The sequence below is a fragment of the Camellia sinensis genome, chromosome 3 (genome assembly GCF_055761805.1).
Source record: "Camellia sinensis isolate YWXY chromosome 3, ASM5576180v1, whole genome shotgun sequence".
In the NCBI taxonomy this organism is placed as follows: domain Eukaryota; kingdom Viridiplantae; phylum Streptophyta; class Magnoliopsida; order Ericales; family Theaceae; genus Camellia; species Camellia sinensis.
Genome location: NC_138963.1, coordinates 21678106 through 21817362, shown reverse-complemented (window position 1 = coordinate 21817362; position 139257 = coordinate 21678106). Strand labels below are relative to the sequence as shown.

The 139257-nt window shown below is 34.6% G+C and overlaps 7 protein-coding genes and 1 long non-coding RNA gene across 11 annotated transcripts; 4 read left to right on the top strand and 4 right to left on the bottom strand.

The window, feature by feature from the left end:
* The first annotated feature begins 17369 nt into the window (after positions 1-17369).
* Positions 17370-20126, top strand: LOC114270002 (uncharacterized). The gene is made up of 3 exons (XR_014363544.1): positions 17370-17585; positions 19292-19360; positions 19858-20126. It is a non-coding gene; the product is annotated as an uncharacterized LOC114270002 (long non-coding RNA).
* A 1881-nt stretch (positions 20127-22007) lies between these two features.
* Positions 22008-22984, bottom strand: LOC145822382 (chaperone protein ClpB2, chloroplastic-like). The gene is made up of 2 exons (XM_082919253.1): positions 22646-22984; positions 22008-22312 (listed from the first exon to the last, which is right to left on the bottom strand). Exons 1-2 carry the CDS (start codon positions 22838-22840, stop codon positions 22052-22054), a joined length of 456 nt encoding a protein of 151 aa, XP_082775379.1. The 5' UTR covers positions 22841-22984; the 3' UTR covers positions 22008-22051.
* A 4775-nt stretch (positions 22985-27759) lies between these two features.
* Positions 27760-32410, top strand: LOC145822381 (uncharacterized). The gene is made up of 9 exons (XM_082919252.1): positions 27760-28168; positions 28266-28295; positions 28384-28634; positions 28715-28921; positions 29001-29090; positions 29186-29272; positions 29373-29726; positions 29815-29898; positions 32168-32410. Exons 1-9 carry the CDS (start codon positions 27775-27777, stop codon positions 32180-32182), a joined length of 1512 nt encoding a protein of 503 aa, XP_082775378.1. The 5' UTR covers positions 27760-27774; the 3' UTR covers positions 32183-32410.
* Positions 32411-55700: 23290 nt separating this feature from the next.
* On the bottom strand, positions 55701-58354 carry LOC114270000 (uncharacterized). The gene is made up of 3 exons (XM_082919251.1): positions 58127-58354; positions 57786-57891; positions 55701-56113 (listed from the first exon to the last, which is right to left on the bottom strand). The coding sequence occupies exons 1-3, from the start codon at positions 58157-58159 to the stop codon at positions 56022-56024; spliced, it is 231 nt and encodes a 76-aa protein (XP_082775377.1). The 5' UTR covers positions 58160-58354; the 3' UTR covers positions 55701-56021.
* A 14282-nt stretch (positions 58355-72636) lies between these two features.
* LOC114269960 (serine/threonine-protein kinase AFC1) lies at positions 72637-85109 on the bottom strand. 4 transcript variants are annotated; one of them, XM_082919250.1, is made up of 14 exons: positions 81777-81919; positions 81514-81585; positions 81273-81422; positions 77821-78034; positions 76976-77002; positions 76606-76759; positions 76474-76522; positions 76244-76358; positions 75915-76006; positions 75191-75347; positions 75029-75093; positions 74584-74681; positions 74391-74496; positions 72637-73102 (listed from the first exon to the last, which is right to left on the bottom strand). In XM_082919250.1, exons 5-14 carry the CDS (start codon positions 76983-76985, stop codon positions 72944-72946), a joined length of 1005 nt encoding a protein of 334 aa, XP_082775376.1. In that variant the 5' UTR covers positions 76986-77002; positions 77821-78034; positions 81273-81422; positions 81514-81585; positions 81777-81919; the 3' UTR covers positions 72637-72943. The 4 variants fall into 4 exon arrangements, with proteins under 4 accessions (XP_082775376.1, XP_082775375.1, XP_028067152.2 ...); XM_082919249.1 differs by having other exon boundaries at positions 77869-78034; XM_028211351.2 differs by lacking the exons at positions 81273-81422; positions 81514-81585; positions 81777-81919 and adding an exon at positions 84734-85109 and having other exon boundaries at positions 77869-78034.
* A 5106-nt stretch (positions 85110-90215) lies between these two features.
* On the bottom strand, positions 90216-91646 carry LOC114269999 (uncharacterized). Its single transcript, XM_028211386.2, has 2 exons — positions 91408-91646; positions 90216-90969 (listed from the first exon to the last, which is right to left on the bottom strand). The coding sequence occupies exons 1-2, from the start codon at positions 91504-91506 to the stop codon at positions 90349-90351; spliced, it is 720 nt and encodes a 239-aa protein (XP_028067187.1). The 5' UTR covers positions 91507-91646; the 3' UTR covers positions 90216-90348.
* A 4289-nt stretch (positions 91647-95935) lies between these two features.
* LOC114269959 (diaminopimelate epimerase family protein) lies at positions 95936-100708 on the top strand. The gene is made up of 9 exons (XM_028211349.2): positions 95936-96421; positions 96650-96817; positions 97073-97143; positions 97621-97678; positions 98200-98379; positions 98965-99049; positions 99596-99655; positions 99899-99972; positions 100370-100708. The coding sequence occupies exons 1-9, from the start codon at positions 96134-96136 to the stop codon at positions 100484-100486; spliced, it is 1101 nt and encodes a 366-aa protein (XP_028067150.2). The 5' UTR covers positions 95936-96133; the 3' UTR covers positions 100487-100708.
* Positions 100709-102163: 1455 nt separating this feature from the next.
* LOC114269958 (ATP binding microtubule motor family protein) lies at positions 102164-110518 on the top strand. The gene is made up of 24 exons (XM_028211347.2): positions 102164-102379; positions 102485-102670; positions 103738-103867; positions 103963-104118; positions 104217-104554; positions 104629-104767; positions 105260-105357; positions 105440-105596; positions 105684-105753; positions 105837-105913; positions 106036-106089; positions 106171-106251; positions 106338-106449; positions 106539-106625; positions 106933-107108; positions 107189-107350; positions 107439-107546; positions 107640-107798; positions 108017-108100; positions 108181-108386; positions 109046-109147; positions 109256-109365; positions 109450-109601; positions 110004-110518. The coding sequence occupies exons 2-24, from the start codon at positions 102492-102494 to the stop codon at positions 110220-110222; spliced, it is 3156 nt and encodes a 1051-aa protein (XP_028067148.2). The 5' UTR covers positions 102164-102379; positions 102485-102491; the 3' UTR covers positions 110223-110518.
* Positions 110519-139257: the final 28739 nt, after the last annotated feature.

The following is a 139257-nucleotide window of genomic DNA, read 5'->3' as shown; positions in this document are numbered from 1 at the left end:
AGCATTTGCGACGGCACTATTTGTCGTCTCAAAAAATGAGAGTATTTGTGACGGTATTTTCTGCCATCACAAATACTCTCATTTTTTGAGACGGCAAATAGTGCCGTCGCAAATGCTCTTCTTTTTTGAAACGGCAAATGGTGCCGTCGCAAATACTCTGCTTTTTTGAGACGGCAAGTGTGCCGTCGCAAATAATTCCGTCTCATAAACCCACTTTTCTTGTAGTGTTTTATGATTGCCATATCAAATATCGTTTGTTATTTTATATTTTCCGTATATGTTGGTGTTGTAATAGGGTTGGAAATGTTGGTTCGACATGTATAGATCATACAAAAAAACTCTTTATTGTACTTTTTCTAAACTTTAACACTCCAAAAAAATGATGTGAGATTGTTTAAATAATTCAAAAAAGAGTACAAAAATTTCTTAGTAAGTTTTGGACAAATATATAATTTCATACTGTAAGTGTTACGTTTGAAAAAAGTATACTAATGAGTTTTAAAGTATTTTTGTGTGTTACATTAGAGTGTTATATTTAAGATTACATTGATTGAAGTATTATATTTGAGAAAAGTATACTAAGATTTTTTTTTTTTTTTTGGGTGTTATGTTGTTACGTTTGGAAAAAGTACACTAAAATTTTTTTAGTATGTTACATTAGAGTGTTACCTTGTTCGAGTGTTACATTTTTGTTCGTAATGTGAGATTTGTTCTGGAATGAGAAAAAAATCAAAACTTCTATAGTACAAATTACCCAAATATGTAATTTTACATTTGGAAAACTCACTTTTATCTCTAAAAATTAAACCAAAATATATAAATGACTACCCTTTTTATATAATTTTTATTTTAATAAAATCTTTAGATTCATAAAAATTAAAAATTAAAAAAAATAAACAATATATTAAATAATATTTTAAAATTTATCAATACTTCACGCATAATTCATTTGACCATGCATGTACATAAAACCCCATATAAAACAGGGAAAGTCTATAGTACATTTTGTTAAAAAATATATGGTACATAGTAAAATCAATGACTAAGATTGAGCCACATCATTAAAAGTGACCTGCTAAACAAGTCACTTTTATAGTTATGAGCCAAAATCATATTTCTTCATAACAACAATCAAATTGATCATAACTTAGTCATAACCACATCTCATAACCAACACCATTTTATTCGTAACTAATATCACATATTTCATAATCACATCTCATAACAAACACCATTTTGTTAATAACTAATATCACATATTTCATAACCATAATCACATATCTCATAACCACATCTCATAACCAACCCCTTTGAGTCATAACCAGCATCACGTATCTCACATATCTCATAACCAAAACCTTTTGTTTTATAACCAGCATCACATATCTCATAAGTCACATATCTCATAACTAACACCTTTTTGCTCATAACCACACCACTTTGATCATAACCAATATCACATATCTCATAATTATTGATCACATATTTCATAACTATTACTCACATGAATCATAACCACATCTCACAACCAACCCCTTTGAGTCATAACCAACATCACATATATCATAACCACTAATCACATATCTTATAACTAACAACCCTTTTGCTCATAACCATATCACTTTGATCATAACCAATATCTCATATCTTATAACCACTAACACATATAGCATAACCAAAAACCATTTGACACCACTTTGCTCATAACCAAAATCACATATCTTATAATCACTAAGTCTTGTCAATTCCACGAACAAACTTGTGTAATCGAGTTGTAATTTATGTGCTGCTTTGTGTTGCTCGCTCGAGCGAAGAAAGCCTCGCTCGAGCGAAGGACTGCGTCTGGCTGCAAACCTGAAAGAGGTCATTGTGCGCTCGAGCGAAGAACTGCATCTGCATACAAACCTGAAAGAGTTTATTCCTCGCTCGAGCGAAGACTTTATGGCTCGAGCGAAGGTACTTATGGAAGGCACGCGAGATAAGCTCCTCGCTCGAGCGAGATAAGCTTCGCTCGAGCGAGCTTCCGAATCCGGAAATCTATAAGTAGCTGGTTTCTCCAAACTTTAGGATTACTTTTTAGATCTACTTTGAGATTTTCTGAGGTTTTCTTGTGGAGAGATTTTGGTGAGTTTTCCTTGATGTCTTGAGAAGAGTTCTTCACTCATGATCTAAAATACATACATCAAGGAGTTGGTTTCTTTAAATTCAAGAGAGAGTTCTCTTCGGTGGATTCCGAAGATTCTAGCATATAGTTTCAAAAGGTGTTTGATTCTATATGTGAGTGAGGTTGTGGAATCAACTTCAGGATTGATCAGTTCCGAGACGAAGTCGTGAAAAAGAGTTACAGAAGATTCGAAGACAGATTGACTAAGTTGGGTAATTTGTAAGATATCTTTGTAATCTTTTTACTTCAGTAGTGGATTGATTTATGGCGTTTCGCCCGTGGTTTTTTAATCACAGTTGGAGGTGTCCAATTGTGGTTTTTTCCACGTAAAAATCGTTTGTGTCGATTTATTATTTAATCTGAAAAAACAAACAATCTAAATCACTTTCGTAAGTGCTTGTTGATTTAGATTGTGTGTTTTGGATTTTTGGGATTTGGAATATTTTAATCTTGATCTAATCACGAATCACTTAGATTTTCAATTGGTATCAGAGCAGGTCACTCTTTGTTTTTTCAAAACTATAGGAGTGTGATTTTGTGTGATTAGTATCATGGATTCTATTCGTGAAGGTAACTCGACTCATAGACCCCCATTACTTGACGGTACAAACTATTCTTATTGGAAAGCTCGTATGAGAGCATTTTTAAAATCCATCGATGAGAAAGTTTGGCACTCCATAATCTTTGGGTGGAGTGAACCTACAATCACCATGGATGGGATTGATATTCCTAAACCCCTTGATAAATGGGACACAACCGATTACCAGAATTCGAGTTGGAACAGCAAAGCTCTTAACTCCCTCTTCTGCTCTGTCACACCTGAAGAATTCCGTCGAATTTGCACGTGTGAAATAGCAAAAGAGGCGTGGGATATTCTTGAAACAATTCACGAAGGTACTACCTTTGTTAAAAGGGCAAAACTTCAACGTCTCACGTCCGCCTTTGAAACCCTTTTTATGCGCGACGATAAGACGTTCGATGAATTTTATGCAAAACTCAGTGATATCGTGAATTCCTGTTTCACTCTCGGTGAAAAAATCCCGGAAGCAAAAGTTGTTGGAAAAATTTTGAGGTCCTTTCCCGAGAGATTCCAACCAAAGGTGACAGCCATTGAGGAGGCTCAGAATGTTGATACCCTCAAGCTCGATCAATTGGTTGGAAATTTGCAGACTTATGAAGCCCACCAAATTTCTAAGAAAAAGTAAAAAGAAAATATGGCTTTCACGAGTGCCCATGAGACTGCAAAACCTCCGGAGACTGAATTTGATTTAGAGTCTGAGATGACGGCTATGCTTACAAAACAGTTTAAAAATTTTTTGAAAAAGAAGCCGAATTTCAGAGCCCCTATTTCAAAAGATAAGAGTAATGACAAACCCAAAACTTTTCCACCAAAACTTGCTTCAAAAACTGAAAAGAAGATTGTAAAGGGGCAAGGGGTCAAGTGCTATGAATGTCAAGGTTTTGGTCACATTGCCCTTGAATGCCCTTCGAAAAAGAATCGAAAGAAAGTCTACACTGTAACTTGGGATGATGAAAGCGGGTCGGAGCAAGAACCCGAAGAACCTGAATCTGGAGAAGACGGGGATAGTGCGTTCATGGCTTTTTGGTCTACTTTGACACCACCTCCTCCAAAGCCAGCAGAGTTAGCTCGTGGTCAGAATTTGCATCTTCCTCCCACCTTTGACGGGAGTAACTACCTGTTTTGGAAAATCAGAATGAGAGCTTTTCTGAGAGCTTTTGATCCAGAAGGCTGGCAGGCCATTGAAGAAGATACAGACAGGGCTGACAATCCGAGCAATCAGAGAGCCCTGATCACTATTCGTGGAGCAATTTCTACTGAAGAACAGCAACGGGTTGTTCGTTACACAAAGGCTAAAGAGGCATGGGAAATTTTGAGCCAATTCCATGAAGGAGGAAATTCACATTCACCACCATCCAGCAACTTTTCAGTCTTAGTTGCTAGATTGGAAGAGGCAAAGGAGAATGAAGAGCAAAAAGAGGATGATGAAACATCTGATGACAATGATGAGATCAATGGCGATGAACTACAACAAGCTTACGAAAAGCTATACGAGGAATCTCTAAATTTGTCCAAAACCAACGACAAACTCTCTCTCAAGATCAAAACATGTGAGAGTGAGAATGTCAGGCTGAAAGGAGAACTTGTAGCAGCAAAGCAGAATATCGTCAAGATCTCGAGTGACAGTCAAGACTTTGGTGGAAAACTACTATCCTGTGAAACTGAAAGGAATGAACTTCTGAAGGTGTATTCCACATATGAAGCAAAGCTTGCAAGTCTTGAGCTATCACAAGCCAGATTGGAAGAGATGGTCTGTCAAAAGGATGAAGAGCTTCGTCTTGCTAGAGCCACTATTGCCTTGTGGAACAAAGGTTCCAAATCTTTAGAAGACATCCTCGGGTCTCAACAAATGGGTTGCGACAAAATCGGGTTAGGCTATGGTGCAACAGCTCACAAGGGACAGGCTTCTACTTCACATGTCAAGAAGACTCAAGCAAAGGGAAAATTGAAGGTAGACCAGGCTGATCTCTCTCTTCATCCACCAAAAGCTGGTAAGATCAACAAAAACGAGGTAAAACCGGTTTTTATTTGTCATCACTGTGGTAGGTATGGCCACATTCGTCCTTATTGCTATGAATTGTTTGGTAAGGTGTCTCAAAAAAGTAGAAATTCAAATACTTTTTGGGCTAGGAGACAACCTTACATGTCTAGGTGGAATACCAAGACTAAAAAAATTTGGGTGAGAAAAGATGATTTGACTTGTTTAGTTGTTCACACTGCTCTAAAAGCACGTGATTCACACATGTGGTATCTTGATAGTGGGTGTTCTTGTCATATGTCCGGTAACAAATCCTACTTCACCTCCCTTGAATAATATGAAGGAGGAATTGTTACCTTTGGAGATGGCGGCACTTCGAGAGTCATTGGTAAGGGCTCTATAAGTGTTGCTGGTCTTCCCAAGCTAAATAATGTTCTTCTAGTTGATGGTCTTAAAGCAAATCTTTTAAGCATTAGTCAAATGTGTGATTCCCATCATGAAGTATTGTTTTCAAAAAATAAATGTGAAATTTTGGATAAAAAGGGAAATACGGTCTTACATGGGGTTCGCACATCTGATAACTGCTATGGGATTGTTACTACTAATGATCTCACTTGTCACTCTGCCATCATTAGTAACATTGACCTGTGGCATCAAAGATTAGGTCACATGAATTTCAATGACCTAACTAAGATAGCCAACAAAGAGCTTGTGAGGGGAATACCTAAACTGGGTAAGAATTTGAGCCATGTGTGTGGACCATGTCAACTTGGAAAGCAAACCCGTGCCCCGCATCAAAAGGTGAACAGCTTCATAACCAAACGTCCTCTCGAATTGGTTCACATGGATTTAAAGGGTCCTACTCGCACTGAAAGCATCGGAGGTAAAAGATACATTTTTTTAACTGTTGATGATTTTACTCGCTTTTCATGGGTAAATTTTTTAAAGGAAAAATCTGATACGTTTGATGCTTTCCAGGCCTTAGTCTTTAAAATCCAGAATGAACAAGGTATTTCCATTGATCGTATCATAAGAATCCGAACCGATCATGGTCGTGAGTTTGAAAATAGTTCGTTTTCGGATTTTTGTGATATACATGGAATTAAGCATGAATTTTCTGCACCCATTACTCCACAACAAAATGGAGTTGTTGAGAGGAAGAACAGGGTTGTTCAAGAAATGGCTAGGGTCATGCTCCTTAGTAAGAAACTTCCTCCAAAATTTTGGGCCGAAGCCATAAATACTGCTGTTTATGTCATAAATCGCGTGTATTTAAGGCCCGGCACTTTACAAACTCCATATGAATTGTGGAAGGGCTTGAAACCTAATGTAAAATACTTCAAAACTTTTGGGAGTAAGTGTTACATCTTCAAAGATAGAGAGCCTTTGGGCAAATTTGACTCCCGAAGTGATGAAGGTATTTTTCTAGGGTATTCAACCACTAGTAGGGCTTTTAGAGTCTATAACCTGCGAACTTCATCTTTAACGGAATCTATCAATGTGGTTATAGATGACACAGGTGCACCTCCTCCAGCAACAAATGAGGATGATAATGATGAGTCTCCAATCTTGGATATCGAATCCCAAAATCAAGGAGAAGGTGCAGACCCATCACAAGAAATGGTTACCGAACCATCCTCACAGGCAAGGCCAAGTCCAAAGAGTGCTCCAAGGGACATCACTCCTGTTGCCCCTGTCACCACAAGTCCTGAGCTTAAACCATCAGCTAGGGTGAAACTGAATCATCCAGCTCAACAGGTGATTGGAAGTGTCTCGGATCGAATGAAAACCCGAAGACAGATTCGGGATGAGGTATCACATATGTGTTATGTTTCTTTAATTGAACCTAAGAATTTTAAAGAGGCCTTGCTAGATGATAGTTGGGTCAATGCTATGCATGAAGAATTAGGTCAATTTGAACGTAACAAAGTTTGGACTCTAGTTCCCAGACCTAGAGACATGAATGTGATAGGTACCAAGTGGATCTTTAAAAATAAATCTGATGAGAATGGTACTGTTGTTAGGAACAAAGCTAGGTTGGTTGCTCAAGGCTACACACAAGTAGAGGGTGTTGACTATGATGAGACGTTTGCCCCAGTTGCACGTCTCGAATCTATTCGTATTTTACTTGGTGTTGCATGTTTTCTTGGCTTTAAATTGTTTCAAATGGATGTGAAAAGTGCTTTTCTGAATGGGTACTTGAAAGAAGAGGCATACGTTGAGCAACCAAAAGGGTTTGAGGACCCTAAATGTCCTAATCTTGTCTACAAGTTAGACAAGGCTTTGTATGGATTGAAACAAGCCCCTCGTGCTTGGTATGATAGACTCACTACATTTCTTCTTGATAATGATTTTCAAAGGGGTAGTGTGGATAAGACTTTATTTGTGAAACATACTAAGTCTCATATTCTTGTTGCTCAGATATATGTTGATGATATTGTGTTTGGATCCACTGCGGAACATCTTGTGAAATATTTTTCGGATTGCATGATACTTGAGTTTGAGATGAGCATGATGGGAGAGTTGTCTTATTTTTTGGGTCTTCAAATCAAACAGTCTCCTTCAGGTATATTTGTGTCTCAGTCTAAGTATGCGAAAAATCTTGTGTCTAAGTTTGGTCTTGAGTCTGCCAAACATGCCCGCACTCCCATGAGCACCAGTCTTCACCTCTCCAAAGACTCCTCTGGTATTGATGTTGATCCTACCCTTTATAGGAGTATGATAGGGAGTCTTTTGTATCTCACAGCCAGTCGTCCAGATATTGCTTTCAGTGTAGGTGTTTGTGCCCGTTACCAAGCTAGTCCTAAAGAGTCTCATCTACTTGCTGTCAAACGCATCATTAAATATGTTAATGGGACTTTGGGGTATGGGGTTTGGTTCTCTACTGATACTACAGCTGAGATTACTGGTTTTTCTGATGCCGACTGGGCAGGGTGTGCTGATGATAGGAAAAGTACATCTGGGGGGTGTTTTTACCTTGGGAATAATCTGGTTTCCTGGCATAGTAAAAAGCAAAATGCCATCTCTTTTTCAACTGCTGAGGCTGATTACATTGCTACAGGGAGTTATTGTGCTCAAATGTTGTGGATGAAGCAAATGCTTCATGATTATGGGATAGAACAGAACACTCTTACTCTTTTCTGTGATAACACAAGTGCCATAAACATTTCAAAAAATCCTGTCCAACACTCTCGCACCAAACACATTGACATTCGTCATCATTTTATTCGAGAGTTAATGGAAGAGGGCCTTGTTGTTCTTGAGCACATTCCCACTGAGCATCAAAAAGCTGATATTTTTACAAAACCCCTTGATCTTCTTCGGTTTGAGTTCCTTAGAAAGACCTTGGGTGTCATGCTCGATCACTAGAGTGGTACTTGTTTCTTGAGTAGGTGTAAATGTTTGTGCCTTATGAATGCTTGGATGTGATAATCTCATTATCATTGATATCTGTTTACTTGCATCCAATTTGTATACACTACTCATGCTGCTTACAAGATCTCATTGTTCATTGGTCATAGCTCATTTTGAATGCCCATGCTCATTAACCTCATGATCTCATTCTGTACACATCCTTGAGATTAATTGTTGCAGGGGTTTCCGCACATGTGATCAAAGTTCTCTATGGACCACTAACAGTGTTTCTTGTACTTTTACTGTGGAATTGACCGATACTAGCATATCATGGGTGATGTTGAGTCTCTTAACCATCTACCATCTGTTTTCACTTCCACGGTTTCTCCCTCAGTTCCTTGAAGTCCGGGCATTAGGAAAAGGCTACCTCAGAGGCACCAACCAGGCCATTCTTTATGATTTCATTCTTCTCTGGTTTGGTTTCCATACTCTTGAGAGTGAAAGCCACCAGTGAGTGCCCACAAGAAAGAAAAGAAAAAAAAAAAAAGAAAAAAGAAAAAAAAAGGGGACTCTTTGACTGAGGGGGAGCCTCCGCATTTACTCAACAAATACTCCGTGATTCCTAGTGGTTTGACTTTTCACTGTATTGTTGAGTTACTCTTGATGGAGGTCCAGCCATCCGATCACTACTAGGATTAACTCTAGCTCAGTGACCTCTCATGGATTGCACACACACACTTTTTATGTGAGCTCTCATATTGGTTTTTGGGTTGTACATTCTCATGTAGCTTATGATCATTGATTATATTTTATCTGCTTTGCTCATGGTTTCCAGTGTCATTTTTTTTTAAAATTGCAAGTTCACAAGATTCATGAATTGCGGATTATTTCATCTTAGTATTCTCTTGGCTCAATATGATCATCTATCTTTGTTTCAGGACTCACCTCTTGATTTTGAGTATAGTGTTGTTTTAAAAAAAAAAAAAAAATCTTTTTTTTGGCTTGTTTTTTTTCTCTCTTGGCTCGAGCCACAAATGCCTCGCTCAAGCGTGCTCTTGCCACTGCATTAGACCTGAGAACATGCTTTTTTGGCTCGACCGACCCTTTCTTAGCTCGAGCGATCGCCTGGGCATTTTTTTCTCTCGCTCGAGCGATAAAGTCTTCGCTCGAGCGACCGTTCACAGTTCAAATTCTAAATCTGTGCCTATTCAGTTCATCTTTCCCCCCCTTTTCGTCTTTTCTCTCTCTGTCTCCCCTAGGGTTTTTCGTGGTTCTCTTGGCTGCGATCGTCTGCGATTTTCCCTCTTGTTTTTGGAGTTTTTTTTCTTCCTCTTCTCTCCCCGTTTCTGGTAAGTTTTTTTCTTTTCTTCGCTTTATTTTTTTTGTATGTCACTTGGGTTGAGATGTGGTTGTAGTGGTTCTTTGTTAGGCTCTAGGTTTGATTTTTGTTGGTTGTGGTTCTTCCCTCTATTTTTCGAGCCTCACTCTTGCATCTAGGGTTCGTGAGTTTGTCTATTGCACTCTCCATTGTGCTTCGGGTTTACCATTGGGGGTTTGTTAGGGTTTAACATTGGGGATTTTATTTATATATACATATATTGCCATTATGTAATCTGTTTTCTCTCTATTGTTTTATACATTGATGTTTCAATTCTATAATGGTTGTAATATCTTGTTTTCTCTGTGGCTGATTGTTTGTCTCTTTAGCACTGCTCTTCATTTCATTTCTTTTATGCTAATGTTACGAATTTCACTGCTTTTCTAACCCCTGTTGGACTAATTTGTTTTGACTGGCTCTTTGTGTTTTGTTTTGGGGGTTTTCTGGTGTGGTTTATTGGATGTTGCTTGTCTTTCTGGGCTCTTGTCTATGTTGCTCTGTTTGGGTGGTATTAGTCATGGCCGAGTCATCCAAGCGCCGTAAAGCTACGGTTTCTCGTTCTCCCTTCAACTCTGAAAAGTTCCCGTCGAAAGAAAAATCTAAGTTGTTCAGGGAGTCTTTTGCATCTCGTACCGTACATTTAGAGCGCAATATCCTCCCAAATGCCTTTGAGGTTATTCCCATTCGGTCTTTATTTGATACGTTAGGCGGAGATCAAGTGTTGCATTTCTCCGGGCCACAAAATTTGAGTCTCATCCGGGAATTCTATTGCAATATCCATTCCATTCGCAAAGAACTTCCGGCATCCTTTGAGACTTGGGTTAGGAAGAAGTCACTTGTTATCACTGGGGATGTGTTTCGGATTTTACTTGGTCTTCCTGAAGTTCGTAATTGTCATTTTCCGTTTCTTACCCGGTCAGGTGTTGATTTTAATTGTGTTGCGACTGAGTTATGTGGTGTTGACCGGACTTGGGTCACTGGGGATCTCCTTCAGCAAAATGAGTTGCTTCCTCGGTTCCGTCTCTTGAATATCATCGTGTGTGCGAATCTTTATGTCACCACCCATTCCTCGCATATTACTCAGGACCAAGGTTATGTTCTGTATTGTATTCATCACCGACTACCTATTGACCTTCCGGAGATGATTGTGTCAAAAATGATTGGGGTCTCTGAGGGCAGAAAATCTTTGGGGCTTCCTTATGGGTGTTTGCTTACTCGTTTTCTCACGGCCCTTGATGTTCTTTCTTTTGATGATGATGAGTTTGCTTACCCTATCAAACCCATTACTAAATTGACAGTCTCTCAGAGTCAGGCTCATGTGAGGGGGAGTGTGTCGGGGGTTGGGAGTTCTGGTGCAGGTACTGATGATCCCCTTGCCGAGGAGGAGGAGTTTGAGGCCGCCAATGCCGGTGCCCCTGATCTTCCTGAGCTACGTCCTCGCTCATTTCGTGGCCAGCTACAGCACTTTGAGCAGTCTGTTACACGTCGCCTTGATCTTTTGGCTACACGTCTTGATGCTTTTGATGGCCGCCTTGATGAGCAGAGTGCCGTGCTTGCTCAGATTCTTTCTCTTCTTCAGTTGCAGCAGCCACCATCGTCTCCTTCTTAGCTTTTGGCATATGCTTCTATTGGACAGTTTTTGTTCTTACTCTGGATCGTTTTTTATGCTATATCTGCCTGTTGTTGTTTTTGGGTCACTCCCGGACAAAAAGGGGGAGTAGTTTTGGTTTTGGTACTCATGATTTCTTCTTGCAGATGAGTATTTGGACGTTTATATGATGTGGCTATTATTAATATGGATATTGGGGGCTATATGTTTTATCTATATGTTTTTGTGTTATATCTTGATGGTTTGTTTTGATATGTTACTTTTCAGGTTTGATGGAGTTAGCTTTGATTACAGGTTTTCCTCAAGTTTGGTTTATTGGTTCAAGATGTTAGTTCCAGTTTGTTTTAAGATTGGTTGCATAGTTGGTTTGCCTTGAGTTGTAATAGTTTTAGCTAGTTCGTTTGCTTTAAGTTGTAATCGTTTTAGCTAGTTTGTCTGTTTAGGAAATTGTGTTAGGAAGTTTTGTCCGGGTATTGACAAAGGGGGAGATTGTTAGGTCCCTAAGTCTTGTCAATTCCACGAACAAACTTGTGTAATCGAGTTGTAATTTCTGTGCTGCTTTGTGTTGCTCGCTCGAGCGAAGAAAGCCTCGCTCGAGCGAAGGACTGCGTCTGGCTGCAAACCTGAAAGAGGTCATTGTGCGCTCGAGCGAAGAACTGCATCTGCATACAAACCTGAAAGAGTTTATTCCTCGCTCGAGCGAAGACTTTATGGCTCGAGTGAAGGTACTTATGGAAGGCACGCGAGATAAGCTCCTCGCTCGAGCGAGATAAGCTTCGCTCGAGCGAGCTTCCGAATCCGGAAATCTATAAGTAGCTGGTTTCTCCAAACTTTAGGATTACTTTTTAGATCTACTTTGAGATTTTCTGAGGTTTTCTTGTGGAGAGATTTTGGTGAGTTTTCCTTGATGTCTTGAGAAGAGTTCTTCACTCATGATCTAAAATACATACATCAAGGAGTTGGTTTCTTTAAATTCAAGAGAGAGTTCTCTTCGGTGGATTCCGAAGATTCTAGCATATAGTTTCAAAAGGTGTTTGATTCTATATGTGAGTGAGGTTGTGGAATCAACTTCAGGATTGATCAGTTCCGAGACGAAGTCGTGAAAAAGAGTTACAGAAGATTCGAAGACAGATTGACTAAGTTGGGTAATTTGTAAGATATCTTTGTAATCTTTTTACTTCAGTAGTGGATTGATTTATGGCGTTTCACCCGTGGTTTTTTAATCACAGTTGGAGGTGTCCAATTGTGGTTTTTTCCACGTAAAAATCGTTTGTGTCGATTTATTATTTAATCTGAAAAAACAAACAATCTAAATCACTTTCGTAAGTGCTTGTTGATTTAGATTGTGTGTTTTGGATTTTTGGGATTTGGAATATTTTAATCTTGATCTAATCACGAATCACTTAGATTTTCATAATATACAAATGATATTCTTTTTAAAATATCTATATACACTTATAGACATATATATATATATATATATATATATATATTATTTAACTAAATTTTAATAAAAAATATGTTAAAAAAAATTATCTATGACATAATTTTATTTTGTTCTACTAAATAAATTCTCTCCTAATGTTTTTCCCCAACTTTTCTTCATTTTTTTCTTTACTCCATTTTCTTTCCCTTGATTTTGTCCTAGTTGTGCCTGAGCTCTCTCTATTTCTTACTCAGACTTCTCTATTTCGCTCAAATTATCGAACGACCATTGTTGATAGTTCTTCCTCACTGGATTCTTCCTTTCTCTACTCATGTGTCTCTGCAATAGATCCTTGAACTTGCCATTACTCTCTTTGTCTATTTTAACACTAGTCATTATGGTGATATTTCTCTATCTAGTAAATGCATCTATCTCGAAACTCTAGCTCTTTCACACTAATATGTCATACATACACAAACCTTTGGCCGTAGTTATGATTTGAAAGGTTTTGTTATCATCAATTTGTACATGTGTTATAGAACTGTTGAAAAATGAATATCACGCATTTTGTTGTACTGTCTGCTATTTCAGTCCTCTTCATCCCTCAAGCATCTCTCTCATTTGTTACTGTCATTGTAGATATCTCCGATGTTCCTTATCGGAAACGACAGCACCTTTAACGTCATTTTCACAGGCGATAAGCCCGTTCAGTCTCTTTTTCTCATATCCCTTTCCTCTAGCTCTACTAGCTAATCTTCTCTAACTCTCATTTTCTGTTCCATGACTTTAAGTCGTTGATTAAATTATTTAATAATTGTCATTACATTTTGTTTTCTCTGTATTATGAGAGATCCCGATTGGTGATTGTAAGATTTTTAGTGATTTGTTTAGTCATTTTATGATAATTGTTATGAAACTTTGTTGCTTGATTACAATATTCGTGGTTTATAAAAAAATTTAGATATTTTTGCTACATCAATTAGTTGTGTTGTTACACATTTTGTGATTGATATTATGAAATTTTTTGGGTTGATTATGACATTTGTGATTTATAAAATTTTGATTATTTTTATTATGACAATTCGTGATACAGTTACGCATTTTGTAGTTGATTAAATCTTGTGAGTTGGTTATGACATTTGTGGTTTTTAAAATTTTTAGATGTTTTTGTTACACCAATTAGTGGATAGTTACATAATTTTTGGTTAATGTTCCGAAATTTTGAAAATTAGTTACGATATTTGTGATTTTCTATAATTTTAAACAATTTTGTTATGTCAATTAGTGATAGTGTTATGTATTTTGTGTTCTATATTATAAAACTTTATGACTTGATTATGATATTTGTGGTTTCTAAAATTATAAATATTTTTATTACGCGAATTAATGGTGTGACTATAAATTTTGTAGTTGATGAGTAAAATAGTCTTTTTTATTAATTTTACTTAATAAAAATAGATGAAGGATTTATATTAAAAATATATATAAAAAATTAAGTATAAATTGACAAAATTATAAATTAGTAATTTATTTTATTATAAGACTCTTTTCATAAATGTTTTAATTTTGTTTTTTTTTATAATGATTATTACATAATTTCGGCTCCATTTTCTCCAAAAATTTGGAACAAACATCCAAATTTAATCAAAATCAAAATTCCCTCATTAATTGTTTTCGACAAATCCCTAGACCCTTTCTTTAGCCCAAACGAGAGAGAGAGAGAGAGAGAGAGAGAGAGAGAGAGAGAGAGAGAGAGAGATTTCTGGACTTGGGGTGTGATGCAAGCTCATGAGCCAAATTTACACCCCTATATGTATGTAATGGTTATGAGATTTATGATTAAAGTTATGATATATGTGATGTTAGTTACGTGGCAAATTGTGTTGGTTATGAAATGTAGTTATGACATAAGTAGGTAAAGATTATGAGATATATGATTATATTAGATATGTGATTTTGGCTATGAGCAGAGTGATGTGGTCATAAGTCAAAGGGTGGGTTATGAAAATGGGTTGTTAGTTATGAGATATATGACTAGTGATTATGAGATATGTAATATTGGTTATGACTCAAAGGGATTGGTTATGAGATGTGGTTATGATTCATGTGAGTAATAATTATGAGATATTTGATCAATGGTTATGAGATATGTGTAATTGGTTATGAACAAAGTGGTGTAGTTATGAGCAAAATGGTGTTAGTTATGAGATATGTGACTGGTGGTTATGAGATATGTGATGTTAGTTATGAAAAAATAGTGTTAGTTATGAGATATGTGACTGGTGGTTATGAGATATGTGATGTTAGTTATAAAAAAAAAATTAATTATGAGATATGTGACTAGCAGTTATGAGATATGTGATGTTAGTTATGAGATATGTGATGTTGGGATCCCTGAGCTCCTCTGATTTTCTTTGCCCTCTTTTTGGTAGCCGGTTACACCGATTGCCAATTCAAAATTAAATTATTAAAATAATTTAGTTATGTAGTAGTTATGAGATAATATAGTAGGTATGAATAACTAAATATAACTAAATTATGAGTTAATATGATAATGGTTATGATCTATATGATATTAAGAGTTATTTTAGGAAGATGATTATAATCTATTTTTTGGTTAAAAACTGATTATAAGCTGATTATAATCAGCTTTTTGTGAGAAAAGAAAATTAGTTATAATCTGAAAAGGGAATTATAACTCACTTTTCAAAAAATTCCTGATTATAATATAAAATTACATATCTTCATAACTGATGAAATGTACCATAGCATCACCCTATAAAGCATGAGCTATCTAATATAGTTGACTTTTGCAACCAGGAATTGAAATGACTATTTCATGTATAATTCAAAAAAGTGAAATGACCTGCGGACACATTTTTTATGCAAAATTTATAATCAAAAAACATATAACAATAATATTATTAAAAATATAAGTCATTTTAATGAATTTTTTTTGTTATAAAGTGAAAAATTCAAAACTAAGTCATATATATGAATTTTTTGTCATTATGAATTAAAAAATTGTATGAATTTTCTAGTTGCATGTTTTGCATATTTTTCACCTTGTACATTGAATAATCCTTGGATCCAATTGGGGTAGGACAAGCAAGAAGAGAATGGTCCCCAAAAATGGTTTTGCACAGTAGTATAGACAGCTTTTGGACCACCACAGCAAGCCCACAATTTCATTTTGAATTGAGAAACTACTCTTTCAAAAAAAACTAAACAATATTTCTCACCAAAATATAAAGGAGATTTTTTTTTAAGATTCATGATATTAAAATTTTATAAAATAAAAGATATATAATATTTTCATAATAATTAAGATCCCTCAACATTTTCATGGAAAAAATTTTATTCAGAGAAATTTCGATCCCAATACAAAGAAATTTTATCGAGCGACCTCAGCTAATAAAAAAATTATCTTGGACTTCTCCTACTACATAAAATTAGAGAAATATGTTTTACTAATTTTTTCAAATCCAAATAATGTGACAGTAGATTTGCTATTAAAAACGTTTTAATCGCTTATCTATTTTGAAATAATAAGTCCACAATTTAATCATATCATTTAGCATAAAATTTGTTTTATATAATGCTACTGACAATTTAATCAATAATGCTACACACATGAAAAAGTGTTCGCAAAATAAAATATACAGATCACATTAATTTTAATGTAGTCCAATATCACATTAAATTTATAAATCTATACTATTAACTTTATTTTTTGAGTAATTGTCGAAGTATATGGGGCGTTTTGGGAACTTTGATAAAAAATCAGTTTTTTTGGTTTTTAGTTTTTTTACACACAAAAAGTTACAAAAAGTCAATTTTTTTAACACAAAAAGTTAAAAAGTTAATTTTTTACCAACTTTTCAAAATATCACTATATATGGTGGTTAGCTTTTACTTAGCCTTCGTTTGGCTAACTTAGTTGGGCTAAAAAAGTACAAAAAATAAAATAGATTAAACAAGTCAATAAGACAAAATGTTATATCCAAATCATAATCATTTCATTTTTTCTCTCACAAAAGTCAAAAAAACTGTAACGACCCCATCACGTACAATAATTAGTACTTGATTAATCAAGAGGATTTGAAATTAATTGCCGAGCATTATAATTTAATTTGGGATTTATGAGACCTGTGGGATCCGACTCGTATATGATTCTATTAAAGAGTTATTTTGGAATTAGAAATTAAGGGTCCGAATGGCTTAAGGAAGTGAAGTTAAGAAGTTGAATCAATCTAATTTTAATTACGGGCCCATTTGGGAGTTTAATTAAATATTCGATTCAATTTAGTGAAATTGAGATTCGATTAATTAGGTCCTAATTGGAGTTGATTAAGTCATGAGGATTGAGAATTGTGGTTATTATAAATTAAATTTAATTATGATGTGCCCAATTTGAAGATGTAATTTATTGATAAAAATTTGAGTCTGATCAGAAATTGAAGGCCTAGATGATTTGGGAGATCAAAATTGATATTGATAATAAATTTAATTTAATATTTGGAACCTTTTGGGAGCCTGACTAAAAATCTGATTCGGATTAATAAAATTAAATATAATTAATTAGGCTCTAATGGAATCAATTAGGTTAATTAAATTATGAGAAATCTATGATTTGTTATAAATAATTTACTGATGTGTTAATTGATATTTATTAAGTTTAAGTGTTGCTTAATTAAATAAATCCTACGCATAAATTGTCTTATGAAACAATCTAAATTTGAGGTTGTATTTGGGTGTGGGTGTGCAAAGAAAATTCTGTGGGTGTGTGCATGTTAAGTGTTGTGCTGGAAGTGCTATGAGAGTGTGTGTGCACGTGTAATGAGGCCAAAAACAGGGGATGTGAGTATTATGGATAAAGTGATGAAAGAGTCAATGAACTCAAAAAGAAAAAGAGATGAAAACCGAGGAAGAAAGAAAATCGGGAGAGAGAGAGAGAGAGAGAACTCACCTGGAAAAGAGTTGCTGGAGAGTGAAATGCAAGATGAACAACTAAGAAAGCAAAGGAGAAATGAGGAAAAGAAAGCTTAAGGAAAAATAAAAGATTGAGAGAGAGCTCAAAAATTCAATAAGTTGAGGTAAATTTCTTGTTTAATTCTTCTACACCTAATACTTGAAATCAAAAGGGATTTTGGTTCAATTTTATGTAATTGGAAAGAAATTAGCAAGAAGATGATGGAATTAAATTAGATTCATGATTATGGAAATTAATTTAGAAATTAATTAGTTTGAGTTTGATTTTTATTATTCTTCATAAATTTGAGGTTCATCCCTACATGCATGTTAGAATTTCAAAGTTTTAGATTTATTTCATGTGTAAAAAAAAGACTTATGAGATTAAATTTGAGTTTGCATGTAAAATCAAGTTAGGACAAAGAGTATGAATTATTGATTTCTTAAATTTGTTAAACTTGCGTTCAATTTCATATAAATAGATGAAGTTAGCAAGATGATGAATAAATGGAGTTATATTCAATTTATGGAAATTAAATTAGTAACCAATTATTTTGACTCTAATTTTGTAACCTTGCATGAGATTAAGTTTTATTTGTTACATGCATGAATAAATTTTACAAGTTTACTACTCTATTGATACATACATCATGGATTTTGAAGGATTTGGATTAATTCAATCCCATATTTTGAAGAGAAAAAGAAAATTTTTTATGAACATCAAGTTTATGGAAAATTAGAATTAATCCTAATGCTAGTTAAATTTTTGATTTTATAATTAGATTTTTAATCCATGCATGTAGTGTGATTTAAGATTTTATTTAAATTAAACATATTTTGATTATGAATTAAGTTGAGGTTACAAATTAAGTTGAGTTTAAGATTATGGAAATTAGTTGGAAAATTTATAGGAAGTTTCATGACTCCAATTTCATGATTTCAAGGAAAATAAAAAGAACTTGAGGCCAATTTTATGTAATTAAAGAGAAAATGAGAAATTGAAGCTATGATCAAACGTATGAAAATTAATTTAGAAATTAATTACTTTGGATGGAATTTATTTGTCCTAACATGAAATTGAGTTCCAATTGGACGTGAATTTTCCAAAAGTTTTGAAAGTTTAATTTGTATTTTAAAGTTGTGGGCTTGAAATTAGGTTTGACATGGAGAAGATGAGTTGAAACTAAATTTGGACAATTTGAGCATGATTTTGAATGAATGATTTCTAATTGAAAATGTTTATTTAATTATACAATGGTTTTCCATGTTTGTATACTAAAGTACATGTTTTGAGGCTTTGAATACTGAATTTGAACTTCAATTTCAATTTTGGAATTTCAAATTTTGTGTTGTCCGCTCGAGTGAGGAAAGTCTCGCTCGAGCATGAAAATCAAGCTCCCAGTAGTTTTCAAATTTTGCAGTCCGCTCGAGCGATCAAAGTGGCGCTCGAGCGGAGACCCATTGTTAACATATTTTGGGAAATTGCATTTAGTTCACATTTTTATTCTCATCTCTTTCCAAGGCATTCTAGACATGATTTATGACTCAATAAAGATTAATAAGCTACCGATCAACATAAATTAGTTAGTTGAAGAATGAATCATTGATCTAGTGGTAATTGTTTAAGAAGCCAAGTAAAATATCAATCTATTTGGAAAAGAAGGGCTTAGTAATGAAAGAATATGTGAAATAAGAACCCGGTCTATTTGAATGAGAAAGAATAAGTGTAGTAGAACTTCGGACTATTTAGACAGAAAAAGACTAGAAAAGTCAAGTTTGACCAAGGGAGTAATATTGTATTTCAATGTGTATATGTTATGTGCTTGTGTAGGTCACGCGCCATTGTCTGCCTGATTTATCTGATATGTCCAGTCTGTCGGATTTGCTTCTGCAGCCATCTGTGAGTAGTAACTTTGTAAAGTTATATTCAATGTTATGTATTTTCGGACTATTATAATACGAAATGATTGATTCTTGGAAATGCTGTGATATGTTTGAAACGAATGAATGATTGTCCAAGATTCTGAAAGCTAACCGTGGCATCCTTAGCATCACATGATATGCGTCCCTTTATGGGTCATCAGGTTCCTTTATGGGTCATCAGAACGTCTTTGTGCACATAAGTCATCAGAATGCCTTCAGGCTGTCCTTTATGGGTCATCAGGTCCCTTTATGGGTCATCAGATATGTTAACGCTATTGGATGTACCACGTATGCTTATGTGAAAAACCTGAATATGGAAATGATTATAAATATGTATATGAATCTGTTTCTGATTTGGAATCTGATTTGCATAAGAATCTGATTTCTGACTCTGTAATGGACATTATTCATTAAAACCCTTTACTCTGTTATTATTCACTGGGCTCTAGCTCACTGTATTATTTATGTATGTAGGTGATCAGGTGCGTGACCAAGCTTAGAGGCATCTGCCTAGAATCTGTTTTGTCAGCCAACCCATGTGCCTCCCGTGGAGGTTCCGGATATGTCAAGAGATTGTCGCTAAGTGTTATAAAGTTTAAGTTCTGTTTTCTTGTTTGGTTAATCAAGTCTGGTGTATTTTTGTAAATAGGGCTAAGTCCCTTTTTGTCTAATTTGTATATATAGGATGACTTAAAGTTGATGCGTATATATGTATATAAATAGTTTAAAATTTTTCTGTCTTATATAAGTCTGCACAGCTCAACGGACGTTGTATGTTGTTATTTGCTTCTGCTAGCCCCTAATATAATGTTAATCTGTCTCAGAGGCCTTCGGTAATCCTAGGATTACTGGTCGGTTACGATACTAAACTTATAGGGGCGGGTTTAGGTCGTGACAAAAACTAAACCAAATGAACTTTTTAGTACCAAGCTAAAAATGTCTCAACTTGAAAAAGTTAAATAAAAAAGTCAATGCCAAACGATGACTGATAGGGTCGTAAACTTATAAATTATGAGGAAGAGTAAATGAGACATGCATGTCACTTGAGTTTTCAGTTTTTTTTTTTTTATTTCTCAAAATTAGAAACTAATTTGACAAAAATAAATAAAAATTATTTTCATGTTTTTTATTAAAGATTTGTCACAAAAAAAGGGGAAAATCATGTAGGAACGATGAATGTTTTTATTATTTTTTATTTTTTCTGAAATTAATTTTTAACTTATATTAAAAAATAAAACTAAAAACAAAATTTAAAAATTCAACCAAACAAGAACGAATAGAATTTGGTAAAAATGGTACTAAACTATTGTATCTACTTAAAAGAGAAAGACAAGAGACTGAAACTTCAAAGATTAAGGAAAATTTTATGGAGTGTGAATTTGTACTTCCAATTTAATTCTGAAAATGAAGTGGATTATATAAATTTAAATTTAACATAATATATATATTACACTTAAAATAGTTGTAGTCTGTTAATATACTTTTGAATAATTTTTAAACATTTTTTCATATGTAACCTGTACGGGAAAGAAATAAACCTTCTCGTATAATCCTATTGTTCAAGTCTGCGCTCCTCTGTATGACCTCGCTTTATTCTCTGAAAACACAAATGTGAGCTAGCCAGCGGGTGTATGCCGGATACCTCTCTGATGCCTAAGTCAGCAAAATAGACAAATAGATAAAAGCTCTGTGTATTCGAGAATCAAAGTTATGTTACCTCTCCATAGGTGATGTTATGTGTTTTTTATAGGTTTCATGTGGCACAATCCTAGTAGGACTCTTACTCCTCCATGTAGAGTCCTCCTAGTAATCACATTCCTAAAAGATAATGCTTCACTACAAGAAAATCAGGCAAATAACACGGAGGTTTTTGCGACGGGGTGACTACCGTCGCAAAAAATGGTTTTTTGCGACGGGGTCTGTTTGCTGTCGCCAAAGAAGTTTTTTGCGACGGGGTGTGTTTGCTGTCGATAAAAAAATGGCCTTTTGCGACGGGGATGATTTCGTCGCTAAAGATTGTAAAAAGAAAATTCCAAAAACATTGGCGACGCACGGTATACCGTCGCAAATGTGTTCTTTAGCGACGGTAAGAAGTTACCGTCGCAAATGGTGGACCATCTGTGACGGCAGAAGCCCATCGCCAAAAACGAAGGATAAAACGACGTCGTTTCATTCGTTAATCATGATCATTTGCGACGGTTAAAATATACCGTCGCAAATAAATGAATATTTGGTTTATCCCGCTATTTCTATCCCATTCGCGGTTGAAGTCCCTAAAATCCCCAAATTCCTCAAATCAAAATCCCTGAAACCGAAATCCCTAAAATCCCCGAAATCCCAATCCACTGATCCCCAAAATCCTCAAATCAAAATCATTGAACGACAGCCTTCGCCGGAGTGACGAGCAGCCGCGACGGTGAACGACGAGTGACGAGCGACTGTGAGCGACTGTGAACGGCCATTCTAGGTTCGTCTTCTTCCTTTCGAAAATGATTCCTTTACATATATGTCTGTTTTAGATGGGACTCATCAGCAAATGATTCAAAATGCTCGTTGTGTTGTGTTTTTGTCCTCGGTCGAAAATGATTCTTCAACGAAATTCGATAGCCACTCTAGCCATCTTATAACACAACATCCGGTTAACACAAAATTAGATTATCAACAATAGCTAAGAAAGAACATTGTTATCACCTTGGTCAATGACTGTTTGACGTCCCCTTATGGCCTCTATGGCATTTTTCAAGGTGTTAAGGGAAATTTGGAAATCTTTAAACAATTGCTTTCCAAATCGATTGTCTTGCGTAAAAGCAAGCACCAAATGCTCAACAGACACAAATGAATCACCGTACTCTTTTTTGTAGTCCCTGGCTAGTTGTATCAGGGCTTCCAAATTCCGTCCTAACATTGAACCAGCTGACTCACCGAGAACCTGGTGTGATTGAATACATAAAATAATAAGGAATTAACATAGATCGGTTGGACGGACCACGATATTTACTGATAAATAAAATGTTAGTCAAATTCATTAAATCTAATAGAATGTGCAACCAATCCAGATGATTTTTATTGTATTAACAGATAAATTAGATTTGAGGTCCAATTAACTGACCCACTAGACAGTGTAATTTATACCAGATGATTGTAAGAATGGATGCAAATTCCATAATATGCACATTGCAGCCCCCCGGGTACTTAGGTATTGCATGCAAATATCACAAGAAGAAAAATGTCTTGAGTGAAATACATAGAATTTAGGTATTACCTTGGGTTGGCATTGGATGAACTTGTCAGTGGCTTCTAAAAGACGGGTATTGTCTACCCCAACCTTGGAGAAAATACGGCGAGCAAGACCATTCTTCTGCTCCAGAAGGGCCTTCATTAAATGTTCAGTCTCGACTATTTGATGCTTGTTATCTTTTGCCACTTCTGGTGAAGAAACAATACTTTGCCAAGCCATATCAGTGAACTCTTGTTGAGTAATCTGTCAACACATCCAACCCAAGTTTAATAAACCTAAAATATCAGTCAAAATTCCAAATCATGCACAACTTCCCTTTATTTATATCCATGAAAGAATGGAGCTAAACTGACTAACACCATCCTTTCAAACTCACTGATTGTTTCCCAAACACATCTTGAGGCTCCATCTTCACAATGAACTGGGTTATTGATTGGCTAACTCATACACAACGTGGAATTAGAAAGAACAATTTCAATAGTATTTTTCAAATTGGGTGGAAACTGATACACAAATTTTTTAAAATTCGGTCAAAATTCACTATGATCGCTGAAGAAGTAGAAAATTTTAGATTGTTGAAAGGCAGTTGGAGAATCAGCAACTCATATGGCAATTGGCAATTCTCACAAGAAGCCATTCATACCTAATCCTCTCGAAGTTATAAAAATAATAAATTAAAAAAAAAACAAAAACAGAAAACAGTTATATATATATATATATATATAGGGGAGTCATGATTCCTGTCACTCATTCATTTGAAAAGGTGGAAGGAAAAAATATTTCTAGGATCCAAAATCATCACATTTTAGGTTATATGAGCCTACATTGAACTATTTTGTTAGATCCTTAAGAAAAGGTATGTGTCATGTTAGTGCAAAGAAAAGGATCCTTTAGCATTACATGCTATTTGTATCTACAACTGCTGAAAAAGTTAATAGAATGTTTTTGAGAATGTAAGGTTCTAAAACATTTGTTTTTCAAATTCATGAATTTGACCTATTTTCAGTATATACTTGGCATGAAATACTAAACTCCAATTCCCATTTAGCGTGGTATGCAAATTATGAAATACTAAACTCCATTTCCCATCACCTTATTTGGTTTTAGAAATTGAATCAATTTTCTGTATTGAATCAATTTTTCAAAAAATTGAGTTATTTGGTTTTAGAAAATTGAATCAGTTTTCTGAATTTACGGTTATATCTGTGCGTTTGTTTGGACGGTTATTCTTGGTTGGTGCCTAAGTTAAAGCTATTAATTGTTTAGCTACCAATCCCCTCTTCCCTTAGGATAATTAATATGTGATATTATGTCTTGTAATTATATTTTTACCCTTACATCTCATTATGACTTACATTTGTTGTAATTATATTTTTTTCTAGGGCATATTTGTTTTGTATGTGAGATGTATATCTCCCAGTAAGTTTGCCTGAAGCAAATTAATAGTGGGAAACACATATAAGGGAAGTACAGATGATGGATAAGAGTTGGATTGATTTGCCAAATAGGATGTCGAGGAAATACATTAATGGAATTGATCAATTCCTTGTGTTTTCCTACACTAATAGGGTTGAAGGTTCGATGATTAGTTGTCCGTGTAGAAAATGTGAGAATCGATACCATCTTGTGCGAGAGGGTGTACGGAACCATCTGATTTTGAATGGTTTTTTTAAAAAGTACAAACATTGGATTAATCATGGGGAATCTTACGTATCTCTGCATGCTACTTGAGCGAATGAAACAGTGGCTAATTTAGACATTGGCGACAATGTAGTTGGAATGATACAAGGGGCTGTTGGGAAATCCACATGTCGGTACAAGTGTTGACGGTAATGAAGCACAGAGCACTGATCCCCATGCGTCTGAACCCCAGCTCGGTCCAAATGCAGAGACTGCAAACTATTTCAAACTTCTTCAAGATGCACAAAGTGAATTGTATCCGGGTTGTCAGAAGTTCACTTCTTTGTCATTCATTGTTCGGCTTCTACATTTGAAGGTGCTTAATCAGTGGACAGACAAGTCTGTGGACATGTTGCTTGAGTTATTGAATGAGGCGTTCTCGTTAGGTGTGAAACTCCCGGACTCATATTATAAAGCTCAAAAGGTCATAATAGATTTGGGCTTCACATATGAGACATGGGATGCATGTCCCAACAGTTGCATGTTGTTTCGAAACGAGGACGCAAATCTTGATAAATGTGACATATGCAACAGTTCAAGATGGAAATCAAATGGTAATTGTGGTTCAAATGGTCCTCACAACGGTGGCAAACAAATAGCTGCAAAACAAATGAGGTATTTTCCTTTAAAGCCAAGGTTACAGAGGCTGTTTATGTCATCCAAGACGGCTAAGTTAATGAGATGGCATGCAGAGGAACAAACTAATGACGGTGTCTTTAGGCATCCTGCAGACTCCCTTGCATGGAAAGATTTTGATCGTCGGAATATTGACTTTAGTAATGATTACCGAAGTGTAAGGCTTGGCTTAGCATCTGATGGTTTTAACCCATTCAGGACGATGAACATAGTTCATAGCACTTGGCCTGTTGTACTCATTCCATACAACTTGCCACCATGGATGTACATGAAACAACCATTTCTAATTTTATCTGTGCTTATTGACGGCCCGAAAGGACCTGGTGACAAGATTGATGTGTATATGCAACCGTTGATTGAGGAGTTGAAAGAACTATGGAATGACGGTGTCTCCACATTTGATGCATCAACAAATCAAATGTTTCAAATGCATGCAGCTTTACTGTGGACAATTAGTGATTTTCCTGCATATGCAAACTTGTCAGGATGGAGTACTAAAGGCGAATATGCATGTCCTTGTTGCAATAGAGAAACTACATCGTGTTGGTTGAAGCATAGTAGGAAACAATCATACTTGGGTCATCGCAGATTTTTACCTAATGGCCATAAATTCCGAAAGGATAAAGTATCATTTGATGGTAGTCGGGAAGTCAGATTCAAACCGAAATTGTTGTCTGGAACTGAGATGCTGCTACAATTAGAATCTGAGGGTATTTTAACCCAATACAAGAGGGATGACCTTAAGGAGAGGCATAGGAGACAAGTAGAGAAAGAGAAAGTTGGACATCACACCCATAGCTGGAAGAAAAAGAGTATCTTCTATGAACTGCCATATTGGGAGCACAATCTAATTAGACACAACCTTGATGTGATGCATATAGAGAAGAATGTTTGTGATAATGTGTTGTGGACAATTTTAGGGGTTGCAGGAAAATCGAAGGATGGTGTTAATGCTCGGCGGGATTTACAAGAAATGAATATTAGAAAACCCCTACATTTGCAATTAAGAGGGTCGAATAAAGCTTATTTACCACCGGCACAGTTCACGATGACCAAGGATGAGAAAGATTTGTTCTTGAAAGTATTGAAGGAAGTTAGAATTCCCGACGGGTATTCATTCAATATATCGCGTCGTGTGCGCTTACATGATAGAAGTATTGGGGGTCTTAAGAGCCACGATAGTCATATTATGATGCAACAACTAATTCCATTGGCCATTCGAAGATCGTTACCGAAGAATGTAATTGAACCTTTGATTGAATTGAGCAATTTCTTTAGACAATTGTGTTCCAAAGTCAATCGTGCGAGAGATTTGCAATATATTCAAGATCGTATCGCCGTAACACTTTGTCATCTAGAGAAAATATTTCCTCCTACTTTTTTTGATATAATGGAGCACTTGCCTATACATCTAGTTGACGAAGCATTATTGGGTGGAGCGATTCAATTTCGATGGATGTATCCAATTGAGAGGTATCTTCTTACTTTGAAGCAATATGTGCGTAATAGAGCTCGTCCAGAAGGTTCAATTGCTAAAGGATATCTTATGGAAGAATGCATGAATTTTTGTGCACAATATCTCAATGATGTGGAAACTAAATCTAATCGACCCACGAGAAACTACAGTGGTGATGATAATCTAGGTCGTGCTGTTGGTGAAATCACAAGCTTTTATCTTGATAACACTTCTTGGGTACAAACTCATCGGTATGTCTTATTCAATACAGCCGCGGTTCAACCATTCATAAAGTAAGTTATGTCACTCACTCAATATTTTATTATATTCCATTGAATTTTGAACCAAATTTTGTTTTTATGTAAAAATTCAATTTACACAGCAAACACCTTGAAGAACTTAAGGTCAAAATGCCTCGTGTTGACGATCATCAGCTTCGGCATGAACATTTTGAAACTTTTCACATTTGGTTCAAGGAACATGTATGTATTTAAATCTACAGATTCTATTTACCTAAGTTGAACTATATTTTAAATTTTACAATTTTTATTATTTAAAATAGGTTCAAACTTTGCGAAGGACTAGTGATGTCACATTTTCTGAAGAGATTACTGTATTGGCAAATGGTCCTCATAACCTGGTAAGGAGGTTCAACGGGTATATAATGAATGGGTTTCGGTATCGAGTAAAGGCCATGGATGACCGTCGAGCCACACAAAATTGTGGTGTGGCTTTGAAGGCAAATACTATAAGTTATGCTAGTCGGAAAGACAAGAATCCTCGTGTGGGGTCTGTGTACTATTATGGACAATTGACAGATGTTATTGAGATTCGATATTCCAATGAGAAGAAGCATGTGTTGTTTAAGTGTGATTGGATTGACAACATTCACGGGAAGATACAGGATGTCTTCAATTTCACGTTAGTCAACTTCAATCATTTGTTGTATCGAGATGATAGAATTAGTAATGAACCTTTCATCTTGGCATCCCAAGTAGAGCAAGTTTGGTATGTTGCAGACCCGTTACAACCAGACTGGCAAGTGGCGGTGAAGATGTCTCAAAGAGGTTTATTTGATATGAGTTCGACTGATCCACAAATTGAGCCATATATGAGCCAACAATTGAAAGAAAATATAATGCTTCGTGATGAAGAAGTTGGTTGGGTGAGGGAAGCCGCAGAAGGGGAAACAGTTGATGTTCAAATAGGTTGATATTTAATCAACATCAGTAATTCAGTTAAGGCCAAGGTTGTAGTTAATCATCAGTTTCTTAATTTACTTTGTCTTTGTAATTGTATTAGTTCAATTAATGTCATATTATAGTTGATGACAAACCATTATCTATGTTTCTAATTAATGTTATATTGCTTGCAGATTATTATGGGAAGGAAGAGGAAACCTGATCAACCCCGGCGCATGATGTCCGACGTGGTACATAAGAGGACATCAGCAGCACCACCATCAGAGGAGGCATCACATCGACCACCATCAGAAGGGCCATTAGTGCCACCATTAGAGGAGGCATCACAGCGAGCACCATTAGTGCCACCGCATCGACCACCATTAGTGGCACCACAGCAGCTATCATCTACTCAGCTATCACAGCGAGCACCATCAGAGGGGCCATTAGTGCCACCGCATCGACCCCCATCAGTGGCACCACACCAGCTATCAGCTACTCAGCCTCTAGGCTTACCATCGGTGCGTCCACCATCAGTGGCACCGCAGCAGCTATCATCCCGACTAGAGTCATCGGCTTATGAGCCATCCGCAGGTATATAAATTTGCTTTGATTTGTATGAAAATTATTTAAATATATATTTATTTGTTCTCATTACATATAACTTGTTTATTTTCATTGTATTTTTCAGATCCTTCGACTTCTTCACAGCCTCACTTAGGTATAAGAAATTGATTTGTATTGACATTATTTAAATTTGCATTTGTTTATTATCATTGCATATTGTTTATTCTTATTGTATCTCACAGGTCATGTTAGTTCTTCATCAACCTCGAGTAGGCGTGGTAGAGGATGTGCCAAGGGCATTAGGGAGTGGGGTACCGGTGCCAAATTGGACATACAATTTGATGAAAATTACTGTCCAATAGGGGATAACGTGTCTAAGTTAACTACTCAACTTGGCATTATTGTGCGAAATGGTAACATTGTTCCTCTTACTTTTCTTGACTGGAACACTGTGCCTGATGATATTCTTGATGCTATCTGGAAGGATGTGAAGGTAAAAGTATATTTTTGTCCAAAAATTTAAATTCCAAAATTGTGTTATTATTATTTAAACCTTGAAATTGTGTTTTATAGGACAATTTGAATATATGTCCAGAGGAGTACAAGCCAATCTGTATGAAAAACTGTAACAGCATATGGAAGGATCACAAGAATAAGATTAAGTGTAAGTATTTCAAGCCTAGAAGTGAAGATCCTAATCTGAAGGATGATGTTCCTTTGCACATTGTGCCAAGCCAGTGGGAAGAACTTGTGGAGTATTGGCGTACTTCCGATGCTGAGGTATACAAATAAGTTATATGTATGATATGTAAACATACAAATCATATTTATATACTTACATTTGTTGAACCTATTATAGAAAATTGCAACTAGGAACGCTAAAAATCGGCGAGCTCACGGCATAGCTCATACCACAGGGCGTACTACTTTCGCTCAGATACGGCATGAGGTTTATATTTTACTGTTTTATTTTTGTATATAAATAAACATTGTATATTTAGAAATTATTTAGATTCTAATTTTCATATTTCTAAAAAAATGTAGATGACCAATAAGGGGGAGTCTACTGATAAGATGAATGTTTGGCTTATGACACGTAGAGCAGATGGCCCAGAGGTTATCCAGACCTTGGTAGTTTCCAAAGACCTTTGATTGTATGTAAAGTTTATTTTTTATTTTTTGTGTTAACTATCTTAATTTGGTATATACTTGTATCTCTTATTCAATACAGGATGAGTTTAATGGCCAACTCTCTATGCTACCTGAGGATTGTCGGACTTTGGAGGCTAGGAATGCCATTTTCCATGAGTTGATAGGTCATGACAATCATGGATATTGTCGCACATACGGGAGAATTGTGCCTCGGAGAGCAGTGTATAAAGATGGTGCAGGGCCATCACAGTCAGCACCCCAGCCATCGACTATTGTTCAGATCACCCAGCAGGTTCGTGCGGAGCTAAGGGATGAGTTGAGGGAGGAGCTGAGGGAGGAGATGAGAGCAGAGTTCTCTACACATTTACAGCGGTTGAGAGCTGAGATGATGGCGTTTGTGTCACAGGGGGCAAGTGTGGATCCTAACAGACAGGTTCGATATAAATTAAATTGTTTGATAGTTAAATTGTCACACAACATTATGTATAAAAGATTAACACATTATGCGTTGACTATCATAGGCTCCTGATGCATCGAGTGGCCACCGGGCATTTAGGGAATCTGCAGAAGACGAGAATCCATATACACCACCACCAGAAGATCAGGTATAAAATGTAACTTTACATTCTAAGCTAAAATGAATTCGAAGTGTTAACATCCCAAAATCACCAAAAGGGGTTGGTTTAGCACGGAATTTGGCACACACGACCGTCTAGGCACGAGAGACTTGAGGGAGAAGACGGAACTCCAATCGGATTTTCGGGTTGGGAGTTAGAGACGAATTTCACTCTAGGCAAACTAGTTCTTTAAGAAACTAGAATTCGAGGTGTTAACATCCCAAAATCACCAAAAGGGGTCGGTTTAGCACGGAACTTGGCACATACGACCGCCTAGGCACAAGAGACTTGTGGGAGAAGACGGGACTCGAATCGGGTTCCCGGTTTGGGAGTTAGAGCCATATTTCGGTTTAGGCAAACTAGTTCTTTAAGAAACTTAAATTCGAGGTGTTGACACCCCAAAATCACCAAATGGGGTCGGATTGGCACGAAACTTGGCACACACGACCACCTAGGCACGAGAGACTTGTGGGAGAAGACGGGACTCCAATCGGTTTCCCGGTTTTGGAGTTAGAGCCATATTTCGGTTTAGGCAAACTAGTTCTTTAAGAAACTTAAATTCGAGGTGTTGACACCCCAAAATCACCAAATGGGGTCGGATTGGCACGAAACTTGGCACACACAACCACCTAGGCACGAGAGACTTGTGGGAGAAGACGGGACTCCAATCGGTTTCCCGGTTTGGGAGTTAGAGCCATATTTCGGTTTAGGCAAACTAGTTCTTTAAGAAACTTAAATTCGAGGTGTTGACACCCCAAAATTACCAAATGGGGTCGGATTGGCACGAAACTTGGCACACACGACCGCCTAGGCACGAGAGACTTGTGGGAGAGGACGGGACTCCAATCGGTTTCCCGGTTTGGGAGTTAGAGCCATATTTCGGTTTAGGCAAACTAGTTCTTTAAGAAACTTAAATTCGAGGTGTTGACATCCCAAAATCACCAAATGAAGTCGGATTGGCACAAAACTTGGCACACACGACCGCCTAGCCACGAGAGACTTGTGGGAGAAGACGGGACTCGAATCGGTTTCCCGGTTTGGGAGTTAGAGCCATATTTTGATTTAGGCAAACTAGTTCTTTAAGAAACTTAAATTCGAGGTGTTGACACCCCAAAATCACCAAATGGGGTCAGATTGGCACGAAACTTGGCACACACGACCACCTAGGCACGAGAGACTTGTGGGAGAAGACGGGACTCCAATCGGTTTCCCGGTTTGGGAGTTAGAGCCATATTTCGGTTTAGGCAAACTAGTTCTTTAAGAAACTTAAATTCGAGGTGTTGACACCCCAAAATTACCAAATGGGGTCGGATTGGCACGAAACTTGGCACACACGACCGCCTAGGCACGAGAGACTTGTGGGAGAGGACGGGACTCCAATCGGTTTCCCGGTTTGGGAGTTAGAGCCATATTTCGGTTTAGGCAAACTAGTTCTTTAAGAAACTTAAATTCGAGGTGTTGACACCCCAAAATCACCAAATGGGGTCGGATTGGCACGAAACTTGGCACACACGACCGCCTAGGCACGAGAGACTTGTGGGAGAAGACGGGACTCCAATCGGTTTCCCGGTTTGGGAGTTAGAGCTATATTTCGGTTTAGGCAAATTAGTTCCTTAAGAAACTTAAATTCGAGGTGTTGACACTCTAAAATCACCAAATGGGGTCGGATTGGCATGAAACTTGGCACACACGACCGCCTAGGCACGAGAGACTTGTGGGTGAAGACGGGACTCCAATCGGGTTCCCGGATTAGGAATTAGAGACGGATTTCACTCTAGGCAAACTAATTCCTTAAGAAACTTGAATTCGAAGTGTTAACGTTCCAAAATCACCAAACGGGGTCGGATTGGCACGGAACTTGGCACACACGACCGCCTAGGCACGAGAGACTTGTGGGAGAAGACGGGACTCTAATCGGTTTCCCGGTTTAAGAGTTAGAGCCGTATTTTGGTCTAGACAAACTAGTTCCTTAAGAAACTTGAATTCGAGGTGTTGACGCTCCGAAATCATCAAAAGGAGTCGGTTTAGCACGAAACTTGGCACACATGATCGCCTAGGCACGAGAGAGTTGTGGGAGAAGATGAGACTCGAATCGGGTTTCTGGTTTGGGAGTTAGGGTCGGATTTCTATCTAGCCAAAATTATTTACTTAACTATCTTTGTAATTATATAATAAATAATTTTTTATGTTTTTTTTGTAATTAAAATATTAATACATAATTATATTGTCACTAATTATTTTTATTTTTTATTTTCAGATATTTCCTGAGTAGCAGTTTGCTTCTTGTGGAATGCAGCCGTGTGAAGATTGCGACGGACTTTTGTTTATGAAGAAAACTTTTATTTTTGATTTACATTATTTAGATTTGTGAACAACATTATGTATGTATTTTGCAAAATTATGTGGTTGGATAATTTTGATGATGTGTTGTTATGAATGGAAGAGTACTTTAATTAAGGATGAAATTTTATTTATATACAGGAATTTTTATATTATTATATAGTTATCGATTTTTTTTAGTTATTTTTATTTAATACAGGTAATTTGCATATTTTTAATAATTTTAAAACTGCATTTTTTGTTAGAAACAGGTTTTTGCGACGGTGGCATAGCCGTCGCCAATGATATTGGCAATCTAAACAAAAGGCCTTTAGCGATGGTACTTTCACCGTCGCAAATAATATTTTTAGAGACGGCACACTTTTCTGTCGCAAATAATAGTTTTAACGACGGTATTAAACCCGTCGCAAATAACCATTTTAGCGACGGCATTTTTTACCGTCTCAAATAAACCCTTTTGCAACGGTATTTTCCCGTCGCAAATAACCATATTAGCGACGGTATTTTAGTGCCGTCTCAAAAACTTCAGATTTTTACACATTAACTGCGACAGCATTTTGCCGTCGCTAAAAGGCATCTTTGCCGTCGCCAATGTTTTTGCGACGGCGTTTACCTTCGCTAAAGACCTTTAGCTACCCCTTCTTTTGCGACCCCCCTACTACCGTCGCTAAAGGCTATTTACCGTCGCAAAAAAGAATTTGAGACGGCTTCTTTGGTATTGGCGACGGTATTTTACCGTTGCAAAAAAGCGAATTTTTTGTAGTGCTTATCCTTTAACACCCTCCTCACTGCTTAAACCAAGTGAGATGGTTTTACCATGGCTAGATGTCAATATGACCGAGATAACATGGCCACGCTAAAGCCGCAGACTAGACCGAGCTCCAGCTAGCTCGGTTCTTCCTTTCACTGCGCGTGTACCTCAGTTGACATATTCCAACTCGGTTGTCTGAAATCGTGCTATCCACAATGAGCTTGGACCGAGCTATCTAACAGCAAGGTCCTAAGCAGAAGCCAACATACTTCAGCCCAACATAATATGACCGAGCTAACTGTTACCGTGCCAACCGTGGTGACCGAGCTAACCACCAAGCTCCTTCGGACCGGGCTATCTGCAAGGCTCTTCTGGACCGGACTAATTACAAGGCCCTTTTACTCAGCCTTTTTCACCGTGGCCCACAGAATGGCCCTTTACCCAGCTCGGCCCAATTTATATATAAATTACCCTCTCAATTGCCCCTTAATTCCATCTGCGTAGCATGATTGGGATTACCTGTTACCGGCCGAGCTAAAAAAAGCTTTAGCCTTCCAACAGAGCTAAAACCCTTAGCCTTCCAACCGAGCCAAATTTACATCGTGTTATCAATCTGTCCGGTCACAACGTCTCTTCAGTCTCTAACTGAATCGATTCTTATTCCAAGGACACATGGTAGACTCTGATTAGCCAAATACAGTTGTCACGCTGTCTTCGTACTCCGCATTTTTTCAACAGTCCCACATTTTTGTCCTTCTCTCTATAAAAAACAAACCCTTCGTTTTGAATTTATCACTCCACTATTCATTACTTTCTCTCTCTTCGAACTTCTTCTTCCTTATTCTCTTGCAACTGTGGAGCTCGTGTTCTTGCTGATACTACCTCCATCTTCAGCGTCGTCACCTTTGAACTGGTAAGTGATTCGAATCTCCTTCTTTTCTATTGATTTCACACCTTTTTTTGCAACACAAAGCATGTTTATGTTTTTCAAAACATACGTTCCATTTTTGCTTCCATTTTCTGGAAAAACCTTTGTAATATAACCACTGGTACTCATGAATAAACTGAAGAACGATGTATCTGATCCAAAATCACACATCAACTGAACTAGGATACTGTTTGTATTAGATGCAAGCCTAGCCATAACCAACAACCGCACTAAAACTTATGCCATACTTGTGGTTTCCATAAGTTGGGGACCTTTTGTTTCTTTTAACCGAGCTATCGCACCGTACTAGGTTTGCGTAATACTAAGCTAGAAAGTCTCAACCACTGACCGAGCTAAATCTTGGGGCTAAACCAGCTCCCTTAGTTCAAACCGAACTAAGAATGCTGCCCCGATGGCTCGATCGGGCTGAAGACCCTTGCTTAAACCGAGCTAAGACTAGATAGCATTCCATGTAACCGAGCTAAGACTTCATTTATCTTGCCCATATTACTTGCAGCACAGTCTCACGATCTGTGCTTAACACCTTTTTTTTCACTTTGCAGACTCTGACTAGGTTGCCCAGGCACTTCTTTGCATATCCAACTGAGATACCCTCTATCTGCTAGGCGCCAAGCTAATACTGCAGGCTAATTTATACATAATTTAAATCCTTATGGGTAAATATAGGTTTTTAGTGAACTCACCAGGTGCTATGGCTGAGTTCCAAAGGGACTACCATATCCCTGATGATGTTCATCTCACTCTAGCCGAACTAGATACCGTACCCTGGGGAAACCCTAGCTTTGTTCCCTTTACACTTCTTTCCATTATAGAAACCGGACTAAGATTCCCTGTACAGCCCCTCCTTTGCGAGTTCCTCAGACAAACTAACCTCTGCCCAACCCAACTTTCCACAAATTCATACCGCATAATAAATGGCATCGCCAAACTAAACCGCCGGGCTGGCCTTAATCTCGGTTTAGCCGAGCTCTTTCACCAATACTCCATAGGATCAAATGAAGACGGGTGGGTTTACTATTTAAGAATAAGGCGCTGACGTGAAAAGATAATAAAAGATATCCCGGATAAGGATATTAACGACGCTGATTTTTTCTGGGTTTCTGGGAATTTTGAAGATCGTGAGGCCCAGATCCCAGGAGACCGAATAAACTGGGATAAAGGCGTTGCCGGTACAATTGCCTCGGCTTAATTTTATGCTTTCTTTTACCTCGGTTTTCATAAGTTGAACCGCACTGACTGTTGTCTTTGTAGATTTGAACTTTCTCAAGTCCTAGTACAGTTACCCCAACTTAAACACATTTCGCGCCACGCTGCGATATCCCAATAGAAGTTGGGCCGAGCTACTGGAATTTGAACCGGCGTATAAACACAGTAGTAAACAGAAGACCAGGGTGACTGATTTTTTGTTGGAAGCCTCTCCTGAACCGGACCCATCCTTGCTTGAAATCAACCTAATCCGACTAACTGCTGAACAAGAAATGGCCAAGAAGAGAGCTGTAAGAGCCCTTTTGACCGAAACAAACCAGCCCGAGGTACCACCGACCAGCCAAACACAAGAGGCCGTGGTAGCCCTGCCAACCCATCAGCCTTCAACATCTCAGGCAAGTAAGCGTGCTCGGATTTCTCTACCCGAGCCACGCCTTGTCGATGAGGATGAAACCGTGCTTCCTCCAGCCGTAATTCCAAGCCTGCAACCTAAGAGCTCAGACCGAGCTAACTCTTTTGATTGGGCACCGAAATTATCATACCAGAACCGAGCCATCCGAGACACAGATTCAGTGGTGGCAGACAAAGATCACATGCTGGCCTTCAATCTGGCTAAGAGCGTGCGTCTGCACCCTGATATGGATCATCATGCCCACCTAACCGAGCTAAAAGCTATCCGTTCGGCCACTAAATCAATGGTGCTAGTGAGTATTCTTTCTTTTATCTTCCTTTTTTTGTGCAACTGTTAGCTCAATTTTTACTCCAATTTGCTTACCATATTTATGCAGGCCATGCAGAAAAACCAGATTGCTCATAAGCGTATGCTAGAGCTACATAAAACAACAAGGCAAGCCTTGGCAAAGGCTGAACAGAAGACGGCCGAGCTAAACGAGGCTAAACAGAAAATGGCCGAGCTTGAATCTGAAGTCACACGCCTCACCGGTGTAGTTAACACAGCCGAAATGGAGAAGCAAAAAGCTTTGACCGAGCTGAAAGACTACTACGTGCGTGAGCTTGCCACCATTGAGGAGAAGAAGACAGCCGAGATAACTACACTCGAGAAGAAGATTGGTGATGCAGAAGACCGCGGCTTCAAAGAAGGTGAAGCAACCTACATTCTGCAATGCGAAGCTGATAAGGATCTATTTTTTAAATGCGGGTGGAAGGCGGCGATGGAACAGCTCGGTCATGGTCCAGAGACTGAGGTTTTCCTGAACCCTTCATCGTACTTCATACCGAGCTGTATGGCGGAGTATGCAGCCGCCATTCAACAAAAATTCCTTGAATCTGAGGATGATGATAAAGAGGCCGTGCCTAATAATGCCCCGGTCGTTGATGATTCTACTATCCAGCCAATTCAGGTGGAGCCACCGGTTGAAGACCTGACAACCGAGCTACCGACTGAAACCGTGCTCCGAGTTGAGCTGGATGCGAATCTTGATGACCTGTTTTCTTGACTTTGTACTTTCTTCTTTGTTTTGCTATTTTAGAAAGAAGTTGTAACCGGGCTGAGGCCCCTCCTTTTGTACTTGATTTGAATCTTTAATGAAATCTTCTTTTGTTGGAACTGTTGTTTCAGTTTACTCTTATGCTTGCCTTTACTTTTCAAAAGTATTCAGAATGTAGTATAACATTTGCTAGCCGAGATAAATATCTCGATTTTAGCTTTGCAATCTAAATGGCCATACTTGCTAACCTCTTTAGCCTTGATCCTTATCTCGGCTAAAGAACAATAAGCTTTGGTTTTTCCAGCCAACAACTCTTCAGCCTAGATCCTTATTTCTGCTAAAGAGTACTAAGTGTTGGTTTGTCCAGCCAACTTCTTCAGCCTAGACCCTTACCTCGGTTGAAGAATAATAAATGTTGGTATTTCTAGCCAACCTCTTCAGCCTAGATCCTTATCTCGGCTGAAGAAAAATGAGTATTAGTTTTTCCAGTCAACCAATCTTCAGCCTAGATCCTTACTTCGGCCGAAGAGTACCCGAGTGTTGGTTTTTCCAGCCAACTAAGTTGGTTATTTCTGCCAACCTAGAGTGAAGTGTTTGGTTATTCCTGCCAAACGTCCTGCAGCCTGGATACTTATCCTGGGCTTAGGCGAGGTGTTTGTTTTTCCAGACAACCTCTAAGTTGGTTATTCCTGCCAACCTAGAGTAAAGTGTTTGATTATTCTGACCAAACGTCCTGCAGCCTGGATCCTTATCTTAGGCTTAGGAGGAGTGTTGGTTTTTCTAGCCAACCTCTAAGTTGGTTATTCCTGCCAACCTAGAGTGAAGTGTTTGGTTATTCCGACCAAACGTCCTGCAACCTGGATCCTTATCCTGGGCTTAGGAGGGGTGTTGGTTTTTCCAGCCAACCTCTAAGTTGGTTATTCCTGCCAACCTAGAGTGAAATGTTTGGTTATTCCGACCAAACGTCCTGCAGCCTAGATCCTTATCCTGGGCTTAGGAGGGGTGTTGGTTTTTCCAGCCAACTTCTTCAGTATTGATCCTAATCTTAGCTGAAGAGAGTGCAAAGTTGGTTATTCCGGCCAACTATGCTTACAGTGCTCCTAACTCACTAAAACAATCTTTTACAGAAGGAAACAACTATATTGAAAAGAAACTACTTGTTTTATTGAGAAAGAAAAAATTACAGATACTTGAAATAAAAGTTAAAAATAAAATAGTTTAAGATTGGCAGTGTTCCATGGCTTGGGGATGGCTTTGTTGTCCGCATCTTCCAAGTGGTATGCCCATTTTCTTGTTAATCCGACCACTTTGTAAGGTCCTTCCCAATTGGGCCCCAACTTGCCGTCTCCGGGTACCACGGTGTTTCCCATTACTTTGCGCAGTACCCAGTCTCCAATCTTGAATTGCCTTGGGTGTACTGTCTTGTTATACTTTTTGGACAACTCTTGCTGGTATGAAGCGATGTGAACCAGTGCTCTTTCTCTTTTTTGTTCTGCAAGGTCGAGCTCTAATGCTATGGCCTCTCTATTTAAGTCTGGATCAAAATTTTCACTTCCAATTGTGGGGAGGCCCACTTCCAGTGGGATTACTGCTTCCATGCCATAGGCCAAGGAAAAGGGTGTTTCTCCGGTTGATCGCCGAGGTGTGGTATGGTAAGCCCATAAAATATAAGGAAGTTCTTCTGTCCATTTGCCTTTTGCTTTCTCTAACCTTTTCTTCAATCCGTCCAAGACAATTTTGTTCGATGCTTCTGCTTGGCCGTTTGCTTGGGGGTAAGCCGGTGTAGAATTGTAGAACTCTATCTTGTATTCTTCACAAAAGCCTCTAAAAATTTTACCGTCGAACTGGGTGCCATTGTCTGATATTAGAGCTTTTGGTATGCCGAACCGAGTAATGATATTCTACTAGACGACCTTCTTCACATCTTTCTCCTTTATTGATGCTAGTGCTTCTGCCTCCACCCACTTTGTGAAGTAGTCCATTGCTACTAGAAAGAACTTCCTATTGCTGGGTGCTGTTGGGAGTGGCCCTACTATGTCCAAGCCCCACATTGCGAAGGGCCATGGGCTAGTTAATGGTAGAAGTTCTCTGGCTGGCTGATGTATTTGGTGTGCGAACTTCTGACACTTCTCGCACTTCTTTACATACTTCTCTGAATCTGCTTGCATGTATGGCCACCAATATCCTTGCGAAATGGCTCTATAAGCTAATGATCTTCCTCTTTGGTGGCTTCTACATGCGCCTTCGTGTATCTCGAACAAGAACGCTTTAACTTTGCTGGGATGGACACAGTTTAGATAAGGTCCTTGTAGACACCCCATTTTTGACTGACCTTAAGACTCAGACGTCACCAGTTGAGCGCTCGGTGATATTTCATATTATGCTCGTTCAGAAATTTCAGAGTCTCGGCTGCGAGCCTTGCCTCCGGACTTCCGGACTCTTTCGTGCCTTGCCTCGATTTGCGAACCAGGCACTGTTTTCTCTGTTTTCTCCTTCCAAAGGGAGGGAGAGGTCTCAAAGATCATCTCTCAGTGGCCGCAGGCTACGTTTTGTGGTCGTAGGCCATTTTTCCCGTTTGGAGCCCGGTTTTTGGTTTTTCGGAGCCGTTGGCCGTGTGCCTCAGTTCAGGACCGCTTAACCACCTCCGTTTGCTCCGGTTTTTGGCATGCATCTTATTTTCTCCTTTTTGAGGGACACTGTGGCTCGAAAAACCAACTTCGTGGTCGAACACCACTTCCGGTGCCTAACAGTCAATTTTCGGGGCCTCGGGCTGCACATTTCGGCCCCCGAACCTCCATTTTGCATCAGTTTGAGTTCATTTTTGGCAGGGACCTCTGTTTCATTGTTAGAAAGGTCGTAGAAGGGTGGGAGGCCAGTAATTGTTCGGACAACCAGTTTTATTCCTCCATCGCCCTCCGTCGCCCGTTTTTTCCACTTGAAGGCCAATGTTGACCACCCTAAGGCCACTTTTTCTTGCCCCAAACCACATATTTGTGTTGTACACACCTGGGAGGCCACCAATATCATATGGCCGACCAGTAATTGTGTGTGTCCCTTTTGAACCCCTCCTAAAAGTGGCCTTTTCTCTCTCCTGGTTCACTTTCTCTAGTTTTTGACCACATGGTTGTGTTATGCACACATGGGAGGCCCTCTTTTTGGCATGGCCGGCCATCAATCATGATTGACCCTTTTGACCCTTGGCCGGCCGGCCACCTAAACCCTAGAAAAGCAGCCGGCCTTACTTCTCTCTCCTGGTACATCACAAATATGTATTCTGTTTCCCCCCAGATTCTGTATCCGGAGGGGAAATTTTTGGGGGGGAAACTTGAATTTGAATCTCCCCCCCTTTTCTCCACTCTTGTGCCTATATAACAGCACCTCCAGCTGCATTTCAAAGGGTTAGAAAAAAATTTTGTTTAAGCCTCCTACATTTAATTTCTCTCTCTCTATATTCCAAGCATCAAAACCCTTTTGTTTTTTTTGGCCCCTTTCTACACCACCACATAGCACCACCTCCCCACCATCCTTTCCAACACTTGGAGCTGGTTTTCCAGAGGCAAGGAGCACCTTTTCTCAAGCCAAGAGCTGTTGAAGCATTGGTCTTCAAGGGTAAGTCTTCTATCCCTCTCTTTGGCCCTATTTTTTCTCAATATATTAGCTCCTCTTGATTGCATATTTGGGCTCTGACCCTAACTAAAAATAGCATTATTTTGAGCTCCTTTTCATGTTTGTTTAAGGGCCTCTCCCTGTTTGAGGCTTCCTTTTTACACTTGCTTCTTTACCTCTCTTGTATGCCTCTTTCTTGCATAGTATTTTAGGCTCATTTTCAAATTTTTTTGAGCTTGGTTATAAACTAAAAAGTGGCTTATTTTGAGCCCTTATTCAACATTGTTGAAGGGATCTTCACTTTTTGAGGCTTCCTTTTGTCACTTCCCTCTTTATCCCTCTTTTGGACTTATTTTTGCATGTTTTGTTAGCCCCTTGTGCTTGTATATTTGGGCTCCGACCAAAACTAAAAATAGCCTTATTTTGACCCCCTCTTCATGTTTGATCAAGGGACCTTTACTGTTTGAAGTTCCCTTTTTACTCTTTGTGTTTAAACCTCTTTTTAGGCCTTATTTTGCATAGTATTTTAAGCTTGCATGTGCACTGTTTTGGGTTTGGTCGCTAACTGTAAAACATCATGTTTTGGGCCCTTATTCAACTTTGTTGAAGGGCCCTCCTCTGTTTGAGGCCAGAAACCATCACTTACTTCTTTGTCTCCCTTTTGGCCCATTTCTTGCACAATGTTTTAGGCCTGTTTGTGTTTAGATCCGTGGCTTGTTGTAAACTGTAAAGTGCTTCATTTTGATCCCCTCTTCAACTTTGTTGAAGGGATCTTGGCAATTTAGGGCCAGAAGCTGCTACTTGCTTCATTACCTCTCTTACGGGGCCATTTTTGCATGCTAGCTTAGTCATATTTGTGTCCATTGTTTGGCCTTGCTTAAAACTGTAAATATGCTTGTTTTGGGACTGTCTTGATTCTGTCTTCACACTTCATGTTCAAATAATGCATGCTTTGCATAGCCATAGGTCATTCCATGTACCTAATTTCATGTTTCGGGTCTCATTCCATGTATCGGGTGCCATGTTTCCATGTTCTGGGGCCGTTTTGCATCATATTTTGCTACTAAAATTTGCATGCTAGTATGCCATATTCCATGCCTTGCCATGTCTTGTTAGAGTGGCATTTGGTGCCTTAAGTTCGGTCCTCGATTTGCGTGTATGTGTGCACGCATTTTGAGTGTCTCATTTTTTCATCTCATGGCCTCCTATGTGAGTGTGGCTGAGGTCCACTCATGTTGGTGTAAGTCCCTTGTGTATTGTGTATGCCATTTCATTTCATAGCATTGTGTATGTTAGGTTGTATGTTAGCGCATTGTGTATGCCATGTTACCTCGTGCATCGTGTATGCCATTTCATAGCATTGTACATTTTAGGTTGTATCTTAGGTGCATCCATGCATGTCATGCATACTGCATTGTGCTTGGGATAGGGGTTAGCCCGAGCACGGGAAACGAGGTACGTTTCGTACTTCGAGTGACGGAACGTGTCTCAATTCCCAGTCACCGACACTCCGGATTATTCATGATGGAGTTTAGGTTTTGTTGTGTTTATATGTGCATTCATTTCATATTGAGTCGTGCAATTCGACTCCTCGGCCATCATGCATCGATATGCGTGATTGGTGACACGAGAATCGAGGACTATACTCCCTGAAGGGTAGTCATGCATACATATGTGAAAATACTTTGCCATGCCCCTTTCTTGCTCTCTGTTACAGCCAATCAAGAGTCAGCAGCCTTCCGGAGCTTGGCACGCATTCCAAGAACAATTACAAACAGAGGCAAACCGGGGCATCGCGAGGGATTCTCCGCACAAGGCAACCCAAGCATGCATCATTCATCATCCGAAGCAGAGTCGAGGCAGTCCCTGGCTTGTATGCCAATTTAATGCTTTCCTAGTTAAATTTGTTATTTAATTTGGATTCTATACATATTTGGACTATATTATTTATCTGGATTGTACCATTTATTTGGGACTGTATATTATTTATTCGGACCCTCTGCGCGAGGGCAATGTTGTAATAAGTGTGCGTGTGTGTGATGTATGTCTTCCAACCCCACGCCTTTCTCCCTTTTATTTACCCGCTTATGATGGTTAGATTAGGGCATGTTTCAATTAACATACAGTATGATAGCATGTTTGCATTCATTCATCTGTTTTGCATGCATTGGGCTCGGCGCATCATACTAACTGCATTGTATTTTCAATTCCAAGTTGAATACATGTTAGCTGTAGCATTTCATATGCCATGTTTAGAATAGCCGAGCCTATATTAGTTGCATTTTTGCATGTGTTGCATTAGGCATTTCTGTATAGTTAGGATCATGCATGGATTTCTAACATAGTTTCTGTTTTGGCTTGGAGTACTCGGTAAGTTTTTATGCTTTAGCATCCTTGCATGCGTGTGAGTGACTGCCATGAATAGCATGCTTACCATGAGGCTATATTCTTATGTGATATAACTGCATGAATGCCTGTGGGTAAAGGTTGGGTTATTTGGATTGGAACAATTCATTCACTGTGTGTTTTAAGCCCACTAGATAGTGGCAAAATCGTGTTTTCTAAGCCCACCTGAGGGTGGCAAATCCACGTCTTAACCTACTTGCGAGTAGCACCATCAAACCATTTTCAAACAAACAAACATGAAATGTTTTGTTTCAATTCAGGCAATCCAGTCTATACTTGTATGCTGTGCGCATCACATAGTAAATCTAGGCTAATAACCGGAATAAGAACGCATAATGTTTTCAAAAATAGATATCATGGTTAGTAGAGGCTGATCTTTGATCGGGCGAGCGGGGGTGCTCACGAAGTGACCTTCCCCAATCGTACCCAAGTTCCCAAGCCGAGGCAACTTTGGTGATGACGGACACGTGGCCTTAGGCAAACGAGTCAGGGTTTCCTAAATTTCTCCAAAATAAAATATTTAGGTGACGACTCTGTATCTGGCAAAGCAGTCCATGTTTGGCACTTCTTTCAAAATCTGTTTTCTCAAAACGATTTGCCGGATTTGGACTCTTTGGTTCAGATTTAGAACCGTGACAAATTAAGAGTCCGAACTGTAGTGAGCCCAATATCGAACGGAACGGGGGACTCGTTCCTCCCGGGGCGTTCGGGGGACGTCTACAGTCCTGTGAAGGATTTCTTGTACAAGGCCATTGATGGAGAGAGCCAAAATCGCTGCGACTTTGCTTTGATTTTGTTGGCCTCTTTCTTCTCTTCCAGTAGGACGCCGTCTTTTAAGAATGCTATAATGGGATCCATCCATGAAGGGCCTAGTTCGGCGCAACATACTTTTTCTACTTCAAGTTCTTCAATGCTTGGTCTTGGTAAGTAGTCAATCAGTAATGGATGTGGGACGGATGTATCTGCCATTGAAGCAAAGCCTGCTAGTTCGTCTGCTCTACTGTACTCTTTCCTACCAATCTGTTCTATCCGTACTACTTCAAATTTCTTGATTTCTTTTCTGACTAATTCTTGGTACTTAGCCATCCTGTCGTCTTTTGCCTCGTAGTTACTTGAAATTTGGTTTACCACCAGCTGTGAGTCACTGTAAACCATTAGCTCGATGGCCTTCATGTGAGATGTTGATTTCAGTCCTGCTAAAAGTGCTTCATATTCCGCCTCGTTGTTTGATGCTGGGAAGCCAAGGTTGACTGCTTGTTCCACTACTAGGCCATCTGGTGAGATGAAGACTATGCCGAGTCCTGCTCTGTGTCTGTTGGATGCTCCATCCATAAAGAGCTTCCACATCTCTCCTATGAATAACTTTCAGCAAGTAGAGGGATCGGATGATGCCTTGCGGTCCTGAGTGTTGCTGGTGTTTTCTTCAAAGTCCATGCTTGCTGTTTGTCCCTCATTATTTGATTGTACCAAGTCTTCATTTGTTGGTGAGTCTTTGCTTAGTGTAGCATGGTTTGCTTCTTTTTCCCTTACTATACTCTGGTCTGCCTCAGGGTCTGACTGGGTATCCTGCACCAGGGCTTGCGCTATTCCGGCGTCAACTTCTAACCCTAGTTCGGTTGTATCGGTCAGGTCGACTGGGCAGATATGATGACTTCCTGAGGTTAATTTTGCGACAAAGTCTGCCAAGGCTTGGGCTTTTATCGCGGTTCTGGGTTGGAACTTGATGTCAAATTGTCCCAACTCCACTGCCCACTTCAAGATTCACCCAAAAAAGTTCGCCCTCTCAAACAGAGCTTTTAATAGGAAAGCTGTGAGGACGATTATGGTGTGAGTGTGAAAGTAGTGCAACAACTTCCTTGATGCCATTAGGGATGGCAATTTGAACCCGGCCCGACGGGGACCCGATCCCCCGACCCCGATTTGAATGGTTTTTTCCCGAAAAATACCCCCGCAGGGATGGGGATGGTATTCGAAATTAAATCCCCGTTCAGTTTCGGGCCGGGGACGGGGATCAGTGTTCAAGCCCCGGCCCATCCCCGTCCCCGGCCCCGAATTTTTCCCGAAGTAAAATTACCATTTTACCCCCTTATATATATTTAAAAAAATCAACCCCTTTCCCCAAATACAACACAGCAGCAGCACCACTTCTCTCATCACTGACTCTGTCGTCTCTCTCTCTCTCTCTGTCTCTCTCTAAGATGCTCTCCGCTGATCTTTTCTCTCTCTCATCGAGTCAAAACCCTGAAACAAAACCCTCTTTGTCGCCACCACCGTGGTTTCCCTCCGAGAGCAGTACAAGCCCTCTGGATGCGATTCACCAAACCGATCAAGCTCACCATAGTGGCCATCTTCTCAAAACCCCAGCAGATCTCAGTTCAAAACCCTAGAAACTTCAACACGAAGAGCCACTCTCTTCTCTTTTCTCCTCTGTCCCTCTCGGTCTCACACTTTCTCTCTCAGATTTGATCACACCCCGTGAATCACCAACAGATCTTGAATCACCACATCACCGATCGCCAATAGATCGTGAATCACTCTCGGAATCAGATTGTGAATCAGCCCTTAGATCATGATTCATGGAGTGAACCGTGAAGCGCTCTCTCTCTCTCTCTCTATATATATATATATATTTTTTTTAGATGATGAACTTGTTGATGATGAAATTTTATGAAATTTTCTGAAACGTTTCTGAAATTTTTTTTGTTTCAGATCTGTTTTAGATGATGAACTTCTTGTTGTTGTTTATGATGAGTTGTATTTTCTGAAACTTTTTTCAGATGATGAACTACTTGTTGTTGATGATGAAATTTTTTGAAAATTTCTGAAACTTTTCTGAATTTTTTTTTTCAGATCTGTTTTTAGATGATGAACTTCTTGTTGTTGTTGTTGTTGATGATGAGTTGTATTTTCTGAAACTTTTTTTAGATGATGAACTTCTTGTTGATGATGAAATTTTCTGAAATTTTTTTTTAGCCGGGGAATGCTCGGGGTCGGGGAAACCCGATCCCCGTTGGGGGCGGGGGTGGGGGTAGTGACAGATTCCCCGTCAGGGATCGGGGCCGGGGCTGGGGAAAATTCGAGCATCGGGGATCAGGGATGGGGAGTGGGATCCCCGGCCCCGCCCCGTCCCGTTGCCATTCCTAGATGCCATCATCAAGGCTAAGGCCAATTTTTCCAATGGTAAGTACCTGGTTTCCGCGCCCAGCAATGTCTTGCTGACATAAAAGATGGGTAGATGTTGGATTCCTTCCGCTTGGACCAACACTGCGCTAATTGCGTGTTGTGAAACTGCCAGGTACAAAAATAGTTCTTCTCCAGGTATTGGGGTTACTAGCAGCAGTGGAGAAGATAGGTATTCTTTCAAACTTTCAAGGGTACAATCACATTCTTCATCCCATTGAAATTTGGCCTTCAATGCTTGAAAGAATGGTCGACATCTGTCTGACGACCGACTTATAAACCGGTTTAGCGCGGCTGCCATACCGATGAGATGTTGTACTTCTTTTACTGAGTTGGGCCTCTCTAGATCCTGGATTGCTTTGATCTGAGAGGGGTCTGCCTCTATGCCACGGTTGGTTACCAGGAAGCCTAGGAATTTTGCCAGATCCTACGCCAAACGCACACTTAGATGCATTAAGGCGTAACTTGTGTTTTTTCAGGATCTGAAACATCTCACCTAGGTCCTTGAGATGGTCACTCTTGTCCTTACTCTTGACCACCATGTCATCGATATAAGCCTCCATTGTTCTGCCTAACAATGGTTCAAACATCTTGGTGACCATCCGTTGAAATGTTGCCCTTGCGTTCTTTAGGCCAAAGGGCATGACCTTGTAGCAGTACAGTCCTCTTGGTGTTGTAAAAGACGTGATCTCCTGGTCTGGTTCATACATAACGATCTGATGGTAGCCTCTATATGCATCGAGGAAGCTAAGACAGTTGTGTCCTGCCGTCAAATCTACCAGTTGGTCTATCCATGGAAAAGGAAAGCTGTCTTTTGGGAACGCCTTGTTGGCCGTTTTGTAGTCCACACAGACACGCCATTTTCCATTCTTTTTAGGCACTACCACTGTATTGGAGATCCATCTGGGGTAGTGCACCTCTCTGATAGCTCCTGCTTCTAGTAGGTTTTCTACTTCTTCCGCCACTATCTCGGCATGGTGGAGTGCCGATCTGCGAGTGCGCTGTATAACTGGTCTGACAGTTGGGTGGACATTCAATTGGTGACAGATAAAGCTTGGGTCAATGCCAGACATGTCATACGGCGTCTAGGCAAACACTTCGATGCTAGAGGTTAAGAATTCCATGACCTTTATTCTCTCAGTGCTGGACATAGATGAGCCAAGCAAAAAGAACTTATCCGGGTTCTTTTCATTTATTCTTACCTGTACCAAGTCTTCCACTGCCTTCTGTTCAGCGGCTTTGCCAACATCCGCAAACAATTCATTATTTTCGGGCTCTTCTACCATCTGAACAAACCCCTTGGCAGCTCGGCCGCCATTTACTATGACGAAGCATTGCTTGGACATAATTTGGTCTCCGTAGACCTCTTCAATTACTCCGGCTTCGTTAGGGTACCGTATGACTTGATGGTACGTTGACGCTACCGCTCTCATGGTGTGCAACCATGTCCTTCCCAAGATTATGTTGTAAGTGGAGGGCACTTTCAATACCCAGAATTCTACTTGTTTAGTCATGCTTCCAGCTCTGACTGGGAGGATTATCTTACCGACTGGCCATTCTGGCATTGAGTTGAACCCGATCAGGGGAGATATGGCGGGTGCCAAGTCTTTGTCCTTTAATTTCAAGTGTTTGAAAGTTTCGTAGTACATTATCTCACATGAGCTTCCTTGGTCAATCAAAATTCGCCTGATGTCGTAATCCTTGATGCGGAGAGTGACGACCAGTGTATCGTTGTGAGAGCAATATATCATTTCCAAGTCCTTGTTTGAAAAAGACATGACGTTCGTGGCCTCTGTTTTCTCCTTTTTAATGGTGGGCTGCGCACTTAATACCTCCCTTAAGTGCTCAACCTTCTTTATCATGCTCCTGAGCTCACATACTCGCTCAGGCTCGAATACCCCATACATTACGTTTATCACGTCTTGAGATGGGGCGTCGGTCGGTGTTCCGTCTAGGTGGTCGTGGTTTTGGAGGGCTGGCTGCGTCCCTTCTTCTATGTACCGGTCCAGGGGACCAGCTGCCACTAACTCCTCCAGATGTTGTCTCAACGGCGCGCAGCTTTCAGTGTGGTGCCCCTTTTCTTTATGGAAGGTGCACCGAGATCTTTCGTCATAATCCTTCTGTGCTTCTCCCAATTTAGCTAGCCATTTAACGAATGATTCATCGCGTATCTCGCTGAGAATTCAGTAGATTGGTTTCTTGAATAACGTGCAAATGACAGTGCGGACTCTCAACTATCTTTTATCTCGGTCCTCTTTGTTGTCTCGCCTGCCTCGTCCATTCTTGCTTTGACGTTCTACCGTATTGACCTTCGCTGTAGTCTTCTTGTCTGGTGTTGCTGTTGCACCAGATTTTGCCTTGGCACGGGCGCCATCCTCCTCTACCCGAATATGTTGGGGTCGTGGTTTTGGAGGGCTGGCTGCGTCCCTTCTTCTATGTACCGGTCCAGGGGACCAGCTGCCACTAACTCCTCCAGATGTTGTCTCAACGGCGCGCAGCTTTCAGTGTGGTGCCCCTTTTCTTTATGGAAGGTGCACCGAGATCTTTCGTCATAATCCTTCTGTGCTTCTCCCAATTTAGCTAGCCATTTAACGAATGATTCATCGCGTATCTCGCTGAGAATTCAGTAGATTGGTTTCTTGAATAACGTGCAAATGACAGTGCGGACTCTCAACTATCTTTTATCTCGGTCCTCTTTGTTGTCTCGCCTGCCTCGTCCATTCTTGCTTTGACGTTCTACCGTATTGACCTTCGCTGTAGTCTTCTTGTCTGGTGTTGCTGTTGCACCAGATTTTGCCTTGGCACGGGCGCCATCCTCCTCTACCCGAATATGTTGGTACACCCATTCCATCAAGGCTTCCATTGTGAAGGGTGGAGTCATAGTAATCGAATCCCTTAATCTGTTTTCGACTGAAAGTGCTCTTTTGTATTGTGCGATGGCGAGATTGGTGGGGCAGTCCCCTATCTGGTTGAACGTCTCGTAGTAGCGATTGTTGTAGGATCTCAATGTGGGGCAGTCCCCTATCTGGTTGACCAGCTGCCACTAACTCCTCCAAATGCTGTCTCAACGGCGTGCAGTTTTTAGTGTGGTGCCCCTTTTCTTTATGGAAGGTGCACCGAGATCTTTCGTCGTAATCCTTCTGTGCCTCTCCCAATTTAGCTGGCTATTTAACGAATGATTCATTGCATATCTCGCTGAGAATTCAGTAGATTGGTTTCTTGAATACCGTGCTAATGGCAGTGCTGACTCTCAACCATCTTATATCTCGGTCCTCTTTGTTGTCTCACCTGCCTCGTCCATTCTTGCTTTGACGTTCTACCGTATTGACCTTCGCTGTAGTCTTCTTGTCTAGTGTTACTATTGCACCAGATTTTGCCTTGGCACGGGCGTCATCCTCCTCCACCCGAATATGTTGGTACACCCGTTCCATCAAGGCTTCCATTGTGAAGGGTGGAGTCATAGTAATCGAATCCCTTAATCTGTTTTCGACTGGAAGTCCTCTTTTGTATTGTGCGATGGCAAGATTGGTGAGGCAGTCCCCTATCTGGTTGAACGTCTCCCAGTAGCGACTGTTATAAGATCTCAATGTTTCTTTGTCGCCCATGTCAATGGAGAGTAGCTGATCAATCTCCACTGGCGTCTTGGTGTTCGTTCTGAATCCTGTCACGAACGCCTCCGCTAATTGCGCCCAACAAGCTATGCTGCCTTCTGGTAGCCTTTCGAACCAGGTTAAACCTAGGTCGCCAAGGCTGGATGGGAATAGGATGCACATCAAAGCTTCGTTCCGCCGGTATACTGCCATGACCTGGCGAAAGTGGCTTAGGTGCATGTAAGGGTCTGTCTTCCCTTCATACATGGTAAATTTAGGCTGGATGAAGCCTGAGGGTAATGGTGCGTTCTCAATCGCCAGAACGAATGGCGAGCTATGTAGTCTTGCCAATGCTTTATCTGTTGGTTCGTAGGCAAGGTGCGGTACTGGCATTCCAACCTCGACGCTTCCATGCGTCCGAGGAGCCAACCGCTTAAGGGCTGAAACTCTGTACGGGTCGCGTGCCCTGGCATCCTCCTTCTGTCGCACCCTTTCTTCAAGCACTGTCCGTAAGTCGGACGATCTATGCAACTCCGTTTGCTTGGATGATGTCTTGTGCGTATGTGAGGGCAGATAAGTACTTCCCTCAGTGTAAGATCTCAATGATTTCGTTCTCTCAGACCTGGAGTAATGAGTTCTGGAAGTCCTTGATTGAGTGTCGTTTGTCCTGAAGCTTTTACTCTCTGCTTGCGATGGCGTGGTATGTCTACCACGATCTTCTGAGTGGCGAAGAGGCGTATTGCCTTTGCGCCCATCTCCTGCCGCCATCCATTTTCCCTTGATCTGGCGCTTCATGGCCTCCATGTCCGCCGCCATCTTCTTTATTAGTTCATCTTGCTCTTTTACGCGATCCTCCAAAGCTTGAGGGTTGATTCTTCGCCTTTGCCTTTTAGGACTTTGTGAACGAGAGCGACGGGGGCTGTTGTTTCGCCTCTGCCTTGCATCCCTCCAAGGATTTTGTCGCTAGGGCTCTAAGTCCGCCATGGGAGGGATAGAGGGAAATCCTTCGCGTCTCCCACCCCTTTCTGGGGTTTGTCCGTCGATGGTGGACTGTGGCAAATCTTCGTTGTGCGCTATTCAATTAGCGAGGGAAACTTGATCAAGAGGTTTTGTTCTTTGTCTGATATTCCCACAGACGGCGCCAATTGTACGGGAAAGAAATAAACATTCTCGTATAATCCTGTTGATCAAGTCTGCGCTCCTCTGTACGACGTCGCTTTATTCCCTGAAAACACAAATGTGAGCTAGCCGGCGGGTGTGTGCCGGATACCTCTCCGATGCCTGAGTCAGCAAAATAGACAAGTAGATAAAAGCTCTGTGTATTCGAGAATCAAAGTTGTGTTACCTCTCCATAGGTGATGTTATGAGCTTTTTATAGGTTTCGTGTGGCACAATCCTAGTAGGACTCTTACTCCTCCATGTAGAGTCTTCCTAGGAATTACATTCCTGAAAGATAATGCTTATCCTTCAACACCCCCCTCACTGCTTAAACTAAGTGAGATGGTTTTACCATGGCTGGATGTCAATACGACCGAGATAACATGGCCACGCTAAAGCCGCAGACTAGACCGAGCTCTAGCTAGCTTGGTTCTTACTTTCACTGCGCGTGTACCTCGATTGACATATTCTAACTGGGTTGTCTGAAACCGTGCTATCCACAATGAGCTTGGACCGAGCTATCTAACAGCAAGGTCCTAAGCAGAAGCCAACATACTTCGGCCCAACATAATATGACCGAGCTAACTGTTACCGCGCCACCCGTGGTGACCGAGCTAACCACCAAGCTCCTTCGGACTGGGCTATCTGCAAGGCTCTTCTGGACCGGACTAATTACAAGGCCCTTTTACTCAACGCTTCTTACCGTGGCCCACAGAATGGCCCTTTACCCAGCTCGGCCCAATTTATATATAAATTACCCTCTCACAACCAAAATCAAAAGGCTAGATGGTCCCTGAGCCCAAGTACATTCCTCTGTTAATTTAATTTTGGAAAATAGTATGGATCCAAATAAATTATTAAATTTTTTATCAAACTTCTCACATGGGTGAATTCAACACAACACATTTAGGGGTGATTTGAGAAGTTGGTTAAAAGTTAGTTTTTTGAATTTTTTTATATCTTTTTGTGTAAAAAATCTGAGAGATGATATGACTCAAAATAGGTTAAAAGTTAGATTTTTTTGCTTCCCAAATGGCCCCTTAATGAGTCTTATGTTATGATATTATTATTGACTTCATTTATTATAAAAATTACAAATATTTAAAAATTTTAAAATTATATCACATCATCTATTAATATATTAATTAATATACCAATTGATACATATAGTATTATTTTATATTTTGAGAGCATATGTTAAAAAAGAATTAAATAGGTACAATTATTCCTACTTGTATAGAAAGTAGTAAAAAATTAAATAATGTCTAAATTAAATAATATATTTTATAATCAGGCTAAGTAAGTGTTTGACATACACTAAAAAAATATACTTTTTTTTGCATACATACATTTATTTGAGTCACATCAATTAACATATATTAACATCTCCTCTATATTTTTCTATTCATTTTCTCTATTTTTCTACACATTTTTTTATATAAAAAATAAAAAAATATACCTATTTAAAACATCTCAAACCACCCTAAAGCATCCTCGTTGCTTTCCTCACCATTTTAATGTTTCATTTTTCCTTTTTTTTTAACGAAAATGTTTGAGTGCTCGAAATGTGTGGCTCGAATCTGGCTCGAAATCGATTTTTTTTTTTTTCATTCTTTTTCTTCCTTCTTCTGTTACAGATGAAGCGAGAAACAGAGGTGAGAGTCGTCGCAGGCAGCTCGTCGTCACAGGCAGCTCGTCGTCGTAGGCAGCAGGTCGTCGTCGCAGGTCCGTCCCTCGCCTCCGCCGATCGCGTTCGCCCCATTCTCCTCCATTTTTGAGGCCCCCTCCAGTCCTTCCTCCCCCTCCCCTCCCCCTCCTTCTCTTCTTCGTCTTTTTCCTTCTGCTGGAAAAAAAAAAAAAAAAAAATACAAAAACGACGCCGTTTAAAATTTGAGCCAACTTCGAGCCCGAGTAATTCGAGCTTTGTAGCGGGTTCGTTTTTTTAATACCTTTTCACCATCCTTATTTTTATATGACTTTTTTTTGGGAATTTTTGTTTTTTGAAAATTGTTTTATTTTTATCAAATTAATTTTCAATTTTTCAAAATAAATTCTGAAAATTCAACCAAACAAACAAAAGAATCAACTAAAGTTTTTTCTAATTGGGATTAATTTGTTAAAAAAATGATGACATACAATACATAAAATAAACTGAAAATAATTGGACAAGACTTTACCGTAAAAGTTAACGAGGCTCACATCACATGATAAAAAATTTTTATACTATTTATTGTAATAGTTAAATAATTTTATTATCAATTTCCTACCATGGATGGAATAATTTTGTCCACATAAAAGACATATATCAGATTTATTAGTTTCTTGAAAAACACTAAATTTATTTTCACTTTTGTTTAATATTTCTCATATAAGTGGATATAATTAATACTAATTATTACTTTCTTAACATGGATCTAACAAAACGTATTTCAAATAGTCTCTTAAGTTAAGCCTGTACCTTCCTCTCTTGCCAACTACGGGTTGTTTTGAGAAAATAATTAAAAGTTAATTTTTTAATTTTTTTTATTTTTTATAAAAAATATGTATAAAAATATGAGAGATAATGTGACTCAAAATAGATTAAAAATTAGGTTAATTACACTAATAGTTCCTATAGTTGGAGATTTGTGTCATTTTGGTCCCTGACTTGTCAATTGTGACACATTTAACCCTGCATTTTGAATCTTGTTCCAAATAAAGACAATTGAAAATATCATTAGATTTTTTAAGGGTAAAATCGTCAATTTGATAAAATATAAACTAATTTGACAAAAATAAATGTCAAAAAAATATTTTTAATTTTTTTAAAATTATTTTTATCCACCAATGATAAAATTATGTAAAATTAATAAAAATTACATGATTAATTTTTTTAAATTAATTTCACATGATCATCATCCAAACACATAATAAAAATTAATTTGATAAAAAAAATAAATAAATGTCTAAAAGATTTATCAATTTTACATAATTTTATTTTTAGTAGATAGAAATAATTTTTAAAAATTCAAAAATATTTGTTTGACATTTATTTTTATCAAATTAGTTTATGTTTTATCAAATTGACAATTTTACCCTTGAAAAATCTAATTATATATTCAATTGTCCTTATTTAAAATAAGATTCAAAATTCAGGATCAAATGTGTCACAATTGAAAAGTCAGAGACTAAAGTGACATAAGTCCCAAACTATAAAGACTATTTGTATAATTTGTCCTTAAAAATTAGAAAATGACTTTTAATCATCTTTCTAAAATAACTCTATGTTGAATGCAACACAACACATTTAATGAGTTTGGCAAAATTAAATGAAAAGAGGAAGAATGTGCTTGGAGTTAGGGGACCATTTGAAATAAGACTGTTGTGTTGCATCAATGTGTTGGGCAAGAGAAGAAGTTATCAAGGCATCCAATGAGTTTGGCAAAATTAAATGAAAAGAGGAAGAATGTACTTTTGGGGTTAGGGGACCATTTGAAATAAGACTGTTGTGTTGCATTCAATACTTACGTTTAGGGGATCATTTGAAATGGGATAAATTCCCTTTCATATCTCATTTTTTTTTATATTTCTTCATATATATATATATATATATTTTAAATTTTAATTTGAACATGTATTGATGATCCGAATAGACCTTGCAACGAAGGTCATCCATGCAAAAATTAACTTCATCAGATAACTATAATCATAGGAACAAATCGCATTTATTTTACAATTAGATGATTTAAATTTAATTATATTTATCATTCATTTAGTAAAATAAAATATAATTTATTTTTATATTTATAATTTTTGATAAAATTGATTTTTTGTATGAATGACTTATGAAATAAGCGGTTCAAATTCTCAGTATAAATCTAAATTAAAATTCTATAAAAAAAAATATAAAATGAGTATAAAGAGATGAGATATAAAAGAAAGAAAAATGTCTCGGACCCCAGTGGGGTCACTGGGGTCATGAATGGGGGGCTGCCATTGGTCAAAAAAAAAAATTATTTTTTTTTTTTTTTTTGTGATTTGAACCAATGGGGGCTGCCACCTCACTCGGGATCGACCACCAGTGGGTCGACCCGGGGGTCTGTAGCAAGACCGTAAAAGAAGTTTCAAAATTAGCAAAGCATTGAGGACACGCGAACACTGGAGTCACCCGGGCTGTGCCACGTGTATTCAACATGTTGCGAGTTGAAAGCAGAGTCTGGCCACGCTTTTGAATGTCAACTAAAACGACGTCGTTTTCTATTTTTTTCAATTTCATTTTTAAATTTTGTGTTTAACTAATTACACTGATAATTTCTGAAATTTATTATGTGTTATTCAACTTGAATCTTAAAAATAATATTATATGCACCGATCAGTCTACTAATTATTAGTATATTAAGAATAATATTATATACATTAATTAATGTACTAACTATTAATATTTCACTAATTAGTACATGTAACACCATCGAAATCTTAATTATACTACTTTAATCTCAAATTGCAAAACGTAAGTTTAAATGATTCTTATGGATGTTTTGAAAAATGGTTAAAAGTTACTTTTTAACTTTTTTTTAAATTTTTTTGTGTGAAAAAAAAATAGGTTAAAAATTAAAAAGTAACTTTTAACTCACTTCTCAAAATAGGTCTTAATCCACAAATCGTCTAAATTATTCACTAGATAAAGCATTTTTTTTTTAAACGTACAAATTCTCATCAGCTCATTCACGATTTCAATTGAAATGTATTGTTTGGTTTTCGGGAATTTATCACAAGATCTAATTTAATAATTTAAACTGTTTACTTTTTAAATTTTTTTCACATATTATGCATATAGAAAATAAAATTAATTTAAAAATCATAGTCATATAATTAAATCACATTTATTTTTTTAAAAAATATAATAAATATAATTTTAAAAATAAAATATTTATTATTTTAAAGAACAAATATGATTTAATTATATAACTATAGTTATTCAATTAATTTAAATTTTTATATAAATAATATAGTCAAAAAATTATAAAAAATAAATAATCTGAATTATCGATGGTGATACATTCAAACAATACCCCTAATAAAATTGCCAAGTGGAGAGAATCAACTTCATTTTTAAAATTTTATATAAAACCTCAACAAAATTAAAAAGACCAACAAAATTAAAAGTACCAAACACGTCCCCGAAATTATATTTTCATCTTATATTTTGCTCTTCATTCTTATTACTTTATTATACATATTTTTTTTTATCAAGGTCCAAATATACCCCAACATTGTAAATCAATTTATAAAAGGGCATTGGAAATATATGCTAATACTAGTAACTAAATTGCCCAAGAATTGCCAAAGAAATTACAGAGAGAGCCAGAGAGAGAGAGAGAGAGAGAGAGAGAGAAAAAGACACAACAAGAACAAGGCGAGAGGAGGGATAGTTGTCAGGAGGGGGAAATAGTGGTCGTCGTCGGTATCTTTTTGAGAAGAAGAATCCACTATCTTCTTCACTTTCTCTCTGCTCTCTCCTCTCTCTCCTCTCTCCTCTTTGTGTACCCCTCAAAGAACTCCTTGTTCTCTTTCTCTAGCTCTTTCCACACTACAAAGATAATCAAGGAGAAATTACAATTAGGCCAAGTTTGGCATCATTCAAAAAATCTAAAAAGTCAAAAAAGTCACTCTCCTATTTAAGTCACATCATCTTATTTAAGTCACATCACCTCTCTAACACATCACTTCAAACCCAACCCAAATCCAACCCATATTTCATAAAAAATCAAAAAGTGCACTTATTTAGTTTTCCCAAACTTGTCCTTAAATACATATTTTCAAAATATATATATTTTAAATTTAATGATCAAATTTATCAATTAAGGTTATAAACTTTTTCATCACTTTACAATTTACTCTTTTTAGTCTTGCCGCTAATTCACAATTTTCTCAATAATAAACCCACAAACAAATCCCACTTTAGTGTCTCCCATGAGGGATAGAGAAGTAAAAAGTTAAAAACACCTTCTTTTTTCTCCTTTTTTTCCTTCTTAAACCTTTTCTTGAGAAATAATTTATAAGTCAGTTTATTAGTTTTTTTTATTGATTTAGGTCAGATTACTCTCTATTTTTTATATATCTTTTTGTAATAAGCAAAAAAAAAAAAAAAAACTTAGTTTGCGCTTTCCAAAACAACCCTTAATAATAAGTTTTTTTTTAAAATTTATTTTTATCTCATAGATTATATGTCGAAATTACCTTAATCCTGTGTTTGGTTGGGGGATTTAGGGAGGAATTTAGAAAAGAAAAGGAAAAAGGTGTATGAAACTAGATAAAATGTAAATATATTTTATTCATATTTCACTTAATTTTTCCCTTTCCCTTTCCCTTTCCAATTTCCTCCTCAAATCCCCCAACCAAACACAGCCTAAATACTTTTACACAAAATTTTAAAATTTTAAAAAGCATGTTTATAAATTATACAGAGAGGGACAATATATAGGACAGATGAAGTCTCTATCATCAATGATAAATGAATATAATTAAAAAAAATCTGTAACAAGTTATATAATTTTAAAGGGTAGTAGTAAAGATTTTTTTTAAAAAAAAAAAAATTAAGAACAGAAAATCTCAAACGGGGCATACATCGGATCATACATTGAAATTTATGTATCTCAAACTTATCATAGAATATAATAAATTATGATAAAAAATAAAGAAATTTAAGAATAGAAGGTCATTGATCTAATTAACATACATGTATGTATGCATAAACTTTCCAGTGGGTGGGTGGTGGGTGAAGTTTTCTAACTTAAAATAGTGATGATATATATAAATCAATAATTCATATAAAATAACGTTATTTAATGTATACTTTTATTTTAAAACAAAATACTTTTAAATATGAGTTTATTATTTATAAAAATGATATTACCATATGTAATTCTTGTAGGGCATGTTTGATTGGGTGGATTAGAGTATGGGATTGAGATTATTAATCCGTGTGTCCGATTATCCTATTTTTGTTTTAACATTTTGGTTTAGGATTATTAATCCAATGGATAATTAATCCAACAAATTTATAGGATTATTAGTAATGGGGTAGGGGTGGGATTATTAATCCAATGAATATCAATCCAATTGGATAGTGAATACCACACTAATTTAATAAATTTATTAATACTTCACTATTAATCTTGTGAATAAAACATGACAGTAGAGTTTTGTATAAATAAAATTTTTTCGACTTAAAAAGGTGATCGTGGATTGATGATACTAACCTGTGGAAGTAATGACTGGTTGAATATTTGCATGCTTGGAGAGAGCTTCCATGCACTCTTCTCTGCTCATGTTAAATATTATACACTCTTCTATTAGGTGTTGTACCTGCATCATTCCATCATCACTATTACAAACACAAACATTAAAAAAAAAAAAAAACAAATAAAGAGCTCAGTCAAGTGATCGTGAGTTTGAATTTCATGAAACAAATGCTTAATTCTTTGGGATCGTGCTCAATAATTATAGATATATGTGTAGAGTAATAAGATTCGATACAAAACCTTGAATATTTTCTTCATAGAGACCACTATAGAAGGGGAAAAAAAAAACACAAAGTTACCATGTGGATATATGAAGCAGAAGATTCACCCATGATCGATCTTTTCTTGTCTAACAAACACAACAAAACCCTCTGTTATAACTTTGTTAATTAGAATCGGAGAAAAGAAAAGAAAAGAAAAGAAAAGAAAAGCAGGAGGAAACAAAGTGGTAGATCAAGGAAGGCAAATGGTTTTGAAGATGTGATAGGTCGAGATATACAAAAGAATATCAAAATGGATTCGTGAATGGGAATATATATATATATATATATAATAGTAATAAAATAATAACACTACAAATTCAGATTTAAGTATTTAAAAATTATTTAAAATTATTATTTTATAATTTAAATTTATTTTATATATGAATTTCACCCCATATAAATTTAATATTCATTATACAATCATCTACTTAGGAAAATCTGCATAATTTTGTTTGGTTTCCAGACTTTTTCATAATAAAATAAAAGCATCAAAAAATAAAATTAGAAAGAAAAAGGAGGTGGAGATCGGGTGATGTCAGCGGGTGGTGGTGGGGTCGGAAGTCCCACGTGGGAGAAGGGATTTGATTGGTGGAAAGGAGATGAGAGAAGATTTCATCAACTGCCGTTCTTTGTTGTTACGTGGCCACTGTATCACCCCTCCACGTGACACCTTGGGTCCACCACCTCCAACTTCTCTTTCTTTTTTCTTTTTTCTTTTTTTTTTAGGGATAAATTATACTCTTTAACAAAAATTAAGCACGTTTGGCATGTGCTAAAATAGCATTATAATTATTTTATTTGGATCATATCACATCATTTCAAATTTAATTCATGTTTTACTTTTTTTAGTAAAAAAATTAAAAAATATATTTATTTAGATCAACTTAAATACTACTTTATACTAGTTAGCATTATATTTTTAATATAATTACACTGACTCCCCTATCATAAAGTTAAATGATTGAAACTAAATATATACCGTCAATAGACATTAAAATAAACAAATACAAATATATATTTTAATAAAAAAAGAGATGATGATATTATTTTGGAAAATGTCTCGTAGCTCAAATTTTGTGGCTCAAAAGTGGCTCAAATAGCCAAAACGACGTCGTTTTGGCCATTTTTATGTTGTCTGTACTCAAAACGACGTCGTTTTGGCCATTTGAGCCACTTTTGAGCCACAAAATTTGAGCTACGTAGCATTATCGTATTATTTTTTCATTTTTATAACTACTAAATTACTGATAAATGGATTAATTGTTATGCGAATTACAAGGAAGACTAGTGTAATTATATAAAAAAAAATATGGAAATCACTGCATTTTTTTTCTAAATCTCATAGGAGGTGAATTTAATTTACCTTTTTTTGATAAAAATACATTGGCCCCCGGAAGTTGAAAGAAAATATAAGTCATACAATTTAGATATAATTATGTTAAAATTATAAAATTTATTATATATTTTTTTCAGATTTTAAAGGAGGTCAATATAAGTTTTTTTTTTTTTAATACAAAACTTTGTTACATATCCCTACTAAGGCCACTTTTGGGAAGTTAAAAAAAACCTGATTTATTAGTTTATTGATTTATTTAAATCATATTATTTTTCTATTTTTTTACACAAATTTTTCATAATAAACCAATAAATAAATCACTTCTCAAAATAGGCATACATTTTCAAATTTTCTACCGCACGGAGTAGCTCGACTCATTTGAAGTCACATTCGTGTGTCACTAATAGTAAAAATGATAGTTAGGCATATCTACCATTTTCCTTTTCGTAAGGGCAAGTTATATTGAAATTTTTTAGATTAAAAAAATATAATAAATTTCACAAATTTAATATATTACATCAACTTTTTTTTTTTAGGCTTTGTTTGGTATGCTATGTTTGGGCTAAAATAGTTACAAAAAGAAAAAATATGCTTTTTAGTTCAATAAGACAAAATATCACATCAAAATCATAATTATTTCATTTTTTCTCTCACAAAAGTCAAAAAAATCAAAAATTCTATTCCAAATGAGACCTTTTAGCCCCAGACTAAAATATTTAAAAAAAACCAAAAAATCAACCTATATCCTAAACAAAGGCTTAAAAAGTTCAAAGTGACTTGAACTAATTCGCGTAGTTTGTAGTCACAAAAATAAAATATATATATATATATATATATATTAAAACAAGACAATATTATTTTTGTATTCATGTAATTTAAAAAATTAAATATTATGTAAATTAAAATATTAAAGATAGTCGGTATAATTATGTCAAAATTTAGAAAAGTAAATATATCTTTTTCAAGAGTAAATTATAAATACACTCATCGAGATTTGTTTAAAATATAGATTGCTTAATATAATTTAAAAAATTACAAATGCCTCCTTATAAAAAAAATTATTTAACATAATTAATTAAAAAAATAAGATTCCTAACTCTTACACAATAATTAATAAAAGGAAAAATTAGTCTAAGGTCCATCTCCCATATTTAGTAATGTAAGAGATCCACAATATTATTTTATTATGTTTAAAATCTTCAACCCCCACAATCGTATATACCACACAGAAATTTCCAAATCAATCCCACCACTCTCTCTCTCTCTCTCTCCCCGATCTCATCATTTCACCTTCGTCGTAGCTATCGCCTCATTCACTGTTGTTGCCAGCGCCTCTCTTTTCAGATAAACTTCGCAGATCGTCTCTCCCTTCAGATCATCGGCTTTCCACCACCACTATCACCACTTCTCAACAATTCACAAACCACGCGAGACATTTATTGACGACGAAATGTGCATCTAAGCTTTCACAAAACAAGTCACAACTTTTGATCGATTGTCTATGGGGAGTGTTTCGTCTGAAGATGGCTCGGATCGGCAGAGTGAGCTCTATGGAAGTTATAGCTTGAATGCCGATTTGAGTGATAGTTCGAGTAGTTTTTGGTACCGCCTCTACGATGTTGATGGAGCTTTGAGTTCGATGTCATTGTCTCCGTTCAATTTCTCTCTGGTGACCGGAAATTCCTATTTTCTGCCGGCAGCACCACCGTTTATGTTGCTGGTACGTGATACTGATTTGTCTGGTCAGTAAATTTCTTTTTTAATCTATTTTACTATTCAATTTTCTCTGGATAAAATACAGGGATTTGAATGTTGATCCAGAGAAATTTGAATGTTAGTTTAGAGAAATTTTTAAAAGGTTAAGGGTTTTTTATGTTAGTCCACAGATCCAGAGAATTTGATGTTAGTTCAGAGAAATTTGAATGTTAACCCAGAAAAATTTGCTAAAGGTTCAAGGGTTTTTTATATTAGTCCAGGGATCCAGAGAAATTTGAATGTTAGTCCAGAGAAATTTGTGAAAGGTTTAAGGGTTTTTTTATGTTAGTTCAGAGATCCAGAGAAATTTGATGTTAGTACAAAGAAATTTGAATGTTAATCTAGAGAATTTTGAGTGTTCAAGGTCTTGAACCCAGAGAAATTCTTTGGGAAGTCCAGAATTTCTCTTGACTGGAATTTCTCTGGATCAATGTTGAGAGACCTTAAATATTATGAAAATATTAAATGTCTTTTATACTATAAAATTTTAATATCAGGAGTCCTAAAAAAAAAACTCTTAATAAAAGTACCTGAATAATTAATTAAAATAAAATTTTGATATTATTAGAAACTGTTAATTGACTTAATAATTCATTAATAAAATGAATTATTTATTATGAAATTAAAAATTTTAAGAAATATGATATAATCTTCAAAATTGTAAAAACAATTCAAATTTTAAACAAAACTCGAGACTGTATTTATAATTGATCCATTTATGTTTTTTTCAAATATCAAAGAAGTTAGTACTATCTTTTAACCTTTTTTTATTTGGGTTGGGCCATCCTCCATTCACGGACCCAACAAATGCATGTAATGTGGGCGGGGAATTCTATTTACACAAATATATATATATATATATATGATTGAGTCAAATTTTTTAGTAGATTATATTATATTATTTGTGGTTACAATTTATCTAGTACATCTTCTTCTTCTTTTTTTAAATTACCCTTTTGAGATATATTCAAATAAAATAAATTTTAAATTTTAAATTATTTTTGAAAAACCTTTTAAAAAATCTTTTTTTTTGTTCACATACATACAGAAAACACGATCAGAGAATCCGTCACCAGCAAATAAGGACAAGGAAGGAAAAAGAGAGGGTAAACTCTTCTTTTGATTTTCAAAACTGAACAAATTCATTTTGTTCGATTGTATACTATCAAACTAAGTGAATCTATTCGGTTATGAAAATCTGAGCAATAATAACGAAAAACAAGTTGAATATTCTCTTTTATGTAAAAAAAACACAAAAATCAATAATTATACTTTGATATTTATGTGAATATTTACCTAATCTTTGATAGGTTGCTTCAAAAAATTGTTTTGATTATTACTCTTATCCATTGTTTAATTTTATTCAAACTATCTTCTATTTACAAATAATAATATAATAAAAATAATGATGATGATGATACTGGTGTATTTTGGTGGGATGAATTGAAATTTTAGAGTGAGAAAGAAAAAAATAAAAAATAATTGAAACTTAGAGAAGAAAATGAAGATATTTAAATAGGAAGAATAAGTATAATTGATTAGAATGTATCATGAAAAAAATAATATTTTATTTTAAAATTTAACATATATTTCTCTTATTAATAAATTCACATTAAAATATAAAATAAAAAAATTAAAATTTAAGTTAGATGTATTAAAGTAATTTTTAGGTTTAAATAGAATGCCACAATGTGTACCTTACGGTCCGAAGAAGCAAATGGGGCCCACCGAAAGGCCCACAGTTATACGCTTAACGGCCTGCGACATTGCCGTGAAGCTTAGGGCCTCTTTTCTTTGTCAGGCTTTTCCCGGGAAAATTCACAGTGATAGTAATGATTCACACTTGAATTATTTTCATTTTAGTTTGAAAATAAAAAAATAAAAATAAAAAAAACAATTTAAACTTATTTCATATGACCCCCCACCAAAAAAAAAAATCCGAAAACAAAAATATAAAACAAAAAGGGTAAATTACAATTTCCCCCCCAAAGTTTTATCCATTTCTTACTTTGGCCCTTTAAGTTTGATTTTTTCTACTTTGGCCCTCTATGTTTATCATCCTTCCCATTTTGGTCTTTCATGTTTGCAATCCTTCCCACTTTGGCCATTTAAGTTTAATTTTTCTCACTTTGGCCCTTCATGTTTGTATCCTTCCTACTTTGGCCCTCTATGTTTGCAATCATTCCCACTTTATTCCTAGATTAACTTCCATTCAAAAAACTAATAGAATCTACCACATCACCAACACATCAGCTTCATGTGTGATATAAAAAATTCACTAAAGATGTAAAAAATAAAAAATATAATTTTTTTTTAGTCTTTAGTGAATTTTTTTTTTTCAAATTTATTCATAAGCATTATTACATTATAGATGCATCTAGATTAGATGCAACTAAAAAAATAAAAACAAATTTAACTAAAAAAAAATGTTCACTAAAGACGAAAACAAACGATAGTAAATTTTTCATTTCAAAATTGGCAATACAGGTGTTTAAGTCAGTATATTTTTATTTTTTTCGTCTGTAGTAAACTTTTTTTTCTTTTTTTAGTTAAATTTGTTTTTACTTTTTTAGCTGTATCTAATTTAGATGCATTTATAATGTAATAATGTTTATGAATAAATTTGAAGAAAAAAAAGTTCACTAAAGACTAAAAAAATTTCATTTTTATTTTTTATTTTTTGCATCTTTAGTGAAGTTTTTACATCACACATGGAGCGGATGTGTTAGTAATGTAGCAGATTTTGTTAGTTTTTTGGATGAAAGTTAGGCCTCATTTGGGTACCTCATATTTTAGCCAAAAAGTCAAAAAAATATTAAAAAAATAAAAAGTCTAAAACATATACAAAAAAGTCAAAGATTCTCTTTTCTCTATACTTTTTGCACATCTTTTCATAAAAAACTAAATAGCCATTCTAAACATACTAGTTTTTTTAATCTTACATTTTAGCCAAAAAATAAAAAAGTTACTAAAATAGCCTGTTTCCAAACGAGGCCTTGGTCTAGGAATAAAATGGGAAGGATTGTAAATATGAAGGGCCAAAGTAGGATGGATTGCAAACATGGAGGGCCAAAGTAAAAAAAATTAAACTTAAAGGACTAAAGTGGAAAGGATTGCAAACATGAATGGTTAAAGTGAAAAAAATTAAACTTAAAGGGCTAAAGTGGAAAGGATTGCAAACATGAATGGTTAAAGTGAAAAAAATTAAATTTAAAGGGCTAAAGTGAAAAATAAGTGAAATTTTAGAAGGGCAAAGTGTAATTTACCCAAACAAAAATAAAAATGACACCTAATAAGCTCGAGATATTGAAATTTTCTGTCTTTAGTCTCTCTTCATCTCTAACTGCACAAACCCTCACCATCGTGATCCCAATGCGATTTCTTTTTAATCTCTTTTTTTGTCTTTGTTTCAATTTCTTTCTATTTCTTTGCTCATAACTCTCTCTAAGGGAGATGTCGCTAAAGAGTACGAATGGACAAAATGTGGTGAGAGGGGCTAGGGGTTGGAATTGGAGGGTGGGGAATGGCTATGAGATTGTGGCCAAAGTTAGGAAAGGGTAAGAAAGATGGCAGGAGTTGGTGGTGGGGGTGCTGAATGGGATGAGAGCGGGTTTATGGTTTTGAGACGGTGGAGAGTAATTATGGTATGATATATGGCGTCTAATTTTTATTTATTTATTAATTTGTGGGGATGAAAGTCCAAAGAATTTTGTGCAGGATTCCCAAGAAAATGTAAGAGAAATAATCTTAAAGTGACACTTTTAATCTATGGTTTCATTAAAATTGATATCAAATTAATTTATTTAAATTATGGAATCAATTCGAACCAAATTATTTCTTGGAACAATCTTCGGTATAAAACAAATAAATTGAAACAAATCAAACAAATAAAATAAATAACTTACAAGATTTATTTTATCGAACCGAATAAATATTTAAAAGATCAAGTCGAGTGTGTGACACTCTGCCATTAAAGCAGATTCGCCCCGTTACGGTGCTTACGGACAAATGGCGTCTATCTCCCAGGATACAATGATCTTCACAAATTGTAGTAGCACTCCAATCAATTTGTACAGCGAACAAAACCTATGATCTATACTCTCAAAGTATTCTCTAAAATTTAATATGAAGAATTATGCAAAGAAAGAGCAAAATGGACTGCAAAAATGAATTTTTCAAATTGTTTTCAGATCCAAAAAATTGTTGGAAATGGCCTCTATTTATAGGCAAAGCAAGGCTGTCCGAACAAGTGCAGATTTGAATGAACAAATACAGTTTGAATTCAAACAGATTTGGTGGCAGATTCAAATAAATAACAGCTGCTGGTTTAAATCTATGACTGCTGGCAGTTTCTGGCAGTTTTAAAACTGATTTGGTGGCAGATTCAAATAAATAACAGCTGCTGGTTTAAATCTATGACTGCTGGCAGTTTCTGGCAGTTTTAAAACACCAGTTTGAATCTGTTAGGAATTTTTGGACTGAAGGCGGTAAAATTTGGACAGAAAATTAAATTCAATTTTGCACAAAATTGAAATTTAATTTCAGTAAGAATTTCTGAAAAAAATTCAAACAAATTTTGTCCAAAATATTAATATTTGAACCAACCTGACCCACACCTGTGCCCGGACAGACGGCGGCGCGCGCGTGTGGTGGTTTGAGCCAAGATTCACTTTGTCCATAACTCCTCCCTTCTACAAACTTGGGGTGCCCTTTAGGGCCCAACCCAAGTGTTGTCACCTAAAACTTATATGCACACATAAGTTCTCTTAAGTTTCTAATGTGGGACAAGCCTTAATTGTCCATTCCACGAACCCGAAAACGACGTCAAATTCCCATTCACTCATAAATGGTTTTGACGAACCGTCTTCACCGTATGACTTGTTATGCAGCAAGGAACATATCATCTCTTTAGACCTACCCCAAAAGACGTTTGAGACCCACTCAAAATTGGGCTCAAAGTTGGCTCAAAATATGCTTATAAAACCAAATTTTCCAACACTATTTAAATACGATTCAGTTTGGTTTGAAATCAGGGTTTCACATAATCTATTTACAAATAAAAAATAAAAATTATATAACGTTTTTAAAAAAAATTAACCTATTAAAAATTGTTCAACATTAATCTGCCCATGATTTTTTGAAATATAACTTAAATAAACATAATATCTAGTAAATAGATATATTAATCAACATGTGACAAATATAAAACTCTCATCAAACAAACATTTTGTAGTGGCAACAACAATTATAAAACTAAAATTTACGCTAAATAAATAAAAAAAAGCAACAGGGATGACAGCAAGAACATCAATAACAACAGTAGGGTATATGGTGTATATATGATTTAAGTTGCATACGGTCCGGTTCAGTGCTAATTTGGAATCGTGAACTCAAATTCAGAACTGATCTATAAAGACTGATTTTCTAATTTTTCAAACCAAAATTGAATTAAGAATTTAAAAAATCAATCTAAACCTACAAGATTAGATTAGACCGATTCGAATTATGAATTTTTCAAATTCCTCCATCAACCCTAACTTTTATTGTACCGCATAATTCTAAAGCCCTTTGAATAAGCTGTCGCAACATATTTGGAAAAATAAAATTAGTCCTTTGAATAAGCTGTCATAACATGATTCTAAAGTCCTTTGAATAGGCTGTCCTTTTGGTTGCATGCATTTACGTGCAAATTTGGAAAAAGAAAAGTAAATTCAACAGATTAGATAATATCCTAATCAAATCCTACAATCATGGTCTAGTTTTGGATATCTATGAATGAATTTTGGGCAGACAAAAAGAATCAACCTATGGATCCGTTTGTTTTGCGAGATGGAAGATGAAAAGAGGTTGACATAGAAGTGGGATCTATTAATATTGTATTTATTTTGAGAGATGAAGAGGAGATTTATAAGTCCTCTGAATTAAGATGGACCTTAGATGTTGGGATTGAAATGGAAACCAAAGACTTGGTATTAGAAAATTACTCCTCTGAGTTAGCTTTGTTTTTATTTTTTTTTATAAGTTGGGCAATTAATGTTTAATGTTTTTGTATTTTTTTGTTAAGTAAAAATTATAATTTTATTTGTTTTATTATTTTATATTTCTTTTATATAAAAATAATTAAACAATCATAAATTGCTCAATATTGATCTGCCTATGATTTTTCAAAATATAATTTGAACAAACATAATATCTAGTAAATAAACATATTGTTCAACATGTAACAAATATAAAACTCTCATCAAGCAAACATTTTGTCATAGCAACAACAATTATAAAATTAAAATTTATGCTAAATAATTAAAAAAAGCAACAGGAATAGCAGCAAGAACATCAATAACAACAACAGGGTGAATGGTATGTATATGATTCAAGTTGCATACGGTCCGGTTCGGTGTTAATCTGGAACCATGAACTCAAATTTAATCTACGAAGATCGATTTTTTAATTTTTTAAACCAAAACTGAACCACAGATTTAAAAAATCAATTCAAACCTACCAGATTGGATCAGACCGATTCGGATTATGAATTTTTTAAATTTCTCTATCAGCCTTAACTTTTATTGTATCGCATAATTCTAAAGTCCTTTGAATAAGCTGTCACAACGGGGGTATTTGGTGTGGATTATAGAGGGTGATTATAACTTATTTTAATTTGAGAATCTATGCTAGGCTGTTTGGTATCGCTTCTGATTACAGCTTTTTGAGTAGAAATGACTTAAATAAGCTGATTATTTAGAAGTTAGGGAAGGGATGCTTTTAATTTTTGATTTCTGATTATCTACTTTTAACTTATAATAAGCTGCACTAAATAACACCAACAGATTCTAATCTTAACTACTAATCAAACATGACTTTACAGCATACATTTCCTTTTACTTGCATGCATTTAAGTGCAAATTTGGAAAAAGAAAAGTAAATTCAACAGATTAATGAATGAATTTTGGGCAGACAAAATGAATAAACCTATGAGTCCGTTTGTTTTGAGAGATAGAGGGAGGAATGAGATTGAAATAGATGTGTAACCAATTAATATTGTGTTTGTTTTGGGAGATGAAGAGAGGATTTATAAGCCTTTCGGATTAAGATGGGCCTTGGATGTTGGAATTGAGATGGAGGCCAAAGACTTGGTATTAGAGAATTAGTCCTCCGGCTTAGCTTCTTTCTTTTTTTATTATTATTATACATGTTAGGCATTTTTTTTTATCATTAATGTTTAATGTTTTTATATTTTTTGTCAAGTAAAAATCATAGTTTTATTATTTTATATTTCTTTTATATAAAAAGAATGGATAAATTACAAATACATCCCCTGATATTTGTTTAACATACAGATTGCTCCATGTGATTTGAAAAATTACAAATACCCCCTTATTAGAATTTTTTATTTAACAGAATTAACTAAAAAAATAAAATTCATAATTACTCTCCTATACAATAATAAAATCACATAAATTTTTAATTGAAATATATTTGTAATATCATTAAAAACTATTAATTGATTTGATGATTTATTAATAAAATGGACAATTTGTTATAAAATTAAAAATTTTAGGGGGTGAAATATAATTTTTAAAGCCATAGGAAGTGATTTGTATTTTAATCAAACCTCAGGGGGTGTATTTGTAATTTACTCAATAATAATTTAACAATCTCCACACTACTAACTATCATCAAAACAAACAAAATTTTATTTAATCTACTCATTATTAACCCTCTCACTATTAATTCTAGTCCTTCCCTTTCTGAAAACACGACCGGCATTAAGTTCATTATATTAGTTTTAAAAAAGGTACATTACATTGGACTTTACCTCATAGGATCCAAATCGTGGACACATGAATTTGGTACGTTTTGGATTCTCCTCTAGCTGGCCTTTATTGTCTTCTCGTTTTGTTTTTTACTTAGGGCCGTTTGGGAAGTAAAAAATTAAAAATTCAACTTCAATATTAAAAAGTCATAGGTACATGTCAATTAATTATTTTTTTTATAATTATTATTTCAATTAAAAATTTTACTTCTAAATACATTAACTTTTTTTACTTAAAAAAATAAAATATAAAAAATAGCTTAAAAAATGTGAACAAATTGTCATGGGTATTTGTTGTGAAAAATATAAACAAGTCAATGTGAATATTTTTTAACATTAACATCGATAAGAGTAAAAGTTATTACTATGACTGTTAATGTTAAAAAATAGCTTAAAAAATGTGAAAAATGTACCTGAGTGGAAGTTGTTATGATGACTGTTTGGTAATGTACCCTTTTCAACTGTTTCTTTTGGCTTTTTATTAGAAAAATGTGAACGGAAATACATTTGGTTTTAATTTCAAAATTAGTTTTTTAAAATTTGTTTGAAAAAATAAAAATAAACACTAAAATAATATTTTTGAAATTTTAAAACATTATTTTTGCTCCAAAAAAATATAAAACTATATAAAAATTAGGAGTGGAAGTATGTATTTATTTTCACTAAATTAAATTTTAATTTCCTTTTAAAAAATTAAAAAATAAATTTTAATATCCAATTTTACACTCATAATATTTGGCCAATTTTACACTCCTATCAATGTTAATGTTAACATATCAAAGTGAATATTCACAATGTCACGGGTCGGCCTGCGGTCGGGCTTCGGGCCGCCCACGGGTTGCGGGCCAATTTTACACTTTTATCAATGTGAATGTTAACATGTCAATGTAAATATTCACATTGTCAACGGGCCGGGTCAGGCCCATCCTGGGCCGCTGGCCAATTTTATACTCTTATCAATGTGAATGTTAACATATCAATGTGAATATTCACATTGTCAACAAGCCGGACTGGGCCCGCCCACGAGCCGTGGGTGGGTTTCGGGCAGCCACGAGGCACGGGCTAATTTTACACTCCTATCAATGTGAATGTTAACATGTCAATGTGAATATTCACATTGTCAACGGGCCGGGCCAGGCCCGTCTTGGGCCTCGGGCCAATTTTGTACTCTTATCAATGTAAATGTTAACATGTCAATGTGAATATTCACATTGTCAACAGGCCGTCCCGGGCCCGTCCCGGGCCGCCCATGGGCTATGGGCGGGTTTCGCACCCCACGGGACACGGGCCGATTTTACACTCCTATTAATGTAAATGTTAACATGTCAATGTGAATATTCACATTGTCAATGGGCCGGGCTCGCCCCGGCCCAACTCGAATTTTTCCGGGCACCCACGAGTATCAACATGGGGCGGGCCCCTACACATTGACGGTGTGAACATTCACATTAGGGGTATTTTGGTAATTATGTCACTCATAGGACTTATTGAAACATAAGAAAATAATGTGAATTAAATGGAACATAAGTAGATAAAAAGGGTATTTTGGTCTTCTTATCTCAAATAGGAGTTAATGGAATAGTCAAAAAGAATATGGGTTGGATGGAATAAAACTCTTAGAAAGTGGATTTATCCAAAAAGCTCCCAAAAATTAATTATAATTAAATAAAAAAATGACATAAGTAAAAATGTATATGTTATACCTTTTTCAATGGACTTGTATAATATTTTGCAACAAAATTTCATTTTTGGAGGCAAAATTTTTTTGTTTCTAAAACTTTTATATGCTATTGTTATAAATCACAACATCATTTTTCTCTCTACATGACTAAGCAATTATTAATGAAAATGGGATTAACTGTTGTTTGAATTAAAATAGTAAGAAAATTTGATATAATTATCTCAAATTTGTGGAATTTGTTATATTCTTTTTTTTTAAATCTCAAGAAATGTCACTGTAATTTATCAACAAACAAAAAATAAAATAAAATACAAGAGGCATCTATTGAATTTTAGGAGGGGAAAAACATGTCACAAATTCATTTTGCTCCGCACCAAAGTGAGTTGTGGCCGTAAGTCTATTAAATAACTCTTCTCTCTCTTTTATGTACAACCAAATGAAAGTGAGATTTTCATGGTTTGAGGAGGCTGTTATTCATTGTCTTTGAAAGGAATAAAATGAGATGTGTCAATTTGGCAAAAGATCCTCCAATTGGAAGACAACAAACTCCAGTAGGAGCAGTTATTCCATCTTTGTCAGTTGGTATTTCAAAATGGGAAAATATTAATAGACAAATTATTGTCGTCACTAAAAAGCCATCTAAAAAAGTCAAAAAAAGAGATGTTTAAGGATAGTTTTAAAAATATTACTAATAAATATAATTTTAGAAACAAATTTTGATTTTGAAAGGATAATAGCTCATGTAGGTCATAATAGGTAAACTTATTGTCTAATAAGTCCTATGATAATTAATGACATTTTTCATCAAACACTATTAAAAAACATTACTAATTATTAATTTTCAGTGACAGTTTGAAAATTGTCATAAAAAAATATCACTAATTATAAGTTTTAGTGACAGTTTAAAAACATCGTCACAAAAAAAGATTACTAATTTTAATTTTTAGCGACAGTTTAAAAAATTGTCACATAAAACGTCACTAATTATAATTTTTAGCGACAATTTATAAATCCATTTCTAGCGATATATGCAAAATATTGTCACAAAAAATTATTTTTAGCACAATTTTATTAGGACTTATTTTCAATAAAACTTAATAGGAATTAAGTCCAACTATTAGGAACTATTGGTGGTTTGTATTTTCTCAATACGTCAAGAGAGTTCAGTGTATTATTATTATTATTATTTTTTTTAATTTTTACCAAAATTGATAAAAATGTAATATTAAACCTTTAAGTTAATATAATTGAAGACCCCCCTATCTTGAGATAATTCAACTTGGTTCCAACCCTTTTCCTTAATGTTATCGCAAATTTCATTTGATATTTACAAGTAATATACATGCAAGTGAAAGAATTGAAGAAATTGTTATTGCAATACCAAAATTAGTTTCACATACACTATACTATATGTCCTAAAATTAGTGTATAATAATATGAACATGGATTGCTTAATACAATAAAGTTTGAAAATATAACCAATGACAAAATGGGTGTTTAAAAAATGTGACAAAGTGAGGACTTTGCTTAAATGATCATCCTTATTAACTAGGTATACTAGAGTCATCATTGAGTTCTCTTACTTATCACCTTAGTGGGAGTTACTTATTCATTCAAAAAAATATATATAAAATAAAATTAAAAAACACCTTAGTGGGAGTTTAAAATATTATTTTAGCGGGGCATTATTGCGGATAATATACATTATTTGTGGGTGCAATTACAGCTATAAATGACAATGACATTCGTTGTTACTCCGTTGAACTTTTTTTGAGGCAAGACTTCCTCCGTAAAGTGTCAAAATATTAGAGATGACTTTGTTATTTAAAATTTATTAAAAAATTATAAAATATTTCTTCTTATCGTAGGCCTCGTAAAAAATATTTTGTTATGCAATTTGGTTTATTGAGAGAGAGAGAAAGAGAGATTGATTTGATGAAGAAGAAAATCACAATACCAGGATATATTTTAACAAATTATTGACTAAATAACTTCTTCATCAATGGAATGTAACAGACTTTTTGGGTAATTCAGTCCAAATACGTTAGTAGTATAAGAGGAAACCGACAAAAAAGACGGGAGGAGATAAGGAGAAACGAGAAAGAAGGGTATACACTTCTATACAGAAACAGCAGTAACAAGCAGCACAAAAGAAATGATGTTGTCGGTCAAAAACTATTGAATGGTGTCGAATTTTCATCTTTGTTTTCTTTGAACTTTTTGCTTGATGAGTAATCACTTACACTCATGAAAGCATTAGACAAGATCCAGTTAGAAGAGATAGCCACAACTTCTCATCTCTCTGGTGAAGAAGGGATGTCCAAGAGCTTCCCTTGCTTTGAGCCGCTCTGCTGGGTCATAACGCAGAAGCCCTTGCAAAAGATCAATAATATCACCAGCAGAGTGATCCACATGTTCCATTATCAAGTTCTGCAATATACATAAAGAATAAACAGAAAAAGAAAAAAAGGAAAAAAGAAAAGAAAGAAAATATAAGAAAAGATCAAATTAATACATAAAGAAGACAAGGGCAAATATCACAAGAAGAACAAGGTTTTCATCTATGAATATATTCACATGATCAAACCAAAGATCATTATTCAATGTTGGAAATGCAAATTAATCTCTTGATGGTGCAAAATACTTAAAACTATACCCCTCTTCATAATGTTGTCTGTTTCCTGTATGCGCCAAATGGGATCACAAATCCGGCAGCAGGAGGAGGCATTTTAATGATAATGAAAGACAATTAAGTCACACCCTTTACTTCAGCTTTACTCAGTTGCCTAACATAGGAGATGGATGGCATAATATCTTGGAGGGCACAAAAGTCGAAGGACAACTTATAAGAAGACAATGTTAATAATAATAATAACTTTTTTCAGAAATCTCTCCCAACAATGGGCCTTTCCCAGAACTTGTAAAGAGTTTCTGCATAACTGCATTTTCATCTTGTGTGTGTGTTAGAGACAGAGAGAGAGTGTGTAATCATGTTCATGAATATTTTTTTCTTTCTTAGGTCACTTAAGTCACACCCTTTACTTCAGCTTTACTCAGTTGCCCAACATGAGAGATGGATGACATAATATCTTGTAGGGCACAAAAGTGGAAGGACAACTTATAAGAAGACAATGTTAATAATAATAATAACTTCTTCCAGAAATCTCTCCCAACAATGGGCCTTTCGCAGAACTTGTAAAGAGTTTCTGCAGAACTGCATTTTCATCGTGTGTGTGTTAGAGAGAGAGAGAGAGTAATCATGTTCATGAATATTTTTTCTTTCTTTTGATAAGTAATCATGTTCTTGAATCTTAGCCTTCTCAGATTCAGACTTTTGAAGAATGCACGATACAAGTTTTGCAAAATGATACCAACTGGCCCAAGAGCTCTCCATAACAAGTTTATACTTAATCATAAATTAATGCTTCTAAACTATAATATAAGTAACAAACTACTTCCATGTTTAAGTAATAAAATTCATCTCCCAAAAAAATTCAAATAAAATTCTAACACTGTCTGCAATACAATTCACTTGGCCGACATCAGTGATTAAACAGTTTCAGAGTATGTTCACAATTGCTAGCCAAATGCCATCCAGGCATTTCTATTATTCATTCCTATGAAAAATAGCTAGTGAGAACAACGGAGATGATGTTAAATTAGTACCCGCTGCATACGATTCTATTAACAGTTCAAAATAAACAAATCTACCAATTACCTGTAGGCGGGGTAGTTTCCAAACTGCCCTCATACTTTCTTTGGAGCTTGCACCCTCTGGCCAATCCAAGCGTGCACTCCTCTTGAAATATTTCTCAGCACGAAGGCTGAAAAAATACAAATAAGAGAGCTTTATACATGGGATGAAGCAGATAAATAGTATGAAATAAAAGAACGAAAACAACAGATCTTACTCTGCACTAATAATCATATGCTGTGGCAGTGGCCCTAACACCCTCTCCATCATAGCTAGATGTTCCAAGTTCTCATGTGTTTGGAAAAGGGCCTCACCCTGTTGACAAACAAAGTAGAAGTCAAAAAAATGCCATAAATAGAAACGTGGTTGAATGAAGTATGCAATGATGAGTGAACAGAACAACTTAAACTCAGATCAATTACAAGGATAATTTATTGTAGACACTGATTTCCTTCCCAATAAATTAATTCAGTAACAACATAACATTTGAAGGGCGCTCATCTTGTAAGTGATTGGTCACCACATTGAAAATTGGACCTTCCACTGAATCTTCTAAATCCTTCTTAGCAATATGATCAACAGATGAAAGATAAACTAAAACCAACATGCCACTAATGCTCTCAGTAGTAGAAACAAACAAGAAAAAGCACAATCTTACTTACTGAGCAAAGTTCAACAAGTATGCAACCCACGCTCCACAAGTCACAAGGATAGTTCCATCCAAGACCTAGTGAAAACAAAACAATAAATAATTTTAACACATCAACATTAAATGACAAACATAAAAATACTGACTACAAAATCTGATAACAAATGGCCATTACCAAGAATAACTTCTGGTGCACGATAATGACGCGTTGACACCACGTAGGTGTGGTCCTGATGTTCAAAAGTAGTACTCCCAAAATCAATTAGCTTAATAGCACTTGACTTTGGCAGATTGTTGAAAAATGAACCATCTTTAGTAGATCGTGATAGAAGCTTGAATGCAGACAACATATAATCAAAATATTAGCGATCTGAAGTTAAAATAAGAATGAAATTCATAAGCACCAGCCTAGCAACAGTATTATTGATTTATACAGTTTATCTCATCAACTAATATCAATACTCTAGTTACATGAAAAATTAGACCAAAGATTTTTATTTGCAGTAATTCAGGACAAATGCAGCAAAAAGAATATCCAAGATATCAATTGCATCCACAAATAGACTCCAAACGAAAAGGCCAACATATCAGTTGGGTTTAAATATAAAACCCTTAGGCTGTGTTTGGATCAAGGATGTGAGGAGGGATTTGCGAAGGGAACAGAAATAGGAAGGGAAAAGTGAATGAAACAGAAGCTTAATTTTTGTCATCCCTTTCTTTTTCCGTTCCCTCCACAAATCGCTTCTCAATCCTAGATCCAAACACAGCCCTATTGAGATGGATTGGAACACACCCTAATCTTGCCAAGTCTGATTTGCATGCGCACACAAATTCAAAACTCTTTTAAAGATAAACTAACAAACAAATAAATAAAGAGAACATATCGCATGAGTCAATACCTTATAATCTGGCACTTTAACATATTCTGATGAAACAAGAAGTATGTTTTCTGGTTTCAGATCTGTATGAATCAGGCGTAAATCATGCATAACTGCAAAAGCAAGTAAGCAAAATGAATGAGAATCAGAAGTAAAGTTGATCATCAATTCTAATCATGCTTGAGCAAACAAAGATTACTCTGGGTTTCAATCTACTGTTAAATAAATCAAAGATGGAAATAGGAGTCCCGGTGATTCCCAAATCTGAGCATAATTAAAAAAGCATTTGAGCTGCTGAGCAATAAGTTGAAGCATTTATAGAAAAAATGATGCAAGATGTGTGCACACACATGCTACAGATTCCAAAAGTTGTCTGCCAAACTCCCGAACAAGATCAGTTGGAAATGAACGATAGCTGTTTTTGCGGAGAAAATCGTATAAGCTTGGTCCAAGCTTCTCAAATACCTGTTAAGACCATTTAAATCCATCCGCAAGTTTTTAACTCACAGAATATCCAGGCACAAAGGGACATCATCGCCCTTTCAAATTAATTAAACCACAAGTACCAATAAATACTTACAATACAAATATGATTACGATAGTCAAACCAATTCCGTATTTGCACACAACTGCAAACAATAAAACAACTTATACCCAATTACTGTAAACTTTTACAGTTAAAAAGGGACAAGATATGGAATCTGATGCGTACCGTGTGCCACCAATATCATGCCTGGAAAGTTTCTGTAGGACGTCAATTTCAATCATGGCAGCTTCGCGGTACTTGTTTATTGAACGAACAATTTTAATTGCTACAATCTCTTTCCTTTCATTGTCTAAACATTCCAAGACTTGCCCAAAAGTCCCTGCAATTATATTACCCAATGGATTTAATTCATCGAATGAATTAACAATGATGGGAATATGGAATGTCAATTTGAAAGTTTATGGAACCTAAAAAGTGAGTATTTAATATTAATAGCAATGTCTAGAAGACTCATATTAATAACAAAAATAAATAATAAAAAAGAAGGAAAGGAACAGATAAAGGGAGAAGGAAAGAAGCTGAAGGGAAAACTAACCTTCACCCATTTTACTCAAAATCCTGTCTGCAAGTACAAGTAAATAAAATATGTTATTGGTGAACAGATAACAAATCAAAGAAAAAACTGAGAACACGGATCCACAAATAATAGGACATATCTAAACCGAAGACCAAGTAGTTTGTTATTTTCAAAAACTGTTTTTAGAAATGAGTTAGAGAGAACCATTTTCTAGGAAGCACCATAACACTACTTTCTGTTCTCTGTTTTGTGGTTTCCAGTTAGGAATAGCAATATGAACACATACACCCCCAAAAAACAAAACATGAGTCTCAAAATTTTCGCAACTTTCAGAAAAAATGTTTGAGAGCATTTTGGAAACCACTTCTTAATTACAGGATGTGTCCTTTTGAATCTTTCAAAAGCAGACTAGCATCCTTTTGAAAGAAAACCCACCTTTTTCAATCAAAAAAAAAAAACACAAAAAACAAAAATCAGACAGCTAATTTAATACATGAAAACTGCTCATAAGTCAACAGAACTGGGCAGTCCAAATATCATATAACTAAAAAAATTAGTTGAGCAAGAAGCCAACCATGGTAAGCCTCTATCTCTAGTCCCCAATGTTTTATGATTTCTCTCTCTCACATCCTTTCTGTTTTACGACTTCTACTCAATCTTGGACTGTTTTTTTTTTTTTTTTTTTTTAACTAGTAGAGAAGTCTTGGACTATCATCGATGTACGGTTTGAATCCAGTCATTGGAATTGTTTTTCTTATAGATTAAATGCAAAAATAAATTCTAGTTGAGTCAATGTTTGTTTACTTTCAATCAAATAAGAAAATAAGGTTAAGATGTTCTCATGAAGACAATAATTTACTTACCAACAAAAAAATGATGACAATATTTGAAGATTATCAATGCAAACTTACAACGAGTAGTTAAGTTCTCTCCAATGGCAAAAACAAAATGCCCATCTTTATCATCTGGTCTCCAAGGAGGTGATTCATTGAGGGGCTTGTAATATATAGAAGAATAAGCATAATTGGGAACTGCCCCATTCCCAAACTCGTGCCCACAATATATTGGTGGAAGGACCTGAATGGCAGTAAACATAATCCACATGTCAATGACGTAAAAATCCTTTTGACAGTGTAAAAATTGAATCTTCAAAACCCTGGCACAACTTTCAACAGTAGCAAACCTTGTGTCAAACTAGATGAATGTTAATGCTCTGCACATTGTTAGATGGGAAGTGAAACCAGCTCAAAATATGTTACAGTGAGATGTGTGATACCTTTTACTGCCAATTGCATACTATGTCAAGTGATCTCCAAAGTCAATTTTTTAAAAACTTTAAAAGAGAAGCAACCTAATAGAGTTCGGACTAAACAAAAACACACTTGGCATGGCATACTGTAACCCAACTTTCCTTCAACCAACATAAGATTCCTATATAAGAATTGCTCACTACATTTTCTTCTTGAACTATAACTAATGAGGATATATACTTATAGTAAAAGTTAGTGTATGAATTATGCTGCTATTGTAATTCATGGATAGAGAAAATAGTTGTGGCGAGAGAAAAGAGAACCAAAAGGACATTCAAGGGAGGGAGGGAGGGGGGAAAGGAGAATATAAGTAAATGTTCTTTTATCCATCCTTCCTATAAAGTTTTGATCTCATCCTCTAATTGCACATTGTTACGTAATCACATTATTATTAGTTTTCAATTTAAAATATTGCCAAGTATGTCCATCTCTACTCATGCTAATACACTCAAATCTCCCTTGGCTTAGTGTCACGGGTTGCCTTGCAAGGCTAACTCCGTGACGTTTCGCTCACGGTGGTGTGGCCATTTGAGTGCTCAAGAGTCACCATTGGAAGTGCCCCAACGTGGCCTAACATTGGCCTCAAGTAGCCCAAGGCATGTAGGCCACTAATAGCCAGCAAACGACAAAGCCGCAGCCCATGTTAACAGCCAACCAGCGCTGCCAGCAGGCAGAAATGGCAGCCAACAGTGCAGAATTTTGGCGCGTTGTTTGGACATTCAAATGAAGGAGTTTCGGGTTGAAATTTTTATTTGAAAGAGGTCTTAGGGGAAGTGTTTTCCCGACCAAGTTTCGTGATTTTTCTCAATTTGTGGAATTTATGAAAAATCATTATGACTCCTCGGACATATTGATGTTTTCTCCTGCCAGAGGGCAAATTGCTTAACAAGCATATATAAAGGGGCAAGGTGTGCTACCTACCTACCTCCCCGCCCAAACTGGGCTTCAAGTGAGCGACCTTGGGGCAACTCAAGGGCAGGTTTTAGGCATCCAGAGGGGTGTCTAGAGTCTCCACGTGGGTTTGGGAGCCCCGTGGACGGTACAATAATGTAAGTACTGCGCGTGTCCTCCCGAGGGAGAGATTCACTACGTTGCTTCCATTATGCCACGCAATATGGCATCTTTGGGACTCGTTTTGGACCGAATGGGCTATCGAGGCACCACTAAAGGCCTCGTGTGCCAACTCAAGTACTTGGTTTGGGTTCAACCTTACACGAGGGTATCCCGTGGCTTAAGCTAAGCGGTTGGAAGGTGACACCGCATATGTGGGCTATCGAATGAAGGCATCAAGCTACGTATTGACTAAGTCCATTGAGGGACTACATTATGCTACAAGCAAGCTACAGATTGAGACGTTGCCTTACTCATGCTACACGTTGGTGCAACGCTAAGGTGCGCAATGGCCTTAGGCGGAATCTAACACACGTGTTGGCACGAGGATTACGCCGTGGGCGAGAGATTGACCCTCGGTGGCTTGTGGGCTTCGCATGACCAAGTGGCCATCCAATGTGCATCTATCGAGGCACGCTTGACCCTACGACACTTCGAGATGCTATCAAAGACCCAACATGCAATGTTGGCTTGTCGGCTAAGTTGAGGACTTTCACTAGCACATTGTTGTGTGGCTAGGCACCTTGATGACATAAACCTAAGTTGGGCGAGCACCTTGCTTGAAGTAAGCTTGGCGCTATGAAGCGACCTATGCCGTGCTTGATGCACTTGAGGCATTAGGCCTACTTGTGGCATCCGAGGGAAGATGGGGCTTCCGTGTGAAGTTGTACTGCTTGACAAAGCATTGGGCCCTAATGTTCAAACGGGTGAGACCATCAACACTCGATTTGTCAACGAGCTATGGCGGGCTTAAACTTGGTGGAGTTTGAGCACCACATGGGCGAAAAATTGATCCGCTGCGCCTCTAAAGGAGTCAGCCCGTGACACTTAGCCAAGTGACTATGGAACACGAACCTCTCCAGAGGTAACTTACTAGTGCACAACAAGTGGGGGACACGGACACGTGTTGGACACACTCAACACACATGTCGAACACGCTGAAGGAAGTGTCCCATTTTTTAGTTTTTAGTTTTTTTTTTTTCTCATCAGAGTAGCATATCTAAGGTTGATGAATTTGATGTGATTTAACATTTGAAAGAGTAAATTTACAATGTTCAAATATATGACATACAATAAATATATAAAAATGATATGTTTTGCATGTGTCTCCCGTGTCGTGTCCGGTATTTTTTGAAAATTTACATGTCTGTGTCATATCACTTGTCTAGGCTTATTAGTAGCAAGTAGTTTTCCACAGAGCATACACCTATGCTTTACAATTGGTTCTCCAATGGCACCCTGATGCTCCCAAGCCAACCCAGGACGAGCACAAGGCTTAGAGACTCCCACATGGTTGGTGTACTAGTCATAGGCGTCCAAGCGATCCTATGGCATGGGATCAACTAGACACATATGACTAGGTGACTAAGTTGAGGGTTTGTCTAGGTGTACATCCTATTTCTCCTCAAGAAACCAACACCTCAACCACTCTTAGAGAGAGATCTCTATACAATTCTAGACCATGACAAATACCGGTCTAGGACATAGATATATCTCCGACCTAGAAACTCTAGTTCTCCATCTCAAACATAGAGGGGATACAAGTAAAAAAATATTTTTTTTTATTTGCTATATATATACAAATATAACCTCCAAAAATAACCAAATAATGAGAAACCAACACTAATTCAATATGAATAGATCATCCATAAAAAATAAATAAATCACAAGAAGTCAAAGAAGATTTCATCAAATAAAACATTACAATCCAAAAATCACTCATCAACATCCAACATTCATCAAAAACACCAAAAAGGATAGTAGGCATTGGTTAAGAAAGAGAGAGGGAAGAAGGCATGAGGCTACTAAAACTTTGTATTCCTACTAAGTGCACGAAGGGATAGGCGCACACTGAGAGAGACGAGAGAGAGAGAGAGAGAGAGACAAGATAGTACCTTTTGGATGGAGCAATTGGTCGAGGTTGCTGATGATCAAAGTCATTGGTAGAAAATGATCAATGGTGGAGTACCGTTTGGATAAAGGTTGCCGATGATGAATAATTGCGAGTGTCTGGTTTATTCTCCATAACTTTGTTAAACCTCTATCTGATGGGGAATGTGAAGGTATTAGATAAAGTTAAATTGAAGAGGTTGTTGATGATCAAAGACTTGTGGAAGACGATCGATGGTGGAGTACCTTTTGGATAAAGGTTGTCGATGATGAATAATCATAGGTGTCTGGTTTGATCTCCGTAAGATTGTTAAACCTCTCCCTGATGGGGAATGTGGAGGCATTAGATGAAGTTACATTAAATATTGAAGATTTATTTTAATGTTGTTTTCTCATTTACAGTTTTATTGCTTTATTAGTTTAATATTGTAGTCCTTATTTTTGGTAACTTTAACTAAGGATTCTTAGGATGCCTATACATATGCCTTTTATGTAATTGTTTATCAGACTTGCCTTGAATATTGAAGAATTGATATATTGTTTGGTATTGGTTGGCCCCCCTTCCCTTCATCTCTGTCTTTCTTCTCTTCTCCTTAGTATTCTTCTACTTCCTCTACTACATCAATTTTGGCATCATAGCCTAACTTTTATCCACAATTTCAGTTCAATCAGCTTGGTTGCCTTCTTAACATGGTTGGGTCGCATTGAACCATTATCACCATCATCAAATCGATTCACGTAGTTGCTTTATTCATATGCCAATGATTCGATCCAAGTAAAAAAATGGAGAGCTTGAGTTTTCTGTTGGGATCTATTGCACATACCTTAGAACAACAAAAGGCTTTGACCCCAAACCACGTTTTTAAAATTATAATAAAACCTCAAACGTGTCCTAGGCATGTCCAAACACATGAGACACGCGTGCCCGCAAAGTGTTCTGTAATGTGTCCAAAATTTTAAAATAAAAATAGACATGTCATGTGGTGCGTTAGAGTCGTGTTTGTAACCTATATGTGTCGGTCCTATTACTCAATTAGTGTAATTGACTAATTGCATTTAGACCTTACAATAGTTTGATTAAAGATAATGTTATTCCATATGACCACATATTATAATATATATTTTTTACTAGTGTTCTTGTTTGTGTATTTATGTCATGCCATATTCTTGTTGATCTTTGTTTGAATGCACTTATTAACACATGTCCAAGTAACTACACATATAGGTGCATGTAGACATGACTGTACACACATACGTCTATATTCACATCACTTATATGCATATAAACATTAGTCTTTCACTAATAGGTGCCTTGTTAAAGCTTTTGTTGCTCCATATCTACTTCTACAAATGATTCATAAGGCAACAAGCTTTCAGAACACTACTACACTCCTTCTAAACAATAACATTTAATAAGACAGAATTTTTGAAGACTTCTCAAATTACCAAGGTGCCTTCTAATGAAAGCCAAAGTTTATTAATCTTCTTCAACTTCTACATTGCCTTAGCACTAATTTGATGATTCAACCAAAGAACTCCTACACAACTAGGCCATCTAAGTTTGGTGTAGTAATTGAACTAGAATATGTTTGCTGTCCAAATTTTGTCTTATATGATTTTTATCATCAACTCCAAATCCAAATTTACACAAATATTTAACAAATTTTAAAAGCATGTTGGTTATACATATATAGTTGGTTAATACTTAACACTAATCACCCAAATCTAACCCACATATGAAAGCACTAAGCTTTTAAATCCTACCAAACCCAGAACATTTTTTTGACATTTTATTATGAATATTTTTTTATTATATTTTGTACTTAAAATACCCTCAAGATGCTTGCCAATAGAAATCAAATACAATTAATTAATATGCTGTTTTAGATTGAGGGGATAAAAATACAGACTTTTAATTGAGTGGACCATTTAGAAGCAAGATTTTCAACAAAATATCAATGAACTATTTCAAAGGACAATTCTATCTAATTGTTATTGCACTGCAAACCATTTGGCAGAGAACAAACTGGAACAATTTAAATGTTTTGACTTGAGACAAATGCAAACAGATATATTTTCTAAACAGTAAGTGTGAGCCTAAGATATAATTTTTCATTCACTTTTCCATCTATATCCTATCATTTCTAGATTATTTTCACATCTTCAGTAGGGTGAATGGGACTTGTGTCACTTTGGTCCCTGACTTTTCAATTGTGACACATTTGACCCTGAATTTTGAATTTTGTTCCAAATAAGGACAATTGAAGATATCATTAGAATTTTTAAGGGTAAAATTGCCAATTTGATAAAATATAAACTAATTTGACAAAAATAAATGTCAAACAAATATTTTTGAATTTTTAAAAATTATTTCTACCCACTAAAAATAAAATTATGTAAAATTGATAAATCTTTTAGACATTTATTTATTTATTTTACCAAATTAATTTTTATTATGTGTTTGGATGATGATCATCTAAAATTAATTTTTAAAACTTAATCCCGTAATTTTTATTAATTTTAATCAATTTTACATAATTTTATCATTGGTGGATTAAAATAATTTTTAAAAAATTAAAAATATTTTTTTGATATTTATTTTTGTCAAATTAATTCATATTTTATTAAATTGACGATTTTACCCTTGAAATTAAATAATAGCATCTTCAATTGTCCTTATGTGGAACAAAATTCAAAATTGATGGTCAAATGTGCTACAATTGAAAAGTCAGACACCAAAGTGACACGAGTCCCAAACTATAGACACTGGTAGTGTAATTTGCCCACATCAGTATATCATTCTATCTCCATTCAAAAGGCTTGACATAAATAATAATACTAATAATTATTATTATTAAAAAAAATTACAATGTAAGAATTTTTTGCAGAAAGCAATTAATCACTATACATTCTATCACAACGACTACCAACCTAGACAGTAAATTCCGTTTTTGCAGTTCCATAATGCCACAACTACAAATAAAACTTTTCTAGCAGATAGCATATAGTTTTTTTAAAAAACAAAACATAATTAAATCAGAAGCTAGAACATATCAATAGAATCAAAATTATAATGAAAATAAAGCAGCCAAAAAAATATCAATCAATAGTATCAATAATTTTTGTCAGATTCTTTCTTTTCAATTAAACAATTACAGTTACGGAAAAAGGACCAAGAAACATCTTTGTTTTAGAGATCAATCTACCTGGGAAAAAATAATGAAAAATGTTGGTTAAAAATCCATGCTTGAAAAATACATTGCATCAAAATACACAAAACTGCAGCGAAATCTGAGTCAAATTTCCATAAAATTCAAGAAAGAGAAACACAGAGACAGAGACATCAGACATATATGAAAATTGAGAGAAGCAATTACGCAAATTTCAATCATGTCTAACAAATTCAAGCAATAAGGTAAAGATATAAACATATATATACATATATATATATATATATATATATGACCTTGGAAGGTAGGGGAACAGGAGCTGCCATGTCCCACGTCAAGCGAGGTCTCTTCCTGGGGCGCTTATCCATGTTTTTGTGAGGAAATTCTACGATCCTCTGAGTCTCCATTTATGAATTGCACACAGACAATGATCGAAGAAAATTACACATCAAAACGAGTTAAAGATACCAAAAAAATCGAATTCGAATCGAAATTTACAGGAATTGGTGATGAAAAATCCAGGGAGATTCGTCTTTGGAAACCCTGGTTTTATACAGATCTGGAAGAGACAGAGAGAGGTATCATGGTTCCTGATTCCTTGATCCAGAGTAGCTGTGGAAGAACTAACCACGGTATGTTGTGACCAAGGTTAGTTTTTAACCATGGTTTAATAGTGGGTAGGGTTATGGTTATGGAAAAGTTTTTGTGGATAAAGTGACCCGTGGGCTCGAGTTTGGACCATTCAGACACGTGGCCTGATTTTGGGACACGTGTATTCGAGCCTTTAATGGGGTCGTTTGGGGGGCTTTTCCCATATTAAGCCTCTTTTACATCTTATTTTTCAAATTAGGCCTAGTTTGGACGGATTTTTCAAATTAAGCTAAAGTTCTATTACAAATCGCGTTTTCACTGTTTGGAGCCCAAAATTTGATGAATAGTGAAAACGCTATTCAAAAACGCGCTTTTAATTAAGAAAGCGCTGTTTCAAATCACGCCTTTAACATAAAAAAAAATTCTAAAGAAAACGCTATTTGAAATAGCGCTTTCACTGTGCATATGACGAAATCGCTGTTCCAAACCACGCTTTTATCGTGCGTATCTGTTTTCTTAAGAAAATGTTTATAATATATTAAAATGTGATCAATATAAAACATAAGTGCTTTATAACACAAATGGTTTTGCACCACAATGGCGTGAGTTCAATCCGCGGGAGTTGCTACCTTTCAATTAAGTTCATCTTTTTTTTTTCTTTTTTTTTTTCACTCACTCTATACTTTATATATTTATTATGTAATTTTTTTATCAAAAAAAAATAAAATGTTTGTTTGGTTAACTAAAAATCAACTCTATAAAATACAATTTTTTTTCAAAATGTCAACGTGATTGTTTAAAAAGTATTCAGTGTATTTGGTTTGAATTTTTTGGATTTAGTTATTTGAAAATTGAGTTTTTTTATTTTCGTATTTTTTTTTGTTTTTGGTAAATATTTAAAAAATTTTAAACATTTTTTTTTTACTTTTTTAGATGCACCTTAGTTAGATGTATCTAAAAAGTAAAAAAATTGTGAAAAAATATTTTAAAAAATTAATAAATACATAAAAATACAAAAAATATACTGAAAAAATATTTTTGTATTTTTAGTATCTTTTCAGCAAATTATCATTTTTTTTCAGCAAAATGTACTCAAAAAAATATGCACAGTGAAAGCGTACTCAAAAAATATTTTTTCAGCAAAATGTACGCTTTTAAAATGTACTAAAATATTTTAAAAGCGTACATTTTTTTATTTTTTCATAAATATATAAAGTATAGAGTGTGTGAAAAAATACAAAAATACAAAAAATATACTGAAAAAATTAATACAAAATATTAATTTTTTCAGAAAAATGTATTCAAAAAATGTATTAATATTTAAAATTAATATTTTGTTTTAATTTTTTGTATTTTTGTATTTTTTCACTCACTCTATACTTTATATATTTATGAAAAAATAAAAAAATGTACCCTTTTAAAATACTTTACGTACATTTTTTGAATACATTTTGCTGAAAAAATTAATATTTTGTATTAATTTTTTCAGTATATTTTTTGTATTTTTGTATTTTTTCGCTCACTCTATACTTTATATATTTATGAAAAAATAAAAAAATGTACACTTTTAAAATATTTTAGTACATTTTAAAAGCGTACATTTTGCTGAAAAAATATTTTTTGAGTACGCTTTCACTGTACATATTTTTTTGAGTACATTTTGCTGAAAAAAAAATGATAATTTGCTGAAAAGATACTAAAAATACAAAAATATTTTTTCAGTACATTTTTTGTATTTTTATGTATTTATTAATTTTTTAAAATATTTTTAAAAATATTTTTACTTTTTAGATACATCTAACTAAGGTGCATCTAAAAAAGTAAAAAAAAAATGTTTAAAATTTTAAAAATATTTACTAAAAACAAAAACAAAAAAATATGAAAATAAAAAAACTCAATTTTCAAATAACTAAATCCAAAAAATTCAAACCAAATACGCTGAATACTTTTTAAACAATCATGTTGACATTTTGAAAAAAATTGTATTTTATAGAAAAAAATTTTAGTTAACCAAACAAACATTTTACTTTTTTTTGATAAAAAAATTACATAATAAATATATAAAGTATAGTGTGAGTGAAAAAAAAAAGAAAATTGTATTTTATAGAAAAAAATTTTAGTTAACCAAACAAACATTTTACTTTTTTTTGATAAAAAAATTACATAATAAATATATAAAGTATAGTGTGAGTGGAAAAAAAAAAGAAAAAAAAGAAAAGAGTTGAAAACTTAATTGAAAGGTAGCAACTCCCGCGGATTGAACCCACGCCACTGTGGTGCAAAACAACTGCATTACCATTTGTGCTACAAAGCACTTAAGTTTTATTTTGCTCACATTTTAATATATTTTAAACATTTTCTTAAGAAAATCGCTATTTCAAATAGCGTTTTATTCACAAAACGAATGCACGGTGAAAGCGCTATTTCAAATAGCGTTTTCTTCAGAAAAAAAAATTTATGTTAAAATCGCGATTTTAAATAGCGTTTTCTTAATTAAAAGCGCGATTTGAAAATAGCGCTTTCACTATTCATCACATTTTGGGCTCCAAACAGTAAAAGCGCGATTTGTAATAGCGCTTTAGCTTAGTTTGGTAATTTCGTCCAAACTAGACCTAGTTTGGGAATTAAGATGCAAAATAAGCTTAATATGGGAAAAGCCCCGTCGTTTAGGGATGGCCCCGTGAAGGCGTAATTTGGGCGGGCTTAACCCAAGCAATTTAAATTCAGTCTGAATTTTTTTAAGGTTTAGATAAGATATTTTTAAATTCGATACGGGTTTGGATAAAAATTCAGAAAGTCGAATTAAATTTGGACGGACTTGGGTAAAAATATCAAACAAACCGAGCAACTCGAAATCCGAATTATATATATATAGATATATAAAAATATTAAATATATGTATAAATTATTAGTCCTTACATAATATTAAAATAATTTAGATTATTAAATCATATTAAATATGTATATTATATACACAAATAACATAAAATCTTTTTTTTTTTCACTCATAAATTATAAAGACTACTATAACGGCATCTCTCTTACATTATATAAATTATTTGTTTTGATAGTATTAATGATTTTCTATATATATATAAAAAAATATAAATAGAGTCAAATTTTAATAATTTAATAATGTAGTTGCAAAAAAAAAAAATACAATTCGGACAATTCGGGTTTAACTCGGGTTGTGCTTAGGCAAGCAACTTCGGGGTTACAATTCGAGCTTGGACGGGTTAGGCAGATCTCAACACAACTTAGACTGGGCTTAGATAACCTCTCAATCGGACAGAACCCATCCGAGTTGCACTTCTATAACCCATATAAAGGGTTTTCCTTTTCTAGCGCTAAAAATGATTGAGAGTTTTAATAAAGTAATTTTAATAAGTTTTAATGGGAGTGAATTCTATTATAATATGATATTTTAGTTTTGATTTTGATTTTTTTTATTCTTTCCTATATCATTAGAGTTCAATTAAAATTTCAAAATTAGAGAGATGTATCATTGTTTTTCTAGAGCCATTGAGGCTTATTTTGACAATTTAAAACAAAAAAAATTAGTTTGTTGATTTATTGATTTATTGGAGTTATATATATATTTTTTTGAAAAGTTAAATTTTTTTTGAAAGTTAACCCTTTTTTTCTTACTTTTCAAAATAGGTCTTAAATTGGGCTTCTTTTTTTATTTTAGGTAAAATTAGATTTGGCTTTCATTACTCAAGTACTTGGGCCTAGATAGCTAGTTGGTAACTAATGGCTCACTTTGTAGCCCATTTCACTCTTTTGTTCGTCCACTCGATTTGCTTTAGTGTTAATTTTAGAATACCTATTCTTATTAAGTGAGAGCTTAAAAGTCTAGTAAAATTTTCTTCTTCTCATATTACGAGACAACTTTACATATGTTAAAATAAAAAAAATTATTATACACAAGGTAAATAAATTTTGAATCAAAGATTTTGAATTTCATTAATAACATATTTATTACTTAAGCAACATACATATTACGATATTAAATTCTTTATTATTTATTTTTATTATTAGTCATCTGAATTGTACACGCATCGCGTGTGTCACCGGCTAGTTAAAGTTAATTAAAACAATTGCAAATTAGATAAAATATTCTATTATTTGTATAAGGGGGAGAGAGAGAGATGAGATGAGCTAGAGAGGTTTTAAACAGTCAAATTAGAGTTAGATTGAGGAAGAGTGTTAGAGAGTTTGATAAGAATTTGTAATTTATTCATTTCATTGACAAATTGAGTAATTTTAAACCGCAAGTTAAATTCACCAGTAAAATATTATCAAAATTGTCCCAATTTGCTCCACCCACAATTATAGACTGCTTAGATTGATGTGGCCTAGTGCGATAGAAATAGATTGTACCAACTGAACTTTTTCTGGCACAATTCAACCAAATTTAATAAATATTACTTCAAACTAATTAGGTTATGCAACAGTGTTATATCTACACAATTTCTCTCCTTCACAATCCTCCAATGAGGTGGCAAGATATATATATGTAAAGAGAGTTTTGAGAGATTTGGAGTGTTGGGTCAACTTTTCAAATTTTGTTTGGCACATCATTTGGAGGGATTTGGGAGGGAAATTTTGTGTGTATGAATTATTTTTCTATGTTAGTTAGTCACTCTTATACACCCAAGAGGTTAAGGAGTTTTTTTTTTTTTTTTTAAATAGCAAGAGATTAAATAATTTGTTTTATTTGATTTATAAAGATATTACAATGAAACCAAATGAATTAACCTTTCATGTTTCGGTTGTATTTTCATTAGAGTTCAAACATTTGGCTAAGGATTTTGGATTGAGATAGGGTCTCAATCCCAATTTTTGCTATGTTAAGAATTGTGATGAAGTGGAATTTCATTCTTTTTGAGTGATTTCTACTTTTAGATGACTCAATCAAAATGTATCTCAATGCTCATTTGTGAGAAGTTGCTTTTGAGTTTTGGTTATGATTTTATTGCAAGTTTCTTCATTTGAATGATTCATAAGTTCATTGTAAATCAGAACTGCTTCAATCATTTCTTTAGATAAAATTGTAAATATCATAAAACTGGATGCAAGTAAAATTGAATCATTGTTACTCAAAATGTCCATGCGAACACTTTAAAACTGACCCTTATTACTCTTAAGAACAATGATTTATAATGAAAAATGAGGCCAAAAGTGACTAATAAAATAGTGTACATAAAGTCCTTTAGAATAAACAAACCCAATCAAACACACTCACTCCATTATCAAAATCAAGAATTGTCCATTTACATCAGACCCAATTCCTATTCATATTAGCTTAGCAAACAAATTATGCATAGAATTGCAAACCACTTCCATTGGCAGGTTGCCCTCCATGTTCGACATCAAGCCCGATCCCATGTGCCAAATTCGATGTATGACAGACATTGTGGTATGAAGAACAAAAGGAATTTAAGATTTCACAGTCTGAATTGGACTCGATTTTCTGAAGAGATGGGAATGTCGAGGGAGGACTATGCCACAAAGGAAGAGGCCCTGCAACGAGGAGCGTGTGGAGCAATGGCCCGGCCTCAATCACAGTTTGCAGGAGCCTTCCTTTGTGTGGCAAAGGCCTTCCCTTGACAAGATTGTCAATCACTGCTAAATCAGGATCAATCATTGAAACCAACCCATTACTTGGATTGATCAAGTTCGGGTTAGATAGGTCTGGAGAAGAATTGGCAGTGAAGAAGAGACAATCAACTGCAGAGGAATCAATTGAGTCCACTTTGTTGACAAGTCTTTGCAGTTGATCTCTCGCTTCGTCTCTTTCTTGGCAAACTCGCTGCAATAATTGATGTAACTGCTTTATGCTGTCATCGAATTTTATCATGGCTTCTTTCGCTTTGGTTCTTGCAGTTTCTAGCTCGAAGTTGGTGCAGAGGATTTTGTGCTTGAGCTCAAGTATACTCTGTTGAAGTACAATTCATAATTTGGTTAGAAACCTGAGTCTCTATAATAATTGGCAATGGCATAACCATAAACCCAAGTTTTTGTTGTATTCGGATGTTACCCCATTTTTATTTTAAATATGGGTCCGGCTATATAACTTACAAGCCTTCCCTTATGAGATGAGTTTATAATTAAAAAGTCGAAAAATTATTATAAATTGTCACATTAATATATATTTTTTGTTATAAAAAATCAAAAATTAACTAAAATAACTAATTTCTAAACGTGGGCGGGCTAAGTATTGAATCTAAATTATATATCAATTTTCTGGACAACTTCTCTGATTTTCTAACTTCATTGAAAAAGCAAATACATATCCAGTGGCAAAGAAGATAGATCATGGAGAAAAAAAAGAAATGAGTAGAAACAAACACACCCTCCCGAAATATTCACCCACCTCTTGGTAGTCCCATAGGGAATAATCCATTTCTCTCCTGCCTTGCTTTCTTTCTCTGAAAAGAACAGAGGACACTTGAATGGTAGACTTTTGAGGCATTTACATACAAACAATGCAATATATATAGATATCTATGGAAAGGGGGGGTGATATATTGCAGGAAGGAAGGAAGGAAACTTCCAGAGAAGAGAGGGAAAGCGTGTTCGAAGAAAATAAGGAATGTAAGAAACATACTATTTACTACTGATGAGAGAGAGGGAGAGAGTATATTCATGTTCAAATGAGTCTCTGTCACTCAGCCATCACTGTCTGAAAAAAAAAAAAAAAAAAAAAAAAAAAAAATCTCCCTTGCCTCCAGGGATCCCCTGTCCCCTCTATCCATACTAATCACTTTCATATCTATATAGTCGGGTCTAATTGGATTGGCCGGTGAGAGATATCCTAAATTATTTATAAAAAAAATAACGAAAATTATATAGAAGTCCTCGCTTTAGATCTATTTTTTAAATCTTAATGTGTAAGATAGATGATTGATTGATAATTAGAAAATATATGAAAAATAAAATTGTTTTAGATATTCTAATTGATTGCCATATTATTAAATTTAAAAATTAAATATAGCTTTTAGATTTGAATAACAATGCTCAAAAAATAATATATGAGTTTGTACACAAATATAAGAGTTGTTTTTGATATTAGTTATATTCATTTATCTTTTAATTTTTTATAAAAAGACACGCAAAAAAGTAAATATAATAATTGATTTTTTTTATAATACTTTGATTATTGTAGTGTGTTTCCCAACCTGTCCTGGATTTTTTTTATTCATTATTATTTTAAGAGCTTAAAAAAGGTTAAGTTTAGAAACAGCAATAGAATCAGACACATATAACATATTGGCGGACAATTTGTTTTAGAAGTGGTCTTACCAATAAATTATATTAAATCTTGTTCATATTTCATGTTTCTAACATGGTTATAAAAAATGAAGCTTGAAATCTGAATAAGGGCAGAAATTTGTCCCATGTTCCTTTAATTTATTTAAGTTTGGTTTATATAATTAATTCTTATTTTTTCTTCTTCTTTCTACTACTCAATACTGGTTAGTTTTTTATTAGATTATTCTAAAATCTTAAAAGAAGGTTTTAAAATTGAAGGACAATTCTCTTATACACTTAATACCATATATATCTCTAATTATATTATTTTTTTCATTAGTTATGATTTATTTTCTTTTTTAGTTATGATATTATTTTGAGATATTTAGTTATAAATTTTTAGGAAATTGATCAGTAAATCCTGTTTTGTGGACTTATAATCCATAACGTCCTTTATGTTTTTTTGGTGACTGAGTGATCCCTTAAATTATTTGTTGACTATTTTGCCATTGTTAGTATTGTTGGGGGACATTTGGCGTGGTTATATATAGGGAATGTGGTGGGATGTTTGTGTGTCACGTTGTTTGAAAAGTGCACTAGTATCTTTTTAAAGTTTAGTTGTTTTTAACACGCGCAGTGTGAAATATGAATTCCTTACTAATTGTTTTTTTGACGCGTGACATAAAGACATGTAGTAATTTAATTAAATTGGATCCGCCATGTTAGAGTGTCACATGTCACGCTTAGGAAAAGTACATTAAAGAGTTTTTATGTGTGGGAAAGGTGGTGGGTGTTTGTGTGTCACGTTGTTCACTAGTAGCTTTTAAAGTTTGATTGTTTTTAACACGCGCAATATGAGATGTGAATTCTTTACTAATTGTTTTTTGGCGTGTGACGTGAAAACATGCAGTAATTCAATCAAATTGGATTTGTCACGCTAGAGTATCACAGGTCACGTTTAAGAAAAGTACACTAAGAAATTTTTAATTTTTTTAGAGTATCATAACATACCCGCCACGTTGTTACATTTGAAAAAAGTATACTAATGAGTTTTTTTTTTTTTTTTTAGTGTCATTTCATATCTACCACACATTTGAAAAAAGTATACTAAGGATGAGTAAAAATTCTAGAGTGTCACATCATACTTGTTACGTTGTCCCAACGTTAGAGTGTCACATTAATACCTATTTACATTGGAGTATCACACCATACGTGTCACACATTCCAATAAAAAAAATTCTCCAATTAATTAGTGAGGGTATATCTGTCTAACCAATACCCATCCATGTTTGAAAAAGGACTTACTGGTCACACACTACATTTAATAAGGACTCCTCAGTCAACCATTTAAAACTTAGGACCATGGTACAGAAGTTCCCAAAATAGGACTTTACAATAAATTTTTCTAAATTTTTTGTGTTAGATTATGACTTATATATATATATATTTATAGTTATGACTCAGAAAGTAGAAAATTATTTTAATTTTTTTTTATAAGGTGTATATGATACACATCATTTGACAGATGTGTAGCATAGTCTTTTCCTAAAATTAGGTATTAAGTTGTTGAGTAATGTTAAAAATCTCAAATGTTTTACTAATATTTTTACCAAATGTCTCATATGATGTAAGATTCACAAGATATAGGTATCGAAACCATATGAAATATTTAATAGAAAAGTTAGTAAAATATTTGGGATCCAGTCTTTTCCTAAGTTGTTTCTCTAAGCTTTAGATGTTTTAAAAAATTTACGATGATATTAGAGTTAGAATAGGATATTGTTTCATGTCAATAAATTCAGATAACCTAAAAATCAAATAAATGTACAAACTTTAATAATTTCTTAAGAAAATATCTTAAAGTTGTTTTATGATGTTTTGATTTTTTGAAATTTTCAAAATTACTTTTTTTTTTTTTTTGGTGGTTTTTGAAAATACAAAAGCACAAGGCACCTTTTTTTAAGGTCTGAAAAAAATATAATTGGTCCATATTTTTGACATAATTATATTTAACTTTTTTTTATAAAGTGGTCGAAACTAATACAGATGATGCGTGAATACTGAAATAAATAAAATAAATATATATTTATATAGAGAAATGATGATAATAATATTTTTTTATTTATACGACTAGCAAATTATTAATAAAAAATAGTCTAACTATTATATGAATTAAAATCTCAAAATAGATTAATATAATTGTATCAAAATATATGCTTTTTCACAAACTTCAGGATACATGAATGTGATTTAGCCAAAACAAAAACATTAAAAAAGAAGAAGGAGAAGACAAATTACAAATACACTTTTTAAGATTTGTTTAAAATACGGATTATCTTTTATGATTTGAAAAATTATAAATACTCCCTTTTTAAAAAAAATGATTTAACATAATTAATTGAAAAACTAAAAACTGCTCTCATAGGCAGTGATAAAATTGTTAGAATTATTAATTGATCATTAAAAATTGTTAATTAATTTGATAATTTATTAATAAAAGGCCTATTTATTATGAAATTAAAAATGTTAAAAAACGAGATATAATTTATAGAAGGACAAGAGAAAATTATATTTTAAGCAAATCGATAGAGGTGAGCATGGTCCGGATTGAATCGGATTGGGGTAAAATCAGAACCAATTCGTTATCTACGGTTTCTGAAAAATTGGAACCAATCCAATCCGTTTAAATCATGGAATCAATCCGAACCAATCCATTTAAATACGGATTGGATCGGTTTAGAACCACGGATTCACATAATTAAATAACAAAAAAAAAATATATATATATATATATATATATATATAACACTTTAATTTCATAAAAATATAAATATAGCGCTATATCAGTTCCACAATAGCAACATGTTTTTCTATAATAGTGATATACTGTTCTAGAATTTAAACAACCATAAGAAAACTGGTTTCACCATAAGTATTTAGACCATTACAAATTAAAACTAAAAACTAACAAACAAAAGTAATAAAAGAAGATATTATACGATTTTAGGTTTGAATTTAGATTTTATATAGAATAAGAGAAGATACTATGGGGGAAGATGTATAATAAAAATATAGACTATTTGTATACGGTCCGAATCGGTTCTAATCCGGAACCGTGGGGTTCAATCCGGAACCAATCCGTGGACTACGGATTTTTAATTCTTCAATCCGGAACCGAATCGCGGATTCAAAAAACCAATCCAAACCTATCGGATTGGACTGGACTGGATCGGCTTATAGATTTCACGGATTCCTTGCTCAGCCCTACAAATCGAGGAGTGTAGTTGTAATTTATCATTTTTAAGCATTCAGATTAGATGTGGACTTGGGGTCATTGCTGTGCCTTTGAAATGCATTATGGGCTTATTTTTATGATCTGAACAGTTTATTTTGTAGGATTTGTTGAGTACTTCAAACTTACAAAAAATCATATTAATCGGATATCAATAATTATATGATCGAATTATATATTTTTATACTATTTTTCAAAAGAAAAACTTCTTGTTTATTTTTTTAGTTATCAATCATTTAGTTATTGGTATCCGATTAATATAATTTTTGATAGGTATAAAGTACTCAACAAACCTTACAATATGAATGGTTCAGATTATAAAAATAAATCCATAATGTACCACAAAATGAGGCACAACAATTCCGATGCTGCTGGACCTAGACCACAATATGGAGCCCAGATAAAGCCCAAGACCAAGTCGAGCATTAGATGAAACAGCACTGCGCCACCGCCCCTACCAATTTTCTTCTGATTCACCGTCATATTCTCACACAGAAGTCGCTTCCTTTCCTTGCGAGTCTACAAAGAGAAACAGTACTTTACAGTTTTGACGGCCATGGCCATAGCAGCAACCACCTCACTTTCTCTCTCCTCCCCCACTCGCCGTTCTCTCTCCTCCTCCATCACCATCTTTCGCCAAACCTCTTTTTTCCTTTCTCTCCATCCAAACAGTCTCAGATCTACCACTGCTACTGCTCTACGATACCCTTGCCTTCGTATTTCAGCTTCTTCAATGAGCATCGAAGCCCCCGAGAAAGACTCGCGTACCTCTTTTCTCGATCGCAAACAAACAGGAATCCTTCACTTCGTCAAGTACCACGGCCTCGGCAACGACTTCATTCTGGTAAACCAAAATTTCATGCTTGGCGGCTGGGACAATACAGGAAAATTAGAGAATTCAAAAAAAAAAAAACAAAACAAAACAAAATTTGTGAATTTGGAGGCCGTTTGTTAGTAGCATTTTGTAATCACTTTAATTGATTTCGAAAGTAATTTTTCCTCCTTTTTTTTTTGGGATAATCAAATGTTATGTCGTTGATTAGTGTTTGGTTTCGTATTTGATATTGTTTAGGTTGATAATCGCGATTCAATGGAGCCTAGAGTTACTCCGGAGCAAGCGGTGAAGCTATGCGATCGAAACTTTGGAATTGGTGCTGATGGCGTGATCTTTGCTATGCCAGGGACCAATGGCACTGATTATACAATGAGGATTTTCAATTCTGATGGTAGTGAACCCGAGGTAATTCGATTTTCTTTGAATTTTTGATGCATTGTCTCGGTATTGAAATTAAGCTCAAATATATGCCCAATTATAAGTTAGTTTTTTTGATTACTTAAATTAAATGTTTGAACTAGGTTACTTTCATGTTTATTTGATCACCAAGTGCTTACGTGGCTTGAGTTGAATACGCAATTGTGGACATTAGGTTCCTTTTGTCATAGATTAAACTATTTTTTTTTGTTTTAAGATAATTAATTGTTTTTCTTGATATAGATGTGTGGTAATGGAGTCCGATGCTTTGCTAGATTCATTGCTGAGCTCGATAACTTACATGGGAGGCACAGGTATGGTTATAAGCTGCCTTCATGTTATGATATTTCCATTACCAAAATTTTACATGTGAACACAGCTCACTGTTGTCTCATACGCTAGTCAAGTTTTTAGAAATGTATTATTATGGCTCCGTTCATTGAATTTTTTGTCAGGGTTAGAGAAGTGACCTTTCATTTCTGGCTCTCCTCGTTTATTTCAGTTTTTGTGAAAGTTGATGAGATTTAATTCTAAAGTTTAACTTGGTCTATATGTAAAAATTGTCTTTCATGGATCCTTAACAGTTATGCTCATTAATTTGATATAGAAGTAACTTCTGTATAAGGATGTTGTAATTAGCAGATAGATATTTTTTCCAAACAAAAGATAGGTTGTTAGCAATTTTGTTATCCCATCAATACTAATGTGTTTTCATGCTATTAATTCTAAATCTTAAAAGATTTTGTAAAGTATCAAGTATAACTCTTGTTTTTCTCCCTGAAAATTTGCAGTTTCACTATACATACGGGTGCTGGTCTAATTGTTCCCGAAATTCAAGATGATGGGAAGGTAATTTCTTTAAAAATATTGAATTTATCAAATAATTTGGTAATTATCACTTTTTTTATTCTTCCATATTTTGTACCTGGAAATACTATACAAGACTATTGGAACAACACATTTATGTATGAATTATAATTCTCATGCCACTATTACATACATAGCTGGGACAATTTCACAAATCAATTTGAAAGTTCCAAACTATCCCATCATGATGCTCTTCTCCACCACCTAGCCCCTTCATCAGTTATATAGGTTTACTTGGTGGACCATTCTAGCATATTTTTCATTATATAGGTTTACTTGGTGGACCATTCTAGCATATTTTTCACAACTCATAATTTAGTCTTTCCTTGCTGTGCCATTTGACAATGCTATAAATTTTGTCTTGAATGCATTGAAAAAGCACGCCTATGATTAACATGGAAACTTCTTTCTTCAATCATAACAAACCAGCTCTTTTTTTTATATATATTTTTTATTATTATAAGTTCTACAATTTCTTGATACATTTTTGTTGCAAATTTTAGGTTAGAGTTGATATGGGTGAACCCATATTGAAAGCATCCAATGTCCCTACTAAGCTACCTGCAAATGAAGGACAATCCGTTGTAAAATCAGAACTTAATGTAGATGGAGTAACCTGGAATGTGACATGTGTCAGCATGGGAAACCCTCATTGTGTCACATTTGGTACAAAAGGAAGCCAGGTATGTATTCTGGTCAATTGTGAGAACAATTTATGAAAATCTTCCTCAAGTCTTGTTGAAGCGTTTGTTTTTTTGGTAATATCCTATTTTAAATGAATTTGGATAATGCTAACAATATAGTGAGTCACATGATTCACATCTTTTTTTCTATGATTAGGGACAATGTGAAAACTAATGAATTATTCTGAACAAGCCTTACGAACTTGTTTTATAAATTTAACCTTATTCAATGGTATTAATGAGCTACTTTTTAACTTCTGTTGAGCATTTTATGTGGAGTTTCATAATTAGTTTGGGTTATTTAGTGATGTACATCTGTAGCTGTTTAATCAATTAATCTTAAGCTAGTTGTCCTTGACATGGCAATTACCTAATGAATCTTTTCTAAAATCTGCCTTTTGGCGATGTCCCACACAGTAGTTAGAAATCTTTTGCAATCAATGGGGGAAAACATTGACAAATTGCATATATATTTCACAAAAGAATGTTTTTTTTTTGGTTGTTGTAATATTTGTAATATTATACCTTTCTCATTTTTATTGCGTTGCTGAGTTTATGCTCTGCCCTTGGTGTCTTCCTAAATAGAATCTGCAGGTTGATGAATTAAATTTAGCTCAAATTGGTCCAAAATTTGAGCATCACGAGATGTTTCCTGCCCGAACTAACACAGGTCAGATTTTGCCTATCCTTGTTTAATTTTGTGTTTGATGCTAGTTTTGGAGCATGAGGTTCTAATCAAGCTACCCAAATTTCGTTGGCATGTTCTTTCTAATGAAATATTTACTCATTAGAAAGAACCCCATTGATGATATGTCTTTATGAACACAATAAAATTAGGGCTTTCTGTTTCCTTTTCTGGATGGATCTGCTAAACAAACTAAACTGAACCTGCAAATTAGTGGTAGCAAAGTCTTTAGAATTGTGAAGAAATCAGTTGCTTTGGAAAGCAGTTAGTTTCTTGAATTCCCTCATTTCTATGGGAGCTCTTCTTTTTGGTTTGTAGCCATTCTTCTTCTTTTTCTAATATTTTTAGAGAATATGTCTCTCTTGCTTGTTAGTTACATTATATGCGAGGTAAATGTGGTGTTCTAATGAGAATGATATATGCTACTTTCAATTGTTTTGGTGTTTCCCCCATTTTTCTTAATATTTTTTTTTCCCATTGTGTTACTTCATGCATTTTGTTTCATTGATCATTGTTATGTTGAATTTGCAGAATTTGTTCAAGTCTTCTCTCGTTCACATCTAAAGATGCGTGTGTGGGAGCGTGGGGCAGGTTAGCTTCCTTAGTTGAGGAATACATGAATGTGTGTCGTCGTTGGTGCTGCTTAATAAATATTCCACATCTATTTACTGGAAGACATGAATGAATCAACATTCCGCTAGTCTAGACTGACTCTCTCTCTCTCTCTCTCTCTCTCTCTCTCTCTCTCTCACAGTATCATCATCATTATTGGTGAAAAATGCAATCCCTCTTTTGTTGGTTATCTTTGAACCTTATGCTGGTGGCTTGTTGTAGGAGCAACACTTGCCTGTGGAACTGGAGCTTGTGCCGTGGTGGTTGCAGCAGTTCTTGAAGATCATGCTGGGAGGGTAAGTTTTGGATGCCACGGTTCATTAAATATATTGAAGCTGTTCTCTGGAATTTCACACACAAAAAAAAAAAAGAAAAGAAAAAAATAAATGAAATGATCTCTTGTTTTTGGCATTTTAAGTAAGTGTGTTCTGTTGCACAATCTCTTCTTTAGGTTTTCAAGAGGGGATAACTACTGTTTTTCATGGCCCCTTCTACTGTTTTTGATAGTGGCCTAATTTGTTGTGATGGATTTGTATGCAAGGAAAAAGAAAAAGGAAAAGAAATGATAACGTTTCCTTATAGGCTTGTAGTTTCTGATGCGTTTCGCTCTTTATATTTGCACTCATGTCCGCTTGTTTGTTTTTTGCTCTCTCTCTCTCTCACTCTCTCTCTCTCTCTCTCTCCTTAAAGCAGAGTTGTACTGTTGATTTGCCTGGAGGGCCACTAGAGATTGAGTGGAGTGAGAAAGACAACCGTGTGTATATGACTGGCCCAGCTGAGGTAGTGTTCTATGGATCAGTGCCCCTATGATGTTATCTTCAATTTCTTCACATTCTGTGAAGATTGTTTGTAATAAACTCACCTGTACTTTGTAGAAATGAAAGATTTTAAGGTTTGAGTATGTTTGTCTGGCTTTAGGAGAGTTGAATGTCTGTAGCCATTTTTTTAAAGCTTTTTTTGGTATATCACAAGGGGATGGATTTTGCCCACTATTTCTCTTTAAATTGTAAAGTCATATTGGAGGGTTTGCCATCTTTTCTTCTAATTGTGTTATTTAAGATAGTGTTTGGTAGAGTTTTAGAATTATGATTTAAGAATAGAATTATATTTTGAATTTATGAGTTTTGAAATTATGATTTGAGTTTGAAAATTTTGTTTGATTATGAGTTTTGAATCGAGTTTGAAATTTTTGATGTGATACGGGATATTTGATTCAAAAACTTTCAACTCATAACTAAACATACAACTTAAAATTCAACTCAAAGGTTATGAAAAATTTTAAAAAATTATGAATTTTTTTTATTTAAAATATAAAAATAACAGGTGTAAAAAAAAAAAAAAAAAAAATACGAACACTATTCTGGTCAACCGTCTGAGGGGACGTTCAGGAGGATGACTGGGTAGACGAGTTTTTGCCAGTGGGTAATTTTTGAAACTTGTATCTAAACACCACACTCAAATATGAGTGTAGAATCATGTTTAAAACTCCAAGCCAAACACAACCAAAGTTTTATTTTTTTATTTTTATTTTTGAGTTTGTGGTTTAATTTCACGTCCTTCTCTCTCTCTCTCTGCGCTATCCAAAAGGCGACTTGAAGAGATTATTGTGATGTTATGAATGTTATTTACACTTTTTTTTTCCTCTAATTATTGAACTTAACGAAAAGAAGAATTTCATGTTTTATATCTCATTAAAATGTATTGCCTGTTATAAAATTAATGAAATATTAAACACAGTATAGAGAAATATGTTCTTCAGGAACTTTATAATTACCCCCTTTCTTTTTAAGGGTTGACCTAGTTAATGATCATCCAAGAATATTTTTTATTTTAACTCATGCATATTTACAGCCCTCTCATTTCATTCTATTCACTTCTATATCTCACAACTGGTAATTTGAATTTACAGTGGTACTTCTAAGGACTAAACTGCAAATAATTATCTTCATACTTGATACGTCAAGTGACCAGATGTTTTAGCAAGGGAAAATAACAATTCACGTAAGTCTGAAAAATAAATGTCAAATTATTAATAAATTTTACAAACATTAATATTTAAAGTTTCAAATTTTTTTTTGAACCTGTAATTATTTTGAAAAGGTACCCATTGAATTGTAATTTCTCTCTTATTAATACATTTTATAACAGTACCCTTCTTATTGAAAATGATTTTGTTAAAAAAATTGTTCTTCTACATAAAAATGTGTATAATAAATAATGTAAATTTTTTATGCATTTTTACCGTGTAATTGACAACAACACACGTTAACAAGGTTTATTAAAAAAGTAAAAGTATATTCAAAAATTTAATTTTATAATTCAATTATAAATGTTAATAAAAAATTATTGAATTAATGCAAAGCTTATAAAGGTATAATTTTCATTAGAATATTCACCACTTATTTCTAATAAAAAAAAAAAAACCCTTTATTTTTCCAAACGCGCCGCTAATTTGAATTTTTATAAAAAGAGCCCACTTTTTGAAAATGGCGAAGACTCTGCGCTCTCATCCTCAACGGCTATCTACTACTACAAATACCTCAAATAGCCGTTGCAAGTCCCACTCTCTCTCTCTCTCTCTCTCTCTCTCTCTCTCTCTCAATTTTCAAGCACAGCAGCACACCGAAACACAAAATCCTATAGAGAGAAACAAAGAACTAGCGCTCATTCTAGGGTTACAATCCAAATCAAGAACTCCAATCGGTAAACTCAATTTAACATGCATGTAGAATTTGATCTTTTTAGTATTTTTCATTTCCAAATGTTGATTTCAATTTTTTTAATATTTTTTATTTTTGTTAATGGCAGATTAGGAATGATGTCGCTCACTCCGGATCAATTTAGAAAAGTAGGGTTAGGGGTATCCCCATCTCCCTCACCATTTTACACTCCTAGACCTGAAAGGCGTCGTGCAGACTCCAGAGTGTTCGAATTGAACTCGAATAGGCAGGACAAAGAGCGGGAGGTCAACGTTCAAGTTCTGCTTAGATGCAGGTAAGTTCTGATTGATATATGTATGTATACGTGTATAAGTATAATGTATTTCAATTGTGTTTATGAATTTGAAATTAGAATACGATAAATGGGTGATGGTGGGTAGTTCAATTTTACACTCCGTTTGGATGAGTGATTTGGTCAGGAATGAAGAGAAAGAAAACTTTTTTATCATGTTTGGTTAGTAAGTTAGATGAGAAATGGAGAAATTGGGTGATGGTGGGTAGTTCAATTTTACACTCCGTTTGGGTTGAGTGATTTGGTGAAAAATGAAGAAAAGGTAACTCTTTTATCATGTTTGATTTATAAGTTAGATGAGAAATGGAGAGAAATTGTGAGAAATGTAACTCTCTTGTTTCATAGGTTTCATTTCTCACCAAAAGTGGTGAGCGGTAAGAAACAATTTGATGGGTAGTTCAATTTTATACTCCAGTTGAATTGAGTGTTTTGGTGAGAAAGGAAGAAAAAGAGAACTCTTTTATTGAGTGATTTGGTGAGAAATGAAGAAAAAAATAACTCTTTTATCATGTTTGGTTTATAAGTTAGATGAGCAATGGAGAGAAATTGTGAGAAATGTAACTCGTTTTACAGGTTTCATTTCTGACCAAAAGTTGCGAGATTTGGTGAGAAACAATTTGATTGGTCGTATAGTTTTTATAATACCGAGATTGCCCATTAAAATACAAACGGATAAAAGATAAATCTCACCTACATCTCTATATCATACACTTTTCTTTCTTACTCATTGAAACATGATAGCAAGAAAATATAATCTTTTCTTCTCTTTTCTCACCTAGGTGAGAGAATCATTTCTTTCCTTTTCTCACCCTACGATAATACTCACCTCTGATTTTTATACTTTTTTTTTTTCTTTCTTCTTTTTCCTTTTTTTACTTTTAAGATGGGTTTTATTGACATGTGGAAAGTAGATTGAGAAATTAAATAAACAATTTATAGGTTACAATCTTAATGGGGATCAATTTCATAATTTTTGTAATGACATAGATACTGTTTCTGCAGCAGTAATGTTTTGGTTCATAATTTTCACATACAACTTCAATTTTTAGGCCATTAAGTGATGATGAGCAAAGGTTGAACGTGCCAAGGGTAATAACATGTAACGAGCACAAAAGAGAAGTCAATGTTCTGCAAAGTCTAGCTAACAAACAAGTAGATAGAATTTTCACCTTCGATAAGGTATGCATCTTTCTCTTAATGAATATCAAAGTCCAACGTTAATAATATGTTTTCCTACATTTTATTAACTAATCTTGCTTGGATAATTTTCTAAGGTTTTTGGGCCCAAAGCACAGCAAAGATCAATATATGATCAAGCCATTGTCCCTATTGTAAATGAAGTTCTTGAAGGCTTCAACTGCACTGTCTTTGCATACGGGCAGACAGGCACTGGCAAAACATATACAATGGAAGGAGGGATGAGGAATAAGGTATTAAATTGTTTTATGACTTCATACTTACTTCAATGACCCACAACAATTACTTACTTTTTCTCTGGGCATGCAAAATTCTGTTTCATTTGTCATAGGGTGGTGAACTGCCTGCTGAAGCTGGTGTTATTCCAAGAGCAGTTCGCCAAATTTTTGATACACTGGAGGCACAAAATGCTGACTATAGTATGAAAGTGACCTTCTTGGAACTTTACAATGAAGAAATTACTGATCTTTTGGCTCCCGAAGACTACTCTAGGACTTTTGAAGACAAGCAAAAGAAACCCATTTCCTTGATGGAGGATGGGAAGGGCTGCGTGATTTTAAGAGGCCTTGAAGAAGAGGCTGTATACAGTGCAAATGAAATTTATAACCTCCTGGAGCGAGGAGCAGCCAAAAGGCGTACAGCAGATACCTTGTTAAACAAACGCAGCAGGTAGGCATTATTTGTTAATGATAATATTGAATTTAGAAAATCCATAACAAATGGACCATGTTTTTCTGTTGCAGCCGTTCTCATTCTGTATTTACTATAACCATCCATGTAAAAGAAACAACTGTTGGAGATGAGGAGCTCATTAAATGTGGCAAGCTTAATCTTGTAGATTTGGCAGGATCAGAGAATATTTCTCGTTCAGGTGCACGAGAGGTATGATAATAGCTTAGATTTTGCTCTGGAAATTGTTTTTTAGGTCATTTACAAAATTTGGACAGGGTGTTAGAAATTCTATTGAGCTGCAGAACCATACAACTTTTTTCTGTCCACCCCTGCTTCACCACCATATATATATATATATATATATCTATTATAACTGAAAGAACATCCCATTCCTTTGGTTTGATCCTTCTCATTAAAAGGCAGCATGCTTGAATTACGAATGTTTTCACTCGAATAATGAAAAATGTATTGTTCTTTTGTTTTAAAACCTTATGAAGATTACAAAGATTAGCCATAGCATGAGAATGCTCTTTTTGTATTCTTTTCCCAATATTTGGTGTCTAATAACACTTGAATTTCGTACTTGAATGCATTTCAATATCATCTTGTCAAATAACTGACTCAGTTTACGATTATTAGTCTATTAATTCTACACTTGGAATAGCCATGTAATTTTTAAGAAGTTTTGTGATTTTCACACAGGGTCGTGCAAGGGAAGCAGGAGAAATAAACAAAAGTTTACTCACTCTAGGCCGTGTCATAAATGCACTCGTGGAACACTCTGCTCATATACCTTACAGGTTTTTGCTGATGTCATTTATTTCCATCCCCCATTTGTTGATGGCTTTTATTTTTTGTTAACATCCTCCTCTGATGATGCAGGGACAGTAAGTTAACAAGGTTGCTAAGAGATTCACTGGGAGGGAAAACAAAAACTTGCATCATTGCAACAATTTCTCCAACTGCTCAGTGTTTGGAGGAAACTTTAAGCACGCTAGATTATGCCTGTCGTGCTAAAAATATAAAGAACAAGCCAGAGGTATGCTTGGCTATTTCGTTTTCCTGATTTTGTGTTTCTTTTGTTTGTGTACTTTCTGTTGAATTAATAGTAAAACTTACTTTGCAGGCAAACCAAAAAATGTCCAAAGCTGTGCTGCTCAAGGATTTGTACTTGGAAATTGAAAGAATGAAACAAGGTTTGATAATTCACTTGCATTTAGTAATTATTGTGTAACAAATATAATCCAGGCTAATATTTTTCTTTATTAAAACCAAACAGATGTTCGAGCAGCTAGGGAAAAAAATGGCGTATATATTCCACATGAGAGACATGCTCAGGATGAAGCTGACAAGAAGGTAATTGTTACAACAGTCTTGTTCTCTGAGTTACATTTGTTGCTATAAGTAGACATATGCAACATAGACAGTGAGTGAGACATTATAATGTAGTTTTAATAACTTAACTTCTAAACCTGTAGGCAAAGAATGAGAAGATAGAGCAATTGGAGATTGATCTAAACCTCAGTGCGAAGGTATGACTTGGTTGGTTTATTTTGTTCTCTCTAAAATCATTTGGACACCTTTATAAATAATTGTTTATATCATTGTTGCAGCAAGTTGATAAATTTCGAGAGCTCTATCTTACAGAGCAAGAAGAGAAATTAGAGTTAGATAGTGAGCTCAAATGTTGCAAGGTATAAACCATCGCTTGCACTGGAATTTTTGGTTTTGCTACTTAATTGCTTACAGTCATGTATCTGATCTCAACTTATTCCTTCAGATAAATCTGGAAAACAGTAACAAGGTCTTGGAGGATCTTCAAGAGAAACACAAGGTGGCCATTTCAACACTCAAGGAAAAGGAGTTTATCATCTCCAAACTTTTCCACTCAGGTAAATATACTGAGTTACATTTCACATATCATATACCTCATATTTGCATAATGACTGATTAATGTGTGAAATTTTCAATGTACAAACAGAAAATTCGTTAATCGACCGTGCGAAGGAGATGCGTGCCAATTTGCAAATTGCATCAGAAGACATATCTGCTTTGTTTGCAAAATTAGGTATTTAAAATGTTATTTATTTATTTATTTTCATTTTCCTTGAATGTTGTTTAATAGCTGTTGGTCATCAATCTTTTCCTTTTCAAGGAAATGATTTCTGTCTTTAATAACTGGAGAAGTGTTCTGATGATTTTTATTTTTTATTTTTGGATAACATGTTATGTGAAAATAAGAAACTAAGCAGCATCTCTTATTGCCCATATGTTTTTTGAACTTGTATGTGCTTAAATGCGTTAATGTGCTTCCTTCCTTCTTGTGCTTTAGCTGCATTGCTTTCAGGCACTCACTGACATTACAAGTTCTACAGATCAGAAAAATAAATTAGAAGCAGAAAACCAAGGGCTGCTTCTGAATTTTGGTTCACAGCTTGATCAGAGCTTAAAAGACCTGCACAAGACCATCTTGGGTTCAGTTTCTCAACAACAGCAACAATTGAGATGCATGGAGGAACATGTCTCTTCATTTCTTGCTAGTAAATATGACGTATGAACTGAAAGCTGATGCCTCTTTCATATGTTAAACTTGCCAGTTAATTTTGTTAATCTTACATCGTTTTCTCTCAGGCCACTCGGATACTAGAATCTAGGATTAATAAATTGACGGAGATAAATACTTTGGGAGTGACAACCTTGAAGGAGCTGGCTGATTCATTACAAATGAAGGCTACTTTGGACCTCGAGCAGATAAAGTCTACAATGTCATGCCAAATAAGTGCACTTGAAAATGTATGAAGTAACAGGAAACAAGCTTAAATAGTTATAAAATACTGATAAAAATATCATGCTAAGTTAAATGTTGTGCTTTTATTTACAGTTTCTCAAAACTGTGGTTTCGGAGGCCAAGTATGCTGTTTGTGATATCCAAAATACTCTTAATGAGCAAAAGCAGATATTGGCTCTCTCAGCTCAACAACAACAAGAGGTATGTGCATTTGTATTATTTGTCTCCCTGATGTTTAAACTTTTTTCTTTGATCATGTCGATCCTAATTTGTTAAAGCATGTGGAAAATGTAGGGATTGCATCGGAGTATGGCTTCAGCAGAAGTGATTTCAAGAGCAACAATTGATTTCTTTAATGACCTCAGCCATCGTGCTTTTCAACTCAAGGCACTACTTGAAGAAAGCCAAATTGATAAATCTCACCAACTGGCAACTTTTGAGAGGATGTTTAAGGTGGAGTATGCCTTGAGAATGCAGTTTGGACTTCCTACACTAATAAGGGTTAAAGGAGTAATGCTACCCCTAAAACATTAGCCCTGAGTTTACCCATACTGATGTGGATCTTATTTGGTTGATTCACAAACTAAATTTAGGGATGATGTTTTAGGGGTCTAAAGCATTTTCTGGGATTGAAGTATATTGAGTTTGTTTTTTGCTTTGCTGTTAAACAGGAAGAGGCTGCTAGAGAAGAGAAGCAGGCAATGGAAAAAATTGCGGCAATATTAGCATCTCTTACAGCTAAGAAAACAGCTATGGTGAGTATTTTTTTTACTACATTTCTTGCCAAAATTAATAGGTAGAATTGTTTGCTTGACATGTAAGAACCATATATCAGGTTTCGGAGGCCTCAAGGAACATTGAGGACTCCACTACACAAGGGAATAAGAGATTGCTGCAAGGAATATTCAGTATGCAACAAGTTTCAGGCGACGCAAAGGAGGAGGTGAATGTATACCTAGAGAAGGTGAAAAGACATTTTTTGGAAGACACATTTACATCTGCTGAAACTAAAGCTACAATGGAAAGTTGCCTCCAGGAATGGTATGCTTACATTTTTCTGTTTGTAAATTTTGGTGTGCAGGAGGAATTAATTTTGAAAAAGTCTAGGAACACACAACTGGACACAAACCCTCTCACATGAGGTGTGTCCCACCTTTTTGCGAGGCCTACACACGTGGGAGAAAGTTATGTCCGGTTCTGATTGGTTTTTGTGCAAGTAGACGAATTGATAAATTTTTTAGGGCGAAAACAAACTGCACTGAGAAATATGAAGAATAAATAATGTTTATATGATGGCTTGCATTGCATTTGAGAAAGGCATGCAGAGGAATAATTGAACTAGTAAAGAAGTAACACAAATATCAAAATATTGATACGTGTTGTTAACATAAGATAAAATGCAGAACTAATTAAAGCATTTGAAAACAGGTCAAAATATTGAATATCAAAATATTGATAGGTGTTGTTAACATAAGATAAAATGCACAACTAATTAAAGCATTTGAAAACAAGTCAAATTACAGTACAGATGGATAGTGTCTTCTTCTTTTTTTTTTCTTTTTTTTTTTAATAAAAAAATGTATTTCTAGCACCCTGAGTATTGCCCTAAGGCTTTGGACTAAAGTTGCAAGTTATATTCATTACATTCAAGTGCATTTAATAGTTCTGCCAAGTAATTTTGTCTTCCTTTGAATTTGCAGCACAAATATGGTCAATTACTCTGGGAGGCAGTGGGAAAAGGCAGAGTTATCCATCAACCATCTGAACAAGACCAGTATTGCAGAGATAGAATCTGCTGTAAAGTAAGTCTTCCGTTCCCTCGTTTGTCAGATTTTCTAGTAACCTTTTATTTATTTATTTTTAAAAATGTTTTTGGTTTTCTTATCATGTTCTTTCTCTCCCCTGAACAGGGAAAAAATTTGTGCGAACCAAGCTGCATATGAAGAATTTGTCGCTAGATCCTCATCCATTAATGCAGAATACGAAGCTAAAGCCTGTGACACACAGGCAGCTGTTAAGGGTAATTAAATCCCTATATATTTTAATTTTTTTTTTCTCTATTTATCAATCAATGAAATCAAGTGGAAATATTATGAACTTGCAGATTCGCTGATGCTGGACCAGGAAACCAAGGAGGAGATAGACTCCATGTCTTCCTTGTGCTTGAATCAGCTTAAGTGTGTCGGGGAGAATCATACTGAAAGCATAACAAATATCAGAAACCAAGCGGGGCAGTGTCTGAGGAAAGATTATTTGGTAGGCTTGCTTGCTTGATATATCTTTCTTAATGTGAGAATAATTTTATCAGGAAAATATTCTTATGTCTCGGGGTGTTAAAAAGTAGCTAGAAGCATGGACACGCAATTTTTAGGCTTAATCAAGAAAATGGTTTTTAGGCTAAGAAGCATGGACACGCAATTTTCAAAAAATGCACGCATAATTTTATATTGAACTTGCATGTCTTCAAAAAATGGATTTTAGACACCTAAGAAAGTTTCATGTTTCGACAAATCTTGAACTTGCATGTCTTGCCCCTTTTAAATCACTGGACTGATGAAAGCACACAATCTGAAAATTGGTAGTTCGATTGTTCCAATGGAGAGTTTATTTATTTTGCTTGGGAACAGAGAGTTTATTAAATAGTGTAATTCTGCACAGGTTGATCAGCATACTGGTACAACTCCGAAGTTGAAAATAATTGCAGTGCCTAGCTTGGCATCCATCGAGGAGATGAGAACGCCTGCTGTTGGAGATCTTATGGCAAATTTTACCAGACCAAATTTGGGCTGTACTGAAAGCAAGATCCAACAACAACAAGGGCAGTGTGTCGGAGCATCACCTAATAGAACTCCTTTTGCAGATGTCAATTTCTCTTAATGAGCTCCTTGATAAGAATATGGAAAACTTGAGCAGCTTCTTCTGTTGTATGTTGTTGGATGTGTCTTAAATTCAACTGGTGCAAACACACACATATTCATCAACTGATGAGTTATATGGTTTGCCAATTCGGAAAGCTGAGGTTGGCTTTATGTTTAGTCCAAAATGTATCTTATAAAGTACTGTAATTCTTTGTGTTTGGGTGATGCAAATTTATTTTTTCGTTAAACTTGGATGAAACCTCATGTACAGTTACCAATTTATATAATGCTGTATAAAAGAGCAGTTTAAAGAAAGAATAATGCTAGGGATCATTAAAAAAATATCATGAAAGATTCTCCACTAATCAAGGGATAAAAAATCTTCACGATAAATTTTATGATATATTTTTCATGATCCCTAGCATCAAAGTTTTCTAAATTGGACACAATTTTAAATGATAAATTAAAAATTGAATTAAATTATTTAATGATGTCAATATTTATTTATTTTTTTAACAATAAAGTGTGATTTTACGAAAATGTTTATGCAATTTCATTAAAATTTAGGAAAGATAAGTGTAATTTAATCAATAGATAGTTTAATCTGACCTGCACTAGTTAGAGCCCCAACATGAGGGACAACTTTTTGGGGGAATTGAATAAAAAAATATCTTAATATTGTACGTTTAAAAAAAATACTAATTAACTAATAATAAAAAAATACTAATCAATTAATAATAAAAAAATAAAAAACACACAATTTTTATTTTTGTATAAATTTAATTCTAATTAACTAATAATAAAAAATAAAAAAAAACACAATTATATATATTAGTCCCATGCAAAAGTAATATTACAACATTAATTTTTTTTTCTTTAAAACAAAAAAAAAAAAATAATTAGATTGAGAAGAGAGGAATTTGAAGATAAGACCTTCGGATCAGTAAAGAACACAATTACCATTTGAGTAATATACAATATATAATTACTATTTTATTTTATTTTTACGTATTAATTGCATACACATCACTTTCTAACTGCTACTATATCTATTATAATATCTAAAATGAAGTCTGCCGGTAGGATTGACAAAAAAGTGTTTCTTAATTTACATTCCCAAAATACCCACAAGAATTACATAATTTCACATTGGTTTACCTTTTGAACTTGCTTAACATTGCAATAATAACTGAAGGGAGGTAACACAAAATCCAAAATGACATCCCACATTTAAACTAATTCCGTTACTTATTCTATCATCGACACCAAGGCAGTTCCATTACTTCTCCATTTCTACTACGCATTTAAAATGATGTGATATAAAATAATAGTTCTACAGATCTTATGGTTGCAGCAAACGAGATCATGGCTTGACAATTCCAAAAAAGTAAACCTATTGGGATGATTTTAAACCACATGTTTTTCTGTATTTGACCATTTTTATTTTTCTGTTTTTTTCATTTTTTTTTAATTGGTAATTAGATTGATGAGGGTTACAATTGTCCAATCATGTTCATTTGATCTCTTGGGTTGAGTTGTCCTCACTCTTTTGAGTGAGTATCAAACTTTGTTCATGTGATCCAGTTCTCTTGATTGCTACCTAAGCTGCACGAGGTCAACATTGCCCAAAATTTCTATTTAAGCCAAGTTTGGCATGTGTCCAAAAAGTTAAAAAGTTAAAAAAATTATTCAAAAAGTTAAAAAGTTATCATTATTCATCAAAAGTCAAAAAGTAGAATTGCACAACTCTCAATCTTAATTTTTCCCTACATACTAATTTATACAATTTTTTAATACATATTTTTTCATAAAAAGTCAAAAAGTCTTCCTCAACTTTTTAGTCCAAAGAGTCAAAAAGTGCACTTATTTATGACATCCCAAACAACACCTTAAAATCCATCTCAATAGATCACTAATCCATATAATTCCAAAGCTCCAACTTAATTAGATGTTTTCCAACATGACATATAGTGTGGGTGTTTGGAAAGTGGATTTTTATGAAGGTTTTTTTAGTTGTAAGATATTATTGGATAAATTTTTTTTAGTGTTTGGGAAGATAGTTGGGTTTTTTGTGGTTGAATTTGATATTTGTGAGAGAAAAAATGAAATGATTATGGGATTTGATGTGATATTTTGTTTGGATTAATTTTTTTTGATTTTGCAAAAAGTTTATTTTTTAGTGTAAAAAATCAAAAAAAATCCAACACACAAACTTTCCAAACACCACCATATGTGTCACAGCCCAAACCCGGCCCTATGGGTTTAGCACTGTAACCGGCCAGTAATCCGAGATTACTGAAGGCCTGCAGAACAGTAGAACAATAAAACAGAGTACAGGGCCTGGTGGAAGCCAAAATAGTAAATAAACAATGTCCAATGAGCTGTGACAGTCTGTATGCAAAAAGGCTTTCATACGTTTATACATAAACAGTACAGAACAATATACACAATATTTACAATCATTCAGACTAGGGACTCATTCCCTAGATAACAGTACAGTAAACATTCAGTCTATACAGAACAGTAAGACAGTACAGAAGGGGGGAATCATAAAACACCCCTAAGCCTTAACATGATAGGCTTGGAACCTCGCACTGAGGCACATAGGCTGGCTTGACAAAACTGGAGTAACTAACGCTCCTAGCCGCGGTCTGGTGCCTGAACACCTACATATATATATATGAGCAGTGAGCTAAAGCCCAGTGAATAACATAATGCGTAAAGGGGTTAAGAATGAATGTCCTTACAGTATGAAAACAGTCCATTTAAACAGTATTTCAGTTATTCAGTCAGTACTGTCATATGTGGTACATCCATTAGCATATCAGTACAGTAAACAGTAGGTCTTAAAAGACCGAACAGTAATGATGGCCATCAGTCAGTAAACAGTAGTGGTTCCAACAAGGGAACCGACAGAGATCTCTGAAACAGTAACAGTAAACAGTAGGTGCTAAGGATGCCACAATACAGTTCAGAATATAGGACATACATTCATTCAATTAACAGTAATCAGTTCAGAAAACAGTACAGTTCAGTTGTTCAGAAGATAATCATTTGTGAAGATATCTTTACACAATCGTTACTCACAGAGTTTGGGCTACAGTATGCTAGAGCGTCTCCCCAGTCGCCAACCCTACACAGTTTACAGGTTGAACACACACTAAGCTACACAGCTGGGAAAGATAATAACTTAATCCCTAATTTGCCTCGGTGTATCCTACACCTATATCCTCAATAAGATGTCTTAAACTAGGCCTAAGAATGTCTAGAATGGGATGAGGATGCAGAGATGCACTTTTAAAAGCATTTTCAAATTTTTCCAGAAAACAGAGTCCCGCTCGAGCGGACATGCAACAAAGGTACACGCTCGAGCATCAACTTTCCCGCTCGAGCGTACTGTAAAAGTATTGGATGGGTGAAATCTCCGCTCGACGCCCGCTTGAGCTTGAGACACAAGACTCTGCTCGAGCGCCCAATCCTCCGCTTGAGCGGACTGTAAAACAGTGCAGAAAAATACTGGATGCTCGGATTCCATGCTCGAGCGTCACTAGTCCCCGCTCGAGCGGAAGTGCAAAATCTGGAAAACCCAGATTGCACCTCCAAGCTCAAACCAAGCTTTCACAATTCAAAACTCGACCTCTTGGGCTGAATTTCCAGAAAACATTTGTAAACACATAGAATAACATGGTTCAAAGCTCAATTTTGAGAAATCAAAGCCCAATGGTGTTTAATTCAAACCCAATTTCAAACCATTTTCATGAACATGGAGAACATGCAAACATGCATGGATTCAAATCAATTCAAAGCTTCAATTTGATGCTCTAAGGAGCCAATTGATCCAAAAACAAGTTGAAAACATGGACCATTACAAAATTATGGACATGCATGTGACAATTTGCCATGAACTCAACTCAAAATCCCACAATACTAACATGCATGCACTAAATTATGCTCTATTACAACATGCTAGCACTAAATCATGGCTCAATTCTCAATTTTGACATGAATCATGCAAGAACAAGCTCAAACACATTAATAAAGGTTGAATTCTCTTACCTAGAGCTTCAATTACAAGTGTAAAACCACAAATCAACAATCAACTTTCAATTCTCCAAGTTGTCTAAGCCAAATCTTCAAGAACTCAAGATGAACAACTCAATCTCTCACTCTCGCCTCCCTATGGTCGGTTTGTGTGCAAGAAATGGAGCTTAAGAGATGTTTAGAGTCAAGTATGCAAGGCTCTAGCATAACTAGGTAGTGGGCCACTCGGTGGCAAAACGGTAATTACGGCAAACTTTGCAATTAACTCATTTTAATCTAGTTTAATCATACCTAATCAGTTTTCAGATAAATATACCATAAAATCACATTAATTATGAGGATCATAAAACATCAATCAATTCTCGATTTGGCCGCCGATAAGGCCTTCAATTAGCAGTTTAAACACTAAAACACGAACAGATCAAATAATCAATCAAACAGATAGATGCGCAATTAAACAGATAGACTCAGTCAATTCAGTTCCAGTTTTCAGTCAGTCAGTTCAGTACTTTAATCAGTTCAATTATCAGTCATAATCAGTTCAGTTTGACGGTAATCAATGTTTATCGGTAAGCAGTGATGAGGGTTATTACAGTCTCCCCTCCTTATAAAGAGTTTAGTCCTCTAAACTCGAGTTACCTTCATTCTGGAAGAAAACAGGATTCAGTGGAAACAGTTCAGGATATCTTTCAGCCATGTCATCTTCCCTTTCCCAAGTGGCATACACGCCACCATGGTTTTGCCAATCGACTTTCACTAGCGGGATCTCTTTGTTTCTTAGTTTCTTGATCCGTCTGTTTACAATCTGTATAGGCCGTTCCTCGTAAGTGTAGTCATCACTCAGCACTACACGAGTAGGCTCTATTACATGAAAAGGATCCCGGAGATAGTCTCTCAACATAGAAATGTAGAAGACGTTATGCATATGCTCTATTTCAGGAGGAAGCGCAACTTGATACGCCACCGGATTGATTTTCTCAATAATCTCATATGGTCCGACGTATCTCGGTGCTAATTTGCCTTTGACTCCAAAACGAGTCTGGCCTTTCATCGGTGTCACTTTCACAAATACGTGATCACCCACTTCATACTCTCTGTCTCGTCTTCTAACATCAGCATAACTTTTCTGTCTGCTCTGTGTGGTTTTCAATCTCTGTTGTATCAGTTTCACTTTCTCGGTTGCTTCATATACAATCTCGGGCCCAAGCAAAGGCCCATCTCCAACTTCTGCCCAGCAAATCGGAGATCTACATTTTCTGCCATACAATGCCTCGAAAGGCGCCATGCCAATACTCGAGTGATAGCTGTTGTTGTAAGCAAATTCAGCCAATGGCAAATGGCTTTCCCAGTTTCCCTGAAAATCAAGGACACACATTCTCAGTAAATCCTCTAGAGTCTGGATGGTCCTTTCTGACTGGCCATCTGTCTGAGGATGATAGGCACTACTCAGTCTCAATTCAGTACCCAGTGCAATCTGTAGGCTTTGCTAGAATCTCGATGTAAACTTCGAATCCCTGTCAGAAACAATGGACACAGGCACTCCATGCAGTCTAACAATTTCATCAATATAGAGTATAGCCAATTTGTCCGCATTATAAATTGTCTTAACAGATAAGAAGTGAGCAGATTTAGTCAGTCTATCAACAATAACCCAAATCGAGTCCATACCTTTACTGGAGCGAGGCAATCCCACTATAAAATCCATGGTAATATGCTCCCATTTTTATTTTTCTGTTTTTTTCATTTTTTTTTTTAATTGGTAATTAGATTGAGGAGGGTTACAATTGTCCAATCATGTTCATTTGATCTCTTGGGTTGAGTTGTCCTCACTCTTTTGAGTGAGTATCAAACTTTGTTCATGTGATCCAGTTCTCTTGATTGCTACCTAAGCTGCACGAGGTCAACATTGCCCAAAATTTCTATTTAGGCCAAGTTTGGCATGTGTCCAAAAAGTCAAAAAGTTACTCAAAAAGTTAAAAAGTTATCACTATTCACCAAAAGTCAAAAAGTACAATTGCACAACTCTCAATCTTAATTTTTCCCTACATACTAATTTATACAATTTTTTAATACACATTTTTTCATAAAAAGTCAAAAAGTTTTCCTCAACTTTTTAGTCCAAAGAGTCAAAAAGTGCACTTATTTAGGACATCCCAAACAATCCCTTAAAGTCCATCTCAATAGATCACTAATCCATATAATTCCAAAGCTCCAACTTAATTAGATGTTTTCCAACATGACATATAGTGTGGGTGTTTGGAAAGTGGATTTTTATAAAGGTTTTTTTAGTTGTAAGATACTATTGAATAAATGTTTTTTAGTGTTTGGAAAGATAGCTGGGTTTTTTGTGGTTGAATTTGATGTTTGTGAGAAAAAAAATGAAATGATTATGGGATTTGATGTGATATTTTGTTTAGATTTATTTTTTTTTGGTTTTGCAAAAAGTTTATCTTTTAGTGTAAAAAATCAAAAAAAATCCAACACACAAACTTCCCAAACACCACCATATGTGTACAATTATTTTTAAAAAAATTATCGATAGTATAAGAATATTATAATCAACAAGATAATTGAATAATGGACGGTTGCATTATATAACAACGAGACCGTGCTACTTAAGTTCATAGTTTTAGAAGGAAAACATGCCACCATAAGGGTTAGTTGTTTTTTTTTTTTTTTTTTTTTTTTTTTTTTTTTTTTTTTGAGAGAGAGAGAGAGAGGGAACCGCGATGGAGGAGAGTTTATTTAAGATTGGTTTGGGGGTACTGGTAGTGTTATTAATTAGTGTACTAACTAATGTAATCACCTCTCTACATTTCTGCATTTTTTTATTTATTTATAAAAAATTAAAAAATGCACTTATTTAGATACTAATAAGATAAGTTGGCTCCAATGAGACTTCACAATTTGCAAGTTGTGACTGACATTAGGTTAGTTAGTTGAGTCACAAATTAAATTTATCACTGAAACTATATGTTAATCAAGTTTTTTGCCTACATTTAAGGAATCATGGATTATGAGATCAAACAATTATAGGTCAAATTAGTCGTTACAAACGAACATAATAGCATAAGTTAATCTTATGGCGGTCCTCAAAGTCTAATCATGAGAGCTCGTATAGTGAGCAAATTAACTAATCCATTGCCCAAATTAACACATATTAATTAGAAATCATATATTGTACTGGAAAGAAGAGAGAATTGCTTAGCCTATATATGTAGAGATTCCCAAACCTATAAAAATATTTCAATGGCAATTATCTGTTAGGATCAAACACACCCAGAATAATATCTCACACACACAGAGAACACAATATTTACGTGGTTCGGCCCAATGCCTACATCCACGGACAGAAATGAGAATTTTCACTAAAATGGAGCAAAATACAAAATACAGAGGAGGAGATGAAACTCACTCAACTCACAGCTCTTTACTCTCTAATTTCTGATATCTCTCATCCTCTCCCTCCCATCTCTATTTATACACCAAAGGAGTAGGTGGGAGAGCCTTCATTCTTGACTTGGGTAGCCTCCATTCTTGACCCTTGCTATGGTTGGTGGCTGCCAAGCTTGACTTGGTTGGTTCCCATGTTTTTCATGCATGTGGGTTGGAACAACAATTCTCCCCCTCCATACCCATATGCATGACTGACTTCTCACTTGAAGTCCATCCCGGCAATGTCTCTGCAAATTTCGAGTTTGTCTCTCGAGACCACCTTTGTAAGCATGTCAGCTGGATTCTTATCTGTGTGGATCTTGGTCAGTTCCAATAACTGCTTGTCCATCACTTCGCGTATCCAATGATACCGAACATCAATGTGCTTTGTGCGAGAATGGTACATTGAATTCTTGCTCAGGTCTATGGCACTCTGACTATCACAATGTACCGTGAACTTTTCTTGCTTTAATCCCAATTCTTGGAGAAACCGTTTCAACCACAACATTTCTTTCCCGGCTTCCGCTGCGGCAATATACTCTGCCTCAGTTGTGGATAAAGCAACACATTTTTGCAGCTTGGACTGCCAAGACACAGCTCCCCCTGCGAAAGTGAACAGCAATCCTGATGTAGATTTCCTACCATCAAGATCGCCTGCCATATCTGAATCAGTATAGCCTTCCAAGACTGGTTTAGCATCTCTAAAGCACAAACACATTTTTGCTGTACCCTTGAGGTACCTCAGAATCCACTTGACTGCTTCCCAATGCTCTTTTCCTGGATTGGAAAGGAATCTGCTTACAACTCCAACCGCATGAGCAATATCTGGTCGAGTGGACACCATTGCATACATCAAACTCCCTACAGCGGATGAGTAGGGAATCGCCTCCATCTCTTGTCTTTCCTTCGTAGATGAGGGACAAGAATTCTTGCTCAGCTTGAAATGATTAGCCAGCGGAGTACTGACTGGCTTGGCATCTTTCATGTTGAACTTCTCAATTACTCGTTCAATGTACTTCTCCTGTGACAGCCACAACTTCTTGGCTTTCCTGTCACGCACAATATTCATGCCCAAAATTTGCTGTGCAGGGCCTAGGTCCTTCATGTCAAAGGACTGTAATAACTCCTTCTTCAGTGATCTGATTGTTGTGGCATCTTGTCCAACGATCAACATGTCATCAACATAGAGTAGAAGTATGATAAAGTTTCCACCGGGAAATGTCCTGACATAAACACACTGGTCTGCAACAGTTCTCTTGTACTCATGACCTACCATGAATGAGTCAAACTTCTTGTACCACTGTCTCGGCGCTTGTTTGAGGCCGTAGAGACTCTTCTTCAATCTGCAGACTAAGTTTTCTTTCCCTTTGACTTCAAAACCTTCTGGTTGCTCCATGTAAATTTCTTCCTTCAGATCACCATGGAGAAATGCTGTCTTCACATCCATTTGTTCAAGTTCCAAATTCAAACTAGCTGCTAGTCCCAAAACTACTCGAATGGATGTCATTTTCACAACTGGCGAGAAGATTTCATCAAAATCAATACCTTTCTTCTGCCCAAAACCTTTGACAACCAATCGAGCCTTATACTTGACTAGCTTTCCGCTGCCATCTTTCTTCAACTTGAACACCCATTTGTTCTGCAATGCTTTTCGACCCTGGGGAAGTTTCACCAAATCATAAGTCTGATTCTTCTGCAAGGATTGCATCTCTTCTTGCATAGATTGCTGCCAGCTACTCTTCTCCTTATGATTTTGAGCTTCTTGAAAACTTTCTGGCTCCCCCTCATCGGTAAGCAAAATATACTCAGAAGCAGGGTATTTGGTTGACGGCTTAAATTCTCTTGTTGATCTTCGTAACTGTGGACCAACAGTCTCTGGTAGAGGGGGTTGTGGCTCCCCCTGCTCAACACCCTCTGCTTCTGGATCTTCTTCTTCTAGAAATCCATCCTGCAACTCTACATTATTGACTGCATGCTGCGGTAACTCTTCTTCATCAGTGGCATGCTGTGATGGTGCAGGGTTTGGAATAATTTCTGAAACATCATCAACTTTGGGTTTGGCTGGTTGCCCAAAGTCTTCAAAGGTCTGGCCTTCTTGAAACACTACATCTCGGCTTCGAATGACCTTTTTGTGTTTCGGATCCCACAATCTGTATCCAAATTCTTCATCTCCATAGCCAATAAAGATGCATGGAGTGGCTTTGTCATCCAGCTTCTGTCTGTGCTCTTTGGATACATGTGCAAATGCTTTGCACCCAAACACTCTCAAGTGAGAGTAAGAAATCTCCCTTCCAGACCATACTTCTTCTGGAATCTGAAAATTCAGTGGAACTGATGGCGATCTGTTGATCAAATAGCAAGCAACACGAACAGCTTCTCCCCAAAATGGCTTTGGTAGCTTTGCCATTTTGAGCATACATCTGACCTTCTCCACAATGGTTCGGTTCATTCTCTCGGCTATACCATTGTGTTGTGGGGTTCCAGGAACAGTCTTCTCATGCCGGATGCCGTGAGTAGCACAGTAGGCTTTAAATTCCTTTGATGTGTACTCGCCTCCATTGTCTGTTCGGAGACATTTCAGCTTCTTTTCAGTCTCCCTTTCCACCATAGCATGGAATGTCTGAAAATGCTGGAACACCTCAGCTTTGGTCTTTAAGACATAAACCCATACCTTCCGTGATGCATCATCAATGAACGTCAGAAAGTATTTTCTACCACCCAACGATTCCACTTCAATGGGACCGCAAACATCAGAGTATACTCTGCTCAACAACTCTGATTGTCTTCTGGATGATGAATGGAAAGCTACTCTATGATGCTTCCCAAACAAGCAGTTGTCACAAGGATTTAATTTTGCATCTTTGGCAAAGGGAATAAGTGACTTCTTTGCCAAAATCTGTAACCCTTTCTCACTCATGTGACCCAGCCTTTTGTGCCACAAATTTGGTGACGTCTCATCTTCTGCTGCGTTGAGACTATTTGAATTCACCTCCACATGAGTCTTGTATAGTGTGCCAATTGCCTGTCCTTTGGCTACCACGAGAGATCCCTTTTTCAACTTCCATATGCCTTTGCCAAAGTAGTTCTCATAGCCTTGTCGATCTAAGGCTATCCCTGAAATAAGATTCAGGCGTAAATCGGGAACATGCCTGACATCTTTCAACACCATCGTGCACCCAACTTTGGTTTGGATATGAACATCACCAATTCCCACAATTTTTGAAAAACTGGAGTTACCCATTTTCACTGTACCAAAATCTCCAGCTTGGTACGTACTGAAGAACTCCTTCTGGGATGTAGCGTGGTAGGAAGCTGCTGTATCTACCACCCACTCGGTGTCGTTGTCTGACATATGGAGGCATTCTTCTTCTTCAACAGAGAATAATGCAATATCCTCTGAGACAGAAACTGCAGTGGTCCCATCTTCGGTCTTTGGCTGTCTATTGCCTTGTTGTTGTTCTCCCTTCAAGGCATAGCAATACTTCTTTATGTGACCCTCCTGGCCACAATGGTAACATTTGAACCTTGGCCGGCTCGTTCCTTCTTTGAATTTCCCTCTGTCTTGAGATCTTCCTCTGCTGCGTCCTCTACTTTTGCTTCTTCCCCTGCCTCTGCCTCTGCTTTTATTTTCTGTGACGAGGGCATGGGATTGATCTCCACCCATTTCTTTCTTTCTTGCCTCTTCACTAAATAAGGCATCTGTAACCATGCTCATGGTCAGTTTCCCTTCTGGGGCAGAGTTGCTGAGAGACACCACCAATGTCTCCCAACTGTCTGGCAAAGAACTGAGCAGCAATAGGGCCTGCATTTCATCATCTAACTCCATTTTGACAGTTGTTAGTTGGTTCACCAAATTTTGAAACTCACTGGTATGTTCAGCAACAGAGATACCGCCTTTCAACTTCAAATTCACAAGTCTCCTCATCAGGAGGGCTTTGTTCCGAGCAGTCTTCGACTGGTACATGCCTTCTAACTTTATCCAGAGAGCATAGGCATCAGTCTCCTGGGCGACATGGTGGAAGACACTGTGATCAATCCATTGTCTGATCTGGCCAATGGTCTTTCGGTTCTTCCGCTTCCAGTCTTCGTCTTTTTCCGTTGGTGGTTTAACTCCATTAAGCTCAATGGGGTCAAACAAATCTCGGCAATACAAGACATCTTCCATTCTAGGCTTCCAAATGGCATAATTGGAAGCATTTAACTTTATCATAGAACCTGAAGTCGACGTTGATTCCTCCATCATACAATAATGATCGTTGGCTGAAAAACAAGTTTTGCTGTGGAGTCCGGACTGGTCAAATTAGCCGAAAAAGCACTTCGGATTGCCAAAATAAAAACTTCAAATTTTTCAAAACTTATTTGCAAAATCTGACCGTACGGATGTGTCCGGAATACTCCAAATAGTCAGAAACCACTATTGGATCACCCAAATCGGATCTCAAATGGCTTAGATCAAGCCAAAACAGATTGAATGGTTCAGATGGGCAGAATCTGGTGCGCCTGCGAAGCACCAGATTATTCCTCCGGTTCTGCTGACGTCAGCGGCTTGGTCAGCGGCTTGGTCAGCGGCTTGGTCAACTCGGCTTCGGCTCGGCTTGGGGCGCGCGTGCTGATGGCGCGTGTAAGACACGCGCTGGTCCTCAGTCGTCTTCCTCCTTGAACCGCGCGTGGAGCGTGTGTCTGAGAGTGGGATCACGCGCCGGGTGCCTGAACGGCGCGTGTGGGCGCGTGATGAGAGTGGGATTCACGCGCCAACTTCCAGGGGCGCGTGGGAGCGCGTGCGGCCTCCGTTTGGTGTCTGTTTTATATTTCTGGACTCCTCTCGTCGAGTCCTTGCTCCTGGTATGCTCAAAATCGGATTTCGAGCAATACGATTTCTGGGCAGTTTCGAAACAATACTCTGTTTTTCCGAAAAACGTATAACCTGGCTCTGATACCACTTTGTTAGGATCAAACACACCCAGAATAATATCTCACACACACAGAGAACACAATATTTACGTGGTTCGGCCCAATGCCTACATCCACGGACAGAAATGAGAATTTTCACTAAAATGGAGCAAAATACAAAATACAGAGGAGGAGATGAAACTCACTCAACTCACAGCTCTTTACTCTCTAATTTCTGATATCTCTCATCCTCTCCCTCCCATCTCTATTTATACACCAAAGGAGTAGGTGGGAGAGCCTTCATTCTTGACTTGGGTAGCCTCCATTCTTGACCCTTGCTATGGTTGGTGGCTGCCAAGCTTGACTTGGTTGGTTCCCATGTTTTTCATGCATGTGGGTTGGAACAACATTATCAAGCATAATGACAGACTCAAAAAACACTAATGTTGTTCCATCTTTGGTATTTAGTGGCTAAAACGTGGAATATTCCTAACATAAAATAAACTCAAAAAGACAATAAAACCAAAGGCTTGAGCCTCCATTTGTGATTTTTTTTTTTCCATTGCTTTTGTCAAAATAAAAAATAAAAAACTTGATACGAGTTGCCTTCTCCAACTGTAAAAAATACTCTTAAACACATTCTTAACAATGATTAGTTTTGGGCAGCCAAATAGAGAGTAGTTTAATGCCTAATTAATTGAAAGTGATCATGAATGCACAACTCTCGCATCATTTAAAAGCTTTTCAACCCCACATTGCCAACTTGAAAAGCTCTTAAAAAGTTGTAAATTTTTTTGCTGGCCATGGAGGTTTTCTTTTATTTTAACCCTAATTATAAAATAAAAAATTTTTGTCGGATTCTTAAATTCAATTTGGCTTCTTGGAACCTAAAGAAAATAGATTTCTTCATTGACAAATTGCATACATCTATTAACACCAACTCTCACAAGATTTTCTTTTAAAAAAAATATTAATTGCATTGTAAATTTTATTAATACAAAATTTTAATTAGATATATATTGCTCATGCGTCTGTCTCAAAATTTTGAAAAAGAACAATTGGAAACACCAATGGAATGAATGACTAAATTATTTCATGCAAGTATTGTACCATGGCCACAATTGATCACTAATTTTATCTAAAAACAGAAAAAATGGGGTTAGGGAATGATTAAATTTGGAGAATCCTCATAAGCAAACTAGTGAGGGTAGTAATGGCACCCAGATCACATCACCCAAAAAAGCTCAAAAAAGCATATTATTACTGTAATTATATGATCATGTTTGGCTTGGAGGGTCCTTAAATTTTGTGTACTTTTTATCTCCAGAGGGGCAAATCATTTAGGAAATGATTGCTAAGCATATATATTCCCCTTGAACTAATCATAACTTTTCAAGTTTTCATTGTTGATTAGTCTTGTGTTCCAAAACACTGTTTTTATGCATATATATTAGTCACAAGATGAATTTCATTTTTTTTCAATTTCTTTATAGATTCACATAACCAATCAGATATACATATAAAACTCAATATATCGTGAGAATAATAGTAGTTCCCACATAACAAATACTTTAAAATTTAATTTAATTATAATGGATGGTGATTATATTATTTTCCATCTATAATGAGGTTCTTTGGTAGGCCTTGAGAGCTTGCAGCTAGCATCATTATTGTTCTCAAAAAAGTCTTTAAGTAGTATAATGCATTGTTTTAATTCACTCTCAACCACAAAAAATAGAAATATCGGGAAAAAAAAAATTTGTAATATATAATCGCACAAATGAAAATCCAATGCTACCAACATTAAAACTAAATACGGAATAGATCACAGATACTCATATAACTATGAATCTCACAATATTGTTATATATTGTGTGTCTTGTACACTCACATAACTATGAATCTCACAATGCATAATGCATAAGCTCCATAATAATGCATATGTCTATAAGTCATTTTGTGTTTGATTTATATGTTCTTATCATTTTTAAAAATAGAGAAATATAAATTTTGAAGACAAAATCCTTTACTCTAAAAATTCAACAACAGAAAAGTATCCTAAATACTTACGTGTATAGGTATAGATCCTACACGTAATTAATCTAAAATGTTTTTCTGTGATTGAATTCTTTGTAAGTAGAAATGCTGCTTCAAAAAGTTGTAAACTTCATCCACAAATTTGTGTCTATTTGTGTGTGTGTGTGTGTGTGAGAGAGATTAATACCATCCTCACCAAAACTTGTGTTGATTCACCTAATCTCCTCGTCAGTTTGATGTTTAACAACTCTGATTTGTATCTAATGATTGGTCAAGTCATTATCAAAACAGCACTGCTTTAGACCCCTAGTGGGGGTCGACCCCCAGTGACGTGGCGCGTTGCCATTCGCTGAAAAAAAAAAAAAACAATTTTTTTTTTGGACTAATCACGGATCTACACGCACGACCTCCCAGTGACCCCCACTGGGGGTCTTAGGCATTTTTCTTATCAAAAAGCTTACTAATACTATTCAGCCTTCAAGAAGTTAATTTAGTAAGGGGAAATTACCATTCATTTAGGAAAGGGGGGTGATATTAATATTTATAATGTCTATCATCTTTTTATAATTACTTTTCATTGATGCCACTAAGATGTAATTTTTCCATTTAGTAACTTTTAATTTATAAAATTGACTTATTTGACTAACTATGGGGGCTTACTTCTGACATAATAATTTTAAATCATTTAATTTGTAAGACTCATCAAGTCATGAAAAAAATATAATCAGATATTAATAGTGAGATGAATGAATCACATGCATACTCGAGATATGGGCTCATAGTTGATTAATAAACTCATATAGCTATTTATTTAAGATTATTTTGTAACTACCACGCATAGTAGAGTTTATTATTATATTGGATTTGTTTTAAAATGATGGATTGTTTCCAAACAAAGAGACTAGTCATTAAAGGTCACCTCTTGGCCCCAGTATGAGGAGGAAAACCAAATATTACCAAATATATATATATATATACATTAAGCATAAGGTGATGTTGGAGGTAGGACAAAAGGTATATGTGACTAAAGCTAATTTCTCCATAATCTCTCTCTCTCTCTCTCTAAATAAAATACTTGTATTAACACCGGCACCGGCCTAATCTTCCAATTTTGAACTTTAATTGTTTTAAATTGATTAGTTATTGCGCTCGTCAAAAAAGTTTTGGAGGAGATGATCAAGACATGATCTCTCATTATTTGTCACCATCAAGCTAAAATAAGAATACTTATGTATAAGTCTTAACAAGTAGACTTATTGTGTAATAGGTCCTATGAAAAAAAATTGTTATAAAAAAGGACTCTAATTGTAAGTTTTAGTAACAATTTATAAAAATCATGACAAAAAAGTCACTAATTGTCAATTTTTAGCGACATATATAAAAAATTGTCACAAAAAATTATTTTTAGTGACAATTTTATCGAGACTTATTTTCAATAGGATTTTATAGAAATTAAGTCCAATTATTAAGACCTATTAGTAATTTACCCGCTAATTTTATGTGTAATTTTATATTATGATTAAGAGAATGCTTTTGAGACTAAAGCACTATGAATAATTTAAGAATTAATTAACAATAGTTGTCAAAGATTGCTTTTCATTTTTTTTTCTTGTTCTCTTTTGGGTTAAGAAAGGAATCAAGTACTTAAGTCATCGTTTAGGATATGGGTGGAATCAAGTATTAAGGCTTCGTTTGCGACATGAGTTGACTTTTTAATTTTTCATACTATTTTAGTTTGGGGTTAAAAAGTTTTATTTGGGATGAACTTTTTAATTTTTTTTGACTTTTATGAAAGAAAAAATAAAATAATTTTGATTTAAATATGATATTTTTTAGTCTGAGATTAAAAATTTTATATTATCTTTTGTGTATCTATTTTAGCCCCGACTCATTATGTCAAACCAATGCGAATTCTCCTAACATCTTCAATTACTAAAATGAAATATCAAAATCCATTCAATTTGAAGGCCTCATTAAATAAAATGTCAGCAATACGTTTGTTTCTTTCTTGATAGACATGATCAAAGTTCAAAATTGACTTTCTTTCTTAAATATCAACCTAGTTGAGATCGAAAAGCTTTTGGCTATGATATTTTAAGCACTTGACTCCTCTTTGTTGATATATATTTGATATGTTTTGCATAATCTTATTTATCAATAAAATTTTTTTTTACTGATAAAAAAAAACAAAAACTTAAATATTATAAGTTGACCAAAAAGATCTTTGGACCCCCTTCTATAATGAATGCTATACACAAATTACAATCAAAATTTTGATTTGACAATACTAACACTGCATTTTGAAGATATTTTTCGGAAAAAAAGTTATGAAGCCATCAAACTCTTTCATGGGATTGAAAATCACATTTTTGCTATAAAAAATTTACGCGTTTAGCTTGTGACGAAACCCCATGCCTCCCTGGAGGAGCCCGGTCCATCGTGAATAATATTTTAATCTCAAATTTTATCCAAAATTAAATATTAGTCAATAAGTTAATTTAGATATGGTTAACGGTAGGCATGATTTGTAGAATCTTCTCGACCAATTGGGTTAGGCCACGAGCTCGGCTTAGAGTTGATCATGTCACATTGCTCATAACACATTGGTTAGCCGATAATTAAATAAGGTTAACCATTGTACATAGTTTTAAACTAATGTTTGAAGGTCCAATATCCTAATCTTTGCTTATCTCACAAAGCTCAAATTTAAGACATTTTGCCATAATATTTATTTTATATTCCTTATAATAAAAGATATTTGGATTTCTACGGATCTTTCATCTGATCTTTATCCTTTTTTTTTCCCCAGCTAATCTCTTTTGTTCATTTATAGTCTAACACATCAGATTAGTATGTGTTGACTATTCATGATGATTATTTTTTTGGGTTAATAAAGGTTCATATAATAATAATAAGAAGAAGAATAATGATACATCTCCTAATTTTGAAACTCTAATTGAGCTCTAATGATGTGACAGGAAATAAATAAATAAATAAAATGTTTGGAAGCTCTAGAAAATGAGCTCTCATAGCTCTAATGTGTGTATGGATCCCATCTGATGTGATATTTTGGCCTTGTATTTTTTTTTTTTTTTTTGATTTTCCACACCACTAAGCGCTCAATTTAGAGCTCTAGTTTTAGGGGATGAATCACTACTGGAAAAAAAAACAAAGGCAAAATATCACATCACAGTACGACTCATCCCCATTAGAGCTCTTATTTATTAAAGCTCCCAATCATTTTTGTAATAATAATAACAATAATAATCACCCAACACATGTCAATGCATGAAGGATAACGTTTTAGTTTTTTTGTTGTTTTGGGTAATTCCTAGTCAATAACATTCTCAACAAAAGCCTCCAAGTATACCCCCTTCAAGCATGCCTAGAAGCATTTTTAATTTCCATATTTGTTATACTATATTTTGCAACTTTAGACTTCCTTTGGCAAGTTTTTTTTTTTCCCACTTAGTTTTAACTTCAGTGTAATGACTTTGTCTTTAAAAATAAAAATAAAAAAAAAAGATTTTTTTTTAAAATTTTTTTTGGGTCATCTACTGATGTGTTTTATAAATACTAAAAAAATTATAATTAGCCAAAAAGCCAAAATAAAATAGAACTTTTATGCAATAACATTTTTTTTTTTAAAAAACAATTTTCATTTTCATAAAGAAATTGTTGTTTGATAGTAGAAATTTTGCTGGGAATGCATGGTTCATTCAATTTTAATCATTGATGAACATTGATAGTAGAAATTATAGTTCATGGCATTTCCAAGTGGGGAGGACACAATGGTTGTTGGACCATAACTATCATCCATTTAATCCATTATTTTTTCCTGTAAGCTACCAGCCCAGGCTAGTTGCAGGTATTGATAAATCTTACCACCATTTTCCACATTTATGAGTTTCTTAGCTCTAGCTCTTACACTACTTTATTCCATTAAAAGCAATTGCCAGTTTTCTTCTTGTCAAGTCATACATATGGGGCTTATTTAATACAATTTATTGTACACTGAAATTTGATAGTTAAAAGGAAAAATAAAAAATGTCATTCTTTTAATTTTTAGATAATCAGTTTATTTTTAAAAAAATTTAGGGCAAATTACATATGCCCCTCGAGATTTAGCAAAATTACAGATACCCCCCTGAAGGTACTATTTGCATAACAAATTAGGGGACAAATTGTTATGAAAATATAAACCTCAGGGGACAATTTGTTATGAAAATATAAATCTCAGGGGGGTATCTGTAATTTTCAAAATCTCAGGGGGTATCTGTAATTTTCGAAACCTCAGGAGGGTATCTATAATTTAGCTAAACCTCGAGGGAGGTATATGTAATTTGCCCAAAAATTTTACTAACAAAATTTAAGTAAAAATTATACTAAACAACTCGCCAAATATATATATATATACTAGAAAAAAGTCACATCTGTCTCTCAAATGGTAACAATCTTTTTTACCAGCCTCAAGGTCTTAACCAAATCTAGCCTTTGTATAATTATTGGTACGCTAATCATAAAAAATAAATAAATAAACACAAATAATTTCATTTCATTTCTTTTCTTTTCTTTTCTTTTCTTTGTTATTGTCATATTTGATATCCAAAAACATAATTAATTAATATTTATAATTTTTTTATTTTGCAACTGACTAGGCCACCTGTTATAGAAAATTTATTTTGTTTATAAAAAAATAATTTTTTAAACTAAAAATATTAAAAAAAATTAATAAAGAAAATATAGCAAAATTATTTCAGATGTTTTTGGTTCCCTATAATACATTTTGATAAAAATAAAAAATTAAAAAAAAAAAACTTAATTATTCCTAAAACTTGCCAAATCAAGAACAACCATCATTCTTGAAGAGATAAGATCATGCGTTGTCTTCAAAAAATGATGGTTTTCAATTCTACCCTTCAATTACTCAATAATTATTTGGTACTTGTAAAATTCTTGATGAAATTTTCCTTATAGTGGTGATACTCTTTTTCTTTTGATGAGACTTCAAATTTAGGATATAAGATTAGCTTTTCTTTGTCTATTAATTAGCCCATTAGTCGTTTTATAAGGGTATAGTATACTAAAATGATTTTAAGGGTTGTTTTGGGAAGTTGGTAAAAAGTTGGCTTTTGGCTTTTTACCAAGTTTTTTGGCTTTTTTGGTAGTGATTTGGGAAGTTGGTAAAAAGCTGGCTTTTTGCTTTTTAGTTTAATATTTATTTATAGTGTCAAATCAAATTAAAATGACCAAAATACCCTTACCTAACATAAGAGAGTTATTTTTTTATTTATTTTTCATAGGCCCTAATTTGTAATTTTAGGGCTGCGTTTTTTGCACTTGCCAAATGGCTTTTTTGGCTTTTTTGGCAGCCACGTTTTTGGACATTTTGTCCAAAAACGTGGCTTTTTACCATGTTCCCAAAATGACACTAAGTATGTAAATGATTTTAAGTATGTATATCCATCTCTTAAATAAGGAACAAAACTAAAAGAATAGAGGGCCATGATCTCATGCTTCTGTGAAAAATATTGTCTACTATAGTATTTTAAAAATATATATACCATTTTATAGGTAAAATGACCCCCCAGTATAAAAATATATATATCTCATTTTTTTTCCATCTTGCATTCTTTTTTTATTTTTCACCAAAAAAATTTATTCATCCTATTAGAGATTGTTTCTGTGGTATATAATTTTTTTTATGTATATGTATAATTTATATATCATATTATACATACACGTGTGTTTGTGTATATGATGAAAAAAATTATTGTTCTTTTGGCCCTTCCAATAATGAAATTCTGGTTTCGTCCCTGCTTAAAGCTATGTTTGGAATATATATTTAAATATGAATTTAGAAAGGTAAAAGGAAAAATATGAGTGAAATGGAAAAATATTTCATTCAAATTGTACACATATTTTCTTTTTTCCTTTCCAAACCTTTGCCCAAATCTATTATCCAAATACATCCTAATTCTTTTTCTCCCAACCAAGCAACTTTAAAGAAATGAAGAATCCCTTTCTTAGGTATTTTTAATTGTTCCTACCTAACATAACATTATGTGTGGAGTCTCATTCAAGTAAAATTAAAAAAAAAAAAAAAAAAAAGTAGGCATTTTTTGGAGACGGTTTAAGGATAGTTTTTTTTTTTTTTTTTTTTTGTGCTCTTTCGTCCAAAATAAATTTTTTGATTTTTTAATCAAAATTTTGATCATTTTATGACAGCAAATAGAAAAAGAAAAAGAAAAAAATGTTATTCCTACCACTCTATATATTTATCAACACACTTTAAAATTTTTTGAAATTATATATGCGACAAATTTTTAAAGTGTCATGATATATAATGTAGTGAAAATAATATTAAAATTGTATAATCTTCGTTTTAATTTAATTAATTTCTTTATTTTTATTTGTAAGCAAGAAGATATTATTTTTTTGCTCTTGAAGCAATCACATGCTCCAACTTGATATTTAATTAGTTAAAACAATAGATTTAAGGTTGTTTTGGAAGGATGGTTAAAAGTTATCATTTTTGTTTTTCATAAATTTTTTAAAAAAAATGTGAAAGATGATGTGACTCAAAATAGGTTAAAAGCTTAACTCACTTCTCAAAAGAGCCCTAACTATTGAGCTTTTGAAAAATAACTTTTACAAGTGTGGCTTGTTTTGGGCTTTTTTGGGAAGTGAGTTAATAGTCACTTTTAAACTTTTAACTCATTTTGAGTCAAATCATCTCTCACATTTTTTTTCACATTTTTTCAAAAAAAGTTTAAAAAGTTAAAAAGTTAACTTTTAACCATCTTCTTAAAACAATCCTTTGGCAACACAGATAAAAGTCATTTTTCTAATTTTTTTTTTAGTCACATCATCTCTCTATTTTTTTATACATTTTTTTAAAATGCCAAAAAAATTAAAAAGTCAATTTTTAACTTATTCCTCAAAATAAGCCTATCTTATGATAAAAAGTGTGAGATAATGCTTGAACATCACAAAATAATCACTCAGAACACAAGGCGCAAAATCTATAGTATTAATTATAATATTAATTATCATATTGATAATACAGGAATATTGATGAAAAAATACACAATAATTTAGATTTTAGTTATAATATATTTTATTTATTCTGTAAATTTCGAACAAATATAATACATTTTTATTTTTATTACTTTAATTATGAAATATTAATGTTTTCTTTTAAAATTATCTAGGGTAAATTACACTTATCTCCCCTGAAGTTTCTGAAAAATACAGAGGCCTCCTCTGTAATTTAAATAATTACACAAACCTCTTTTACTTTAACTGGCATTGTCTAGAATCTCACATTCTGTCAAATTGGAACAAACGGTGTTACTTGCATATAGTAAATGACGTTATTACCCTTATCCCCTATGTTTATGTTATATTGTAATTAAATTATGAATGATTTTTTAAAGATTTATTACACTTATTACCCTTGTTTTTTTGGATTTATTTTTTTAAAATAATAAAAAATGTTTAAGAAAATTTCATTTTTTTATTTTAAATATATAATTTTTATTTAAATTTTTTTAAAAAATTTATTTTCAATATTTTAGTTTATTTTGTAAATATTTTAATTTTTTAATTTTAATATTTTAGACTCAAAACACAACTCCACACTCAAATAGTAACTAAACACATAATTCAAAAATTATTTTTAAACCTCATAACCAAACACATAACTTGAAACTCCTTACTATTTATAAAACTCTACACTTAAATTGTAACCAAACAGAACAAAAAAATTAAAATATTTAAAATAAAAAATAAAAAATATATATTTAAAATAAATTTTTTTTTATTTTTTAATATTTAAAATATTTTTAAAAAATACATCACATAAATATATGAAATATAGTGCATGTTAAAATAAATAAATAAATATTTAAAATACAAAATATTTATCCTAAAAAATAAATCCAAAAAATTTCAAATTATAGTTCAAAACTTTTTTCAAATCTTATAACAAAAAAAAAAATTCTTTTCAAAACTCAATTCAAACTTATAACTCAAAATACGACTCCACACTTAAATCATGATTTTCAAAATAATTTTAAAAAATACAATATAAAAAAAAATTAAAATTTTTTCTTTTAAAATAGAGTTTTGAAAAAAGTTTGGTTTTGAATTGTGTGTTTGGTTATGAGTTTTAAAAATAATTTTTGAATTGAGTTTTTAGTTGTGTATTTGGTTATTAGTTTTGAAAATATTTTTGATATTTTTTAATTGGAATTGTGATGGTAAAAGAGAACCAAACATGCTTATTTGTTATTGTTTGACTAATTAATTGTTTATGATTTTAGTGTTCACTTCACTGTAAACTGAAATTTAGATTGGAGTAATACTATAAAAAAAATAAATTTTAAGATTAATTTTAGTAGTGTGGATAACATACCCGTTGTTGTATTTTTAAATAAAAAGTTGTAATTGCAAAAAAAAAATAAAATGAGCACTGGTTCAGACGTCTGGCCGGACGACGCCGGATGTCCAAGTGGGCGACCAGCCAACATTTGATATTGGTATATATAGGTGCTGTTTGGTATAGCTGTTAAAACATATTATAGATTATAGTTTAACAGATTATAGATTATGACTTTAATCAGAAGCTGTTAATCTGTTTGGTATAGCTGTTGGATTATAGATTTAAGTTGCTGTGTAGTGTTTGTTACATAAGCTGTGAACTAGCTTTTTCAATTAATTTTTATTTTTTATTATTCACTATTTGTCTACATTTTTCATAAAAAATAATAATAATATTTTATAGTCTATTTGGGTCTTTTTCTATTTTTAAAAAAATAAAAAATAAAAAAATCTAAGAGTATAACCGTGAATTAACATGTCCACAGCAGAAGCTGATAATCAGAAGCAAGGGGTGAGCAGCTTCTTAGAATCAGCTTTTTTGACTTAAAATAAGTTGTTAGAATCAGAAACTGTTTGAAATAAGTTTAACCAAACAGTCCAAAATAACTTTTTAAAAGCAAGAAGCCATGAGCTGGCTCAAAAAAACCCCACCAAACACCTCCATAGATGGGTTGAGAACACTTGAAGGCGTTATAGGCATTTTAATGTTTAACTTTGATGATATCAGTAGATTTTTTGAATTGTGTAAACCTCAGTCAAAAAATAAGAGAATCTTGAAATTATCAAGTAAAGTAGGAAATGTTATTGTAATTATTAAAATTACAAAAAAAAAAAAAATTAATTTGTCAGAAATTTCAAAAGAGGTAAGTGTGATTTACCCAATTATCTATATTTTATGTTAATAATTTAAAAATATATTTGACATAGCCCATGTTTGGAAAGTTGGGTTTGAGGATTTTTTGATTAAAATAACCACAGAAATAAAATAAGTTTTTTAATTTAATAAGACAAAATATCACATCAAATCTATAATCATTACATTATTTCTTTCAAAAAAAATCAAAAAGTTAAAAATTCTTTCCAAATCAAACTTTTTAATCCCAAACTAAAATAATCAAAAAAAAATTAAAAAATCAAAAAGTCAACCTACTTCTTAGGAGTTGTTTGGGATGTTCTAAATAAATGCACTTTTTAACTTTTTATAAAATATGAATTAAATTTAAAATGATGTAATAGAGATGTGATATAACTTAAATGAGATGATACGATTTAAATAGAATAGTAATTTTTTAACTTTTTTAAGACATCCAAAAAAAGTCCTTAAACCAACTCTTAATCATATAAATAATTTTTTAAAGTCCAACATTTGGCATTTAATAGAAGAAGTGACAAATAACAACACATCATCTGCATAATAATAATAACAATCTAAATCATACGGCGAATCAAATGATTGGACTCAGAAATGTTAAATCAAATCACAAATCGACTGCAGCTTATCAAAGATTAGACTCCACTAAATTGATTGGTGTGTGTGGAGATGTTAGAAAAATGCTCATATCATTAATTTAGCACCATTAATGCATCATTAATGATGTGATATTATGTGAATCTTATTATTGATGTGATAGTTTGACTTTTGTTTTTTTTTTATTTTATTTTTTTTACATTGCCATCTCATTAGTGATATTTTTAGAGTTTCAAATTTAGTGATCTAAATCACCACTCGGAGATGTTATTGGTTGCTCTTTGATACCGTGACGTGGTACTCTAATACCATTTAAAATCTAAAATGGAGGAGATTAAAAATGAAGGGATTAATAATAAAGAGATTACGTAAAATTATATTTATTTTGATGATAATTGTTAATGTAGGGACTGTTTAATTATTACCCCTATAAAAGAAACATAAAATATTAAAACAAATAAAATTATGATTTTTACTTGACAAAAAATACAAAAATATTAAACATTAATGTTAAAAAAAATGTCCAACATGTAAATGAAAAAATATGATAATCTCTCATTCATCTCAATTCCAACACCAAGGCTCATCATAATCCTAGGATTATGAATCTCATCTCCATCTTCCAAAACAAACACAACATATAGTGGGTCCCACCTCCACCTCCATCTCAATCTCAATCCCACTTATATCTCCCAAAACAAACGGATTCTAATAGTATATAATTTTTTTTTTTATAATTGAGTAAAAGTTTGAGTAAAAGTTTATTTTTATATCAAGTGTTTTAATGGAAGATTTTGGAACTTCCTTGAAATACTGGTCGACTGAGTGGACGACCGGATAGATGTCCGACTAGTCGACCAGTCAATGTAAATTTTTTTTTTTTTGCCTTGAGGCGGTCGACCGGCTAGTGCAATTTTTTTACAATTTTTTGTCTTGAGGTAGACATCCGTAGGACATCCGGCAATAAACAGTGACTTGATAAAAACGCATTTGTTCTCAGTTTGATGATAAAAAAAAGTGAAAATTCTCAATTTGATACATATTTGATGCAACCATTAAAGTAGCAAAATGACTCATTTTCATCAAATTTAAATTTGATAAAAGGTTTGAGTTACCATTGAAGACGGTCTAATAGTATTATGATTTATAAAAAGATTTAGTTTGATGATAAATTTGATGCAACCATCAAATTTATAAGATTTACAGATTTATACTGAGTAATTGAGAAACTTGAAAGAATATGGTGAATTGTGATTAGTGAAGGATATGATTATGGGACGTCACTAAACTAACCAATGATTTTTCGTGTGTGTGAGGTTTGAGTTGAGAGAAGTTATTCATTGATTTTGAATACAATCACGTGGTGCCTAAGATGTGTTTCGATTGGTAGTGAGGGTGGTGTTCACAATTTTATGTCGAATAATTGGGGAACATAAAGAGATATGAAGGTTTGTGATTACCTTGAAGTATGGCTATATAGTGCCATAAGACCAATCAATAATTTTTCTTTAGTTGAGGAGTTATTTGGGTACTTACCATCATCTCTTTATTTTTTTTTATATATTTTTTTATAAAAAAAAATAAGCAAATTTCAAAGAACCTTAGTTCAATTTTGTTTGTACATCTAAGCAAAATATGTAAACAAAACATGAAACATGTAACACCTTGTTTGTTTGAATCTTTTTTTTTTTTCAATTTTTTTTAATTTTTATTTTTTCATATTTTTTTTAATATTTTAAATAAATTTTAAATTTTTAGATACAACTAATTTTTTTTAATATTTTAAATAAATTTTTAAATTTTTAGATACAACTAATTTTTTTTAATATTTCAAATAAATTTTTTAATTTTTAGATACAACTATAATACTTTCATAATAATTAGGATTCCTCAATATTTTCACAGAGAAAATTTGAATCAGAGAAATTTCGCTAGACTCTTTCGGCCCCGACACAGAGAATTTTTTTTGATTGCACAGAGAAATTTCAAAACTTATCTGGTATGATCACAGATAAATTTTATTGAGGAACCTTACCTAATAAAAAAAATATTTTGGACATCTCCTACTATGCAAAATTGGAAAGGGATATTTCACTAATCTTTCCATATAAATATACTTAAAAATTATAATATTTATAAAAAAAACTTTAAAAAATTCACTAAATATCAAAAATATTTAAAAAATAATATTTTTACATTTTTGTGTATTTATTGATTTTTAAAATATTTTATTTTTTATGTGCATCTAGGTGATGTGCATCTAAAAAGTAAAAAAATTGCTTAAAATATTTTTAAAAAATTACTAACAATAAAACGAAAAAAAAAAAAATCAATTTTCAAAAAATTTGAATTCAAAAATTGGAACCAAACAAGGTTAAATTTTATTGACTAAAAATAATGAATCCATAAGTTTATGTGATGATAATACACTTGCTCTCTATTTTTTAGCTAATTCGATAATATATACTGTTAACATATTGTGAGTGTGTGAACAAATTTATTTGAAAAATTATAAAAAAAATTTACGTTTGACTCTTATAACAAAATAATTTTGAGTTTTTAATTTTATTAATTTAAATAATATTTTGATTTTGTTTTTAATTTAAATCATCCATCTATTTTGGTTAAGCAAAATCGATAAAAAAAATGATATTTTAGTTATTAAATTCAACAAAAAAAAACGTTTTATTTGTTGAGTATAATGACTAAAATGACATTTTTTTCATTAATTTTATTTAACAGAAATAGGTAAACTATTTAGGTTGAAAATAAATCAAAATGTTAAAATTTAAATTGATAAAAATAAAAAACTTGCAATTTATTTCATTGCAAGGGTTAAACGTTGAGTTGTTTTGTAATTTTTCTAATATATTTTTAGCGGTTTTGGTTGGTAGCTCGAAATTTAGAGGCCCGAATGCCCCTAAATTTCCATATAAGGCAACAAAAAAAAAACAAGGCAAAAAAAAAAAAGAAAAAAAAAACAAACTTATCCAGAAAAGGAAATTAGGGCCATTAGGGCCATTGTTTTTAGGGCCACAATTCATTTTCCATATTTTTAGGTATATATTAAAATATTTTTTTACCTGTCACATGTGATGTTGTTGCGTGAAATAGATTTGGAACATGCAATAGTATAACTTCAAAAAAAAAATCTAGAGTTATTCATTTTATGGGTGCCTATTAATAGATTTATGCAAATGAATAATTCAAATTTATTTGTGAAATTTTTCACCATGGAAAAGTTTTCCTCCATACCTTATTTCTTTATATCTCTTCATATTTCTTTTATGATTTTAATTCAGATTACACTGATAATCCAAATTGTCTATCTCATAAGCCACACAATGAAGATCATCCATGTAAAAAATTAGCTTTATCAAACAAGTATAAATATGGGAACAAATTATATGTTATTTTATAAAATAGATGGTTTAAATTTAATTATATTTACTATTCATTTTATAAAATAAAATGCAATTTATTTTTGTATTTATAATTTTTTAATGAAATTGATTTTTTTTGTATGAATAACCTTTATTGTGGGGCCAATGAGATAGATAGCTCGAATTATCAATGCAAGTCCGAATAGAAACTTATAGAAAGAGTATGAATACGTATAGAGTGGTGACATATAGAGAGAAGCTTATGTCGATGATAAAAGAGTTGGCATTGAGCAACAAGATTAATACCTAAACTCATCCGTAAACTAAGCCCAATGGCTTAATTTTAGTCAGTCTCAAGTTAAAATTTTAACCTCAAGCCGTGCCCAATAAGGTTGGCCCAAACGGGTTAACGAACCGAGCTTGCAAGTTAAGCTACTCGCTCGTTTAATCCAACCAACCTAGATTCAAACCTATTTTTGGAAGATTTTTTTTCTTATTTTTTTCATATTTTTTAACTTCCTCGTGAGTGGATGAGTCACCTATCACAAATCAACAGAGTGAGGTGGGCTTCAATTGCCAAACCCAATCCCATTCGAGTAAAACCAATTGCCAAGAATATAGATTTAGGGTTATTTTGGGAAGATAATTAAAAATTAATTTTTTAACTTTTTTTAAAAAACCATGTAAAAAATATGGCAAACGACATGATATAAAATAAATTAAAAATTGAAACTTTCTAAAATAGTCCTAGTCTGAATAAAAAGGCTTGCCGAGTTGAGGAGGCCTTTAGATCCGATGATGACTATCAATAAATCCAGCCTGATGGAGAAACGATTATTGGCATTTGATGGTAATTGTGTGGTTTAAACACACCGTATCAAATATTTTTTTAAACCTTCACAATCCTTTTTAGATCTTCAGTATTGATAGTGTGAATGTCATACATATATGAGTGAATTCTATACATATATCAATGATAAAAATCTAAAAAAAATTATGAAAATTTTCAAAAATTAAAAATTAAATAAGAGTCTCAAGCAATTTTCGTAAATCAAAGGGTGGGGGTCGATGGGCCCTAAAAATGAGTGGCTATGGACCAACCAAGGAGAAAATAGACCACACAAAGGACATAAACAGGACGAAGCCGTTGTTATAAGGTTCTCTCTCTCTCTATATATGCATATGTACATGCTGCTATGAACTGATTTGACCATCCACTTTAAAAATTGATTTCATGAATCGTTTATTGGTCAACGCGTTTTTTGGGTGTTTTCAACAATGATTCATCCCACTAAAAATATCACCACTAATAGCACTAATGCATTAAAAAAGTAAAAAAAAATAAAAAAAAATACAACACCAAGACCAAAACATCACATCATTAATGGCGAGACCCACTGCCACCTAATTAGTGG

Coding starts and splice junctions, on each gene's coding strand:
- LOC145822382 (XM_082919253.1), bottom strand. CDS start 22,840: ATGGCTTGGCAAAGTATTGTTTCTTCACCAGAAGTGGCAAAAGATAAC. Junction 22,313..22,645: donor TCATCCAATGCCAACCCAAG/GTAATACCTAAA, acceptor CAATCACACCAG/GTTCTCGGTGAGTCAGCTGG.
- LOC145822381 (XM_082919252.1), top strand. CDS start 27,775: ATGGGAAGGAAGAGGAAACCTGATCAACCCCGGCGCATGATGTCCGAC. Junction 28,296..28,383: donor TTCTTCACAGCCTCACTTAG/GTATAAGAAATT, acceptor TGTATCTCACAG/GTCATGTTAGTTCTTCATCA. Junction 29,273..29,372: donor CAGAGGTTATCCAGACCTTG/GTAGTTTCCAAA, acceptor TATTCAATACAG/GATGAGTTTAATGGCCAACT.
- LOC114270000 (XM_082919251.1), bottom strand. CDS start 58,159: ATGGGTGAATCTTCTGCTTCATATATCCACATG. Junction 57,892..58,126: donor CTGCTTCATATATCCACATG/GTAACTTTGTGT, acceptor GGAATGATGCAG/GTACAACACCTAATAGAAGA. Junction 56,114..57,785: donor ACCAGTCATTACTTCCACAG/GTTAGTATCATC, acceptor TTATCTTTGTAG/TGTGGAAAGAGCTAGAGAAA.
- LOC114269960 (XM_028211350.2), bottom strand. CDS start 84,844: ATGGAGACTCAGAGGATCGTAGAATTTCCTCACAAAAACATGGATAAG. Junction 78,035..84,733: donor CTGTTCCCCTACCTTCCAAG/GTCATATATATA, acceptor ACTGCCATTCAG/GTCCTTCCACCAATATATTG. Junction 76,523..76,605: donor CATGATATTGGTGGCACACG/GTACGCATCAGA, acceptor TATTGTTTGCAG/TTGTGTGCAAATACGGAATT.
- LOC114269999 (XM_028211386.2), bottom strand. CDS start 91,506: ATGCCTCAAAAGTCTACCATTCAAGTGTCCTCTGTTCTTTTCAGAGAA. Junction 90,970..91,407: donor CCCTATGGGACTACCAAGAG/GTGGGTGAATAT, acceptor GTACTTCAACAG/AGTATACTTGAGCTCAAGCA.
- LOC114269959 (XM_028211349.2), top strand. CDS start 96,134: ATGGCCATAGCAGCAACCACCTCACTTTCTCTCTCCTCCCCCACTCGC. Junction 96,818..97,072: donor CTGATGGTAGTGAACCCGAG/GTAATTCGATTT, acceptor TTCTTGATATAG/ATGTGTGGTAATGGAGTCCG. Junction 99,050..99,595: donor TCCTGCCCGAACTAACACAG/GTCAGATTTTGC, acceptor TTGAATTTGCAG/AATTTGTTCAAGTCTTCTCT.
- LOC114269958 (XM_028211347.2), top strand. CDS start 102,492: ATGATGTCGCTCACTCCGGATCAATTTAGAAAAGTAGGGTTAGGGGTA. Junction 106,252..106,337: donor GTGAGCTCAAATGTTGCAAG/GTATAAACCATC, acceptor TTATTCCTTCAG/ATAAATCTGGAAAACAGTAA. Junction 109,602..110,003: donor GTCTGAGGAAAGATTATTTG/GTAGGCTTGCTT, acceptor AATTCTGCACAG/GTTGATCAGCATACTGGTAC.